General features: G+C 38.2%; 8 protein-coding genes across 22 annotated transcripts; 4 read left to right on the forward strand and 4 right to left on the reverse strand.

The window, feature by feature from the left end:
• The first annotated feature begins 4399 nt into the window (after positions 1–4399).
• On the forward strand, positions 4400–9820 carry eif2b4 (eukaryotic translation initiation factor 2B, subunit 4 delta). 2 transcript variants are annotated; one of them, XM_067481529.1, is made up of 14 exons: positions 4400–4479; positions 5007–5044; positions 5155–5335; positions 5522–5737; positions 5840–5922; positions 6424–6456; positions 6995–7086; positions 7662–7776; positions 8073–8149; positions 8338–8440; positions 8581–8708; positions 8920–9097; positions 9214–9394; positions 9482–9820. In XM_067481529.1, exons 1-14 carry the CDS (start codon positions 4458–4460, stop codon positions 9679–9681), a joined length of 1647 nt encoding a protein of 548 aa, XP_067337630.1. In that variant the 5' UTR covers positions 4400–4457; the 3' UTR covers positions 9682–9820. The 2 variants fall into 2 exon arrangements, with proteins under 2 accessions (XP_067337630.1, XP_067337631.1); XM_067481530.1 differs by lacking the exon at positions 6424–6456.
• Positions 9821–10532: 712 nt separating this feature from the next.
• On the reverse strand, positions 10533–13489 carry atraid (all-trans retinoic acid-induced differentiation factor). Its single transcript, XM_067481536.1, has 7 exons — positions 13349–13489; positions 13014–13147; positions 12740–12808; positions 11920–11991; positions 11697–11818; positions 11495–11595; positions 10533–11391 (listed from the first exon to the last, which is right to left on the reverse strand). Exons 1-7 carry the CDS (start codon positions 13445–13447, stop codon positions 11287–11289), a joined length of 702 nt encoding a protein of 233 aa, XP_067337637.1. The 5' UTR covers positions 13448–13489; the 3' UTR covers positions 10533–11286.
• Positions 13490–14068: 579 nt separating this feature from the next.
• On the forward strand, positions 14069–38920 carry snx17 (sorting nexin 17). 2 transcript variants are annotated; one of them, XM_067481531.1, is made up of 15 exons: positions 14069–14840; positions 19884–19958; positions 21542–21659; positions 22745–22809; positions 25026–25136; positions 26847–26937; positions 29527–29614; positions 33197–33266; positions 33899–33991; positions 34267–34470; positions 35814–35942; positions 36130–36207; positions 36351–36425; positions 36514–36555; positions 36719–38920. In XM_067481531.1, exons 1-15 carry the CDS (start codon positions 14781–14783, stop codon positions 36836–36838), a joined length of 1419 nt encoding a protein of 472 aa, XP_067337632.1. In that variant the 5' UTR covers positions 14069–14780; the 3' UTR covers positions 36839–38920. The 2 variants fall into 2 exon arrangements, with proteins under 2 accessions (XP_067337632.1, XP_067337633.1); XM_067481532.1 differs by having other exon boundaries at positions 14077–14115.
• On the reverse strand, positions 38768–51370 carry znf513a (zinc finger protein 513a). Of its 2 annotated transcripts, XM_067481527.1 has the most exons (7): positions 51232–51370; positions 49883–50003; positions 48592–48728; positions 47273–47407; positions 44726–45496; positions 40424–44614; positions 38768–39965 (listed from the first exon to the last, which is right to left on the reverse strand). In XM_067481527.1, exons 3-6 carry the CDS (start codon positions 48629–48631, stop codon positions 43665–43667), a joined length of 1896 nt encoding a protein of 631 aa, XP_067337628.1. In that variant the 5' UTR covers positions 48632–48728; positions 49883–50003; positions 51232–51370; the 3' UTR covers positions 38768–39965; positions 40424–43664. The 2 variants fall into 2 exon arrangements, with proteins under 2 accessions (XP_067337628.1, XP_067337629.1); XM_067481528.1 differs by lacking the exons at positions 47273–47407; positions 48592–48728; positions 49883–50003; positions 51232–51370 and adding an exon at positions 46224–47269.
• Positions 51357–70451, forward strand: si:ch211-278j3.3 (E3 ubiquitin-protein ligase RNF19A). 10 transcript variants are annotated; one of them, XM_067481521.1, is made up of 12 exons: positions 51357–51578; positions 57622–57729; positions 59153–59279; positions 59381–59711; positions 60484–60974; positions 63926–64131; positions 64282–64429; positions 66474–66636; positions 67185–67299; positions 69068–69199; positions 69336–69606; positions 69715–70451. In XM_067481521.1, exons 4-12 carry the CDS (start codon positions 59559–59561, stop codon positions 69974–69976), a joined length of 1941 nt encoding a protein of 646 aa, XP_067337622.1. In that variant the 5' UTR covers positions 51357–51578; positions 57622–57729; positions 59153–59279; positions 59381–59558; the 3' UTR covers positions 69977–70451. The 10 variants fall into 10 exon arrangements, with proteins under 10 accessions (XP_067337622.1, XP_067337624.1, XP_067337626.1 ...); XM_067481523.1 differs by having other exon boundaries at positions 59153–59263; XM_067481525.1 differs by having other exon boundaries at positions 59153–59263; positions 59541–59711.
• A 1699-nt stretch (positions 70452–72150) lies between these two features.
• si:dkey-71h2.2 (low density lipoprotein receptor adapter protein 1) lies at positions 72151–105965 on the forward strand. 3 transcript variants are annotated; one of them, XM_067481533.1, is made up of 11 exons: positions 72151–72684; positions 85460–85602; positions 87526–87638; positions 95164–95278; positions 95966–96038; positions 96193–96276; positions 96365–96403; positions 97785–97912; positions 98735–98769; positions 101243–101271; positions 101631–102895. In XM_067481533.1, the coding sequence occupies exons 1-11, from the start codon at positions 72162–72164 to the stop codon at positions 101699–101701; spliced, it is 1353 nt and encodes a 450-aa protein (XP_067337634.1). In that variant the 5' UTR covers positions 72151–72161; the 3' UTR covers positions 101702–102895. The 3 variants fall into 3 exon arrangements, with proteins under 3 accessions (XP_067337634.1, XP_067337635.1, XP_067337636.1); XM_067481534.1 differs by lacking the exon at positions 101631–102895 and adding an exon at positions 102902–105965 and having other exon boundaries at positions 72157–72684; XM_067481535.1 differs by lacking the exon at positions 96365–96403 and having other exon boundaries at positions 72157–72684.
• A 2495-nt stretch (positions 105966–108460) lies between these two features.
• Positions 108461–129143, reverse strand: fndc4a (fibronectin type III domain containing 4a). Its single transcript, XM_067481537.1, has 6 exons — positions 128410–129143; positions 122134–122249; positions 120855–121059; positions 112071–112160; positions 110260–110393; positions 108461–109459 (listed from the first exon to the last, which is right to left on the reverse strand). Exons 1-6 carry the CDS (start codon positions 128483–128485, stop codon positions 109418–109420), a joined length of 663 nt encoding a protein of 220 aa, XP_067337638.1. The 5' UTR covers positions 128486–129143; the 3' UTR covers positions 108461–109417.
• A 6164-nt stretch (positions 129144–135307) lies between these two features.
• On the reverse strand, positions 135308–142957 carry blk (BLK proto-oncogene, Src family tyrosine kinase). The gene is made up of 14 exons (XM_067481538.1): positions 142806–142957; positions 141812–141898; positions 141536–141632; positions 141345–141375; positions 140884–140977; positions 140669–140767; positions 140415–140518; positions 140148–140297; positions 139537–139689; positions 139272–139451; positions 137566–137642; positions 136696–136846; positions 136224–136355; positions 135308–136116 (listed from the first exon to the last, which is right to left on the reverse strand). The coding sequence occupies exons 2-14, from the start codon at positions 141823–141825 to the stop codon at positions 135914–135916; spliced, it is 1485 nt and encodes a 494-aa protein (XP_067337639.1). The 5' UTR covers positions 141826–141898; positions 142806–142957; the 3' UTR covers positions 135308–135913.
• Positions 142958–144179: the final 1222 nt, after the last annotated feature.

Raw genomic sequence — 144179 nt, forward strand, 5'->3', positions numbered from 1 at the left:
ACTGCTGCTCAGACTGTGCCCCTAAACCCAATAAAACACACCCATCATGCAGTTGCTTCCTTGTTTCTTTGCATCCTTCTCTTTCTCCCTTTTTTTTCTTTTTTTTCAATCTCCAAAAAGGAACCATTGACATTCAGTGTAAAATAGAGGAAGGGTGGGGTGGGGGCTAAACAGAGGAACGGCAGGGGTGTAGGGTGACTCGAGCCCAGTGTGAACAGCTGAGAGGTGTGATTTCACAGGCTGGGTCCCCCCTGTCAGGGACCTGATTGGGCTGGACAGGAGGCGCAGGAGAGGCCCGGGCTTCTAAAGGACACCAACAGGTGGGAGGCCGCTTTGGAGGGGGGTGCTCCTGGTGGGATAGAAAAGGCCGATCTGCAAGGCCTGTTGTGGGCACAATCCACCGGCCAGTGACTGAGGAGGATAGTTGATTTTAGGAGAGCTGAGGGGAAGTGAGGAAAGGAGTAGGGTAAAGAGGATAGTTTAAAGAGTTTGGGCATTGGTGTGTGGAAAGGGCAGCTTCAGGGACAAGGATTAAGGTTGGCCTGTGAAATGTGTCTTTTTTGTTCTTGTATGTAGTGTTTTGATTGTTTTTGTGGGTAGACCTCCATCTCAGTGGCACAGCCTTCTATTCAGCCTTAAAGTGGCTAAATTCAGATGTTGCAGAGTTGAAGTCTTTCAACTTTTTGTAGTTTCCTTGGTTTGCAGCACTGTGTGATTGAAACCAGGTGTCAAACCAGTTGTTAGATGTTTTTACATCTGTCAGGTGAGAGGAAGCTGAGGTGTGATAAAGAAAGAATGAGGAACTTCGGTCATCATGGTCCTTCCAAAGTAGGTGGGCTAGTCTTTCAGATGACCATTTGGTCTGGCAGAACAGCTTTTAAATGTATCATGGAAGACACGAGTAGCTAAACAGTAGGAGAAATTGAACCAAGCGTGGCCTCAAGCTCAACATCAGCTGTTCACCACAAGAAAACCCAACAAAGACACAACAGCAGTGACTGAAGGTGAGTAAAACTTATTTAAATTCTTCCTAAGTTCAGTTTAATTTCAAATGTGTGTTGAATTAATTAATAATCAATCCTGTTATTTAAACTTTTAAAAGGTCATTTTGACACATTTGCAATCATCATGACTTAGCATGACATGATTTTTAAGAAATAAAACAGATTATGACCTTTGTCTACTGGAAGTCAGTATTTGCTTCGCTCTCCAGAGTGATTTAAATACAGTTCAGCATCATCACATTGGCATTACCCATCAACAAACTGTGGGGGCTGGTCCTTGGCAACAGTAATTCTACATTTTCTAACACTTAGACACCAGACTGTTTCAGTGTGCTGTCTAACACTTAGTGGGACAATAAGCCTCATTTAAGCTATACATTAAATAAAATTAAACTTTACATTTCCATTACACCGGAAAAATGTCTGTATTCTTAGATTTCTTGTGACTCTGGGGTGCAGATGAAGGAAGCCACCATCATGTGTGTCTTTAGCCCCATCCCTCTTTCTGTCACAGTTAACCATTGTTAAACCGGTTGTTCCCGCTACTCTGCATCTGCGACTATGAAAGGGTGCTTTGTGTCCAGGGAGCGTTGAATCCAGTTGTTGCCCCTTGTGAGGACATGCTTCCTTATATCCCCATATTAATACACCACTTATGGAATGTAAGGAAGTGTGTGGTTTCAAGGGGACGTAAGCAGCAACAACACTGGGAAGAAGAGGCGTGTTTGATTTTACGTATTGTCTAAAGTTTGTTTTTAAACTAGAATTCTCAGTTTGCCTTTGTTTAATAATGAGTTGGGAGGGGGATGTCAGGAAGTTCATAAGCATGTGTGTTTGGGTGTGTGTGTTCGTGTGTGTGTGTGTGTGTGTGTGTGTGTGTGTGAGTGTGTGTGTGTGTGTGTGTGTGTGTGTGTGTGTGTGTGTGTGTGTGTGTATGGCCAGGCAACAGGTGAAAGGCCTGTTCCCTCTCTTTCAGCTCAGACACGTGTACAGTTAGCATTACTTCCAGGGCTACTGATCGGGTCTCAGGGACTTCTTGAAAAATTCCTGCCCTGCCCCATCTGCTGACAGTCAAGGAAGATTGACAGACCACAGCTGTTACCCATTATAGCAACCACAGGACTCTCAAAAAGGAAAAGGTGAAGGGAGGGCAGAGATGTCGAGCTGTCACTGAGGGTGAAGGTTCACTCCTGTAGGCTGGGTTTGGAAGGAAATAGGACGATGTCACTGGCTGTCAGGCTTCCCAAACCTCTAAATAGGAACTTTCTGCTTGGTAACATTGATGCACTCGCTTCTGTGTTGTGTGCGAAAGACGCTGTCACTATTGAAGTATTAAGTATATTGTTTTCCTCTCTGTTTGTCTTTCAGGTAAGACTGAAGAGGACACAACAACCTGTCTGTTTGCAGATGATCTCTACATCTACCTTATATTTCTTTTCCTTTTCCCCTCTTATTTCCACTTTTTTCTTTGTCCTCCAACCCTGTAACTTCACTGCATGCCTCATTCTACTCTCTCACTCTCCTCCTGCTCTGAAGCAACACACCTTGCTGTGGCTGGTCAAACGGAACCAAGTCAGGTGTTTCTGTGAGGTTTGGTCCCCTTCAACCAGCTACTGCGTCGTGAATTAAGTCAGCAGACACCCGCATGGAATCAAAGACACAGCGGAGTTGCGGTGTAATGCTGCATACTGTGAAGGTGGTTTTTTGATTAGCGTGTTCTATTTGTTTCCTCTGTGGCAATATGTTTTGAAAAGCTAATAAAAGAAAATTGAATTGTATCATTATTCTACATATGTTTAATTTTATTGCTACAAAATGTTTTAACATGGTTTTGCAAAACACACCACACTGAAAAGATCCTGTTGCATCTTAGTATTAATATTGTTTTAGCTTGTAGCAGATTAAAAAAGATAAAAAGCTTGTGTACTGTGTATATTGTATTACTGTATACAGTAAACTCATATTATTTGGTACACTGACAGCAGCTAAAGGTAATGCAGTCCAATACAAATGCAATCCAAAACAGTCTTGTAATCATTTCTAATTCTGTGAAAGTGGTAATGTTAATTTTTCTGATTTATAAAGGAGTTGATTGAACTGTTCAACTGTTTTGCTGATTTTTTTTTTTTTTGGCAGTTAAACTCTAAAACATTGTACAAAAATGTGATTATCTTATTGAGCCTAGCATCATTTATATTAGTAATTGAAATGTATTTTAGTATAACAGCTTCATAAACTATATCCTCCAACGTGATCATACAGTTGAATCAACTTTTCTTTTGAAACTGAACATTATCGATTTGATGACAGCAGGACCATTGCATTTGACTGCATTAGTTTTGGTTAAATAAACATATCGACTGAATGTAAATTATACAGTCTAATGAATACTGTGTGGATAGCAGTCATGTAAAGATATGAGTTGAAAGCTAATAGGTACATTTAAAAGTTTATTCTAGAAATAACTGTGTTTGGCTGTGTTTAGATGTTTTATAGTGATTAAGGATTTGCACAGGCCAATTGCATTTCAGTGTGGTGTCTTACTAGTCTTAAAATTCAGAACCACGGACAGCACCCGCTACACCTTCAGTAATATTTAATAATTATGTCCAGTAAAGATTTGTGTTTTTGGTGATTATATACCATAGGAATTTCTGAAGGGCAACAACACAGTATGATGTTTTCCATGTAAAGGAAATTTAAAAGGCCCAGGTTTGACCCACGTTGCATACTCATTTTCATCACCATCAAACAAAGGGTCTACACACATACTCATTATAAAATTAGTATTTTATAATGAGATATTTTGCAAGGGAATCATCAATGGATAAAAGGTATTGAAACAAGCAGGTGAAACTAACAAGATGGTCGCAACCTGATGAGCAAAACCCTGTTGCACAATAAAAAATTTTATAACAATCTGACTGAAAACAAATGTTTGTGGATTTCCTGATGTCCTAAATGTTGAAAGTGAGAAATATGATTGCATAAAGTGTGTGTATACTGTTGAACTGTATGTAGTGCAGTTGCATTCAAATGGACAGAAGAGAGTACACCAAATAACATATGAATATGTGACTCAGTTCGTGTGTTTACAAGTTTTCAGGTAGGTGCCTCCAAAATCAAGGATCTTTGATATGAAACACTGGTCACGTTCTCCCGAGAAGTCAGCCAAGCAAAAGGAAATCATGTTCATGTAGGTACCTTCACATTTAGGAATACAAAAGTATGAAAGAATTGGCGAAGGTGGAGGATATATGTTTGGCTATTGGACTTCGAATGAACGGGACGGTTAAGACAGAAGGTGGCAGTAATACAACAGTAAGATGCCATCTGCATTAACACAGCACCGAATAGGGACAATAGCAGTATCACATTTCCCCACAAGGGGGCGACGTACATTTTGGCGGCGCTAGTTTTCAGCAGCAGAGGAAGTGGAATAGTAGCGTAAACATGGCTGACAGTGCAGTGACAGGTGAGTTTACGAGCGTGTCACAGCTGGATTTTAAATCTGTTTTCATGTATTTAGATTACTTTGTTCCTGGTGGAGCGACAAAATGTCTAGTAATTTGTGATTTGCGGAGTTTGTGTTTGGCTTGCAAAGTTAAACTGTTAATGCTAGTTGTGCTAACGTTAGCATTGCTTGCATCTCAATGGTACCATTGATATTGGGCTAGACAGTGTAGTATAGTGGCAGACGTCGTAATGTTATTGCATCATATTTTCGTGTAGTTGTTTTATACAGCAGTAATAACAGCAGTAATGACAATAACCCGCTCTAAGGCATCTTGGTTGTTACGTAGATGATGCGAAACTAGTGTGCAAAACTAGTTCTCTGATCGGTCTCGTTAGCATGATGCAAACCGATCAACTTGGGTGCTATATAGATAGCATCACCAAACGTTTAGGGCATTTTACTGAATGAAGGCTGGTCCCTCATCAATACAACAAATGCACTGATAAACTGATGTAATATATATTCGTACACTGGCTGCTTTACAGATGGACCTGAGTGGAAATGTGGAATTGAACGTGCAAAGGTTAGTGTTTACCTTTCCTTTTCTTTGTAACAGTCTCATACCTGTATATGCTTACATATCTGACTTTAGAGTAAGTTTTTTGATCCCCCTTTGGCATTGCCGCTTAACAGAGTGATGGTAAAGAGCTGACCAAAGAGGAGAAGCAACGGCTGAGAAAAGAGAAGAAACAACAAAAGAAAAACAAAGAGAAAAAAGATGAAAAGGCTTCACAGGAAAGTGAGAAAGTGAAGAAGCCTGCTAGTTCAGCGGCTCTGGTATCCCAGCCTGCAACACAACCCCTAACACAGAAAGGTGCTTCAAGAGGCTTTGTAATTGGATGCTGTTGCATAAGACACATTTCTATTAAATTGTCACTTAGCAGATTGGTCTGATTGGTAGGAGCTGAGATTTTTTTACCTATGAAATTACAGTCACAAGAATTTTTTTATCTAACTGATCCTGTGCTGATGTTAATTTTCTGTCCGTTGTGTCTTTAAGCTCCTTCAGCAGTGCCTGCTCCTGCACCAGTTTCCGTGCCTCCGTCAGAAGTACCTGACCCAGCAGAAAAGCATGCAAAGAGTAAAGCAGAGCTGAAAGCTGAGAGAAGAGCTCGGCAAGAGGCCGAGAGGGCCTCTAAACAGGGAAAAAAAGGAGAGGTGGGCCAGCAGGCAGCCACCGGCAAGCCCAAAGTACAGCCCAGTGAGCTGCAGCCAGGTACTGTTACAATTATAGAGACAGGTATCAGTGATTGTTGAGATAAGCTGAAATCACACATTATCTACTGTGAAGAAAGTCAAACTCTTTATGTATTTTCAGTGGTAAAGAGGCTCCCAGAACACATCCAAGTAGACAACCCGGATGTTTTAAAAAAACTGGCCAAGAAGCTGGAAAGACAACAGGTTAGTAACTTTATGCGCTATTTAACAAAAAAAAACTTTAATCATGCAAGCATGCTTTTGTCTGATTCAGGACAGCTTGCCTTGACATGAACACACAAAGTAGTAACTTATAGTGTACTGGCTAAACTGGTGCACTCCGGCTTATGGGAGGAAAATGCCATTTGATCACAGAAAATAAAAGAACTTTGTAAACTTAAAGGTGTCCACAAAAGGCCTTTGTGCACTGTGGTTTACAGTATTGAGGTAGCTGGATACAACAGGCTGCACAGATTTGGCACAGAAAAAGTGAGACAAGAAGCAGTACTGTATATGGACCAAATAAGATATCAAGAAGATTTTATATTGCACTGGATTATTTTTAATACTAAGAGTATTTACAGCAAGGTCAATATAGAATACAGTCTTAAATACAGCAGTGTATGAAACCGCTTTTGTTTTTTCTTTAATCTCACATAACCATCAGTTATAACTGCATGTGATTGTACCTAACATTTCTTTCAGACACCAGGGTACAATGCTACTACAATGGTCAAGGTTGGATTATCTGTCTGTGCCAATGACATTTGTCTAATTTTGTTTAGCTGGCTAACCTCAAATGCTTTTAATTAATTAAAATGTTTGAGATGCAAACTTATCATTTGGTCCACTGAGACAGAAGTAGTATATTGCTGGGATGTGTTTTTGTTTGGTTTGTTTGTTTTTTATAAGTTGTAATTTCTTTGATTTGTTGTTATATTCTTTTGTCTCTCTGTGCTCCCTTTAACACTCAGCCGTGTGATGTGCAGAGTTTTGGTTTACAACAAAATTAAACATAATGAAAGTAATGTTTTGTTGCCGAATTTTAACATGTCTCCATGACTATAGTTTTAATAGTAGCATTTTGCAGTAGTGTAGGAAATTGCCTCAGTAGAAACTTTAGTTCCTTTTGCTTCTCTCTCCAGCTACATGCCGTATCTGGTTATTGGCTCATGCCTAGGTTGTGCTGTGACTGTGTATTAACCTCATGATCTCAATTTTAACCCCTCTGTGATTAGATATCGATGGCTCTTGACTCTAACCTGCTTTATTTCAGATCCCACTCCGGTTAGACTATGGCCGCAAAGTCAGCCTGTTTTCCCATCTCCACCAGTACAGCCGCAAAGCCCCACTTACACAGCAACTCAGGTAAACTGACATTGTTTGTGTGTGTCTGTGTATTTTGTCTTAATCACTTTATATTATCTTAAAGCTATAGTATGTAATTGTTTTCTTCTATTTTATATTATAAATATGTTACGCTTCAATGAGCCAGGACCATTGTACAGTCTGGCAGTAGTGTAGAGATACTCTCTTTTCATGGCTTTTAAGCAGGGCTCATGTTGCTGTTTTTTTGGTGGTGCTGTAGCTTCGTAATGATTGGTACCTGAAGGGCTGAGTAGAGCATGGCAGCATAAGGAAAGGGAGGGCTGGACATAATGGAGTGGATTGTTTTTGAGTCTTACACTTCCAGAAGCCTGATTTCCTTAAAGTGCATAATGTCAGAAAATGACATTAAACCCTGTGCACCAAATTCCTGGGTGTTCTTTTTAATCAAGGATGTATGTTGTACAATCATTGAGTTTCAGCAAAAAAAAGGATGTTCGAAGAAACAGTTAAAAGCTAAAAATTGTCATGATTCATGTCCATGAAGAGTTTATGTAAATTTAGTTTTTTAGCCTAAAATCTCATTGCTGATTACTGCCCATGTTTGTCTGTTTCAGCATTCCCTCCACAGTGATTCATCCTGCTATTGTTCGACTGGGTCTCCAGTATTCACAGGGCATTGTGGCAGGATCCAATGCACGCTCGGTAGCTTTACTGCATGCCTTCAAACAGGTACAACCATCAACAGAGCAGTTATTCAGTTGGAGGGCTTCAAAACCCTATTGTTAATCAGCATTTTAAACTAACACAGCAACAAAAAATTAAGGTTTTATTTTAATTGACTGAACCGCGATAATGCCAACAGATACTGGATACATTGCACATAACAATACATTGCACATAACAGACATACTACCTTGTTTTGAGCAAATGAGGTTGACATTTTTATTTTATTTAATTTATTCTTTTATTTTTACTGTGTGCAGGTTTTAAGTAAAACAACAAAAATGTAATGTTTGTCTTTTAAGGTAATAAGAGACTATACTACACCTCCAAATGAGGAGTTATCCAGGGACTTGGTAAACAAGCTGAAACCTTATATCAGGTACAAAATAAAATGTTTTTAAGTATTCATTGTATATATCTACTGGATCGCTGAGCTGTATTGGATCAGTACAAGCTACACTACTAACTCTTGACGTAATTCACTGCTTTAATAATGAAATTATATTCCACAAAGTGAACTATTCATTTTATAGTGTAACATTTCAACTTATTTCTTTTGTCTTTCAGCTTTTTAAATCAGTGTCGCCCTCTGTCAAGCAGCATGGGTAATGCAATCAAATACATCAAGAAAGAAATCTCCAATATTCCTAGTCAGTGCAAAGAAGAAGAGGTTATAGTCAAACTTTTGTTTCTCTTTATATTCAGACGGATGTTTTAAAGTTATCACATATATTCTATCAATTAGTAATTTCTGAGACAATAGCCTTTGTGACATTGTCTCCATGTGTGCTTAACTGTGTCTCTGTTAAGGCAAAGAGTGAACTTCTGAGCTGCATTGAGCGCTACATTGATGAGAAGATCATACTTGCTGCTAAAGCTATTGCGAAGTACTCAATAGAGAAGATCAGTGATGGAGATGTAATTTTAGTTTATGGATGGTAAGCTTTTTAAAACTGACCATACAGAGGGAAAATACATTCCACTATGTAATGCGTGTTATAGAAATTACTTTATTCCCCCACGTTTGTGTGGCCTTTTTGTATAACCGATTAAATATGTAGTTCTTAGTTACTAAGCATTGGGTAATTGTTTAAAGAATTAAATAATTGCAAGACTTCCCAAGGAAATTTAAATGCTTTCTCTTCCCAGCTCATCACTGGTCAACCACATTCTCTGCAAGGCCTTGGAAAAAAGCAGGAAGTTCCGAGTGATCGTGGTAGATAGCAGGCCTCGACTGGAGGGCAGGGAGGCCCTGAGGCGTCTGGTCCAGAGAGGCATCAGCTGCACCTATGTCCTTATTTCAGCTGTTTCTTACATCCTTCCAGAGGCAATCATGAAGCCAAAAAATTGAGCATGGCATTAATATTTTCAATCAGCTTGTTGCTCATGGATTAGTCAAAGAAAGTAGCTTTAAGCAAATTATGTTTCTTCTTTCTATTTCAGGTATCAAAGGTGTTTCTTGGTGCTCATGCGCTGCTGGCCAATGGTTACGTTATGTCTCGTGTGGGGACATCCCAGATAGCTTTGGTGGCCAAAGCCTTTAATGTGCCTGTGCTGGTGTGTTGTGAGACCTACAAGTTTTGTGAGAGGGTGCAGACCGATTCATTTGTGTCCAATGAACTAGGTATGGAAAGGCCTGACATCAGCTTACTGGATTTGTTGGATTGTTACGTTTATCTCAGTCGGTTTACTTGAATTGTCTTCTTTCCAGATGACCCTGATGACCTCATTGTGACCCGTAAAGGAAAGACCCACTTGAAGGACTGGCAGCAAGTGGATTCTCTTCGTCTGCTGAATCTAGTGTATGATGTGACACCGCCTGATTTTGTGGACCTGGTCATCACAGATCTGGGAATGATCCCATGCACCTCTGTCCCTGTGGTGCTGCGAGTCAAAAATGTGGACCAATAAACAACCTCCAGGTCACATCAGTCTAAGCCAAGAGGTTTTGATGGGAGATGTTGTGTGCATGAGTGCTTGCACACATCACAAAATATCGTGCTTTTAGCATGCAATAAATAAATATCTGAAATTACATAAGCTTTTTAAATAGTCTGTGTGTGTATTTTGTTTATTTGTTTTTCTGGATGTGAGATGGTTAGTTTTGTCTTTTTAACAGTGTGAAAAGGCCATATGTTAGAATGCATCCGTGTTTTGATCTGTCAGATTTTGTGAAAACAATAAATGAATTTCCAGTATTTAGAGCAGAACAATTACACTCACATTGGAACACATTCCAGCTGTCAACCACAGCATGAATTTTTAAACTTGCCATAAATGCTTCCCTAATTACAGTTGGAACAGCAGTATCTCAAGAATTTTATGGCTCACATAAATCCTTTATCTGAATAAGAAAGACATAAACCAGGTAATAAAAGTATTTTGGGGGGCAAAGGAACTCAACACACGATACTCATGCTTCAAGGTCATTTTGTGTTTTACACAAAGATATTCTGTTAATTATTGCAATATTGGTATTTTATTCCATGAGCTCACACTTAATTACCATTCAAACACTTAGGTGAATTTGAAGGTGTTATCTGACCTTGTATTGCTTTAACATATTGCAGTCCCTGCAGTTACTGACTTTTTTGTGATTGCTGCTGCCAGAAATGCCTAATTTCACAACAGTACATCACAGTACTGTTCATTAATAACTAGATCCCGTAAGTAACTTTAAAAACATGTCTGTTTTAATGTAGAAAGGGTTTATACTGTATATATACAATGTCACTTCAGTACCTCAGGAAACGCAGCATATATACTGTTTTAAAATATTTATTAGAGCCTTCAATCTCATTGGGAAGATGCTTTGAAACTACACAGCATCAAGATATTTTGAAAATGACCATGTGTGACTGAGAAAGAAAAGAAAGATAAGGACACATCTTTAGCAGATTGTGTAGTCAAAATGGAAGATGTGGAAGGAACAAGTGACAAGTAAAATGACACTAATAGTTCAACTCAATGTGTCATTTTTTAAATAGAACTAATAATACAAAAAACATTCAAGCAAAAAGTTTAGCATTGTCATGTTTCACATAGAGAATGTTTTTTTTCTGAATAAAGTACATGTTTAACATAGAGTAAACAATCGATCAATTTCTACAAACTCCCTCAAATATGTATACATATACATATATATATTATAGCAGTTAATTGCCATTGTGCAAACTCTTTAGTATATGTTTATATTTTTGGTACCATATAAGATAAGCATAGATTCTAAATCTTGCATATCAATCTCTTCATTAATATGTCAATCAACTAAATTAAAAAAATATAATAAAAGCATGATAATATTTCACAAATTTGAAAAAATATTTAAACTTGGATACCTTACTCCACAATTGCAGTAATGAGTGCATAGCTGCCCCAATAAGGTGTAAAAACAAAATAACACATAAATAAAGCCTGATGTCACCTCAGACTTTGTGTCAGCATCCTCCCTGTCAGAAGAGTCAGTTTCAGCTCAGTAGATCATTGCAAATAAAGCCAGTCCATTGCACTTCAGCCTCAGTGTGATTTGGCCTTACGTCTCTGTGTGACCCACAGCAGAAAAGAGATCACAACGGTAGATGTGCCAAGAGGCCCAAAAACCTGGAGAGCTGGGAATTCACCCTGTTGGCAAAGTTAATAAATGCTTAGCTCAATAATAAAAAGGTTTGGGTACACAAGTGTTAATCTTGAAATATGTAATAACCGAAACGCTTGTAGTACAAACCGCTCGAAGACACTTGTATCCATGGTGGTTGTCAGCACAGATGCACTCAAAGAAGCCTGGGCCATAGGGGGCACAGAGGGAGTTCTCTGGGCAGTTAAGTGCTGTGGATTACCATTTATTAGGAGATGAATAGATGTCATGTATTACCAGAACACTACTGCAGTTTTAGATTATTTGTGTCACAAGATGGATGGAAACATACACTGCTGCTCAGTCTGGTTGCACATATTCTTCTGGCCCTCACAAAGACGATTTCCCTTTTTGACCTCAACCTTCTGCCAGGATGTGTTGCCTCCTGGACAAACTATGTCTCCAGGCAAAATCCTGAAGAGACACAGAGTTTGAGTTACAAAGCAGTAGAACCAACTTAATCCTTGTGAGCAGCTAATGGCATTTTGTTTCAGTTTTTGTAACAAGATACTTACATGTAATTCATTTGAATAAATCCTTGAAATGTTGTGTCACTGATGTTGACAATGGGGTTGAGTGAAAGATCTCTGCAAAACAAAAGTTTAAAAAGTAAAGACAAATAGCTTCATAAAAACTATAAGAATATTGAGAAATATTTATCTGTTCATTGTGCTGACGATGCACTAAGACTATTCAGTGTAAGCACGTGCATACATAACATATGTGTCCCTGAGTACAGCACTACAGAAGAAGACTATGTTTTCGGTGGAACACGCACATTTGATTATGATTAATTAACCGTGCAACAAGCACAGGTCATTGTTTTTTCCTAGGAAAAAAAAAACAAAGGTAGAACTTCCATAATTTGGTCTGTTCATATATTCAGTAATTAGTTGTTGTTTCCATTATTTATTATTAGTGTGATTGCTGAAAGCAATCGTGTGGCCAGTTATAAAGCATTCTTATGCATGTTATTTGACATGCTACTACTCCCACACGCTGACAGCTAGAAACATGGTTCCAACTCTAACATGTTAAGTACAATTAGGAGAGTTGAGTTATTACTCTGTCGGCTGACAGATGATGTACAATAATTGTTATGAATTATTGTAGGATTTTTTTCCTTTGCATTGCCGTCTATGAGAGCAATCTTCAGACGGTTATATCTTGAAAACCACAAGTACTGCAAATCATTTTTATGGTTTTGTTTGAGTGCTGTCACTTCTTCAATGTTCAGAGCTGCAGATTTGGCGGTGGCTGCAGCGGCTGGCCTTCAGCAGTCACACGCATTTTCTGTAGGAAAGGCCCATTCTAGTTACTATGTATGGTACATACATTATTAGTGTTGTTGATGCACCATGAAGTTCCTCCACATGTGTCAGTGAACAGTTGGATAGATCCAACCTGATACAAGCAAGCAAACAAACAAACAAACAAACAAAAACACGTTGAGACATTAAGAAAACAAACAACATTATGTACAATAACATTATGTATTTAGAAAGCTGCACAAGCTTGGTAAGTGGTAATTAAGATGAAAAAAAAACTACAGTATCAATGCTCGCATTTTGTATTTATTAAGAGGTGGAATGGCACATTACAGACATACCCAAGGATGTATTCATGCTCGGTTGTGTTTTCCTTTCCCAAACAGCAGCGTCCGTCTATCCTTCCTGCCCATTTGGCACAAAACCGTCCTACTGCGGTGTCATTTTGGATCTTCCCCTTACAGAGCTTACATACCTGTAGTTACAGATCATTAGGTAAGAAAATAAAGTTGTAAGAAACAGTATTTGCAGGTATCTACTCTCATGTAGTGCCTAACGTTATGTCTACTGTACATCCACCAAAGCACTGTATTTTCTAATGATTTATCCTCGTACTGTCATTTGTTTATTTTCTAGAAAAGGCTACACCTATTATACTGATATATCCCAGTCTTACCTGCAGCTCAGATAATTGGCAGCTCGCGTAAAAACATGAATTAATAATACAAATAAGCACAACAGGTTTCAGCTGGCTGTACCCAGCTCTCATTTTCATCGACTTAAGTCATATGATCCAACTGTAGAGGACATGTGACCGGAAGGTGGTCCAGCACCCAAAACTTTTTTTGCGCTGTTATTACGCATACAGTAACCAATAATTGCTTAAATCAAACGTCTGTAGGGAACAGAATGAAGGAAATAAAAGTGAAATAAAGCAAGCATCTTGGCTGTGTATTAGTTTTTTTTATTAGTGTTGAAATTATGATTATACATTTTCCATTTGCACCAAAAAAGCTTCAAAAATGTATTTGGTTTAGTGTAGTTTGATTATAATGCAAGCACTTCGAAATTCCTTACGTAAATACGAACCGCATTTTCACAAAATCTAGGCGCAAGTAGTGCGGTTTTTGACTGCGCTTTCACTGTCACTTTGGGTTGCACCAAATAAACCGGAGAGTTAAAGTTAAAGAGTGTTGTTTGTATTAAAGTAAAGCTATATTTTGAATTATAATTTTGAAGCATTAAATAAATAATACTACGGGGTCATGTTTGTAATTGTAAAACGTGGGACAGATAAAAAGCACGCGTTTTGCTATTTTTTTCATTGCACAGTAGGACTCACCCCAACCGAAATAATGAGATGGTTTGTTCCAGAAGAATTGTTGCAATGCCTCTCTGTGGGCCACTAGGTACACTGAGCACTGAAGGGCTGAGACGACACTGGTACGGCTGCGTTTTCTGCAATTTCGCCTGATTTTGTCTATGAATTAATTCAGTCATCGTACAGATTTTTGTTCGGCTAATATACGAGCCATTAGAATCAAACAAAGACACATCAAGTGTTACTGCCTTTTGTTATTTTTCCCGAAAGCAAAACGTCTCTGCGACGCTGTGGTGTTTGCAAGAACCAACTGCACAATTTGTCCCGAAACTTCCTCTCTTTACTCCGATGAACTCAATCACCTCTATACTTCGAAACGCCGAGAGTGATTTTTAGTTTTTACGAATACCCTCAAAGTGCGTGAAAAACATACTCATCGCCAGCGTTGAAGGTGTAATTGCTTAACACTTGCAACATGGCTGCTGCGGGCACAGCAGTAAGAAAAGTTTAACACGGACGTGGGAGAAGTTTGATGCGAATGCTAGTTGGTACCTGAGTTGTCCAGACAGTAAAGTCGTCAGCAATCTCCCCCCAGCCTGGTACCGCTTTCCCCGGGCTTTCAAACCAGTGAATGAAGCGTGTGAAAGCCTCCTCCTCCTCTGTAGTCACCGCCGACAGTCACTGCAGTGGACTTTGTGGGCAAACTGTGGTGTCTTCCTCTCCATCGTGAGCTGTGTTGGCGTTGAAAGGACTAGTCGTCTGGCAGCAAGCTGTGTTGGGAGCTAAAATGCATTTTTCCATTCCCGAAACGGAGGTTCGTTCGGGGGAAAATGGATCAAGCTATGTGGTGAGCATGATCATTGGTGTTTTTGTTTTACCCGCTTTCCGTTACCCTGTGTTAAAGGCTGGCTCAAGCTGGCCACGGCTCGGACTAATGTCAGTGCAGCAAGGATCTGTATGATTCTGTAAGTGTCAAAAATGATGAGATGGTATAAGCATTGGTGCAACTTCTTCAGTCATGTAAGTGCTTGCTGCTGTAATAAATGACCTATGAACTTAGTTAGACCTCACAATGCCACTTTGTTTCACAAAGGTATTGAATATAACCAACCAGCCCAAAGGATTGAAAAAAGTGGGGAGTTTCTTGCGTAAGGAGTAAAATGAGTTTGACCTCCAATTCTTCTGTGAGGCGTTTGAAAGAATTAACACAAAAGAAAGCCCTGGTTTTCGTCATGATTATGTTATTTGTGATGTGGTGGTGTAGCTACAAAATGTTGCCATGGTATGGCGTTTATTCAGTTGGCACCGACTGACCTGAGATGAAAAATACAGCCAGCACCGCTTTAACTTTATTGCTTCACCCTCAACATCCCCACCAACATCTGAATTAAATATAGCACGCTTGACAGAACTTTACGTGCAAAAATATTTTGTGCCTCTTTTGTCTTGCTGGATTGTTGAATAGCACACTCCAATAGTTTGATTATTTTATTTCACTCCATTCTGTTTCTTTTTCTCTTGTTTGGTTTGTTTTAAACATTACCTTTTCTCCACATTGCTTTAAATTGCAGTTGCCTTGCTGTCTTGGCACATTAGCAGACAATTCACTGAAGTGTCGTAAGAGTATATTGGAGCAAAGTTGGTCAAGGACACCCAGAGTAATGCCTCATAGACAAAAAACATTTTGAGCATTTGTGGATGTGTCACAATGTTCTCTGAATCCTTAAGCACCAGTCACAGATGCAGTCAGCATAAATTGTGCTCATGTGGGACAGAGGCAGTGTTGTTTGAAAAATCTACTGTCTAAATAATTTAGACAGCAGTGTTGGTGTATATGTGTATTTATTAACATGCATTGAAACCTAACCTATCCATAGATGCATGTCATAATGTTGCTAGGGAACAGCTTGGGTTCAAGTTTATGTCAGAATATGATATGAGCTAACTGTACAAGAACAAACAACCTTAGGTGTTTATAGACTATTGGCTCTCTAGGTTTTGAACCAGATGCTTCATTGAAGAATGTAGCCACTCCCATATTCACCAGATGATTTCAAATTACATCTGCATGGAAAATAGTTATTTCCATGTGACATCACATTGGCTGTTCTTAGTGTCACACACCTGCAAAGGACTATTTTCCATGTTGACTCCATGTGCTGAAAAGTGAAGGGAATTCTTTGAATAAGCTTTTAAATATTTTTCTCATTCAGGGTCCCTGCTGCACATGCTCAAAATTAACTTTGGATTTTTACATGCAGTAGATACCCCTTGCAGACATGGCAGATATATATGTGCAGGAATATACAGTACTTATGGAAGATTGCAGAACAATGTGGACTAACACCTACTCATGCTGATGGAGGGCAATACATTTCTAAATTGAGCATTTCAGGTGCTGTCTCTGGCTCGGTTTTACCTGGGTGATCACATTCTCTCCCTGTACTGCAGTGGGAACTATACAGCAATATAGTTTTTCACATCTCAACCGGCAGTCCTGTGACAATCATTGTGACCTTCCTGTAACCAGCCAACAGGAAAGGACTTTGCTTGATTATAATGCCGAAAGATATGCTGTGTACAGTATGTTGGAACCATTGGGCCACAGAATCTGCTGAGTTTGCTCAGGGCTTGTTAGAATAACAAAGGCTGCAGTTTTTAAATATGGTGTTTTTCCTGTGCAAGCACAGACAAATCATTGCTTTTACTTCCTGTTTTCTGTTTGACTCATTGTCTCTTCCCTTTTCCCAAAGTATCTAAAGTCTTATATATGTAGGTATGTCAAAGACAGAGTGGTATCGGTAGCACCTTTACTTTGGATGTGGAACATGTAAAGTATGAACAAATTAATTTGTTTGTGATTTTGAAACTTCATGCCATATTGAAGAGCAAGCCTAGATCAACCTGCATCTCACTATGAGAAATGTGTGTAAATGACACAGTTATCCATCTATTATGTTTACCGCTTTTTCTGTTAAGCATCACGAGGGTAATTTGGGTATGCTCTAAGTCAAGCGGTCTTTCACTTTTTGCATGAAAAAGTAAAGTATTAATAATATTTTTGCTTTTCGAATAATTAACAGTCCTGCAGATGTAGGTGCAAGACTGTTTGAAATAAGCAGTGATTAAAGGGGTAAGGTCTGCACAAACCTCAAATCACAACTTTAGACTATGTCTAAAATGAGCTGGGTAAGTTGTTGTTTGTTGTTTTTGGGTCACAATTTTCGCACCATGACTTTGTCACACAACAAAAAGAGAAAATTATTGGGGAACAATCAAATTAAACTTCCTTATCCATCTGGACTAAGAAGGGAGACTGCTTGTAAAGGGTAAAATGCCACAGTAATGCCCTCATCTACTCTGTTTTATTGTGAGACAAAACACTAGACGGGTCTAGACGGATGGAGCGTTTACAGGTTTCCCTGGCGTAAAGTAGACATAGTCTTATTTGACTTGACAATGTTTTGATCCCAGTTTTCATCAAATTGAAATATTTTTGATGTGTCACAAATTGTCTGTCAAATCAAATTGTACAGTAATGAAATACATTTTTGGTTTGTACAAAATCGAACAGTATATCATAGCACAGTTATAGAAAGTCATGCTGAACCCTGTTAAACTGTCCCTCATTTGAACTGCTTATAGTTAACAAACAATGTGGTTTTTCTTTCTTTTCTTTTTTTTTTTTCCCCTGCTGTTTTCCAAGGTCATTCTGCCTACTCATTCTTCCGTCCTGCCTGGATACTGCTTACATACATTGTTTGTCCTCATCCAAATTTGATCCCTCTAGAAGTTTTGGTTTATGGTTTTTGTTTCCTAATGACTGGTAGTGTTTTTATAAAGCAGTGTGGCCAGGAACCTCAAACGTCCTATTGTTTTGACACTGCCATGCTGACTTTAAATATTCATTGAGTCTGTAGACAAATAAGCTAAAACCACTAACAGTTTGTGCCTTGACATCTAAACTGGAAATCACTGGAAATCTCTGACAACCATGCCAGCCTGTTGGTAACTTGTACTGTCTTGAAATGAAGAAGGAGGTATTATAACCACTAAGATAACTCAGTCATAACCAAGGGTCAGTTTCTTTGACATTGATGCAACTAGTCATTTTAGATGCAATTTTTTTACTGATGATGTTACATAGATATGACAAACAACCAAAGAAAGGTAAGTCATTATCTCTATAAAATGAATACAGAACTAAGTGAAATACCCGCTATAGTGTTGATTTAGGCAGAGTTGAATGGTGGTTAAACAGATTTCTTGTGCTTTTATGAAAAACACTGGATTATTTTACAGTTGAGGTGTGCTGTTTTGTGGGAGAGCTACGGTACTGCCCTCATCTGCAAAACACTTTGGTCTAGACGGATCGCCAAAATGGAGCATTTACAGGTTTTTCTGGCCTAAAGTATACATAGTCTTATTTGAATTAACAATGTTTTGATCCCAACCTTTATCAAAATAAAATATATTTGATGTGACAAAAACTGTCTGGAATCAAATTGTACAGTAATTAAACATTTTTGGTTGGTACTTAGTGTGCAGAAAAATACAAGATTGGACAGTACATCATAGCAAGTCTAGTTAGAGAAAGCCACACTGAAAGCTGTTAAACTGTCCCTCAGTCTAACTGCTGATTGTTAAAAAAAAAAAAAAAAAACACATTTTTTTTCTAGTGTTATCAGAGATCATTCTGCCTACTCATTCTTCCTTCCTGCCTGGATACTTCTTAAGGACATTGTTTTGTTCATTTGTTTGTCCTCATCACATCCAGTTTTTTAACCTTAATAGATATTTTGAGTCATTATCTCTATAAAATGAATAGAGAACTAAGGTAAATACCCTTTTAGTGTTGATTTTGGCAGAGTTGAATAGTGGTTACACGGATTTCCTGTTCTTTATGAAAAACACTGGATTCCTTTACAGTTTAAGTATGGTGTTTTGTGAGAGAGACTGTATTTTGGTAAACTTAAATGCCTTAGTTATTCCCTTTTGGAGGAATTAAAGTCTCTTAGTTATTGGTGTGATTTATTATAAGTAATGGCACCTAATATCCAAATAAAGAGAAATAACAAAATTATTTACTTTGTTTGATTGGCTCCAAACATGACTGCAAGCAGATATTTAGATTTCGGACACCAAGTAGGGGGTTTGCAGAGGAGTGTCAAATGATAGCTCCTGTCAAAACAAACAAGGGGTGGCTTAGACAAAATAATAAAATATTTGGTACTTGATTTATTTATTGTACCCTCTGTATTTGTTGGTTTCTTAATGCAAAAAACAGCTGTTTTCACTAGAAAATATGCAGCCGGCTGTTTTTTCCACTTGTGCTCCGAGTTGCAGTTGCACAGTGTTATTTTGGTGTAGAATTTATTGCCCTTTACCTTGACAGAAACATTTTACCCTCAGCTTTGGGCTGAGCTTAAACTGTTGTTGTTGTTAAAAATGTATATATGACATTTTGATGCCTGTTTCCACCTATTCCACTTTGAGAATAGTTTAGGCAGATTGAGGCAAGAATTTGATGTTTATTCCCTCTACATTTTGTCAAGTCTCCACAGAAAGAGACAGAACGTTGTTTCCAATTTACTTTGTAGTTACACTTGTTGCTTGAATTTACCTTGATAGATAGTTGGTCCCAAATTGGTACTGCCCAGCCTGATTGTTTTGGTATATACAGTCCGAATCAGCAGCACTGTGCTGTCTGTATTCCAGTATGTTTACCCATCCTCTTGGGTCCCTCTATTTCTGAAATCTTCTGCTCCTGGCCTCGTCCTTACAGTTTTACATGGTTATTCTTTACCATTGCTTGACTTGGTACTAATATACAAATTACATTTCCAGTCTTTTTCCTTACATTGGAATTTGTCTTCGCTCTTTCCCAAAGGCTTACAACATCCATGTCAATGGTGTGCTGCACTGTCGGGTACGCTACAGTCAACTTCTTGGCCTCCATGAACAGGTAAGGCTTAAACTCTCATACAACAACCATTGTACCTAGTGTCACTGGTCCTGCATATCTGGCACGCTAAATGCTTTAAATGCCGCCACATCCATCCAACATGACCTTTAGCTTGTCTTTGTGTTGTATGGTTGAAGCACCATCCTCCCATCACTTTAAATCACGGTCATGATGCCTTGAAGTCTTGCACTCTTTTTCCTCGTAGAATTCAAACCGTTGCATGAACATAGCAGGAATTGTGGAGGAGGTTGCAGGGGGTGGGTGAGATGGAAAGAATGTTGTTGGCCTTTCTTTCACTACACCTGCTGGAAAAAATACTTAATCTGAAAAAGAAAAATAGATGGAAAGTTTTTGGGTCTCCTTTTCTTAAGCATTTTTGTGTCTCTGCCTCAGTTACACAGATCCTAAGCTGTTTGTTAAAGGTATTATTAGAGCATTAGTTTGTTCAATATTTGCCAGTTTTTCTCTGTGCTATGGTTACAATGGTTTGTAATATATCTCTTTAGAACCTCTTATACAAGTGCCCAATCTTCTGTTTTCACACTTTAATAAATAAGAAAGCAAAGGCCAAACTTTGCTATCGCTGTCCTGAGGTCTGTTTTACCCAGTCTGACAGTTGCAGTTGCCTGGCAACAGCATGTCGAGATAACGCACTTGAATCTTTAAGCATCAGCCCCAAATGGTTCCTGTGGCGTATGCATGACCCCAAAACACTGTGTGTGATTGCAAACACTTTACTTAGTTACTGTTGGACATGTAAGATTAAATACAAGCTGTATGAGCTCAGATATATTTTAGATTGAGTGGACTCAGTGTGGGTTAAAATGAATACAGGTTAAAATGAAACCACTATTAGGGCGGCTGTAGCTCAGTTGGTACCATGGACCACATGGTCCATGGTTCAATCCCCGCTCCTGGCTACAAGTCGAAGTGTCCTTGGGCAAGACACTGAACCCCAAGTTGCTCCCGGTGGGTCAGTTGAGTACCTTGCATGGCAGCCACCGCCATCGGTGTGTGAGTGTGTGTGTGAATGTGTGAATGGGAAGCAACATTGTAAAGCGCTTTGGATAAAAGTGCTATATAAGCGACTATTTACCATTTACTATTAATGTATAATTTGTCTATTAATGTATATAACGTCACTAATACCTTACTAAATGTAAGGTATTAGTGACGTTCAGGTTCAAAGCTCCCAGATTTCAAATGATAAATGGGAAGAAATGCGTCAAGAGGTTGGAAGACAAAGTAAACCTGAAATAACTAGACAGATTCCTTGTGTGTGTGTCTGTGTGTGTGTTGCATGGAAACTCTACTAGCTAGTCATTGAAACTGGGCTTAAAATAAACCTGTGATTCATTTCAAACAGAATGAATGTTCCTCTTAGAAAAATAAATCCAGAACTCTTTAATTCAAGAAAACTGCCACTCTGTGTTAAAGTTAATAGGTTAAATCACATAAACCAATATATTAGTCATCTGACATTTTTCAAAGAGTCTTTAGTCATGATTGAAAATGCAGGTGTTATGGTGTTCAATACTGCAGCTTTTCTGTTCAGTTGCTCAGCTTGTGTTTTGCACCAACAGATAAAGAAAGAATACGGCAGCAATGTAGTGCCTGCCTTCCCCCCAAAGAAGATCTTCACTCTGACTCCTGCTGAGGTTGAACAGAGACGGGAACAGCTGGAGAAATACATGCAGGCTGGTAAGTTATTCAGACTGAATGGACTTTTTACAGATGGCTTGTTGTGCATTTGACTTCTTTTCTAGCTGAATTTAAATTCCAGCTTTGGTTGTTTTTGTTGGTTAAATTTGATTTTGTTATTCTTTGCTGTTCACATATCTTTCCCCCTTTTACAAATAAGGAATTTTTTCTGTACATGTTATGAAAGGTGGGCAAAAACAGCACAGTTTTTTTAAGGGGTGGTTTAGATACTCTAATGAGGATGTGACACTTAACTTTTCAGCACATTGCCTGTATTTTGTAAGCACATTTGGACAAAGTTTCTGCATACAAACATGAATACGTGGGGCCAGCATTAATGCAAAAGGTTTGTTTTAATCCTCTAAAGCACTGGCAGTTACAGCAGAACAAGGCAGTGTTGTTGGAGCACGTATTTGCTCATAGTCTGTGAGCATACACGCACAGGGTGTTCTTGGCTACACGTCCACTTGGTTACATCATGGTTTTTCTACATAGTTATGGAAAATTAACTACCGCAAACACATTCTGCTCTGACGCAGATGGCTCACAGAACTTTAACATTTTATCAAAGGGTTAGACTAATTTGTAAAAGTACAATGGTGTAAAAGCTCACATACGTAGGCTGGACAAATTCAGACCTCTGCGTCTGAAAACAGCCACAATATAAAATGACAGATGATTTAAATAGTTCTTTCTCATGGCTTTTATTTACAAAATCTGGGGCCTATATTATGTTGTAAAAATTTACAGTTTTCTGAATCATTTCCAGATAACATGTTAATATAGTTTAACTGACGTTAAATGCCTTGATCTTTGTTTTGTAAGGTCAAACCCATTTTGCCAAACAAACAAAATAACATGATAAGAGGAGAATTGAGGATAATTAGTAAATGGCTCTGAAGTTTGTGTTTACATACCATCCACGAAAGACCCCCAACTAATTACACTTATCAGGTCTAACCCAAATATATCTTTTCTTGACTTTTTTCTCCTCCTTCCATTCTACTCAATACTGATTACTAATTTTGTAATCTTGTTGCAATTTTGAAGCTTCTAAATTCTCTGCTGTTCATGTTTTTGACCAGTCCGTCAGGATCCCTTGCTTGGAGCCAGTGAACTGTTCAACAGCTTCTTAAGGAAAGCACAGCAGGTTGGTTGTTGTTCACTTATTATTATTTTTATTTTAGTACCTGTATTCAGCTGTTTTCTGTTGGTCAGCTGGCCAGGGCGTGCTCCTTAAAGCAAATGGCTGGTGCAGGCATTTCTTCTTGGTTAGTAATTACGATTGGCATTGTGGTAGAGTGAGGTAGCTGTATCCTTTCTGTTTGTTGCAGGCTGTGGCAACACAGCACAGTCTTATTTTAGCTTGTGTCATCTCTACTTGTGTGCTCCTCGATGTGTCATATTAAGTTTTCATCCAAAAACATGTAAATTATTTTAGTTAGATATAAAACTGAGGGGAAAGCAACATTTTGCTGGAGATGGCAACATAGCTGCATTTTGTGTGTGTGTGGGAGCTGTGTCCTTTTAAACCATTGCATCATAAACAAAAGGAAATTGAGCCACCTGATGAATCATCCCCATGAGATTTGCCAAAAAGCTCTTCCTGCTGCAGTGGAGGATACTGTAATAACATAACCTCATTGGGAGTTAACTGCTGCATGACAGAATATTAAACAGACAGTGTGTCAATGACCTATTCACTCGAGATAGCAGGATTGATTTGTCATCATTCAAGCTGTGCCCTGTATTGCCAGTTTCGCTGTAAATCCAGTAACCTTAACAGACAGATTCATTCGTCTGTACTCACGTCACACCCATTCTGCTTCTCCATCTTTATCTCCCTCTCTCATTAGAGTCTGTGTTTGTCTGTTGCCCCCCCTACAGCACCGTATGTGCTGGGAGGACAGCAGGTGCAGAATAGAAGATGAGTTACCACCCGGTGGTGTCTTTTCATCTGCACCTTTTTAGCGGCAGAGTTGTACTTGGAGACCCCCCACTGATAAAACAGGGAAGATAAGAAGAGATGATTTAGCAGAGATGGTGAGAGTCTGCCCGGGGGGCATTATCCAGTTTAAGATTTCTTATTATGAGTTCAGAATCTAATATTGAGAATTCTGAAATATTCATAGCCTTTGGTAGCTCAGTTTATTTTCCTGACTTGTTATTTATTGACATTTAATTTATTTTATTTATTTAGTGGATTATTGTTCCGTAGGGGGCCTGGTGGATCAGTGGTAGAGCATTGGGTTGGGATGCAGAAGGCTGCAGGTTGAGTCCCTGGGTGTGGCCCCGCCCAGCCACCAAGGGCAACCCCGGTCCTGAGGCCGAACAAAAATGGGAGGGTTGCGACAGGAAACTTGCCAAATCATCGTGTTCCACTGTGGTGACCCCCGAAGGGACAAGTCAAAATCCGATGATATTCGAGTGGATTCTTATTCCACTGTGTGCATTGTTTAATTAGGGCTCAAACAGAGGCACAAACACAACTACTAATAAATGTAGGTCCCTTCCTGTGCGGACAGGCAGCAGAATAATAAATGGGTGGGACAACTAAAGTTGCAACAGTTAGTCTGTTAATCAGTTGCTTGCCTAGAAATTAATCAGGAGCAGTTTCTATTATGCATTAATAGTTTTGGGTATTTTGTTTTTAGGTAAAAGATTACAAAATTCCCTGTTCTAGCTTCTTTAAATTAAATATTTGGTCATCTCCCAATTCTTCTGTGACTGTAAACAAAGTTTCTTTGGTTTTGGTTTCTTTAGACTCTTGGTTAACAATACAAAATGACACATCACTTTGGGCTATGGGAAACTATGATAGATATTTTATTATCGTTACATATGTAATATGATTTTGCCAAAACATCAGTCCTCCGTGCCAGTAAACAGAATCAAAATTCATTTTTTGTTTTGTCTTCATCAAGTAACCTGTTTTTGACTTAAATCTGGGCTTAAATCTTAAAATACTGTGTTGTGGTATCACAATAAATTTGACTTTCCCAGGCCATATTTGTTATTTTACACTTGGTGAATGAACTTAGAAGCATGTATTCCAATCTTGGCCCTAGAAAGGATGCAGCTGCAGTTTTGTTTAGTTTTTGTTTTTCTCTATATCCGACTCATTGGGTCAAAGGGTTAAAGAGCTAAAATGTTTTTTGTCGTGTAATGGGACCATAAAACAACTTGAAAGTCTAAATAGGAAATGCGTGACTTGTTTTTCTTCTCTGGAAATCTCTGCTAGCTCTTACAAGTCCATATTTTCACCACTCGTATGACAGGGTGTGACTTTGTTGTTGATCGATAAGAATGAAAACACGCAACTAAACCATGAAGCTGAAAGTGTTATGTTTTGTGTCCTTCCCACAGGAGACGCAGCAGATTCCCACAGAAGAAGTAGCTTTAGATATCTGCCTCTCCAATGGTCAGAAGGTTACAGTCAACATTCTGACCTCAGATCAGACGGAGGACGTCCTTGATGTAAGTCCTGGAGTGTCCTCAGTCAAAGAACTTCAACACAGTTTATCTCCCTTTAGAACATAATGTGCAAAGATGTTTGTGATAGTATACCATTACTCCTAGCAAACCGTGTAAAGTGAGTAATTATACTGAAGCTAAATATTCAGCTTTCTCTAGTGTTGGACTAAGACTAGGGCCTTTCTCTCCCTGCTCTGCTTCGCTGCTCCGTGCGTTAGGTAGGTGCCTCTATGACATTACAATTATTAATGATGTTGTAAATAATGTCATTAAAATTATTTGATTTATCAGAAGGGTGAGCCATGCTCAGACGCAATTATCTCTGTTTTGGTGCATATCTTCACATTAAGAGCATGTTTCTACAAAATAAAAATGGAAATACTATAATACATACTGTAGCATATGGACACAATATATTTATGTTTAGAGCTGAAAACACAATGACTTAGTGATGGTTTTAGTCCTCAGTTGGTGGCCGCCTACCGACCATAGGGTTGTAAGTTCGCGCCCGCATCTGCACACAATCTACCAACCACATGTGAAGTGTCTCTCGGCAAGACACTGAACCCCCAACAGTCCATCTCCTGTCCAAAGGCAGAAATTGGGGAGGGTTGTGCCAGAAAGGGCATCTTATGTTAAAAAAAAACCAAAAAACTGCCAAATCAAGATGCGGACAAATGACCCGCTGTGCGACCCTGAACTTGCGGGATAAGCTGAAAGGACCAAAAAAATAAAAAAACAGGCTAGAAATCTAAAAAAATATTACCATCATTTGAGGACTTTTGCTATGCGTTATTAATCCTCAGTGTTTGTCTATTTAACCACAGGCATTTAATCTACTCTCTGCTGTTTTTAACAGTGCTGACAGAAAGCCAGGATGTCTTTCAGACAGACAGTCTTCTGTGATTTTCTTCAACAAAGTCAAGGGCTACTTCCATCTTGATAATAAAAACATCCCAACTAAATGGGAGTTTACAACAACACAAAGTAGGATGAAATAGCGTTAATAATAAATACGTACATGTTCTTCACCTCTGTCACTCATTGGCAATTTAAAAAAAAAAAATGCGCAACTCACATCTGCACACACTCTAAAATAGCTTAGAAAGGTAAACATGCTGATGTTTCATCATGATGTTCTTTGTCACTCTTGGCTTTGAGTGAAGCTTGTTAGATCACTATTAAAATTCTCTTGTGAATGTTTAACCACAGTTAAACTCGTAAACCACAACAGGGTTTTAAACTGTGAATGTCTAGTTATTTGAGTAACTAGAAATTCCCAGTTTTTACAGTGTTTTGTTTCAGTTATTAAACTTCCACATTCACGTTCGTAGTAGAAGTTGTATTTAAAACCAATTCAAAAATTAAATATGACTGTGCAAGGCAAAAATATATCTGTCATCACAGATGAAGTCAGGCTGTATATGACAGTAATTAGAAGCCAAAGGCAGTCATTCTTAGGTTTTGTGATGCCAAAATGGAAAAAAGTGGCAATTCGAGCAGATTCTAATGTATGATTATGCTTGTAATTTAACTTTTTGATGTACTGAAATCTTCTGTCAAAAATGGCAATTTTCTACTTCACACTGGGTATTTTTTCTGTCTTCAGTCATTTTCATCTTCATTTTTCCTGTCTTTCTAAAAAAAAAAAAAAAATGAATTAATTGACTTGAAAAGGAAAAGGAACTCTCACTCCTTCTCATTTTTCTCTAGGCTGTTGCAACAAAGCTCGACCTCACAGATGACCTTGTTGGTTATTTCAGCCTCTTCCTCATTCGTGAGGGGGAAGATGGAGGTTTAACATGTAAGTTTTCACATTTTCAACATTCTTAAAGAAGCAGAGCAATACGAAGTAGTAGTAATATTATCCTCTTTGTTGTTATTTAAATATATATTTAAATATATTTCGTTTACTGTATCTCCCAAACTATCTACTTAGTGGTTATTAAATATAACAACAGTTTAAGAAAGTAAACAGAAATCTAAATGACTTCATCTAAAGGTTTCAATAGTGTGCTGGCAAATATATGAAGGGTTTTTTCCTATTAGAAAGCTCCATCAAAGAGATCAATAAATCCTTACTGGTCATAATTAAAATTGTTGCTGGAGATTATTTTGATCAGTCTCTGAAAATAGGCATCTTAAGAGCTTCATGTTTTAAATGCTGAAGCTGGAAACCATAACATATCTGATGCTGTTCATCAGGCCAAAATAAATGTGCTGTACAGTTCACTGTGATAAAATAAATATCAATCATGTCATTATGTCAGTCAAGGACCATTCTGCAAAGGCTCAGCAAACACAACTTTGAGGAAATGTTACTCTTACAAAAAGACAGGAGTAAGGTGTAGAATTTAAAGAGAAAACCTTTTTTAACTGCACTGAGGTATAACTTTGCAACTATGAACTGTAATGCAGGTTACTGTTTTAAGTTAGATTCTTTTAACAGGTCAGTTTTCTTTCTCACCGTTTGAAGATGCATTGCCGTTTAATTAAAAAAGAACAACTACATTGCCTCATGAGAGTTGTATTCCGTATCTGCGTTCCCGCTGTCTCTCTGTCTAGACACATTATGCATTTAATTAAAGCTTTGGAACTGAATGAAGGCAGGTCTCTCTGTGTATTTGTCGGGTGCTTCGTACATAACGGTGCAGTGTTTAGCAAGGTGTGAGCTTGCCACCAACTTAACCTGCAGGGTTTTGTGGTCTGTGCTCTGATGCAGTTTGTGACGTGTCATGTAGGCCGCAATATGGCATCAAAAACACAAGCCAACTTCTGATTTAGTTTTTTCCCAACGAATTGCAAAAGAAGTCTTCACTTCAGTAGATACTGTAAATACAAAGTTATTTATTGCTCATATATATTTTATGTCTGACAAAAAAGAAAAAAATTCCACATCTGGTGTATGTATGCTGGGTTAAAACAGACTTATTACATACAGAATATGGCATTTGACCAGTGCAGTTAGTATAACTGGTATTCAAATGGGACCTATAGTTATATTATATTATCAGGATGGTTTGTGGTTAGAATTTTTAATTCTACCCTCTCTTTATATTGTTTCGTGTGCCCTATTAACTCTGTAGTCAGTGACTCCAGGATTTAGCTTTTTGTGATTTTTGCAACCTAAAATACCTGATTTTTTTTTTTAAGAATATTGTAATGCATGTTGCAGTGTTTCTAGGATTTCATTTGCAAGTTCCCACAGAATTCACGGAGGATTGGTTTAAGGAATTGTTGTTCACAACATCGCAAATGTACTTAGAAGGTGCTGACATATTTGTTTGTACTTACTTGTTTACTTAGTAACTGTGTGAATGAAAAAGAAGAATAATTGCACCCACATTTGTTTTCAAAAGGAAAAACACAGTAAAGCAGACAAACAGCTTTCCATCTCAAAGTGTTTCAGTTTTTCCAGCCACTTTCTTCATTCTATCACAGCCCTGTCAGGTCACATCTCCCTTCTGTCCCAAAGGCTTCCTTCTCCTGTCGTCCACCTGCCAAATCCTCCTTCCCCCACTCCTCACGTTAAATCCATTCCAGGCTAAAATCGGTGCCAAGTGAACATGGAAGAATCAGTAAATATTGTCAGCAAGTTGTATATTCTTGGCTTAGTTTAAATCTGAATATCTGATTGGTATGAAAGAGAAGAACCATGTCTTAAAAATGACTCAACTACTAGAATAAATCTGATGCAGCTGGCTGTGGATCAAACAAAACTGGTGGTAGGAGTATTGACATAACAGGATAGCTAGAATAATTCAGTTCCTTACTGACAGACACTATGTTTCCCACAAGTCTGTGTATAAATCAATATATGCATAGACATAAACACATGAAGAAGAAGCAGTCTGTAAATTTGAAATGGAAATGCTGATCTTATCTGCATTTCATTTTTTAGTAGTTTTTCAACAGACAAGTTAATTTGCCTAGAACATTTTAAGCATTCATTTTTTATGTTTTTTGTGGGGGGTGGGGGGGTTCTTTTAAACTCCTGCAGAGATTTCCAGCATCAAAGGAACGATAGTGTCGTCCTCCTTATACAGAGCATTTTTGCCCAAAAAGGAGAAAAACATACTTTTACAAATGTAATGCAAAACTGAGAAGCTCTTCCGTCATTAGATTTGCAGTGTTGTGCACAATGTGCTGCTTAAAATCCCATCAGCACCTGAGATCACTCTCACTATGCCGAAATGAAACAGCTGCAGATTATTGACATGCACACACATGCAAAGCCTGTCATCTTTTTTTCATATTTGAATACTCACAGACACACAGTCCAGATGGAGGCTTCTCATTCCTCATTGTTTGTGGTTACCATCGTTTATTCACATGTCACTGTGACTTAAGCTGCACTTGTGTCTTATATCTTTCTATTTTTCTTCTCTCTCAGTTGTACGAAAGCTGCAGGAGTTTGAACTGCCTTATGTATCCATTACCAGCTTACGGAGCTCTGAATTTCACATACTCCTACGGAAAAGGTACCCACCACCTGCTCACGTATTACTGCAGGCAATTTCACTGTTTTGTTTTTTATTTTTTATTTATAGTGCATTTCCACATGTACTTGCAAAAGAGACTCCAGTTAGTTTTACAATTTATTTTGCCAATTAATAACGTTTTAATGAGCAGAGAGGTAGTGCATTTGTTGCTGTCATGAGAGAAACATCAGGGAATAGACAATGACATGAATGTGATGTTGCTGCAACATTAAGTTGGAGAGTAAAACAACCAGTGACCTCTAACCATAAGTTAAATTACCCATCAACCCAGAGAATAACACTTCCAGCCTGCGTTGTCCATGTAACGCGAATTCTTTTGCATTTACACCATTTGTCTGTTTACATGTCTCAGAGTACTACTACGTATATGAACAGTTGTATAAAACTTGTGGCTCCAGAGCAAACTGCCCAAACCCTCATAAATTTCCTTAAGTGTTGTAACTTCAGTAGGTGTAGTTGTTGTGTGGAGAGAAGTGAAAACAAGCTTGGTGGTGTGCAGTTAGAAACTAGTGACTTTAGCAGACCTCTTTAGACCACTCCCTTTCTCCTCCATGCAAGAAGCTACATTAGCCACTATTGGCATAGAACATTTAAATCTCTGACAGAACTCTCAGTGGCTAAGATGCTTTGTGGGTAAATTAGGCATTAGGTTTTAATAAGTTAAAAGAATGTGTAGAATAAATATTACACTACATCTGATCTTGCTCCAAAGATTTTGATCATTTAAGTCATTCATCATAGGTCCAACAAAGGAGTGCAACACAAAATTGGTGGCAGAATCTTGGATGCCCCTAAAGCTTTGGCCAGAATGCGTACCAAAAGAAAAAAAAAAGAATCTTGAGTTATACCCTCATTCATTTCATCATTGTCTTGGCTTAAAGCCTTCATTAGGGTGTAGAAATAAAATACAGCACAAAACCTGGTACAAAATAAGATGCAAGTGATATTGAGTTCATCCAGTCAATTAAAACAGAGGACAGACTTAAGAAATAGCCTGCAAAGGAAACAATGTACAGTCATATACAAAAATGTGTATTTTGATCTGGCAAAAATATTAAAACAGATTTTTTTCCTTAACATAAAATTTAATATACAGTTAGCTATTATAAATGTTTCTTTGTCAGATATTAAAGTTAATTTTTGATAAATTTATCAAGGGGATACAAACTTTTGCACATGACTGTTAAACTCTTACAAGATTAAATGAATCTGATATGAAATTTCTATGATGTAGAAGTTGTTTTGTTTTTTTTGTTTTTTGCTATTTTTGTGTTTAAATTACAGTACATGTTTTTTTTCTATAGCATTTTGATTTATTTTGCTTGCATCCTATTTTAAGAGCAGCTATCGAGTACAGGTTCTCCGGTTTAGCGGACAGTTTCTCGGATGGGTTGTGAATTAATTTGAAGGCGGACATCATGCGATGTTTGCAAAGTGTGAGAACTGTTTAAAGTGGAATTGCTGATTTTCACCAAACCATGCAGCCCAAGTTACATGAAACATTTGATTAAACTCTAGTGTAAACCACAAATAGCCGGCCTTTATACTTCCTCTTACAGACTAGGGCTCACAGGGTGTATTCTAACAGCATTTACAATGGCCATTTGACTTCTCAGAAAACAATAAAATACAATTGCAGATAATTGATTAAATTGTTATTAAAAGGAAATGGATCAGGGTCTCTTTGCACAGTTGAATAAATCCATGTCATCAGGAGCTGCATATCTTACACAAACAAACATTTCTTGAGTCTGAGCAAAACTGTTGGACTGACCACCCAAACAAACTGCACATGGAAAATCCTAATGCCACCTCCACATGCAGTCTGAAGTTAGTGGCTGCTCCCTTTTTCAACAATTTCTCTACTTCCTCGTTTGTCTGTTCTTTCATCACCCTGCCTCCCACTGACTGTGGTACACAGAATGTTTACTTTCTTTTTGCCTGAAGGAAAGTCTTAAGTCCTCCTGACCTAGTTTCACTGTGAAGTACAAGGCAGTGAGTGCAGAATAATTGTAGAGCTTACAAATGGAGGTGGAGGATAAACAGAACACTAATGTACGGAATCCAGAGGACGATATGATCAAATTAATTAGAAGGCTAATAAATAAAATCTAAATCAAATTCTGTTTGGAAAGAAAGAAATCTGTGAAATTAAACCGGAAATACTAATAGTACTGGTGGCTTTTGTAAGTCAGCAGGAATATGTACTTACTATATAGAAGGATATTTGTGATGCACAAGTTTGGCTGATTGATATGTTTGATCTGTATGTGCATTAAAATCAAGAAATTAAATTACAATCATTACGTTTCAGCAGTGACTTTTATTTAAAACTAAAGCTGCAAGATAAGCAGTCATACATCATTCCATTCTCGGCTTTGAATTGCTGATGTGGAAGCATGTTTTTATGTCTGGTAGAACAATTTCCACTGACACCCTTGGTAATATACAATTACACTACTAATTCAATCAGTATCAGTACCATTTACAGATACACCTGTCAGTGAAGCCTCTTTAATTACATACTGAGTGAGCTTTTCAGTGAGGCCCATTCTTTTGCCAGACCTGACCTTTTCAAATTTTTCTTTTTCGTTTTATTTTTTTATTTATTTTTTTTTTAGTAATTAATTGTGTGACATTGCAGTCATATGTGGTCCCAGTCATGGCCCTTCTGCATAAACTGTCAGGACTTCCTTCCTTTTTTTTTTCTTCTGCTTCATGTTTTGTTTGTCAGGCTGCTCGTATAAAGAAGTGGCTGAAGTACACGGTTACAATGCTTTTAATGAACTCTGTGTTGTCTCCGACTGTTTTCACATTTGACATTGAGTTGTTGAATGAAATGATTCTCATTTCCTGCACATTGGCCTGGAGGGATTTTAGTGGAATTCTCCTTACACAACAGCTACATCTCAGGGATGCTGGTTTGTTTCCTTGCATCAACTGCTTGCTTTAGGTCATATTATATTGCTATAGGATTAGGGTTAGGAATTTCAAAAACAAATCACAATGCCACCACCTTTTATCACAGATGAGAAAAGGTTTTATGTTGGATTGCAGAGTTTGTGGATCATCAAACATAATGTTTCTGATTCAAGCCAAAAAATTCTATCACGGTCACATCCGTCGAGTAAACTCTCTTATAGCAGCCGTGTAGTTTATTCACGTAGAGCTCAAGAATACTGTATGAAGGCTCATTATAAGAACAATGAATAGTTTTGGGGAAATTAAATCATCCAAAGGGATTTCAGTAAGCATCAGAATAAAAATATAACCCTAACAGGTGCTTACTTGATTGCCACATTATTAAAAATTAAATATCCAAAAGTGCATTGTCACCCAAAACGGTGACATCTGATCTTTTATAAGAAATGTAGATTATTTCTTTTTACATTTGTATTAGATTACCCAGTGTAAACAGGTCTGCATATTAATGTTGTATAGTAGTTTTATGAGATAATGCTGTAAATGTTTTTGTATTTTATGGTAAGCTTATGTCCACTCAGGTCGTTTATACTATCTCTGTCAGTATATGAATTAACTGAATGCTATTTCTTTTTGTAGCTACTGGGACATGGCATATGACAATGATGTGATGGACAACAGAGTTGGCCTGAATTTGCTATATGCCCAGGTAAGAGATATTTTGACTGTATTTTATATTTATGTAGTTTTTCAGCTTCGTTGTTTTTTTTTTACACGGGGATCTTGAACACATCTTTGAGGTACGGAACAAAACAGAAAATCCAATTTGGACATGGTGGCGTTTGTTTGCATCTTGCATCTGTTGTTTTGGAACCAGCTTCACACCAAACAAAATTAAGCACTGCTTTATCCCTGAGCTGCCAAATGCTCTTTTCTGTCCCGTGGGTGCCTCCATTATCAGATAGAAGTATTAGCTTGACTTTGCAGCACTGTGAATTCTGTGCCTCTTTGTGTTCCTCTCTCATCTTATTATAGTGGATTCCCTCTAAGGAAACCACTGTGATCTGTTGTAGTAAGCATTTTGAGGGCAGCTTGGGTGATCAAACTGTGGAACTGCTGAGTGTTGCTTCTATGTAGTGGAAAGTGATTTTAAAAAGGAAATCAAAGAAATAGCGTTTGCAGGCATGTGCCTGTTTCCTTGTTATTTGCTGACTTGCACTGTTACGTGAAAGACTTATCGTGTGATTTCTCCCAAATGTACCTTAAGAAACACAAATTTCTGCTGTATTTTGTTCATCTGTGCAGAAAGATGAACTCCAGTTCTTATTTTTGCTTCACCAGACAGTGTCTGATATCGAGCGAGGCTGGATACTGGTCAACAAAGACCAGCACAGGCAGCTCAAATCACTGCAGGAAAAAGGCTCCAAGAAAGAGGTAAGAAAGAGTATATTGTTGGGATTATTGTGCCATGACAAAATCTAATTCAAATGCAGCTGATTCTGTTTTTGTCAAGGATAAATCTGTAGAGCACAGAAAATACTACCTCTAGTGCAGTCTATTACACAATTAGCCTAGTTTTCCAGTGATATGAATCTTTAAGCACATGAATCAGGTAGAGAGTTGAAAGGTATCTTCTCCAAGGATTAGACAAATACGTGTTTTTTAGAGAGGTATTAATCTAAAATAGTTTTCTTATGCTTTCCTTCTAGTTTATCCATCTAGGTCAAACACTCAAATATTACGGCTATATCAAGTTTGATCCATGTATCACCGACTTCCCCGAGAAGGGCTGCCAAGTTATTGTCAGTGCTGGCAACAATGAGCTCAACTTCCACGTAAAGCTGCCAAACGAACAAATGAAGGAGGGAAGCTTCAAGGTCACACGCATGAGGTGTTGGCGAGTAACCTCTTCTGTAAGTGGCGTTGTGTGTAAGACAGTGTGAGGATAAGCAACATCACCTTCATACATGTACTGTATGTTTCTCTGAAGCTTTACAAATATCTGTGTATATTGGAATCCCATTAAATGATTGTAAGTCCACAAGCTAAAGGAATAGAGACACAGCATCTTTGGCTAGTCTCCATCTCAAAGCCGCCTGTTTACAATTCTCCTTTCAGCACTGTACCAGAAACAAATGTCTTTATTCTTGCCAAGCAATAGTTTTTGATGCAACTGCTCACTACAAGTCCTGACCCCCTCACCATCTATCATCGTCAGTCCAATTACACAAACACCAGGCCACACAAGGAAAAGGCTTTGTTGATTCAGCAGACACACGCATAGAGCGTCATCCTTTATTGGAACTGATAATTGTCCTTTGGTGAGGAGTTGTTCTTATTGCATGCAGTACAAGGAAGCAGAGTTCAGCTTTGCTAATCTATAGCCCTAAAGCTCTGTCGTATCTGAGTTATTACCCACAATTATCTCTTAATTAAATCTGTTCCCTGACCTGTAGGTCATGCTAATTAAAGACAAGCTACTTGGTTACTTATTTATACTCATCTAGATTGTATTTTAGTAGGTGCTTAGTGATGTTGGGTCTGAGCTTACCTACTATTTTATGTAATAAACTGTTTCAGCCATGTGCTGTACAGTTGCTCAGTCAGCTCCTATTTGTTGCTGATGTACTGCCAAGTGACCGAGTGAGGTGATTTATTTTGCTCTAAACCTTCGTCCACATATACAAGGTGAACCAGTTGGCTAGAAGCAACAGCTCTGTAAGCCTCCACAAATCTATTTATTCATACTTCTACTAAAAACTGAGTAAAGCATTACATGCAGATCTACCTGCTTTATTTCAGCTACCATTATTAAAAAAAAATGAATGCCTAAATTTAACTAGAGATGGGGCAGAACATTTCACTTTTTATTGCATTTGTGTTAGAGCAGCCCAGTTATATGCATGACAGAAGCTGGCAACATCTAAAATTGAAATGTAGCTTGCCTCATCTGATTAGAGACTCAGCCCCCTCACTGTTCAACAGGGTGACTAATTCCTCTTTTTGTCGTCAGAGGTCAAAGTCATGTTAATGAGCTCTTTCCTTTAAAACAAACTATTCCCGAAACTTCTTTACAGCACAGTGATTTCCTTCAAAGCCTAATCTCAAATGTCATTTGGAAGAACACGTATCAACAGACTGTGTGTATGTGCAATCAGCCCTTTGGTTTTGTATGTAATTTTTGTGTGTGTGTGTGTGAGCTCTAAGAGCCAAGCATCAAATCATATTCTTCCACCGGTTTTGTCTTACACTGCAGCAAGTGCCAATAGCCAATGGTACAACTAACCCCTGCAGCTCAGCCAAATGCGATGTCAAGCTGGAGCTGGCCTTCGAGTATCTGATGAGCAAGGACCGCCTCCAGTGGGTCACCATCACCAGTCAACAGGTAAAGGGTCAAGGAAGAGGACTGTGTCTGTATTTAAGGTGGACAGCATTTTATTGCTACAGTTGTTCCACAATCTACTACTACTAGTTTTATATTTGAACAATGTCCAAAACTAAATAGAGGATTAGAAATTGATTCAGCAAAAGCAAACTGTATGTTAATCCAGACTTTTTGATTGTGATTTAAGGCCATCATGATGAGTATCTGCCTTCAGTCTATGGTGGATGAATTAATGGTGAAGAAGTCAGGTGGCAGCATAAAAAAGGTTTGTGAAAATCCTTAAAAACGTATCATTTGACTTTAAAATGACTTAATTGCTTATCTCCTTTTTTTTACATATTGCACCATTTTCTAGTTGTGCATGTGTAAAATAAATTGGGTGTTTTCTTGACTGCTGTCAACTTCAAGATGCTGAGGAAAAGACACAACGGCTCCATCCACCGGGCAGACAGTCAGCAAGCTGTGAAATCTCCTCCTCTACTGGTATGACAGTGTATAGAATGCCATAAGTTGGTTTTTCATTTATCTTTGGTGCAGTATCCTTCATCTGCAAATGTCTTTTGGGTTGCAGGATTCCCCCGATCCAAACCGTGAACAAGTTGTCAAACTCTCTGTAAGTATTTGATATATTTTGTTGTGGTGTATTCTGTATTTATAAAAGAAATAAAAATGCAGCTGAATGATTTAGGCTGAGAACGTGTTCCCAGAAACTTTACCATATTGTAGTGAACCATTGTCAGTTCTGTGCTAATTCAACATTTGACTATTTTGTACAGACCAAGCTGAGCTCAGTGTCCCTCCGAGGGATCAGCGCCTCCAACTCTGCAAACGACATCAGCGGCAATGATTTCCATGGCAACTATGCTTTCGAGGGAATCGGGGACGATGACTTGTAATCCTCCAGTTTCCCATTCTTCTCTCTTCCTTTCACTGTCAACAACTGGGACAGATTACGAGCTGAGCTGAGCCAAGCGGACCACAAACACACGTCACATTCTGCGAGATTGTAGCTTCTTCCTGGAGAAAATGCTGCTTTAAGCTCTTATTTGATCTTTGACAGTGTCTTTTATTTTAGACTCTAAAAGTTCATCTTAATTTTCATTTTGGTTCCAATAATTATATTCAATTGAAGCTTTCTCCCTGTGCTATTAGACTTGTGGCAGCATACGACATATAGCATGTAAAGCTACAGGTACGTGAATAGGGATGTGTCCTATGTGTTACTGACAAGATCCTAGTTTTGTTTCATTCACGTGAATTACTGATTCATCAACAGTATATGTAAAGTTCTGTGTTGCAGTTAAATCTTTGAGGTACAACATAGTACATTAATTTATTATAAACTATATAAAGAAAACTTAGTAGATCCTGTAGATTCTTCCTCCAGTGGCTGCATGTTCATTTTCAACTAGATAGCCAAATGTTTAGTTCAGACCTGGCACTAGTGACAATACAGCAGAACTGGACATAAATAGTTCTCAAAATAAGTCTGAGTCCAGTCAAAGTACTGAAATTGCTCTCAAACATGTAAACCATCTGCTTAACTGTATGGATGATGAACGTTTGGCTTGGCTATATACCAAATGGTCACGTTTTTATACTGTTAGTTCTCCTCTTTGTGCTATTCTAGTGCCAAGTCAGTGAATCTTTTAGCAAGATACCAGTGGTGTTGTCAGCTGATGGTTGAGGCACAGTCACTCATACTGCCTTTAGAAATAGTCTGATGCCTTAACTTTTACTTTTTCTTTTGCCTGGTGGGTTAGTCCTTGTCATTCCATACATTAGTTGAAATTTCAAATAGAAGTTGGGTTCAGCTGGCGGTACCCAGAATCTTGCAGAATTTGATAGTTGATTTGGCTGAGCTGGTTGCACTTGCTGAACCCATCATTTTGCACAGTATTACAGGTGGAGATGAAGGTTTGAGTGAAAGATTGAATATGAATATTAAACATTGTTTGTTTGTTTTTTTCCAAGGGGGTCTTGTAAATCCATCTATTTTTTTTTTAACCAAATCTTTTAAGGTTTCTCATAAATGCCAAATTATAATTATACTTTATACTAAAGCATTTTGCACAAAGTAAACATAAAATTATGACAGTGTCACTTTTTTTTATAATATGTACATGCAATTAAGTATTCTGAACATTTGCTAATAGCTTATTCTAATCAAATGTAATCTAAGCTGTATAAAACAACAAATTGAAATGGACTAACATTGATTATGTTTACATAATGTTTGGGGGATTTTTAGTTGAAATGCTAAGTGTTTACAAATTTTGCATCTGATTTTCTTTGTATTGTTTTTGGGCAAGTGATGATTTTTGGGGGCACATTCTTTGGTGCTTCAGGTCATTGTAATTTGTAGGTACATTGTGCCAATCATCTCAGAGGATTTGGTTGAAAAGGTTGCTAATGTGATCACAATTGCTGGAGTAAATAAAGTTCATGGTGGGCAGGCAACAAAATGAACATATCCCAGTGCTTATGAAGACATTTCATTCTATTTGTTTTTAAGTGCTATTAGCTTCATGTGTTTCAAAGAGTTATCAGAGAGCATATCGGTATGTTTTGAAGCCTGTCTATGTAGATCAATACCAAACTTAACATCTTTACACACTAGAAGGCAAAACTGTAAAAATGTATCCAGTTTAAGTGTCCTACTCTTTCACTACAGTAAGTCTTCTCTGTTTTTAGTTTAGCAGAGATATGGACTTTCTTAGTATTTGTCTTTTTTTTTTAAGTCCTGTCATTACCAAGTACATGGAAGCTGCAAGCTCCTGGGTGTTAATAGTTAGGTGCCAAATTACACGTGACAGTACAAGTGCTTTTTTTTTTTTTAATCACCCTTTTTAATGTTAGGAAGGATTTCAGGAAGATTGTACTGATTCATTTTACTACTTTTCATTTTGATTTTTAGTAGCAAGGTCAGTGACATTTTGTCATGATGCTAAAATAAACTCTGAAAATATGTGATCTTGTGCTTTTCGGTTGTCAGTTAATGGTCCACTTTAGTAATCATTTCATTACAGCTCTGCACTACTCTCACGTTTATTTGCAGCAGCAGCTTTGAGGACCTGCCATGTAATACGCCATGAATTTTACTCTGAAGAGCAGTCATGAGCAGACTTATTAAAAACACAGGAGACTTGAGACATTAAGAACATTGTGTTATACGTTTTTTAAAAAAAGCCTGTGTTCTATGTACAGTAATGTGTTTTGACTAATTGAACAAGTCAAACTCTCTCTATTGAAAAAGCTCTATCACAAATGGTGGGAATAAACTGTTATATGCAATTAGAAATTTTATAAATCTATTTATAACTTATTCCAACCAATTTAAAAATCAATTTTTAGTTTTTACATAAAAATGTAACATTGTGACAGCATAAGAACTCATCACTGCCACTGTCCTTTAGTGGACAACCTTTGTACCAGCCAGTGGCATCTGGTGCAAAAAGATTTTATGAGGGGATGCATGTTTGGGGATGATAAACTACAAAAAAAAGTATCCTTAGCTTACCAAACGTACTGATAAAGCAACTGTTAACCAAAAATCAATGAATCTGAGCTCAATCTGGGTTTAATATCCACAATTTCAAAACTCAGGACACCTTTAAACCAACACCATTCAAAATCCCTAACAACATACAAAACAGTGGAATATGTAAAACTCAAAGAATTGAAATAAAAGAGAAATCAATTAGCCACCAGACATTTCAAGACCTTACATTTGCTCTAAATCAATGTAGTATCTTGTAAAACTTAGTGTCCTTTTACAACTAAAAAATGATCAAACCATCTCAACACAAATCAAATCTCTGTGACCTTGCTGAACACGACCCAGTAACAGTACTTTTAAGGTGAGACTTAGCCATGGTATTCAGTCTGTCCTGGTGTTTCTCAAAAATGTTTAAATTCTTTCCAAGGTTTAAAAAAAAAAAAAGCAGCTGTGGTCATGGTGAGGTGCTGAGGATCGTGGGCAGATGGTATGTGAAGGACGGGTGTTCCGTGGTGTGTCCCAGTCTGGTATCACAGAACATAAAGATCATGAAGCAAGTAATATTATTAAAGACTGATAGACGAGTTCTGTTTACAGCCCCTACGTTGCTGAGTTTATAAATTTTGAAACTAATTTAAAATATTAGCTAACTAAAGCTGCCAACTGTACACAGTATGTTAATGTTACAGCAGGTTAATAATTTGTTTCGGACAAGACTTAACATACAGATAAAGTTCAGTGCATCTTGGACAATGACAGATAACAGAACAAATAAAGCTAAAAATGCCACATTTTGCAGGAAAAACAGAAACTCTTAATTTTTTTTAAAATGACCTCCAGTTAACGTCAACCGTCTGAAGATTTAAAAAATTGCCTCAAAACACTGTCTCAATGGTTTAGGGTAGAATTATTATGATCTTTTAGGTAATGTCGCCCTGGAACTTTGAAATGGAAACAAACATTAATGAAAAGCTTTACTTACTGTCCACTGCCTCCAGTTAGCGAACGTTAGCTAACTCTGTCACAAAGCTGGTGAGTAACTGATGTAAAGCTCAATCCCACCTCCTTTCTCCTCATTTTCTTTTGGTGAACACCCAGTAAAAATGTTTTAGTGACAATAACAACTGCCCTGTTACAGGACGTCAGAATCCATGTCCATCGGCTCCAGACGTTGCTGTCTGCTTCCTGTGGAGAAACCTAAAGCTGCCAATCAGAGCGTAGCGTCAGGTCACCTGACTGTAAAACCTATGAAATAATAAAAATAATAATAATAATAATAAAAATACCCTTTAGTTCTATAGCACCTTTCATGTACAAGCGTCTCAAAGTGCTGTACAACAGTCACACGCCAGAAAATACCTATGAGCAGAAAACTTAAAAAACAATAAAACAAACAAACAAAAAAAAAACAATGGATAAGAAAGGAATAAAAGCAATAATAAAATAAAATGTACACCATAATGAAAGCAAAATAATAAGATGTACATAATAATAAAAGCAATATATCAGAAACAATAAATCATGCAGTAAAGGTGACAACCTGTCCTTAGCTGTAAGTGGAAGCGTATAAAAGGATTTTTGGTCAAATTTGAAAAGACTTTAGACAGTCAAATAGAGAGAGGAAGATTATTCCAAAGGAGGGGAGCACGACATGAAAAGGTCTTCAAACAGCTGATCGTTTCTTAACTCTGTGAATACACAATAGACGGGATGACTGACAGCGGAGGAGTCGAAATGGAACATATGGGATAAAAAGGTCAGATAGATATGCTGGTGATTTGCCTTAAAATTTTATAAATCAATTGAAGTACCTTAAAATCTGACCTGACTTTCATAGGAATGGAGTGATGTGAGGACAGGTGTAATGTGATTGAACTTCCTAGTTCTAGTAAGAATCCTCGGTGTTCTGGACCATCTGGAGATTTTTAATGCTCGGATTTGCCACCAGTAACTTTTTGTACAAACAAACACATGTGAAACATTTTCCTACAGTAACTATCTAACATGCTGTACAGACATCAATGTCAAGATGTCAGTTAGGCTCCATATACCTGAATGTCACCTCCAATCTCATATTCTGTCATTTCTGGGACTTGAGACTAGGAAAAATAGCTTTGTTTTGGCAACTTGGACGCAGCAGAAAACAGCTGTAACACTCCTCTTTGGCGTCAACACAATCAAATGCTTAATCACTTATCCAGCTGATGTGGTGCAGCACCAACCTTTGAAGTTGTATTTAAGTTCGACCTGTAACGCAAGTCTAACATTTACCATCAACGATCTACTGTTCTTACCGTCTTATCACTAACTTTGAAGAATTTGACATTGGTGACCAGCTTTACTAGCTGTCTGCAATTTGTTTCTGAATAGACAAAGTGCAGCTCCAGTTGCCTGCTGAAATAAGATACCCTGTTAAACCAAAGCAATTAACCTAAAGACACAAATAATTTGGTGGATTTGTATCATTGTGTCATTACAAGTTGCCCATTTAATTGGCACGTTGCAAAATGCTGTTCTAGGCAAAATTATTGGAGTTATTCAGCAAAGCTAAATCTGGATACACTGTACTGCATCTTCTAGTATGTAAAAATATGACAATCTCAGAAAAAATGAGAAACAGTCTGATGTCTGACAATCAATGAAATTAATCCCACTTTTATTTCAAAATCCTCACTTAAGGCATTTATGAGACACTGCATAAGGACAAAAATGGACACTTGAGCGATGTCAGTACTTATCAATGCCTTCAATGCTCCAATGTGTCCCAGCAAATTGGCGACCTGAAAATATTTTACTTGCATATAATAGTTATTAACAGATATTAAACTTCAATCACAGTCCCCAGTATTCTTCCCACGGTAACTAAATGGCACATTCAAAATAATAATAAACATTTCTATATATTAAAGTATGCACTATTAGCATTGTGTTGAAGCCACATTAGAAAAATAAAACAACTATTACATACTCACATGCCTACTAATAGTCATCTTATTTTCAAGTATAAAGAAAAACACAAACATGGGCTAATTTCACAGTCAACAATAAACAGTGATCAAAATGGAGATGATTTCATCTGCCTCAAAGAAGTTTCAAAACTGTATTAGTTACATAGAGCAAGTGTGTAGACATTTTGATCAACATGCTCTTTTGTAATTTTGTTAATCTGAAAGGTCAACGTTTTGTTTTCCCCCACATTTTATTCTTTAACCTTCCAAATTCCACTGTGTGCGTAGATTGTGCTTTAATAATTCAAAATTTGAGACTTTTCAAAATGCTTGACCATGGAATTTTAGGTTTAAAATGCAATGTTATTTTCTTTGCAAATACTTTAACATTCCAAATAGCATTTTATAATCCTGAGGGGTTTAACAAAACCTACAGTACAATTAAAGACAGAGGATAGGTTGTCTTTACCCAACTGATACAATTTATCAAGCTTTAAAAAAAAATTAAAGTCCTTTTAAATAGCATTTTGCTAGTAGCAGTATGTCAGATAATGCCTATTGTGAAGACATGTGATTACCAAAGCATGTGTCCAAATGCAAAAAAAGCACAATACCCATCCTTACTTAAAACTGCATTGTGTAGTGTTAGGGACATAATCTAGTAAATGCAGCATGTATTTGAAATTGTATTTATATTTACTGATTTTTGTCATTCATCAACCCAAAGGTAAACCTTTTCCTTCCTGTCCTGTAACTGATCAGTATGGAATGAAATAAATCAGTAAATACCTAACATTCAAGTCATGTACATTTAATTTTGGTACTTTTAAATAGTATTTACTATTACTAATACAATTTTATTTTGTAAAAAAACTGCACAGTGCAGTCCATTTACTCAGGCAAATATGTGCATTGGTTCCATGCACTGGAATTTGGTAGTGTTCTTTGCTCTAGATTGAAAAACCAGGTATGTTTTGTAGTTTGAGGGGAAATGAAATCTAATAAGTCTGAAACAGTATGACAATGTCTTGACACAAACAGTAACAGTAGAGTAGAAGACAAACTCTGAACAGACTTGTCCACCTTATTCCGAAAGGCATCAAAATATTCAGAACTGTTTTTCGTAGTTGTGCGATATTCTACAAATAAACAAATAGCAGCCTCTGAAGACGTCTGACAAAACACCAAAAGACAAACACACACTAAAACAATATATAGGCTCTGTGAAGATTAAAAAAAAATGTTGCTGGTAGCTTAGTTCTGCTGAGTTAAATTTTATACCATCTCAAGTTTGTAGCATGGGTGTATTGCCTGCCCTCCCTCCCGAGACATATACTGCATATCAACCCCTGTTTCTTTCCTGTGTGTTTGAACGCCAACTCCCATTCCTTTCCTTACATCTTCTTCTTCATCATTTGCAGTCATTGGTACTTTGACCCAGCCATCGGTGGCCAGGCCGTGTTTCTTCTGGTGTCTCTTGTAATTATCCCAGTGACCAGTAGTGTAGCCACACTCCTGACATTTGTACGGCTTCTCTCCAGTGTGCCGAAGCATGTGCCGCTTCAGGTTCATGCTCTGGTTGCAGCTGTAGCTGCACACAGCACACTGGAAGGGTTTGGCCCCTGAGTGCACCCGCTGGTGGCGTTTCAGATTGGCCAGGTTCCCACAGGCATAATCGCACAAATGGCACTTATAAGGTTTCTCGCCTGTGTGCACTCTGTGGTGGCGTTTGAGGTTGTCAAAGTGCGCTGAGGCATAGTCGCACTGTGGGCACTTGTACGGTTTCTCACCACTGTGAGTTTTCATGTGCCGTGCCAAGTGGTTCGGATAGTGCGTGAGAAAGGGGCATGCTGCACAGGTATACACCTTGTCGCTGCGTTCGCCAGGGCTGTTTGGAGAAGAAGAAGAGTCTTTCGTCAGCATTTCGAGGGTACACTTGGCACAAATCTGGGCTGAGGAGCCATCCTCATCTTCTAGGACAATGCCACACAGCCGACAAGTAAACGGGAAAAGTGAAGGGGGGAGAGCAGCACCATCTGCAATGCTCCCTCTGGTTGCATTGCTGCTGCCACTGTCTGTGTTCTCCAGCAAGGGGTGGCCAGGAGCTGGGTTAGAGGGTGGAATGGGTGGCGGCGATGCTCCCTTTAAACCGTCAAAGGCTGATAGGTAGTTATTGTTCTGGACACCCAAAGTCAGGTTTGACGTTGGCCTTGCAACCTCAGAAACTTCACAAAAAGATGAAATATAAGGTTACTCTAAATAATTGATTATGATGACTTACACAATAAAATAGTAGTTAGAGAGAAAAGGTAAATCATTTATATAACCATACATACCCTTGGCAGAAGCACCAGACTCTTCCCCAGCGGGTCTCTGTCCAGTCAAATGCCTTTTCAAACTGTTTTGACCACTTGCGTGTCGTGGTAAAGCATCTTGTCCCACTCCTGCAGAGGGCACATGCATACGCTGGTGCCTCTTGAGGTTACCAAGGGAGCTGCAGGCAAACCTGCAGCTGTCACATTTGTAGGGTTTTTCCCCGGTGTGAATGCGCAGGTGTCTCTGTAGGTTCACCAGCTGGGCTGATGCATAAGTACACAGGGGGCAGTTAAAGGGCTTCTCCCCATTGTGTGTCTTCATGTGCCGCTTTACATGGTTGGCGTAGCGTGAGGAGAAGCCACAGAGATGACATGAGTGCAGTTTGGGCAATTTGTCCTCAGTTGTCAGTGCTTTGTCCCCCAACTCGTTTCCCACCCCTTCATCATCAAGCTGTGAATGGGAACCTGAGCGAATGCCGCTGATGCCTTCATAGGTCGAACAGAAGTCTGTACTTTTGGCTTCCCTGGAGGATTTACAGCACCTAAGGCAGTACGGACCAACAAGGTCTATGCCAGGTCCCAGAGGCTCATCACGGAGCTGGCCACAGCCCCTACAGGACAGGTAGGGAGGAAAACTAGCCTCCGATTGGGTCGCTCTGCCCTCCTCTTCCCTCCCGTTGTCAGTTGTGCTGCGAGAGTTATCGGTTTCACTTTCCATGCTGAGCTGGCTGTAGGTAGGACTCTCTTCATCACCCAGAGGATACACCGAGAAACCAATCTCAGCAGCTACTTCTGTACAGGGCATGACAATCATAACATTGAGACACAATTTAGTCTCGGTGGATGACAAAGTAGAGCACATTTGTACTACTATTTATTTAATTTACATGTGACAAGCTGTTTATCTATAAGTGCCCTCTCTCTAATATGGAGTATAAAACCATATACAATCAGGTAATCTCCCTCAGATGCAGAATGTGTAGGAGATCTCAGTGCTGAGTACAGTAATATGACCAAATATAGAGAGCAGATGTAAAACAGGAATCTGAAACATTAAGAAAACATTACAACAACAGCAAAAAAAAAAAAAAACTGACATCTTGGCAAATAATTCAATCACTAAACCTGTGATTATTTAACAAAATAAATTGAATGAATTGAAATGAAATGAAGCCATCATTGGTAATTTGATATTACAGAGGAGGTATGGGATTGGCTGAGAGGTGTGTGGTGACTGGAGACAAACTCAAAATTAAAAATTAAGACTTTTACACCAACAAAGGCAGACTATTTTATAGTTAAACATGGCTGTAAGACACCTAAAAGCACAGTACCTTCTAAAAAAAAAAATCACACTGAATGATGAAAATGCTCAAAACCATCTGACAAATAGAAAACAGAACACAACCAGCAATACACACAAGTTATTGAAAATGTATCACACTAAAAACGGTAACTAAGCGGTAAGACTCTTTCTCTTCAGGAAAAAAGAAAGACGAACACTGGAGGTGATACTCACCGTTCTACCAGCAAGGTCAACTGCAATTTAGTTGTTGTTATGTCACTTGAGGTTTTTAGATAACAAAAAGACACAGAAGAAAATTAATTTCCCAAAGGGTAGAAAGAAAAACTTCCAAGACTTCAAAACACAGCACTTGCCAGCTTCAGTCAGTTCTCCAGAAAGCGAACAAGCCAGACAAAACACACCTTCCTTCAGAGATGCCGAGGCAGAATGTGAGGAGAGAGTCAAGGCTGCCCTTTTATCCTGCCCCGTGGAAACCCTTGTGGGTGATTACCAACCCTAATGATAATGATGATGACTATAATGGTGAGGCTGCTGCTGCTGATGATGATGGTAATGATGATGAGGGTTGATGATGATGATGATGATGAGGGGGAAATGATAATGGCAGTGAGGTAGTTTGAGCAGAAGCAGAGGCAGCAGATGATGATGATGATGGTGATGATGATGACGAATAAATGCCTTCTTATAATGATGTTCTTGATGGTAATGGTCCCATTTTTATGACCCTTATATAATAATGGTGTCTCAGCTCCTTTCACTACTTTTCCATTTTTCAGAGCAATCTCTCTGACAAAGAACCATACTGGGAAATATGAGCTGGTACTTCAATTTCTTTCACGGTTGCAGATGGGCTACACTTCATCACTTAGAAACAAACAACAAAAACCTACAAGTCCTCTTTCATTCCAAGTAAAAGTAGTTTAAACTGTGAAATGTACTATATTGTGATTCTCACATTCCCTTTGCATAGTGTAATTAACAGACACATTCACCAAATATCAGATGTAATCGAAATATACAGAAAACTGATATACACAAGCAGCTGAATAAACAATATTTATGGTGAGCATTTTTTTCATGTTAGCAACCATAAGCTGGTGAAACACAGCTAGCTTTTCCCTTTAATCACAATCTTAGCACTGACCATGATTGTACATCATGCACATATGCTATTATTACAGCAACAACAAATGGCACTGCATTATCTACTGATGAAATATTAAAGGCTTCCACACCTAATCATAAATAAAGGCATTACAAACCTGAGAACTTTTCCAGGCCTAGAATTTTGTTGTCATGATCATGATCATCAAACTCAAGGTCTTGTCCCAGAAGAAAGTCTGTGTCTAAGGTGAGTGTTCCTGGAGCTTCAATGGCTACACCATCTTCAGAATCCACTACATTCACAGAAAGTATTTAATCAGCAACATTAAATGACTACTACAACTTCTCTACAAGTTATAATCAGGGCAATTTATTAATTATTTGGAAAAATACTTCACTGCTGAAGATTAACTCTCACTGCACTGATACATAAAGCAGACTGTTATTGAGTTAAAACATTTCAACCAGCAGAATTGCCTGTAGCTTGATGGGAATAATGTACTGGAGAAAAAAAAACATTTGTGTATATTTTAACAAATGTTAAGAGCAAATATTAAAACTTCAATAAGATAAAAGTAAAGCATAAAATCAAAAATAGCTATGCAGAAATAAAACTGCCAAGGAAATAAAACTGTTTAGGTCATCAGTAATTAGTCTGTATTTCTTCTAAAAAAAAAACAAACATTTTAAATCAACAATCCATTTGTTTAACTGCAGCTGTTAAGGTGAAAGGTCAGATATATTGTAAGGACTTTTCTAATTTACTGCTTTACAAAGAACAAACAACACTGTATATACAAAATATGAACTGCTAAAAGTTGACAGATGGAGCTCTTTTACTGCAGTTACAGCTAATGAGGCCTAAAATACTAACTTGGTCTCTCATCAAACAGCTGTCTCTCTTCAGAAAACAACTTTTAGGCCAACTCAAGGACATTGTTGCTCAGCAGTCTTTTCTGGCTTTATTACCCACCCTATGCTACCATCTACTGGTCATTATAGTAGGTGACTTAATGACAGACAAGTATATTATAAGTGAGTAGGATGTCTTTTAAATAAATCTGCACCTTAATTTAGATCAATTTAATGACATTTAATGGGTTGAAGAATTACTTGCTTAAAGTGGTTATAAAAAAATCGAAACACATTAACAAAGTGAGTCAGTGCAAATGGCAGTGATGATCACATCTCCTTAGCTAGCATGACTTTTTAGTGGGTTTGTCAAATAAATACATATACAGTCTTTCTCTGAAGTATGACGGCTTGAGTATCTATGCATAGTGAGAAGATCAAGCGTTATTAGTGGGGGCTACAACAGCTTAAGTTCTATATAAAGCTCTTTGTTACAACAAAGTCAGTGGGTCATTGTTGATTCTACCAGCTATGCTTGGTGTCCAGATCTAGGGGGACACACATGGTAATCATAGTTCAAAGTTTAAATGGTGTCGCTGTCAGAAACAACCCTATGACTACTTACACTTGACTGGCTGTGGATTCTGTTGTTTTTTTCTTGGCATCTTCCAGTTAGCCTCTCTCTTTTTTGTGATGTCTTCTTGCAGACTTCCCCAACCATCAGCTCATTCTTATGCTTTTGGAAGAAATCCTTAAGTATTTCTATAGACACAAAATGCAAGACACATACATCTCGAGATTTAAGGAATAAATCAGCATTAATTACATAGGAGAGTTTATGTCAGTATGATGGAAGGGCTGCAGCTACAGTAGCTGTCAATTAGTAGGCTAAATATTTTGAAATATTTAAATATATATTTTTTAGTACATTTAATGCTCACGGTGACATTCTTGAACTGTTTCTACTCTGACCAAAATTTCAAAACCCTAGAAAGATAGACTATAGAAGACTACAAAAGCAGCAAATACTGATCCCTGAAACCTGAGGAAAGTGAACTTAAAATAAAGACTTACAATTATTGCAGATTTATTTCTTTTTTGTTTTTTGTTAGTTTTTGCTAGGTTATCTAAACCCAATTTGAGCTTCACAGTCTCCCTACAAAAAGAGGAACAAATATTTCACTAACCATAATCCATTTAATCTACAAACATTTAAAGATGGACAACAGAGTGACACATGTGAGGCTGTGACTGTGTCATGAAAACAGTAAATAACAGACTGTTACACAGCTAATCTAGTAATTTTGTTGTATCACGGGGGGATTTTCATACTTCACGTCTTTTAACCCGTGTATCTACATAAAACTAAGCCAATTAAATGCCACATAAATCAAAGAGTCTAATGCTGATCTGTATACTACGAAGCCAGATAAAGGAGGATATTCGTGTAGTTAATTAACAAACTTAGCCACCATTATAATCTGATACACATGCGTTAAGTAAATTCTCTACGTCTCTATGTTGTCAAGTTACATAACACGAATGACATGCGAGTCTACGGTCTCGTGTTTGTATTGTGTAAACAATCAAAAACTACACTTTCATATAGCCTAACCAACCACCAAGCTAATTTAGCAAAAAGGGCTAACGAAGCAGAAACATGTCCTAGCTTACAGCTAATGTTATCACTGCACAACAGGACGCTTGAGCAACATTTGTAAAAAACAAAAACAAAGTGACGTCTCGTAACCTGACGAGTGGTTTTTCAAATCGCATCCTCAACAGCACGTAGTAATGAGTGACAAGTGCCACCTTCAGTAAAACAAAAAAATAGCTGTGGCTAAAACGTTAACCTACGGCTAAATTAGCCGTGCAGCTAATGTCAGCTTCACTAGTTAGCCATCAGGCTAACTTACCTATAACACAAAAATATTCCTGTCGGTGGAGAAACGTTTTATCGTCTGTATATACGCCATTAGAGGTGAAGCGCTGTTCTTCAACTGAACAACGTCTGGAGATCCGCCATTTCTTCAAGAGCTGCGGTGACAAAGAAAGGCAATTAATGGTATTTTTCATAACTTAATTGATTTTCAGAGTCGCCTTTCCTCCAGCAGCAGCAACAATAACAAGACTTCCGGCCGAAATCCTTCAGAATAAAACCGTCATTGCCTCTTTTAGGGTTAGGGTTAATGTTATTAACCCTTAACATTAAACTCAGCAGAAAACATCAAACACTTTGTTAGACTTAATTTATGCATTTATTTAGCGGGGACTACAAGATTAAAATAATTTAAAGGTGTCTGATTTACAATGTTTACAAAGACTGCATTTTGCAATTTTAAAATCATATATTTTCATAAGTAGAAATTGCTCATGTTTGTGGACTATGGTAAATTACAGCTCACACACGTGTTTTTGTTTTTTGTTTTTTTTTCTATTTTAACACGTTTCTACCTTTTAAGACAGAACATCATGTGCTAGTGAAGTTAAGGAAAATTTGTCATGTTTTTAACAATACACGTTTAATTTGGTTATGTATTTATATGTTCGTACTTCTTATGCGACTTTGTTCTTGTGATGATATATCATGAAATATGTCATAGTTTTTTTTGCAAACGTTTTAAATTAGCTGCAGTTGTAAAAAGCTACCTGAGATAACCACAATGAGATAGTAAATTACAACATTTTAAAGATTTTTGAAATTGCTCTGGATTTTCTGCTTTTATCATGAAGGTCTTAGGCGTTTACCGTACGTTGCATAGTTGCTGACAAGCTGCATCTTGGTTCAATTGAATACATTTTGTTAGGTGTTTCCGTTCGCGAAAATAATTTCCGGTTACTGTCCTCACTGCATGATTATATTTGTAGTTCATTTAGGCAATAACTGAAACATCCCTATTATAATAATCATCATTGCTGGGTACAATTGCAGGTCCAACCCTTTATGTGTTTGTGTGTGTTTATGTGTGCGCTTTATAAAATATTAAAGGCCCCCATCGTTGTAAACCAACATGTGCACACGCACACAAGCTGCATTAATAGGGCTTAACTTAAAACCAGTCTAACCTAAAAAAAAATATAAGTTGTATAGGCTAAATTCTACATTTAACGTTTCCAACGACGTATGAGTTCTAGGCTCTCTGAAGTGAGTTTAGCTGGAACCAATGTCACAACCTTTCATAAACGCCTGCCTATTAAATTGATTAAAGAACAATCGCGTAAAGGCACCATGTAGTTGTGGGGTTAAACATAAAAACATTATGACCTTTGTGATTTCATCGGAATGAGCATTTATGAATAGGAGATTTGCGTCATCTCATTGGTTCCTGTCACTGCAGTGTACCACCCCTCAGGCCGCCGCGCCTCAAAGCCATCCGTCTGCTGCTGTGGAGGGTGGGAATGCTCTCACCAGCGCGTATCTCCTCCCATCGACTCTCCCTCGGACTTTTATCCAACCTCTATGCAGCTCTATTTCTCGCTCAGATATGTTTTCTGTGCAGCAGTAACGAGGAGCAGACAGGAGGAAGATTTCCGTGCTACTGTTTGCTCCTCAAGGGGAGGAGGAGCCAGTTGTTGATTGTGCGCTGCAAGGAAAAGGCGCCGCACACAGAGGTAAGATGCCGTTTACGTAACAGATGTTATTGTGTGTTTTATCTGCCGCCTGGGCTCATTTTTTCAATGCGCATTGAGACGAATTCAGTGCTATTATTATTCATGTTCATAAAGGCTACATAGAGGTGAAGGTGAATGCGAATACATAGCCTATTAAACATGCCACTCCCTGCCATAGCACTGATGCCCTGAAGAGACCCCCTTCTTGAAATTATTAAAAATGGGGCTGAGGAATTGTGTAACATTTTTTTTAAAATAATTATGGAATCCCTGTCTTTGATTTGACGGATTTAAAACCTTTAATTTACACTTGCCTTTACAATTTATAGCTTCCGGCCTGCTCATATGTTCAGTGAAATAATAGACTGAATAATACTTATTTCATGTAGGCTATAACGTTAAAACGAATGGATAAGTGCGTTTTAAATTAAATAGATCTGTCGCATTGTTATGAAATTCCATATAAATATAAGCTCAAGTAATATCATGTCTCATACATAATCCCTTATATTGTTATATGCATGTCATAAAGTTGTCTGCTTGCTAGCAAAAGTCAATAAACTCAATTTTGAGCACCACATGCTACAGAAACTGAATGTTTTGTTCAGGGATGCCGCGCAGTGCAAGAGTAAATGTGGGCAGGCTGAGGTCACACTCTGAAACCCGCATTGCTGATGTGGGCTTGTGTCCAGTGAACAGATCTTTTAAAAGGTGGTATCATCAAGTTTCCCTCAATTGAGGTAGAGTCAATATCTAGTTCAAGTCTGGTTGCCTTTTTTTCATCCACTGACTGCATAGCAACAGCTTGATAAAAAGTGAAAAAAAGTCTCCAAACTGAGGAGTTAATATGTTTGTAATTATTTGGTTCACCCAGAGAACTAAATCCAGAAAAATATACTTTCTTCCCTGCTTGGCATTTCAAAACGCTGTTGGGCAGATGTTGATTGTGTAATAATCCCATCTGTCATTGATATTTCATGTAGAGGAGTGCAATGGGCTATGTGCAATCCCTTGGGAAGTCAGAAAAACTGTACTTTCATTAACGTCATGGCTGCTTATTTGCGTTGTGGTTTCAATGTAAAGAGGTCAGATTTAATCTCAAATATGTTTGACTCAAAGCCAAACATCTGTGCAGGTCAAATGTGTTGGTCTGCCATCGCTTCCTCAAAGGTCATGTAAGAATTACAAGATACAGATCAAACACAGATTAATCAAAACCAGAACAGCAGTGTAGTTTCCTGAGTCAAACTTCAAAACCATTGTATCATCCATTTGTAATCATGTTTGTTTGAACTTTCCTCCCAGAGACCAAGATGAGATGACCCCACGGACATCATCAGGGTTATTTTTTCAGATTGTGCAAAATATTATACAATTTGCTAGTGCAAAAAAGCTAGCTTTTGTGTAAAAATTGGTGTGTGGGCCCTTTAAAACTTTTTTAGCTGTATTATTTTTCATTTGATGCATGCTGTCTTTGTTGTCTGAGAAATGTGTCAATCAAGATGCTGAATCTGGTCAGAATATAAGAAAATGCGACCTTGGTCAAAGCCTTTGTATCTTATGTAATAATAATTTTTCTTTTGCCTGGAAATAAATTAGAAATGAGGGGTTGCTCCTGTGAAATCAAGCTCAGATATGTGGTTAACACTTTTGCTTATGAGCAATGTTTTAGTTAACAACATCCATTTTTCTTGTTATTTTTTTCGCTTGCTATAAAATCTACTGTGAGGTGCTTTAGCAGGCCATTATGTTAAAGTCACACTGCGGAGACATATGTGATTTATGGCACCTTTCCTTCCTACATTGTGAATGACAGAATTAATAATGATAGCATCTATACAGTAAATTATCATTATAATATAAATTCATTGGGCAAGTAAAAAAGACACAAGCTGAATAAATGTGTTTTCAAACACATTCGGCAGTTATAAAGGAAAACCCCTACAGGAAAAAAATACCAATAACTATTCTACAAAGAATTTGTCTTTCAGGACTAAATTGCGCTATTTTTTTTCTGAACATTCTGCGGTGGGGCCTATTTCAACATGATGGATATTTTACCTTTGCCGCCGGTGTGGCTAGTTACAGTACCTCTGAGAAATGCGCTCTCTCCAGTTCTCATACACATCTGAGCAAATATGACACGTTGCTTAATGTAAACAGTCATTCAAGGTAATTCAATCTAATACTAATTTACAATTTCCACATGAAATGAGGCTAAGTTATTTTTTCTGTGACACAGAAGGAAACTTCTTGGACAGATTTTGTATTTTTCTTTAATTCTCTGTATTTGCTCGAGACACTTTAAGAATTTGTGTAAATGCGGTTTTATTGGATTGTTTATTCCCTGTGGCCAAGAGCTGTCTAGATAGTGAGTGAGTCAAGCAAGAAACATCAAGGTGAGTGTAAAGAGGATAGGTCAAAAGTGTCATTGGCTTCAGGAGCATTTCACAGTTCACTGTATACTGACACACTCACACACACACACACAAACAGGTTACACTCATTCAAGAAGAAAAACATTAAGCTGTAATAGGCGTCTGTGATCCGTCTTTCTGAGCAGCATCTGCATCCTTCTTCGTGTCATTAATTATGTCCCCTCATCTGTCTGAGGGGCATTAAAGAGCAGAGCACACTTCCACTTTAACTTAACCCTCCCACTCTTATCATTGAATATACTGAGAGAGGTCATAATGATTGCTTAACATAATCATTCTGAGGAATGAACATCACACCTCTGATATGTATGATCATCATCATTTTTTTCACCTTTTATTCTGGATATTTTATTTGTTAGTGTGAATTGCACAGATACTGTAACATAGTATCTCACTGTAGTTGCACTTTCTAATTGATGGAGTGAATGCCATTAACTTTTTAACCCAGGCTATGGTTTTCCCATATTATTTGAAGCAAAGCCTAAGTCATATACTGTATGAAGACAATACTTTTGCTTGGTACACCACTTTAGTAAATCTACGACATCTTAATCGAGGTAAAATGTAAAAAAGTAAGCTAAATTATTGGTGCTAAACTGTCTGGTGGATAATCAGGCTTCTGTAAAATAATGTTTTTCCCAGTGTTTGGTAGCTACACTAACTATCTAAACAAAATGTCTTCAGATGGCTGACGTTTTGTGGGTCACTAAGGTCCTATTTTGTTTTAGTGATGTTAGTTTAGCTTTTTATGATTGGAAGTCAGTCATCTCTAACATTCATTGTTTGTACCAAAGCCACTGGTGATAGAAGACAAACGCCATACCATCATCCAGAAGCTTTTTCTGCCATTCCCATTTCTGTATCCACATGATTCAAATGTGCATAATAACATTTTGTGTCTGTGTGTTTGTGTGTGTACGGATGTGTGTAATCTTTATTCCTGTATGTTTTGATGGATTCATGATCTGATTTAACATAATGATGGTTATCAGTAACAATGCCAGAATACTCAGGCCAGATTGTGAGGAGTACACATGGGAAAGTCTGAGCATATCGATTTGGAGCTGCTTTTTCCAGTTTCCACAGATCTCCAACCGGAGACTGACAGAGTTTAGAAGCCAGAATTCAAAGGAACATTATCTTTTAAATCTGTGAAGGGAAGTAACCAATAAATGCTTATCACTGGCTTTATTCAGTGATAAAATAAAGACCTGTGTCTGTGAGATAGTCAGAAGATCTAATGCTAAGTGGGCCTCTGTGTTAGAATCAATCTTAAAAAAAGAAATGTTTTTGTAAGTGAAAAATAAAATAAATAATCAATATGGCATTAAATAAAAGCAGGAATGATCGTCTCCATGTCAGCCAGAGAGTGACACTGTGATTTTCACAGATGAAGAAAAGGAACCAAAGGTTTCTTCCACCTTAAGGACAAGGCTTGATAGAACACAAATAATGCATATTAGTTTTATAATTATTGAGCTGTAGAAAACTATCAGCTGTTTCATTTGGATTGCATTTACACAGCTTTGTAAAATTAACGCATTTAAAGCATCTGGACTGATTTATTTCTTTCCCTAAAGTTTTGGTTACATGTTATTTTAAGTTAGAAGAGGGTCCATGTTTATTTTTTAAGTGGTTGAGTAGTAGCAGGTATAAAACTAAGCAGGCTAATAAGTAAATAGGAATAAATTCATACTTTTGGCCAGCTTATTGAGGTGGGAGAAACAAATCTTCTGGACTGTTGCTTGTGAAATGCAGGGGATGGGGGAGGAGAGGGAAGGCATAGCTCTGGTTCTGACATTCTGCATTTTATCCACTAAAAAGGGCTAAAATTATTGCAATCCTTGTTTGAGATGAGTACATTGGTGTAACCTTGCTACACTAAGTCTTATGCATAACTGAAAGGAACTATTTTGGCTGATTCTAAAGAAAGGAAGTTTGAAACCTGTCTGGGTAGTATTGCTACTGTAGCTCATTATCAGTCCAAGTCTGAGCTCCCAAATCCTGGTCAAATCTGGCCACCATGCATGCAGAATAGCAAGCTCACAATTAATCTTTTGATACAATAAACTTTGCAGACATTTTGCAGAGAAATTAGATGTTTATATTATGCTATATGTAGAGGGGGCCTGATTGCTCAGTGGGTAAAGCATCAGGTTGGGATGCAGAAGGCCCCAGGCTCGAATCCCACCACACCGAGTGTGGCCATGCCCAGTCACCAAGGGCCACCCTGGTGCCAGTCCTGAGCCTGGATAAAATGGGAGGGCTTCGGCAGGAAGGGCTGTGGCAGGAAGAACATCTGGTGTAAAGATCTGTGCAGAACAGTTTTAAGTGAATTTTTAGATGAATAAGTTAATTTCCTCACCACAACACTTGAAGTCATTAGGCAGCGAATGATGGTGTCTCATTACTTGGTACTCTGCCTTGTACTGTGGCACGATGAGCCCTGGAGCCCACTGAGCTTGAATTTAAAAACACTCATTTCTGTGTGTATGTGGGTGAGCCATAGATGACTTTTTCATCTATTTCTGTTTTGCTCTAGTTTGTTAAAATTATTGGAAGTACCCTGGGATCTATTTCATCAGATTTAGCATCTATCAATGCATCATCTTATTTAAATATCTGTCTTATTTTTTATCCCATGAGTTCAGTGTCGCCACAGCAGATCACTGTCCGCATGTTGATTTGGCAGAGTTTTTACGCCAGATGCCCTTTCTGACGTAACCCTTCCCAATTTCTACCGGGCTTGGACCGGCACTGCACACCTGGGGATGGAAATGGGCTATTAGGGGTTCAGTGTCTTGCCCAGAGACACTTGGACATATAGCCAAGCCCGGGGATCAAACCACTGACCCTGTGGTCCATGGACGACTGCCTTTACCAACTGATCCACAGCCTCCCCATATTTAAATATCTGTCTTATACATTTTTAAAAAGATTAAGGAGCCGATTCTTTTAAAGAGGATTTTTAACTTCGCTTGCACAAATGATAACGGCAGTTTTAACATGCAGCATAAAGTATATGAACACTGTTTCTCTGTGCTTTGCACCTTTGTACCTAAATTGTTATTTTTTAGCAATATGGCTCAATTGTATATGAGTAAAATACATATACAAAAATGTGCACCAACACTGTTTGCTGGTTTAAGGTCCCAACTTCTCAAAGGGCAAGACTGTCTTTTCTTCACTTTTTACTTACTCTATAATGATGTGCTGCTACGAGGATGGCCTGCTATTAATGACAATTTGAAAACATCGACAAGACTATAATATTAACACAACTCTAATTCTCTGCGCAAAAAAATGCATGTTGGGCATTCTAGTGTTACTTAAACACTTATTGTGTGAATTTATTGTGTGAATGAATGATGAAGCATATACTGGCTCCTGAGATTATACCATGTCTCTGGTTATTGTAATTGGAGTCCACTTTAATATAAAAAGGTACATAATTATTAAAGGTAGTGGATTTGACTTTTTAGATTTACATTTTAAATTAAATCATATTATTCCATGGTCTGATTTGACATGATGCACACATAAAGAGAGACGTTTTAATTGGTCTGGGGTTGTATGAATCACCTCATGCCCTCTTTCCTCTGTAGGCCTGATTACGAAAGCTCCGTTCTGCCTAATGGGAGACAGAAAGAGTTGGGAGAATGAGCTATAACTACCTCTTCACTGACTGTTGCCTGTTCCTTTCTGTCAGAAAAGTAAGAAGGCTCCCATCCAGCTACACTTTGTGTCTCATGACTATAACCATATTGCTCATGCCACTGTGTGAAAAAACCCCAGAAGAGACTTAATGAACAGTTTATTACAGAATAGAATCTTGTGTTTCTGTGGAACATTTTTGCCGTAATAAATATTATGTTTCTAATGATAATAGCATGAAGTAAATGGAGAAAAAAAAGGAACCAGGGGGGAAAAGTTAATGTCCATGCACAGGGACACTGTTTGACCTCAACTCAATACTAAAACTAGATAAATAGGGTTCACTTTATTTCACCTGTTTGTTCATGGCCATGTGGAAAAATGTTCTCTGGGTAAATGAGAGTAGAACTGTTTGGCTTGAATGACAAGTGTTATGTTTGGCACTGACCAAACACTGCATTCCAGCACAAGAAAAAGTCCTGACATTAATCCTATAGAAATGCTGTGTAAAGACCTAAAGCAGGGCAGTTCATGCATGGAAACTAAACATCATTCCTAATTTGGAGCTGTTTTATAAGGAGGAATGGGCTAAAATCCCTCGAAACTGATGAGCTGTTCAACAAATACCTTTTTTTTTAGGTACTTTTTATATCCCATGGGGCAGATGTTGTAGACAACTGTTATTCAAGGCACTGTTGCTTAGTAGGGTCAGCATCTTGGCTAAAGACAGTTCAAAATGTGGCCCAGGGGAACTAGCGATCAAGTCACTGACTCTGGTTTATGGATGACTGGTTTACTGGCTGAGCCACAGCCACTCAGAAAAAGGGTAAAACCAGTTAGTGAAGGCACGTATTCACAACAAGACACTGTAAGATGAACATGGGGTTTCTACATATAAATACAAAAACAAATGTTCCAAATAAGTACATGAGTGCAAATTACTAACTGAATCAAGTTGTGGCTGATTACATGGTAAATAAAAATAATAAAAATAATGATATATATGTATATCTATCTATATAGATATAAATATAGGTATATATCTATATATATAGATATATATAGATATATAGACACTGTTATCCATAAATTTTTCACATTACTCTTTATTGCAAAGGTTAATTGTGGTTCAATTTTCATTGTAATATGTTTGGAAGACATTGATCAATAAAGTTTTGAAAAGATATACACTTTATCAAGAATAAATTACATTGTCACAAGAGGTAAAGAGGTAAAAAAACAGTTTTTTCACAATTATCGATAGACATGAATAAATAATATTGTTTAGACTCCAATTTACATCATTACCATGACATTTAATATTTTTACATATCAACAACTTATAAAAAATCATAAATCCTTAAATGCATTTTTATAATATAACGTATCACAAAATGTTACCATACAGAGAATTCAGCACATGCCCTTATACAGTAACTGATACATTACAATTTTTGTCATGAGTTAAATTTTTGCTTTCAGGTTTCAAATTGCCAGTGAAGGAAAGACCTAAAATGACGAAGGACTATCGGCCAGATCAGGACTAGCTCAGACAAGGGGACTGCAGTAGAGGAAGACGACTGAAGAGACAAAGTAAACACATGAGCAGGTTTGGAAAGGCTCCAAATTAGTGATGTTCCCCTCAAGCAGGGATTACCTCCTCCCTGTCGTCTCCTCGTCCATCTCTCCCATTCTTTCTCTCTCATGCAGCAGAGTAGCAGCCCAGCTCCAATACTTTGAGCCGTGAGAACTCCCTTTGCTCACTAAAGGCACACACCACATACGCACGCACAAACACACACAAACAGACACACTTGCATCCTGCTGATGGTCGTTGGCCTGCACTCCTCAGTCGCTGCTCTTGCTCTAGACCTAGACCTCCTGGACCATGAAGAGGCCCAAGCAGCAGACGGGGCCCTTGAGCTTCTTAAATTTCTTCAGCAGAAAGCCCAAATCGGAGCCGAGGCCCGAGAGACCTGTGGAAATGTGGCCCAAAGAGGAGGTAGCCATCACGCTGACGCCGAGCGAGCATCCAGAGAAGGTGAGGTTATGTCTACTAATGCTGCAGTTGTTTGGGAGTGAGCGAAAGCGAGGCAGGAGTAAAATATGTATGATTAGTTTTTTCAGTTCCAGTTTGAGTTATAGTTTCCAAAAGTGTATTCATTTTTACTGATGTGTGACATAGTTTCACACATTTTTAAATTTTGCAATTGAATCTTCCTCCTGGTTTCCACCACACCTCAATGTCGAGACAAGTACACAGCCACATTTGAAGGTTGATTACAATTAAAAATTGCATGTGTACCTTTGAAACATACAGCACATAGGACTTACTTCTAGAATGACAATGGAAAAAACAAAAAAAAACATTTATTCACTGCTCTTAATTCAGATTTAGAGCTAGGTTTTACAGACATTATAAATACATAAATACATTTTAAATGTCTTGGTCTGGTGCTTTAAAATGAAACCTAATGGGGAGGCTGCAAATCATTAACTTTGGATGTCTTACCTTCTGCTTGCTTTCTCCTCCTCCCTGTTATAGCCCAAATCCATTAGGGTGTTTATTTAGCTAATTGATCATTTCTAGAAATTATGTTGCCTAGATACTAAGTAGATCAAAGATAACACAGTAACCACTCAGCTCCATTATGATTTTCAGTGGAACATGCAGATGATCCTGAAAACAGTTTTATGAACAGCAGCAGAAAATTCTTAAAGTCAATCATCTGTAACCTTCACCCTGAGCATGAAGATAAGTTTAACGCACATGATGGGTTTTGGTAAATCAGCAGCACTGTAATTATTCACAGGACCTCAACCCCACAGCAGAAAAGGCAGAAGAATCAAGAGTTTCTGGACCAGAAAAAAAAGAAGGAGGAGGTCCACAAACAATGGCTGAGGCTGCTGCTGATGGTGCTGCCACAGGCCAATGCGTGGGTGGGGTCAGCAGTGGCTCCACTGGCGTCCTGTCCCTCTCATCCTCCAGCCAGGAGCAGCTATTGGATGAACACGTAGAAGAGTGCCCACTGTGCCTGCTCAGTCAACCGCGGTGCCAGTTCCCACGACTCACCTCCTGTTCTCACCGAGCATGCTCTGACTGCCTCCGGCAGTACCTGCGCATTGAGATATCAGAGAGCCGGGTGGGTATTGCTTGCCCACAGTGCCCTGAGACACTGGCACCACTAGATGTCCGTGCCATCCTGGATGACCGGGCTCTTCTGGAACGGTTTGAGGAATACCAATTGAGGCGTTTTCTGGCTGCAGATCCAGATACACGTTGGTGCCCTGCGCCTGACTGCAGGTGAGAATCAGGTTATTTACATAAAAATTTTTATATTTCATGTCTTTGTCTGTTTAGTGCAGAAAAATGACAATGACATGAAAACTTTATTTTTCTTTACTTTGTGAGCCACACAGTAGCAAGTTTTTGTCCTGTGATCAACTTGACAAAAAATTACAGCCCCGATCCATTGCGACAAATTTAAAAGCCATCATCAAACCCCTGTCATCCCACCAGCAACAACTTTTTTAATGAATGAATGATGGGCAGACAATGGAAAAGATAAACTGGCAGCAAGCGAAAGACCAGTTTGAGTTTTACATGCATCCCCAACACTGTTTAAAGTTAGATCTCCACAATGTACAGAAAAACAAATGGTTAGAAATGATAAAGCCGTTTTTTAATTTGTAAACCCTTAAACACGTGTTAAATGTTGACTTACAGGAAGAGTTCCCCAACTTACTACAGTTACACAAGTTATTGGAGATAAGCCTTTCATTTGGGGCACCATTTGTTTTGCTCCCTGTGGGTGACGGGGTTACATTATCATGTGGAGATGTTTAAAGTTAGCTACAGCTACAATCTAATTTCATTGCAGAATTGATCTTAGACATCATCATAAATCATAAAGAGAGGAAGATTTGTTTCCCTTTTCATAAACCACAATGCAATGCAACAACAAAACATGTTCCGAGTTAACTATCACCTTGTCTTCTGTTGTACATGCACAATCACTGATCCATTGGTGTGTCATCCTAATGTTTATGGATGGTAACAAGATAGGGCAGCTGATGGGAAATCTTAGTGTGTGTGTGTGTGTGTGTGTGTGTGTGTGAGTGTGTGCGCGCATGCGCACGCATGTAGTGTGTGCCCAGCAGATATTTGTGGTCAAAAGCACATATGCTCCAGGGTTCAGGAGGCACTGTCTGTGTCTCCAGCTATCAGTGGCTACAGCCCTGTCATAATGAATGAATGAGTGGAGCAAAAATCAATATGCCAATCTGTTTGATGCTGTGGTGAATTAAATACTTTATATGATTTCTAAAGTAGGTAAAACATTTTATAGCACCAATAAAGCCTTTGAAATGTTATTTATGTCAGCCACTTACAATATGTGTTTTTCCAAAAAAATACACACATTCCAAGAGGTCTTAATGACTAATGCCTAGCTGGACATTTTTGTAATTTTATACATTTTGTCATGTTTGTGCTGCACATTGAAATGCTACTGTGCTTTAGGTTGTTTTAAAACCTTCAAGGAAACCTTCAGCACATTAACATAATCTGCAGTATTACATCACTTTCTTTATCCAGGTTAATGTAGGAAAACAGCACTTCTGCTATACTTTGTTAATATAGATTAAAGGAAGATTTTGTGACTAAGGCCTGTAAAGCAGCTTTGGTTTAGTGAACATGAACTGTACATTTATTTCACAACTAGTGTTAGTTGCAGCCCCTCGTGTCAGGTTGCTCTGAATAAAAATTTAGGCCATTAATATGCAAACTAGTGACTTACTATGACTTACTATGTCACTTTTTATTATTTTAAACATTCAGAATTTTGTTTGCATGCAGCATATTTTACTAAAATGCATTGTTTGAATCCTTCAGACCTATAGGCCTATAATAAACAGATGTCAAAGCTGTTTTTGTAAAAAATCAGGACTTTCAGTAACAGTAGCCATTTGTTATGGCACATTACTGTATGCTTGCAATAGCATAAACCTGCATGTGTATCCATGTGCACTCACAATGGTACATTGTTCAGTGGCACAACTAGTGGTCAGAAACTCCATAGGTTGGCTTTAAAGTTCCCTACCTAACAAAAAAGCTTTGTTTGTTATAGCTTTACATGGATGCATAACTACTGATCAGCGGAATGACACATGTGCAGAGTTTAACATTAGAATTTGTTTTCACATCAGTCTGCTGAAATGGAAAGTTTTTGCAGAGCTCATCCCAAGTCTGAGTTTAGGGTGTTCTTGTATTGTACAAACATGGCATTTGTAACCAGCAGGTTTGATGTGAAAGTAACCAAAGCAGTGGATTCATGTTTTAAAGATCACATTCTTCACTGAGGGAGAAACAAAAATGTAAATTGTTTTTGTAAAAAGAAACAGATATAGAATATGAATTATTAAAAGTAGCATATTTTAGTTGGATTTAAAAATGAATTATTATATAAGCATATTTTCCAAAAGGCTTCATTAAAACTCCACTCTACAAGAAATAAAAGGTCAGCACCTCCTGTCATGTAACCAGTGGCATTGCCACAGTTTCAGTACGTTATGAGCAATGGAGAAAGCAGTAAAATCATCCCGAAGCTGAATTTGCCAAAGGAAAAAGCCTGGTGGAGCTTTTTAAATAATTCAGAAAAGGACAGTGCCTCTTGGATACTGGAGGATTGTGAATCACTCGTGGTTTCTTTCACTTGTATATGATTACATTATCAATTGATTACAATACCCTTATTTTAATACTCCCTGTGAGGAGTGATATTAGTTTCACATGCATCAAGTTACTTGTTTTCATCATAATGACTTTTCAAGATCTGAGGATGGATTTCAGGTGCTGAACTTTTAAAATCAGTCCCACAGATACTTGTATCTCTCTCTCTGAATTGTAAATGACTGAGCCACACAGTAAACAAATGTTCTGTTTGTGAGCAAAAACAACAATGAAAAATTCATTGACCTCGTACAGGCTGAGAAATCTAATAATATTTTCTTTTCCATGTTCTTGTGATTATCCCAGTCAGCCAACCAAGGCCCTAATATCTGAATAAAACTGATGCAATTGTGAGTCGCATCTCTCCTGAAATAAACATGTTAGAGTAGAATATTGAGTAGGTACAGAACCTGGATCGAAACCCCCATGATGACTGGAATCTGCACCTAGAGTGAATCTATGATGAGCTAAATCAGGGCCATTCTTGTCCAGCACTTATATCTGCACTTTCCCTCTCACCTCAGCTATGCAGTGATAGCCTACGGCTGTGCCGAGTGTCCCAAGCTGAGCTGTGGCCGTGAAGGATGTGACACAGAATTCTGCTACCACTGTCGGCAGCTGTGGCACCCCAACCAGACATGTGACCAGGCGCGGCGTCAGCGAGCCCGCCACACCTCAGGCGGCAACGATGCCTCCACACTGTACGTCTTCAATGAAGAACCCGGAGGAGGTGAGACTGGCAGCTACTGTTACCCTATCTTTTGTATTAAGAGTTGGGGGAGTGCGGTCATGCATATTAAAAGCAAATCTGCTTAATTAAAATCAATTAATTCCATCAATTTGTGTGGTCACTTCTTATATGTGGTCTCTTTTGCTGCAGATGCAGAGGAGATCAAAGCATGCCCTCGCTGTGGTGCCTACATCATGAAAACCAATGACGGCAGCTGTAACCGTATGAACTGCACTGTGTGTGCCTGTCAGTTCTGCTGGCTGTGTATGCAGGAGATCACCGACATGCACTACCTCAGGTATCCAATCAGCTCATGAAGACATAACCATATGTAATCTAATGCCCATATCTCACATCAATTAAAAATCTGAAATGGACTAGTAACAAATTTAATAATCAGTACACAATTGAAGTAATTTATCAGGGAAAAATGTTGAACACATGATGGTATCAGGTTCGTATGTGCAAGTCCTACTCTCTCCTGGGTTTATGCAATTAAAAAGGCATTCAGATTTTTGACAATTAATCAGAAAAACTTGTCCAACATTGGACAACATCAATGACTATGTTCATATTCACCCTATGTTAAACCAAGACAAGGGACTGCATTGGTAGAGGAATGCTGCTTCAGGTAGCAGTAAGACAATAAACTACAATTAACTGTATGTTGAACTCTTTATTAAATGCCAAAACACAGAAAATTGCTTTTTAAATCTCAAACAAATCTTTTTAAATGGTCATGATGATCTTTAGGGTACACAGTGAAAATACTAACGTTCAGATTACTAAGTAATCCCCAGGAATGTGTACCTGCACTTACATGATTGCCCAGCACTTTGCCTCACCAGATTACTGTATGTCACACAGTGCTGGTCCCCCCTGTGTGAAGCACACTTTCCCCAATCCAAAGAATCCATTTTTCCAGGCTGTGTGGCATCAGAAAATTACAAAAAAGTCCAGTCAGCAAGGCACATACACTATGTCATTGTTTTAACTGTTCTGCTGGGCTTCTATTGATTTTTCCAGTCCTAGAAAAGAGCCACTGCTGACTTGTCATCAATTAATCAGCTTTATTTGGCTCCATATTTCCATGCGGCAAAACATGTAACTCGAGTTACAAGACTAGCTAGAAGCTGGTTTGCTAAAATTAAAAAGGGTCAAGTTTACATGACGGTATAAGTGAATTATGCATGTATTCATCATTTTCATACCATGTGTTCTGTTGCCAGATGTCTGACGCATATTTATGTGTCAGTCTGTCAGATAAATAAAATATTTTCTCTTTCTGCAGGGGCCGCATTTTCTCTTCCTGCTCCTCCCTCCGCTTTACTTTTTATTGTCCTCACCCCGGCTTGTCTTAAACAGCACAAAACACAGTGAACATCTGTACTCTAGAAGGGAAAAGCTTCTAGCATCTCCAAGCAGATTTGCCAGTTCAGAGTGCAAACATAACACCTAAATATAATTCTCCCTCTAAGGCTTTTAGAAGCTGACATTTGCTGCAGTGATACAAACTTGCAAGAAATAAGACAGCCCCAAGATGCAATTTGTGTTACTTATACTGTCACTGCTGCTCCTACAAGTTAATTGCTGCTTGATTAAAATCAGCAACCAACAGCATTATTTAGTGTCTCCAAGGCAGTTAGAATTGCAACACAAAATCAAAAGCCAATACTTGAGTAAAGTAACACTTAAAGTGACATTTATTGTACATAATGTCACATCAGGGGACCAAGTGTCAACCAGGTTAAAATAATGAGGCTTCTGCATTTCTCTAACAACAATGGGTAACACTCGGGACTCTGAAATGTAGCTACAAATGACTTAAATTCAGGGAGATAAATCAGAGTTAAAATGATAAATGCAGATGTGATGGTTCAATTTGAATAATGATGCAGTGACAACAATGATACAAATTGCCTTTGTCTGTACAAGTTCCACTTGTTTCTTGAAAAACAAAGGCATTTGGTCTTTTATATCTGTATTAAAGTTGATTTATGCTCATTGTGATGGTACGTCATATAATAGCAACAAATACATTGACTCTGAGTGAATCTCCGTGAGCGTCTACAGATAGTTCAGGTACAGTGAGCGGCCAGAACACTGAAAGCACCTGGTGGCTTTCATGTTGTTGTTGAGGATAATACATGTCTATACAAATAACCATGGCAGTCCATGCAGTAGCTTAGTTTTAAGTCCAGACAAAGAGGTTGCCATCTATACAATCACACCACTACAGTTGCCAGAATGTCTTTTACAATGTACATTTTGTTTTCTTAAACTCTGTGCATGATAGTTTGAAAACTTATTCTTTCGACTTACGTGTGTCCTGTGTGTCTCAGTCCCTCAGGATGTACCTTCTGGGGGAAGAAGCCATGGTCACAAACTCGCAAAGTTCTGTGGCAGTTGGGCATGTTGCTTGGAGCGCCAGTGGTCATCTCCCTAATTGCAGGCATCGCCATTCCCGTCATCATCGTAGGCATACCAATCTACATGGGCCGAAAGGTACAAGTCACAGAACACTGTCTCAATCGAAATAACTATAAATGTTCCCCTTCCTTGTTTGTGTGACTGGCTGAATTTTGAACAAGATGAGTAGACAGCCCAAAATGTGCAAAATGCAATGAAAATGTTCTTAGTACATGAAATAATTAGACGTTTTTTTTTAGACTGTATATGACACACCAGTGTTCTCAAATCCTGTTGATTTGTATGTAATAAGCAAATGTAAAATCACTTCAAACATATCATCATGTACATATCATCCTGCAGGTCAGGCCATCTGTACACTAATTTCACGACTAACGGGCACACCGCAATGTCACGAACAACTAATTTACCATTAGGTGTCTGTCTGTCTTTGTGTTTGAATACTGCCATAGTACGGTGACCTGAACAGGCTGTGTTTCATTTCCCCTCATGCATGCTGGGATGCATAATTAGTGGTCATGATTAAGTCACAGGAACAAGTGGCTGTGGAAAACGAAAACAACAAGAAGGAACAAATACAATTTCCATTATGTAATTTATGATATGTTTTTTTACCCCCCCAGGTTCATGGACGCTGTAAAAAAAACAATATCTCAGGAAGTAAGCACTACTTAACTGTGGCAAGTGGGGTGATGATGTCAGTGTTTGTGTCACCCGTCATAGCAGCTGTCACTGTGGGTAAGGAGCAAACAACAACATGGCCATCTTCTGTCTTGCACAAAGTCATTAGACTGTTTTTGTAAAATTAGCAAAGTTGGTGTAATATCTGTGTCCTTTGTGTCTTAGTCCCTCAATGGTGTAAAGTGAAAATGAAGATTTCCCAGAATTTCACAATATACGCATCTGAACATCCATTCATGCTTGATCTGCCATTTAACTTCACATCCACACAAATACAAGTCTGATTTCTGTATGAAAACATGCAACTCGACTTCATTAATACAGACAAACACAGCAAGTGCACAGTGGCATTACGATGACTCATGGCCCTTGAAAAATCCTTGAGGCTTTAGCAGCTTCTCCGCCTTTTGCAGTGTCACAACCATCCCTGTTCTGCACAATGACGGGCCCTCCCACACACGTTGGCACATACACACTCATGCACACATTTAGCAGCGCTGCACTCTTCACCCACAGCTTATGCCCCTGTGTGTTCCTCCCTCCTGTGTCTACGCCCCTTCAGCTTTCACTCTGGCTTTACTTTCTCTCTGCTTATCATATTTCTTCTGTTTTGAACTAACTGCTCCTCAGTTATTACTTTGTTTCTCATATTTCTGTCAGGCTTACAGTCTTGTTGGGTCTCACTCTTTTTGACTCACATAAATACACGCATTTTCTCATGTTCTCTGGTAGAGGCTCATAGTCTTGCTTTGAATCCCCCTCTTGCTGAGTCAATAATGTCCCAGTGTCACTGCTGTGTTAATGATGTCCCTTTGTTTTTTTGGTACTCTGCTTTGTGTTCCCAAATTCCTATCTCGATCGTGGGTTGCATAATCACACAGTATGCTGCCGCTACAAAAATTGAGTGCAGGGGTTTGTTGAAAGTACTTTTGTAAAGGTTTGAGAAGGAGTGGGAAGTAATCAGACTGGTACAATGAAATTTGACTTTGGCTGCTGCTTGGCTTTTTACTGCTCTGTTCTAATTTTGACTTAATTTTGGGACAGGTGATCCATCACAGTGAACACTTTGTTACTTTATTCTTATAGCAAACGTGTGTTATTGTATCCCATCAGTGCACAGGCTGTGTCTCTTTTGGTGGTGCATTTATGGAAGCTTGAACATGTTTTCAGAGTTACTGAAACCCAATGCATTCATTGCCTACATTTTGTTGTCAAATAAATAAATCTAACATCTATCTAACCCTTAGATCACTGGTTCTTAATCCTGGTCCTCAAAGACCCCTGGTCTTCTTGTTTTCTAACCCTGTTTTCAGTCAATCAGAAGCTGGAAGATAACAATTCACTTTGTCTTCCCCCTTTCCATCCTCATCTGAGATGGTATCTTGATGATCCTGATGTCCGTAATCAGCAGTGGGTAGTTGGAAGACAAGCAGAGCAAGGGTCCTTGGGGACCAGGATTGAGAAGTACTGGCATATTAAACTGTACAGTCTATGGTGTTTGAAGCAGGATCGACTCCCCCTTATGTTCGTTTAGAGCTATTAAAATTATAAGATGATGTAAAAATACATGTTTTTGGAGCTTGACCCAGGGTAGCAAGAAAAACCTGGATATTTTCCCTTCTGCTGCATTGAATTTTGAACTTTGAGTCTTTTGCAAACCCTGCATCTTGAACAAATTCTGAAACTAAATTACAAGAATAGCTAAATTACATGTCCTCTAAATGCCCCTTGTATGTTATAATTCGTCACAAACTGTAGATAAATAGTTATAAACTATTACGCTATATTAACAGTTGGTTTCTCAAACTTGTCTGTTTTCCTGCAGGTGTGGGTGTACCACTAATGCTGACTTATGTCTACGGGGTGGTCCCCATGTCCCTCTGTAAGAACGGTTGGTGTCGACCACAAAGTGAGCCTCCTGAAACACATAAAATCCAACTAGAGGACTTAGCCAGCTGTGAGTACAGAATATAACAATGTCAAGTTTAGATTAGAGATATCATTTACAGTATAAAAATAAGTGACATTTTACTGAGTTGGGATTTTCCTCCAAAGCACAGCTTAATCTGATGAAGTTTCAACTTCTCTTATAGATCTTCTATTCTCTCATGTAGTCACTGACCACTGGACGGGGCAGAACAACCTAACGCTTAGCGACACCAGCGTCCAGGAAGTCAGAGTCAGTGTACAGGAAGTGGGTGTCCTCCCAAGTACGAGCACCACACCCCCAGAGCGAGATAGCTATGTGGGATTGGATGAAGCCACAAACCGCCATGGATACACCCACCATGACAGCCAGTCAGACTGCGAGGTGGCAATTGTGCCTGACAGCAAGACTGATGACACACACGGACTTCCTTTGAGGTAGGGAAAGTTGTCTTTGAATTTCTCTTCTAATGATTTTGAGGCACTCTTTTCACAGTCTTATTGCCTCACAGCCAATACATGTATTTGTACCTATTTTCCCCACAGGGAAGGAACCAATATCGAGGTTCGTGTAGAAATTGAGACCCATCCCCGAGGCGCCCGTCAGTCCAGCCTAAGTAGCATCCGGTCTAACCGAAGCTTGTCAGTGGAGTCTCTGGGACACTCGCAGCCCCAGTCCCAAGACTACTCGTGTGCCTCAGAACTGGAAGAAAGACAAGAAGGCGACAAAGAGAAGAAGGAGGGAAGAGAGAAACCAGGAGGGGAGGAAGGAACAGTTTTCCCAGTCATTGAAATAGACACTGTATGAGGTCTTTAAATGCAGACTTTGTACTTGGTTGAGAATTTAATCAGGTTTTTTTGGAAATAAGTAAATCCACAAAATAGCTCGTCGTTAGGTTGACCTGAAAATTCATGACCAAGGCCACGTCCTGCTTCCAAGATGGGCCCTCCCACCAGATGCCTTCTACAGTAGCTCCTCTAAGGAAGACACAAGTTTAGAGAGTGCAAAAGAAATGAGAGTGTGTGTCGCATGAGACTGAAAAACTGGAGGGGGATGAACTGTAAAGCAGACAGGATAGCATCCATCAGTAAATCTAAAACAGAAATAACTGTGAGCATGTTAGCTGACTAGTTCAGTCTGTTTTTTCTATGTTGTCCTTTTACCTCAGTCCCCCTCTAAAATGAAACTATTTCATGAAGCTTTCTTTTTGTATGGCTGTACACTTATATTTCTCTGAGTGACCCCCCCCCTTTTTTTTTTTTAATAAAGAAAGCCCTTCAAGCATGATTTGTTTTTATTGGGGCTTAAGTATATAACAGCTGTCCTGTCAGTGAGTCAATATCTAAAACTGGACTAAAAAATCCAACTTAAAGAATATCTTCAGAATTTAATAATGCAGTGCTTACATGTGAATTCGGCAACATGGAAGCATGTTGCAATGTTCAGTTACTCCTTTTTGAAAGATGTTCAAATGAAAATGAAATGACATCTGCAAACTATAACAAGCTTGTAACCGTCAGAGATGCTCCGTGACATTGGGGCACTGATTGTTTGAACTGACAGGAGGGCTTATAACAATTGTGAATTATAACTATTAATCACAGATCCACAGTCTTCCATGGAAGCAGACAAGGACCAATGTCACTTTTGCATTGTTATAATCCAGCTGTTTCTTTTAAAGTGAAGAAGGGGACTGCTTTAATATGTTAAAAATGCTCAAGCTAATGCTGATTCTTACTTACATTAGTGACACCAACAATGCAGCAAGACAATTTTTCTAAGGAGGCTAAAGTTAATAACTAGCTGCATGATTCTACTATCTGCTGTGCATCCAGGACAACACACATATGCACACACACACACACACACATGCCCATGTGCACAGTAATGTGTCCTGCTGAAAGCATTCAATATAAACTAAAGACCCTCTGAAGTGACCACAGAGCACCAAAACTACAGAAGCAGCATGTCACCTCAGGCTAAACTGTAATGACCCCTTCTAGGTGATTTATGAGAAATACATGACTATACATGCACCGCTTAGCTTCCTGAGTGTTAAATACTTGTCAGAGATGAACTCGGAAATGACATGATAACCTGTGTTGGGATGTGGAGAGGAATTTAATAAAGACTTCACCATGAAGGACAAAAACACAATGCATATTTTGTCTTGTATATACTTTGACCTTTCACATTTAATGTGCTTTTTCTGGGATAGCTTTTCAGGGTCCCGAATCAAAATTACTAACTAGGGGTGTTAAAATAAATCTACTGTAACACTTGTTTTGACCCTGTGTTACCTGCTGCAGGTCAACAGGTCTCTGTGATTTTGATATTTGAAAAGCCTTGAAGAAGTAAAATAAACATCAAAAGCTTTCAGCTCATCCCTTCAGGGTTCGCCACAGCAGAACTTGTTGCGCATGTTAATTTGGCATCGGGGCTGGTATACTGGGTGGGGTCTCACACAGAGCGGTAGGATTTGAACCCACTTCCTTCTGTTTTTCCAATACAATGCTCTACCACTGAGCCACCAAGACATAAAATAATCAACAAATAAGCAAATATTAGATTCTTGTGTTGCTCAAATGTGTTTATGCTTTATTGCTATACTCCAGTTAGTCATCTTGTGACCCCCTCAGATCAGATCATGATGTCATGTACTGCTAGTACATAACAATACAATGTTTGGAGAGGCACGGCCATGGGGGGAAATCCACGTTGCAATAACACGTTACAGTCAACAGAGGGCGCCAATATGCAAACTTGAAAACCCACTGAATATGTTCAAAATTGGCCTTTTCGCTTTGTGGCTGCTGCTTAATAATTTGTAGCAAAAACGTTTTTATTTGCTCTGTCATTTTAATGTCTGTGTGAACCAACCTGAAGAAAATGTGGACTGGGGAAGACTTTAATCAAATCCATGACTAGGTTTTTAATTTGAAATCTATTAATGCTATTTTAAAACTGGGTTCAAAAATATAAAACCCATCTAATGACAAACAACATACTGTACAAACCAAAGGTGGAAAGAGTCGCTCCAACAGAGGTCAATAAACCACAGAAAAGCATGAGAGACCAAAAGTGCAGTAAAGTCATTGGTGAGTGCAGGAGCTCCGTACTGAAAAAAGAGGGTAGTCGTCTTTCATTGAGTGGAGCACTTTGGAAGGGTCATGCAGCTCCTGAAGGTTGGACGGACACGCCCTTAACTTTGGAGACGGTGCAGCGGGCTCCGCTTCTCCTCGGCTGCTCACATTGTCACCGTGGGAGAGGAGGAGCAGAGAGAAACAGGCTGGGGACTTGGCTCAGTGGACTCTTCTCTTCGCCTTTATCTACTTGGTGCATCAGCCGTCGAGCTCAGCCTGCTTGCGCTAAGCTCCCTGCGGTCTGGAGACCTGGGAATCCACCTGCCGGAGAGCCGACACACCTCGGGATGGACGCCCTGAAATCCGCCGGCAGAGCGATTATCAAGAGCCCCGGAGTTCCGCGGCACACATGGGGAACTTCCAAGCACGAGAGTGAGTGAGGCGATGCGCGTTCAGATGTTTGGCTTTGGTACAATGTTGCCAAGATTGTGACGATGTGCCAAAGGTGGTGTTATCTTTCGGAGGGGGAAAGGAAGGCGAGATGAGCCCCTGGTTGTTGGTTGCAGTAAGCTAGTGCACTGTTTTATCACTGGAGAGCTTTTGTTTGGATGGAGCTGCACGTACAGTACAAAGCTGCAACATTACCAGCTGTTTTATGCCTCAGACTTCTTCCTTCTGAGTGGTGATGGTAGATTGTGCCTTACCAAGAAGTGTAGCATAGCCTACATACCAACAGCCAATTAGATCAGCGACTAATACCTCTAAGAAAATACTTGTTTCTAAAAAAAAAAAAAAAAAAAAAAAAAAACAGATCTGATTAATTTTGTTGGTCAGTTTCTGTTTTTTGGCTATTTCATAGAATAGCTAGTTAAAGTAGTAATCAGAAAAAAGTGAACATGTTGCAACTACCACAAATGCACTATAATTAATATTATTCCAGTTTTTTATTCATTAAAAAAACACTAGGGTGTTAGATCAGTCACAGCTAAATAACATTTAATAAACACTTTCTAAGTTGATATTTGTTCAAATTATTCACATAATACTATGTAAAATGTGCTGCTCCTGGGCTACTGCAGTGTGAAAAACTGGAGGTGGTGAGTGCTCAGTGAAGGGTCAGAGCAACAAACCCTGTCAGTGTGTCAAGAAGGAGGTGAGGGGCTGTTTTGCCGCCTGCAGCTTGGCTGCCTCACGAATGTGTGAAGTGATGTCTTGAATGCTGCCTCCCTGCAGCTACATCTCCTGTAAACCTCTCTCACTGCCACGCTGCGTTTTCCTCATCCTGAATTCCTGCTTAGGGAACAATCAGCCGCTCATGCCAGCTTTCATTAAACATGACTGATTAATTTCACAGCCAGGAAGAAATGCTTTGTTTTTTCATGCTCTTTAAAATGTTCTGTGATAATTGATTGTATATTAAATGTTGAGTGAGGGATTTAAAAGTTTTCTTTTTGGAGTAGTGCTTAAATTGTTGTATCTGATGGATCTGGAAACATAAGCTCCTCAATGTGAGCACAGAATGGTAATGTTAAGTGACTTGTTGCCTTAAATTATTTGGATTTTCCACTGTTGATGCCTGCTGAGCTTTAAACTTCTGATCTTCATTTTTGTACAAACATTAATAGATATGAGTCATTATTTTCCTCATCACCACCAACATCATCATTTTTCCATCATTATTATGGTGAGTTTGTCATGAAAAAAGCTGACAATCAAACCGTCAAAATAATGTCTGGGAAAGACATTGTCAATGTGGCATTGTTAGCAGGAGCCTTTGCATTGTGCCTGTCTCCTCTTATTGTTGCTGGCGTCGGAAAGAGAAGGGGGAGAAAATCGGAGTGATACTGTCAGATCAGAATCCAAGTGGATTTCAGCGCCTGATGGCAAGAGCAGTTTGTGAGCCGCCAGAGGGATCAGGCTAGAGCAACACAGCAGTCACAGACAGTACAGACTGACAGAGGGTGACCGGCAATGTCCAGAAGCTACTTAGTAGGCAATTTGGATAGAGGACAGTGCCTGTACTGTATGCCAGCATGTGGCGATGCGTCAAAGCTGGCTGTAGGAATGCAAATAAGGCAACATTGCAGCTGCACAAATTAGGTGTGATTAAAGGATGGAAGGAGGGATGCATTATTTACCTGTGTACTGACTGGACAGATCTCCACATGAATTAATGATGTAAAATCACTTTGTGGCAAAATGCTTGTTGTTGTACATATTTCATGTGAACAACTATCTATTTGTTCACATGAAATATGTACAACATTGTCATTCTGTGTTTTGGTAATGTTTGACATTTTGAATTATAAAACGTATTCAAAAGAACACGGATGAGTATTCATCACCTCTTACAACGGTGACTATTGGAAGTATTCAATGGAAAAATAATACCATAATGTGCTGTCACTCTGTCTCCCGTGCACCAGACACCAAACATTTTTGTGGACCTTTTTTCGAAAGGTCCTGTCAAGTCTGAATAAAGTCACAACAGTAATTTAGATGTACCAAGCATTGTTACATATTCCATGTTAGAAATAGAAAGGGCTAAAGACTGTTCCTGGGTTTTCATGACATTCCCTGTAAATACTCCACTGTGGTTCGCAAAAAATGAATCTTAATAAATGGAAAGAATATTGTAAATCCCTGTTAGGCTGCAAAGTACTTATCACCACACATACATCCCTGATGTGTGTTTAAACAAGCAGAATAATTCCATTTCTATTCTGCTAACATAAAACAATGTATTTCTGTACAACTACTGTAGCCAGCATAAAACTGACATGTACAGCACTCCCCCACCAGCCCTTGTGGCCATCCATTGTCATTCTGTTGAGGTCGCAGCCACCGGCAAGATGGAAGAGGACACAGCATGTGCCTGGGGTACAAGCCATCCCTTCGGATCATGCCACACAGAAGCACAACAGACCTTTCTGTATCTCAGAAGTCACACACATTTGCCTTTGGCACCAACGACATCCAGTTATGTACAGTCTGCATCAAATTTAAATCCTGTACAGATTATGTGTGTCTTAAAAAAACAAACAAACAAAAAAAAAAAACCCTGTAAACTTTCTTTGTTTAGCTCTTGAAAAATGTGTGCAGCTTGTCTAAATCCGAAAAGCTGTTGATCTGCCATTAGTGGACTCCACAGCCATTAGGTTTGACTGGTTGGAAACTCTGGCAGTGAACACAGCACAGGGTATATGAAACCTAAGGGGGCTTGACTAAATGACATGCAGGAGGCAGTGGTGTCAGTTAGCACTGCCCCTTGAGAAGCAATTATCTCTCAGTGGCTCGTTAAGACTCAGTAACCCGAGAGTCAGGAACATCCCAGGGAGGAGGAGGAGGAGAGAGCAGAAGCAATGGGTGGGAATGCAGGGTTGGACAGGATAATGATGGAGGACATGTCAGACAGAGGCATGACAGCTGGTATTAGTGTGTGTAACAGATTACAGGGGATTTCCATTCTCAAAGTCTGATAAATAAGATGAGGAGTTAATAATTGGGGGCTGATTTGGATTTGTGTTATGATGCATAATAAAAGAGTCATCAGTGCGGCTTTGCAAATAAGTATCAGAAATTATCTGCAGCCAGAGAAACCAAGACATAAGTGTTTACTCATTTTTGGTGCTCGAAACGCTGAAACGCTGTGTCTTAGCTTATTCTGGATACTCGTACTGTCAAAGGAAATAAGTTTGAATGAAACTACAAGTTTGCTTTATTTTTGCTAGGAACTCATGCAGTGCTTTCAGTAGTTAGAGCATCAGGTTATTCAACATGACATCTACAGGAAAGGTTGTATTACCATACAGTACATGACCTTTTACAACAGCGCCCTGGCTACAGTTGCATACACACATGAGAATTTGACAGGCAGGGCAGTAAGTGTGTACTCTCACTCACTGGGTAGCTACAGGCAAGATATCTGAAGCCACCCGAGAATAGATGGTCTTTGTGGAATTTGTGGAAGAATTTTTTCAGAACACTGAATAAATCATTTGAAATTGAGGTGCAATTTTCTGTCCAGGCCACGGATTAAGTCAAAGCAGCTGGGATTTTCATGCTTTTTATTTCCATTCAAGGAGAATTATTCCAGGAAAAAGTGTTAAAATCAGCCAGAGCAAACCAATATGTGCTCAGAGCGGAGCTTCAGTATGTCAGATGCTGATTACATGAACAGATTTCCCACCTATACTCTGCATAATTTCTGCTCAAAACCTCATCAGTCTCGCCAGTTGGAAACCGAGATTTAGATTAGATGACGAAGTGCTGCTAATGAGTTTTCATGAAGTGTGCTTTGAGCAAAGTAACCTGTCTAATGGATTTCTTATTTCAAAGATCAGCAGATTCCAAAGTTGTAACGAATGGCTCACATCCAATTGATGAATTTAAACTATTTAAAACCACCATGTATCCTGGAGGGGCCTTTGAATTCATGTGCAAAAATCTTACTGTTATTGTAAAATAATTAGGATTTGCTTCAGTTTGCTTTCTATAATCCTCTGTACAGGGCTGAAATTTAGAGGTTAAGTAGACTATGGCCATGAAATGAGTGAACACGATGTTCAAAGGCAGTTTTATTTGGTTACATGAATAATAACAGGGTTTTTCTGTGAGTGTATGACCTATTGACTTTTTCCACTTTGGTCAGAAGGGAACTACATAAGCTAAGTCTCCTACAACAGTCAGTTTAGTTGGATCCTTTTCAAAAGCACTTTTTGTGGAATTTATTTAAACAAGTTTGGAAATGTGTCTTCGTAATCTCCTGGAGTGCAAGGATACTGTGTCTCTGATGTTAGATGTTTAATGCAATAATCTCTACTATAATCCTCTAGTACAATATTGCCTGTTATCTGATTTTTGCCCTATTTTAGTTTCTTGTAAAATATCCCAACTAACAGATTGACTCCTCATCATCCAGCTCGAGGCACAAAGGTGTTTTTTGTTGCATTTTCCTCAGTCGACAAAAAACCCCACAGTATTATAGTAAGTGGATTTAGGATATTGTCACACCAAACATGGTTTTGAGCAGGTTGCTTTGGGCAGGTGTGAACAGTGCTGTTCATGCTGCGTTCACACTGACAAGTGCTTCACTGCACTCACTAGTCCTCTTGTCACACTTTTCGGCTTGTGCGTTAATCCTGCAGTTGTTGAGGGTGTTTTGAAATTTAATATTGCCCCATTCTTCCCCTGTCATAGTTCTGGGTTTAATCAAAGCTTAGTGGGAGCCCATCTGTCTTATCCAACTATCATGCCTTAAAATACCAACCGTGCCAGAGAGATTCACCTTAATTCTTCCTCTTGGTCTAAGGATAGTAGATGATGTTTTTAGCTGAAAAAACACTGACTCTCTCCTGTTCTCTTGTCAAAACAGAGGTGTTATTGTGAGGGATTTAAGATGGCTGTATTAGTCGGGTCAAGTTAGAGCCTTTAAAACCAATTTATTAAATATTTTTGAGAAAGTTGCTGCAGCTCTTTCCGTGTATTTTCCTTGTAGGACCAACGATAAATCTTTATTTTTAGGCTGTAAGTGGTCCTCCAGTAACTCACTTTCAAATCAGCATTTATATGTGATAATGATATATTTCATGATGTTGACAATATATTTTTTAGAGTTCTTTGTCCGTCTGAAGTCCATGGCAGCTGTCTGTAAAAAGGGATATGCTGTGACTCTGATGTAAGAGTCTTTTTGAGCGTGTGTGTGTGTGTACACTATGTGAGAGAGATTAAGTATTTAAAATGCCTTAATGTATGTGCGTGTCTGTATCAGTTGAATCAGCTCCTCCACCAAAGAGCTAAATCCCATCTTCATGCTCTCTTGCTGTAAAAAATTCAAACTCCGCTCACCATGTCTGACACATCATGCCCCTATCTGAGCTCAGCAACAAAAGCCAAGGAACCCAGAACTATAAATAACCTTATACTGTGAAAGTGAAAATGGAAAAACTGTAACTCAGAAATTGTGTGCATATTATTGTGCTTAAAATATACACGAATACTACATCTGTACTCGTTCTCATACTAACTGAACTGAACTGAAAGTTATCTTGGTGTCTTTTCTTTTCAAATTAATTGGGAAAAGTAAAAAAAAAAAAAAAAGCTGTGACTGAGAGACAAGTCAACTGATGATCTTTAGATAATTTAACAATGACTCTTAAAGACGCTGAAAACATAAGGAAACTGCTGCTCATCTAAAATTGTCTTCACTAAGTTTGATTAATTGAACATCATAAAGCACAGGGCTCAAGTATTAAGTATCACGAAACAGTACTGTAGCCCCTGCATGTGCAGTACCTCCAACCTTCTGTACCCATACCCCACTTGGGATCTAAATCCCTAACTTGCATTTGATATTAATAAAGAGCAAAACATTCCCCCACAAAATATAAAAAAAAATATCACCAAACTGCAAGGCATAGCTCAAGCACTCACATTGATTACACCCTTAATATCCTGAAACCTTGGAGAAGAAAGACCCAGCTGTGTCAGACTAACGCCTATCACTCACTAGATGACACTAAAGTGTCCTGCTGCATTAGGAGAGTCATCTATTAAAGAGGAGCAGAGATACACTGTCTCAAATGAGATCAGCAGATCTCAAAGGTGACTTGTTTTTTCTGTGGTGTGATAATGGATGGAAAAGCTAATGGATGCTCAAGCAAAGTGTTCTTAGCACTCAGCTTGAAATCGGGATTGGGAAATCTGATTCAGTTTTTGTTTTTTCTCTTATGAGCGATAGCTTCATCCATGAGTAGAAAACAAAATATTAAAAATTTGTTTTTTTTTTTACATGATTAGCTTTGTTTTGAAGAAGCAATTTATAGTTGATGAAGATGTTGCAGTGGGAGCCAACAGACTCCAGGGGGAAAGATCTGTTTCAGCAACAACAAAATCATGCCCTGTTTGAATTGCTAATGAAAACAATCCTTCCATGGAGCTTAGCAATTATACTTTATGAATAAATAGCTGGGAGGAAAGATTTCCTACAGTATGGCAGAATCTCTGTGGTTGTGTTACCTTGGCGTGCTCATGGAATTTTTTACTCTTTCTCTAGTGAACTTACCTCATAATATTGGTGTTTAAAGACTCCTTGTTCCCAATTCACAGCTTTAATTCTCAGTGATTCAGTTACTAATTTAACAGACACGAGCAGTCTGTATTTCAGGCATAGACAGAGAGTAACAAAGTGAAAGGCACCTTCAATAGATGTTTACTGTGCAAGTTAGCTCCATATTAAATGTCCTTTTGTCAATGATAAACCATAACTGCCAGCAGATTGTAAACAGTCTATAGCAAACATTCCCAGAGGCAGTGTTTTACTAATTACTTCATAGTGAAGCAGATAAATAGATTTTTCTGAATAATATGAGATATATATAAATTTAAAGCTCTCTGGACGATTAACAAATGATCAGGGTTGAAAAGACATGGGAGACAACAGATCCCAGTCTTTGTCCTTTATAAAAACTCATACACCCAATTAAATCAACTTTGAAGTAAGAATTTTACCTGTTCAACAGCAAGAAGAGTCAATCTGACTGCAAAACACTGGCCATGTTATACCTGAATTAATTGATATAGATTTTATTTTTGGGTCGCTTGCAGACAGTGTTACAAGCTGTAAAGGATATGTTGACAAAAAATGTCATGGTTAAAATGTTAGAGAGCACACAGAGATACAAAGTAGTCAGTCAAATGTGTGTGTGTCCTGCTTGCTTCTTTAGTCGCTGATTGTTTTCTCTTTATGTTTGGTGCTGGATGTGGTAGCATGTATTTATGTGGAAAATAACTGCCTGCTGCTAGAAATGAGGTTAGTAAAGGTTGTAGATGTTGAAGTTGTGGTCTATACTATCAAAACAAAGAGCCTAAGGGCAGAAAATCCATCTTTGGATGAGCTGTTGGTAACTGCAGAGTTGGTTGATATTTCTCTCTTTTGTTTGTCACTACAAGAGAAGCCTTTTCTCAATAAACATTATCATTTGACCCTTTGTTTATTATAAAACATATGCAGCATTAAGCATTTGAAAAATGCATCATGCTGATAAGTCTGAAATAGACCTTTTCTGGGTCTTCTAGTCAAGCAAACGACTATCTAATAGCATTTCTATAGAATAATTGGTTTCTTGAATTAAACCAGTGAAGTAAATCAGGTTTTTTCTATTTGTCCTCATTTTAAATTGTGTTTAGTTGATAACCTTCACCTCCACTGCCATAGAAAGGTGAAGCTGTAGCGATTCATAATGATAATGATAATTAATGATAATTTGAATAAGTATGATCAGTATAATTTCAACCACCTATAGTAGATTTACCCCGGTCTTACTAGGATTAACACAATCACTAGATTACAGTAAACACTGTCATCTGTTATTCTTGTGCAAATGCCCCCTGTGATTTCTCCATCCTCACATTAGGCCATGTGGCTTATTTAACAAAAACTATTCACATTGGCTTTTTATTAGGCTTAGTGATCCTGGACCACAGTATACTGTACCATCCGCAACCCAACTGTCACTGCATGAAGAGCAAATATTTGCACAAATTGTGACTGCGGCTACCGTAGAGCCAACCATTCAGGAATGATACCGAAACATCTGTGTTGACCTTTAATTTTAAGCATGGAATAATGCCTGCCCACCAAATAAGCCCAATGCTAATCTCATTTTATTCTCTGGACACTTCTGGGGACAAAACATGTTTTTCAGAGTAGAGAAGATAAGGCTCATGTACAGCTCTACTGTTTTTATCCTTTCTAATTAATGATTTGTGGACCCTGGAGTCACAGGCGTTTGGCATTCAGGACTGTGCTGCTTTTTGGTTATTATTTTTAATACCCCAACCCATTTATCATATACTTTACTTCTTGTCATTAAAGGAATAATGTATGCTGTTTTCCTATTTTTGTTATCTTATAGTTTACTTCACCTTATTTAAATAAACTAGCTACTATTGTTTATGCATGGTTTTTCTTTGCTTGTGTTGTAGGATTGGAAAAAACTACACAGTAACATTCAGTTGACAAATTCTCATCTTTTTCCTATTTCCAGACTTGCTGCAACAGTGTCCAATTTGCAGTACTCTAGCTGTATTTGCTCAGCCATGCATGTACTGGATAACTCAAATCCTCATTATGATTAAAAACACAAGATAAGGTGTTTGAAGTAAAATCAAAGAAGGGCTTTGGTGTAAAGGGATTATGTTGAATGATCCACACCAGCACAGATTCATTCAAGGACCTTAGGGGCAAGTAGTTGATTCATGAACTTGAAAAATTTTACCCTAGAGATATATTTGCCCGTTAGTTGTAAATGAAATAAAAGCATAAAGGAAAAATCGGTTTTCTAACCACAGAGCTCGATGAGGGCACTGTCCTAAAAATAAAACGACAGACACAAACACAGTTGTAGTGAGTCCCTTTGTAGTCCTCGTGTGCTGAAAATCAGGAACTTTTTGACACTTCTTGAGAGCAGAAAATGCAAATCCTCACATTGAAGTGTGAGGCAGATCACATCATCTTTGAAGATTCATTGCAAACCCATACACAAGCAATAGAGCCTTTTGAAATTTGTTGGACGTCTCCAGTCTTTTCTCTAAATTAAAAAAATGTAATGGAAACCTAAACAATTTGTTCTTCAAGTGATGATCGTGCAAACCAAGTTATATGAAAACATCATCTTTATTTTCACAAAATTAAGATTAAACGTTTCACTGGTTTGTGGCATTTTTTCTCTTTTACGTTGTTATGTACTGCTCCAGTTAATAGCACAAGGTACTTCTACTGTTGGAGTACTTTATGTAGTTTGTACACTGTCTTTTCAATGTGTTCAGTAATGTAATTTGTAGGTACCACCCACCTGCTACTATTCTGTTGTTAGCAATAGAGCCTGTGGTTGCTTAGCAACATAGTCTGTTTGATCCAGTGACACCGTCTTTGTTAGTGTTAAATTTGTCAGTGTGTGAGATGTGGCTTGTACTTTAACTCAGGCTGAGTGGGGCCCAATGACTGTCTAATAAGCTGATATGTTTTTTTATTCAGTTGGTTCAAGCCAAGCTGGAGAAATTCAAGATATAGTAAATGAAAGAGGTGAGGAAGGTTTGGATTCAAGAAAACAACCAAAAGAGTGAGAGCTTAAAAGGAAGGACTTAGCTCTGCTCAGTTCCCACTCAAGGCAGAATCAAGAACCCAGTTACACCCCCACACACACACATACGCCGCCCCAGCCCACTGTCTTCCCTGAATGTGCGGCCTATTTTCCTTGTCAAGGTGGTGTCCTAGATTCAAACTTCTATCTGATGAGTAAAGCAGTAAGGCAAAGAGATTAAATCAAGAGGGATGTGGAGGATGGGGGTGTTAGTTGGGTCTTAAAAAAAAAAAATCAAGTTCAGTGTTTCCTTTTTTTATATTGATGCAGTTCTTGTTCCACTGGATTTAAGTGAAGATGGTAGAAGTGGCAGAAGCCGTGTGCAATTAACTCAGATTGTGGTATCGTGGTATCGTGGGACATTCTGTGTGCGTGTGCACGTATCCCCCCAACCATCCATGCAAGCCTGAGCATTGGCCGTCTGTGTGCATATCTGTGTGTTCTGTTTGTATTATTAATTAACCCTCAGTGTAGGTGTTCAATCAATGCAGAATTCACCGGGGTACGATTTTGACTCTTCAGTGCAAATTAAATTACTGAGCATAGAGCTCAAAGAGACAGCTGGTGATCGCTGCATGTAGCTGAAGGCGCACATGGTACCTATTACACCAGAGCATCACTTCCCTGAGTCAGATTAGCTGCTGTGAAATGCTTCAGTTGTTCATTCAAGATAGTGTCAAATATTTTACAGCACTCAACATCTCAGGCATCGCAGTGTTATTATGACTTGTACGTGAATTCACTTAAGGCCAGGTGCAACAAAATATAATCAAATCCCAGCTTGCCCTCACTTTATACATTTTTCTGCAGATTGTGTCCAACTGTGAAGCTTTTGTGTGAACACAATGGAATGAGTGCATTTGGTGCAACAGCCTGGGTGCGAAAGTGTTCCCGGGCATCAGTTTAATAACGATGCAACTGCACCACTAATCTTGTTTTGTGCTCTTATAAATAACCCACAAACACACCCAGGATGAAAACACAACTTGTACACATATTCAGTACTGCCTTAAAAAAATAAAGTCAAAAATATGCCCATTTCTTATTGGCCTTCAGTATTTTCTTTAACATGTTAAAATCCAATTAGCCTCCCTGGGCTTTTTGCTGTCATTCTTATCAGTCCCAGTCTCTCCATAGACTCACACAGGATTTATTAAAAATTTAAGCGCTCCTCTTTTAGGCAGTTGAAATATTGGAAACCCTGCAGCATCAACATGAAGCTCTTTAATAATTTATGTGTATAGCCTGGTGAAGACACATGGACTGTAGCATTTCAGCTTTGTAGTGTTGACATTTTTAAAGAAAACAACAATAATTGTTTGACCGGGAGATGCAGTATTACAGCTTGGCATGTTTAATGCTAAAGCTGATTAGGATTACGTATGTTTTAATTGGTTGAAATAGAGCTTTTGCTGATCCCCACCACCCTTAGTTGTTATTGCTGCAACTGTCAAGCATTTACTTATAGCCCAATACATACAAACATACTACGTTACATAGCCAATGTTGGCATTTTGAAACTGTTAGTTGATTCCAACACAGAATCAAGAAATGTCGGCTTCTTATTTAGCTCACAGTGATAAGATCACCTGGTTGTATAGCGAAGGCAAACTTGTCAGGACTGTCAGTTGGAAAAGGGAGTCAAACTGGGTGCTTAGAATGAATAAGCAAAGTCACTTCTGTTTATTAAAGACTAAAGACACAATTATATAATCTTTCCTAATTGCTGGGGTGCACTTGGTTTGCTGCAGTAGATGCCCCTACTAAAGCAAACGTGTCAGAATTGTTGTCCTGTAATAATCAAACAACATAGTGATCTAAAACGATTAATTATGCAGCTTAAACACACACTGCTCTGAATTCTGCTGTTTTCCCATTACAGTGTAATTGAATGCATTCATTTGAAGCATTTAAAATGTTTTATGACTTATATGTTGTATGAAATAAAATACAATTAATCATGTCATGTACCTCTCACCTAGAACAGACCAAAGCAACAAACCATGCTGTCTACCATGTAGCTATACAGTTACACGATCTCTGGTTTTGAAGCAGCCCCCATAGTGTGACTAAAGATTAGTTAATAATTCAGGGTTGTTGGATACTGTGTAACAGGGATGGTGTTCTCTGCTGCTCGCCTTCACAGCTGCATGGGGTCTGCAAGTGACAGATGGCTCAGCCCTAGTGGACAATTTGGTGCCAGTATATCCCAGCAGAGTGTTGGACAGTGATTTTGTGTGTGTGTGTGTGTGTTTGTCTCAGTTCTCTTCATGTTCATCTTGGTTTCTTATTTAATCAATGATGTGAGAACAAATGCGTCTGAACACAGGAGAAAACATTTAAGACTACATAAGGTTCATGACAGAATGTGGTCTGTTGCGTTTCTAAGTTGCGTTTTCTAAGTTATTCCACTCCTGATGCTCCTCTGCAGGGTGTTCACTGTCCAGATGTCATTTAGAGATATTTTAAGCTCTCTGCATGGATGCAGCCTTCCTCTCTTCCTGCAGTAGTCAGCTACAATAAAACTTGTTGGAACTGTTGGAAATTACAGCTACAGTGGGGCATCGCAGCCACTCTGTGCACAGTCTCTAAGAAATCAGCTGATTTCAGCTCATTTTTTTGATCCATTCTGTTTTCTACTGCAGAAGTTCTAGCTTCTTAGGTAGTAAAAGATAAGTAACACGTCTCAGGGAAGTTAAGAATGCATGATGCATTCAGGTTCACATGACGTAAGTGTAATCTGAATGGCTTTACATTTCAGGTGTTTATGTGAATCTGCTTTATCTGATAAATGATGGAAGGACAATCATTTAAGATAATTAGAGCAAACAATCTGTGCAAAGTGAGTCTCACTGTCAACACCGCTGTCTGCTGAGCTGTAAAATCACTCTGCCAACTCACATGCTGTCTGTACCAAGTATTGTAAACAGTCTGCTCAACAGGCTATGCAGTAAAAACACAGACGTGCGACAGACTTTTAGGCTTGTAAATGTATTTGTTCTAGGAGATGATACTAATGTTTCAAGTTTTAAAAATCATCAAGCATTTTTTTTTTGTCTTTCCAGAGCTGCCAGAGAACTGGACAGACACCAAAGAGACCCTACTGGAGGGGATGGTGTTCAATGTGAAGTACCTGGGGATGACTCTGGTAGGCCAGCCAAAGGGAGAGGACATGGCTTCAGCTGCCATTCGCAGAATTGTTGCCACAGTGAGTCTTTGCTCCCTTTTTTTTCATCAGTGTTATTTTACTCTTATAATTCATGATCACTGCTTGACAAATCTTTATTAGTCTGATTATTGTGTGTTGAATGTACTGAACATAACATATTTGTCTGTAATGATTCTGATATTCGCAAAGACTGTTGCATAAAAATCTGTGGGTTACATCAGCGCTTTCATTAACAATATGAGATTACACGAGTGACATTGTCAAGATTTCAATTACATTGATGCTTTTTATAGAAAGTCTCATGTGGATTTGTCACATTACACCCTCAAAGTGCAATGTACATACAGTCGGTTGTACAAGGGGATACTTGTTAAACTTACATTTTCTCTTTATGACCAGGCAACAAGGAAAGAGATTAAAGAGAGGCTGAATTTGTCTAATTGTTTGGTAAAGTACCCACTAATAATTTAAAACTAAATGATAAGTGCTGCTTTCCTTCAACCGTCTGTAATTCTGGTGGCACGTAGTTGGATCAGATTCCTAACAAAGTCAGTATTGAAGGTGCTAATTCAGAGTTATATATATTCTTTGCTCAGCAGTCAGATTGGTCATGTCTACTTAAAGGCACTGAGCAGCATAGAGGATTTCTAAGCCTGGTTTCCAACATCTGTTCAGAATCCTTTCAATTTATTGCAATTTTAGAAACGGTAAATAGACTCTTGCCTTTAAATCTGTTTACATCCATTTGTATGCTGTACATTATTCAGTATTTATGGTTCTTCCAATCAATTCTTTCCACACCTACAGTATCCAATAAATACTGCCAACTGGGTGGAAGGCCTTCTGTGCAGAAACGAGTCTGGCACAGGCAGTCTAATCTTAAACTCCCCACTTCGCAATTAGAGACTCAAACACACCTAATGGCAGGATTAAGATTCAATTGATTTACAGTACATCAGGACAGAGAAAGGAAGTTGGTTTCCTTTCTGTTCCCTTGGAAACCCATCAATCTGAAGGGTGTCACTGAATGTGTGTGTGTGTGTGTGTGTGTGTGTGTGTGTGTGTGTGTGTGTGTGTGTGTGTGTGTTTTCTTTTGCTGCATGCTTCAGTCAAGCTTGATAAGACAAGACCACGGGCCCAAACGTCTATTGAGAGGCTGAACTTTTCCTATCTCAACCTGACAGGTTTTTCGTGCCTTGTGGCAGGACGATTGTAACATGACAGCAGAAAATTTGGCTGCTAGCCTTTGCTCCATGAATGAGCTGCCACACTCTGGCACAGAACCCTTTTCCTTTTTATTACAATATGGTTTTGCATAATTTAAGTACTGTAGGTTTAAGTAGCATGTGGTGTTTGTTGCCACCAACTTCAGGGCATTTAGGCTTTTACAGAAAGCCATGACTTGTTGTCCTTGAGAAGTCCTTTTTTTCTTGCAAAGATCACACTCGTTAGCATCCTTAGCTCTGTTGGCCTTTATTTCACCACCTGCAAAAGTGAAAGAATTCTCAAGCAGGATGGATGTATAAATGGAGCACTAAAGGATGAAATCACTCCCTTTAGTTTCCCCTCTTCTGTCTTTCCTGCTATAGTCCTTCAAAGTTGATCGGATTCTTAACCTGATATCATCTGGGTGTGAAACTAAACTGCTCTCATTTGCCAGCTAATTGCATGGTAAGGAGGTCACTGTCATTGTCAACAGGCTGCAAGATCAGCACTGTGGCCACATTTTCTGAAACTCCAGATGGAGCAAAGCGGCAGGGAGAGTCAGAGGCTGCCAGCCCAACCTTGAGAACTTAATGTGATCTTTACATTGCAGCTAGCAGCTTTTATAAATGTTTCACATTTCTGGTGCAAATTATGCAGGCTGCTATTGTCTCAGTTAGGATTTTAGGTGCTCAGTGTGTTTGTACCTGAGACAAGATCTTCTCCATCTTCTTTTTGATGTGTGTTTCATATCCACAGGCCAGAGCCAGTGCTAAAAAGTTTCGAAAAGTAACTCTGACGGTTTCACCAAAAGGCATCATCATCACAGACACAGAGACTACAGACCTCATAGAGAATGTCTCTATATACAGGTAAATTATTTTTACTTCTCTGTAGCATGGCAGTGTACATGGTGGTCCAGGATTAACTACTACTGGATTGATAGTTCTGAGGTCACTAGAGAATCTTAACAACACTGTTGATTTCCTTGGTCTTTTTCTTATACTTTCCATTTTCTAAAAAAAGCATCATGCAGAATATATACACTGCAAATCGAGAAAACACATGCAAATAGAAAAAATACAAGCAAAAATACCAAAAACATTTCACAAAGAATTAAAAGATGCCGTGCAAAAAGCTACAACAAAACAGAAATGTCTCCAGGAGCAACAAAAAATACATTTACAAATCAAAATTTCTGTCAATTATTAGTGGCCCCTTGTAACATTGCTGTGACAGCTGGGTACAATGGTTCCAGAGGACACTAAAAAGTGACGGACACAACTGGGACACACTTGTTTCTGATACAAATTTGGTTGCCTTCTGGCTTTATTGCAGCATGTTTCTTCATGCTGCGCCTTTATTATCGAATTCATGAATTTTTTGTTTTCTTGATTTGCAGTGCAGTGACCTCTCAGGGGCACCACAAAGTAATACTTCAACAAAAGCTTAAAATGATACAATTGTTTACACAGAGGGTCCACAATGTACATACGCGCACTTATTTTGTGGTGCTGCAAATTCTGCAGTGTCTTTTAATTTGCCAGGCGCAAGGCCTGTTAACTTCCTATTAGTGATCACAAATGACCACAGCTGGTAACCTCCCTTTGCCAACATAAAAATAGTTTGACATCATTCAGTGTATGTAAAAACACAAAGTACAATGCGTAAGTTCATGGAGCTCGTTGCAGATTTGAGATCCAAGATGGTAGATGGTCAGGAATGTCACTTAGAGCAATTTCTAAACAACTGCAGGATCCAAAATCATCGGTTAAAAAAAATAATGTAAATGCATAAATACACATTATTGAGAGATGTAGCCACTTTATACTGCCTGTAAGAAGACCAGAAGAAGAAGAAGTGTCTTAATCAACTCAGGTAACAGTGGTTAGGATAATAAGAAACAACCCAGCAAGCAGGACCCATTAGAGACCAGGAAATAGTTACTGCTCGAACACCAATGCTGTGCTTCCTACAGTCAAGCGAGTTTTACAACAAGGTGGACCGAAGGTCTGCTGTTCAAGAAAGACAGCAGAAAGACTCCTTGACACCTTTTTTTTAGCATAACCTCAAATGATCAGCTAGACACGCTTGGGTGTTTAACAAGACAGTGACCCCCAAACACACATAAAAGACAGCTGTGAAATGGATAAAGCAGGCTTTTATGATGGCTGTAACAAACTCCTGACCTCAACTCATCCACATTTAATTGAATTCAGAATAATTTTTACAAAGAAAATTACCATTACATTACCAGACTCTCTCTCTCTCTCTCTCTCTCTCTCTCTCTCTCTCTCTCTCTCTCTCTCTCTCTCTCTCTCTCTCTCTCTCTCTCTCTCTCTCTCTCTCTCTCTCTCTCTCTCTCTCTCTCTCTCTCTCTCTCTCTCTCTCTCTCTCTCTCTCTCTCTCTCTCTCTCTCTCTCTCTATATATATATATATATATATATATATATATATATATATATATATATATATATATATATATATCTATATCTATATCTATATCTATATATATATATATATATATATATATATATATCTATATATATCTATATCTATATCTATATCTATATCTATATATATATATATATATATATATATGTGTGTATATATATGTATATGTTTGAATTATTCAAGACAAGCAACTGTCAACAGGCCACAGGGTCAGTGGTTCAACTCCCGGTCCCTCCAGCCTATGTGTTGCAGTGTCCTTGGGCAAAGCACCAAACCCCAAATTGCTCCCGATAAATGACTGGCTGTTACAAACCTATGGGCAATTTATTCCCCAATTAATCTAATATACATGTCTTTGGACTGTGAGAAGAATTGTGCTGCTCATGAACACTTATGCAGGTACTTATTATGTTTATTGTCACATACACAGATCAGGTGTAATGCTATGACCACCTGTGCAATTTAATCCAATCCAATACAGTGTAGTGGCCAAAAGAAGGGACTTCTCTCCCTCCCAATGAGAACTGCTGTACTCCAGGTCCAGCTTCCACAATTCCTTCATGCTCAGGGTGACCTCCAGGTCTTATTTTGTGAGACTGAACTTCTCTTCCTTCCAAGGAAGCTGCTGTTCTACAGGTCCATGATTTGGCCAAGATGGAAATCTCCTCCCGGTGTGCAGCTATTAAATGGGACCTCTCTTCATTCCACCACGATTGTTAGGGCCTCTTCTGGTTGTTTATATTTCAGGGCAGCATTCAACTCAGACATTGGCTCTCTCGTCACATCCCACTGTCGCTTTTTCTTTACAGCACTTAGTAACAACAAGTAGACTGTGGCTTTGGCCTCCTACTGGGCTGTAGCTCTGTCTCCACAGCAGGCTGTGGTTCTGCTGTTACAGCACACTGATTCTTTTTCCAATACAGACTGAACAGTCATTGGTATAATAAAGTAGGATGTCTTACTCATAGCTGGCTGTTGTGTGTTTGCACCAAATTTAACACTGAGCCAACTACGTATTTGTATATTGTCCACCATGTTAGATAACAATATTTAACTCTTCTGGGACAATGCCAACAAGATGTTGTCACACAATTCTTTCTGTAGCATTTCAACAGTTTCTTTCCTTTGGAACCTTTCCTTTGTCTCTCCACTTGTGTGATTGTGATTTATTCTGTGTTTGTGTGTTGTCTCTTCTCTTTTAGCAGCATCCTGTAACATACACTGGGCCTTGTGTCACTGCGGATTACTAAATATCATATAGCCGCACTATGATTACAGAACAGCCTGTGATAAAGACAGACTATGCGTGTGCGTGTTGTTAGTGTACAGTAGGTGTGCCTTCACATAGAGGTCTTCATCCCCTTCTGATCCACCTTATCAGCGGTGACAGACCACAGGAAAGGGCAATCAACCTCATCCTTGATCTTCTTCTCTTCTCTCCATAGCTCCCTCTTCCCTCCTCACCCTTTCTCTCTCTACTGTGTAGAGTGAAAAAAAAAATCACTCTTTTGCGGTTACATTACCATAGACAGGGCTTTGAACACAGGAATACCCATGACTAATTGCCCACTTTGAAACCCACACTGCTGGTCTTTGCCAAAGCTGTCGAGTACTGATACAGGAGAGATCGAAGGGTGACGCATAGCTTGGATTGACTGAGGATTGATCTATTCCAGTTATTACCCACACCCACTTTCTTCCCACCCTGCCCCTACTTTCTTGTGTCTTAGGTTTGCTGCACATAATCCATTTATTGGCCTCTGAAGCGAGTGAAGGTTGGTTAAAAGTGTGGATCAAATCATGTGAATGGCCATATGAGTTTTTGCGTATTCACCTCACATACTAAGGGAAAAGTTAATTGTGGACGCACACATACTGGAAGTCGGACTATTTTGCCCAGGGCAATTTTAATGGAGGGTAGAAAACGGGCAGAGAGGCACTGGGGACATCACTGGAAAGAACATCCTTCAAGCCACAACCCTCGTGCACACACACACGGACACACACATACACAAAATGCAACATCATCCTATAACAGCAGAACTGTCCACAGTTCTAAAGCTTGATATTAAATTCTGCAACCACTTAGTTTCCAACAGCACACTCTAAAGTGTATCTAATTTGCAGCATCAGACTCTGAAATTCTATTATCATGAGCTTGATGAACATGATCAGGTCGGCCTCGGAATGCTGCTGGAGGTCTGAAAGCTATGCACTATTCTGCCACAACAATAGCACGACAATAATCACTATTTATTTTTCGACAAATAAATCAATAGCTTATAAAAATGGTCCTATGACAAAATAAATCTTAGAAATGCCTTTGTAATGTTGATACAAGGCTTTTGTTAATAAATGAGCTTTAGATTTTCAGGCTATTTTAAATGCAGAGAGAATTAGGAGAGAGTTAGGTAGGTAAACTCAGCTAATCCTCTCCTGGCTCCATAGTTCCACAGTTAATACACTGCTAACCACATTTCATATTTCGGAAAGTTAAGTGATGAAAGGAACATTGGTATTTGGTTAGTGGGCACTGACTGGAGCAATACCAAAGACCCCTGCCCAGTTTGAAATCTTGTAAGGATTTTATGTGCAGTTCTCAAAATTCAAAACATAGACATTGAATACTCATAAAATCAATCTGTCTTATTTGTCCTTTTTTAAAATGCCGGATTTAACATTTCCCTGTAACGAGAACAGTGTGAGGGTGTTCAGGTTCCATCTGGACTGGTGTGACTCATTTATATTCTGACAAGAGCTTTCAGTGAGCTCACAACATATTAATCAGCAACATGTACAGGTCAGAAAAAGAGCTGAAATTTTGACTCCATCTGGTGATGATACACGTTGTTTTGATATGCCAGAGGATAAAAAGCCTGAGTGTGCTGCTTGTGAACATTCAGGCAAATATTTTGCCATTTTCTGTTTAACTTTGGAACAGATTTTTCCACAATTTTACGACTGCTTCCTGGCAGCAAAAAACATTCATTATTACATTTATGTCGGGTTGAGTTCATTGTTCTATGTTCGTAAATAACATAACTGCTTTATTCGGCGTAGATGGCATTTGAGGCTTTGATCTATGAAGTTCTATTCAGTCTTTGTATATTTACTTTCATTGATATTCCACCTATTCCTCACAAACACTGATGCTCTACACAGAGAGGAGATCAAAGGCTTGCAGTCCACAGAGCCCCTTTGGAGATATGATGCAGACTGACAGCTCTGCTTCTGTTGTTCAGGCTCTGTGTTGCTGTCAGTTTTTTTTTTGTTTTTTTTTCCAGTTGTTGTTTCAGGTTGAAGGCTTATATTGTGAGTATGATCTATTGTTTGTCACATTGTTGGCAGTATGCTGCATACTGGAAGATCTTTGTATGTTCATAACTAGAAGAAGATGATTTTTTATTTTTTTTTGCCAACAAAAGAAATTCACATTATTATCACATGGTGCCATATTATAATGAGCAATTTAGCAACATTTTAATCTATGATATTTCATCTTATGTTACTGATACTCTATAGAAGGAAATGGGACGTATTTTTAAGTTTCATAAATTCTACTTTGCTTCCCATTGGTAAGTAAGTATTTTGAAATCCACATATTCGGGGATGCTGGGTAGTCAGATGTGTGCGTTCGCACAGTTTGCTGATATATATATTTTTTTAATGCCTTTAACTGAATGTTCCGTGTAAATGCAGTTATAACATCTTGTGGACATTTGTAAAAATCAAAAAACGTCTTGTCTGTTTATTTATTTTTTGCTTTTTTATATAGGTTTTCACCTCTCTAAAGTACTGACTCCCTAAATGACAGGAACACAGCTGCTTTGCCATTAATACATTCAGTGATTTAGTTACTATGGACAGTTCTGCTTCTGTAATACACTATGTGCAGCAATTACACACAACATGATGGTAAACTACACAAAAATGATGCAAAACTACACAAATAAGTTCGCTGAAATATGTGAAAATCAGCCTGCATAGACAGTAGTGAAAAAGTTGTTGATATTCCAAGAAAAGTCATAATTACATTCATATTAAATAGTTACAGCAGAATATATCATACTTGTTTTTGCAAATAGAAATAGGTCAGCCCTTTTAACATTTTCTCTGTTCATTTCTCTGAGGTTAAGGCCCAAATATAAGTTTAAATGTGTGGAAAATGGGGTGTCCTGGGCATTGCTATGTAGGTCATGCATGTATGGTTGCAAGACAGCAAATAATCTGACAGGGAGATGTGAGGGTTGGTGATTTCATGCTTGTTGTTTGATTGAATAAATTACTTCCTTTTTAGCGCGTCTTTTGAAGTGGGGTGGCAAATCAGCGGCTGCTATCCACAAATCACTTTTATATAGACTTTACAAGTTACTGTACTGTAATGATGGCAGATTATACAGAGACCTACTGGTTGCAGCCCCACAGGGTCCCCCTTTAATGAGGATGATGACAAAAACAAACCCTAAGTATCTGTTACTGACGATGAATGGCGGTTTTCTAGTCAGAGAAAAATAACAACTGGGCCAGTTTTTTTTTGTTTTTTTTATCTGTAATGAGCAGAAAAGTATCATGTCTTGTCCTTGATCTGCTTACAAGTGGGTTTAATATTTGTGTCAAAGGTGAATTTCATCATTCACTGTTACTCTTTTGTGCATCTATTTAAAGCAAGAAACATGACACACACACTGCTGCCACAGGCCACAATCTGAGACATACAGGGTGACCTGCTTCTGATAGCATCCAGAAAAATCCACAACACTATAGTCCGTTGGTGTACCAGCTGTTTTGAGAAAGTAAAATGGTTTGGTGCACTCTGTCAGGACTGATTTTAGAGAACCATGAGAAGTCACTGGCCATAGCTGTCGCTGGATTTGCAGACAATTGGATTTCTTCAAAACCAGATACTAGATTAAAGATAGATTCAATGTGACTGTTGGGAACGAGCTCTCAAGTGCAATACACTCACAGCAAAGACTGATTCATAATTCAAGACTTTCTGCTTTTCTCTGACAGCAGAAATTCAGATATTTCACCTTCATCACAGGGAAATGTTTCTGCGGTTGATAAGAAATTGCAATATATCATGTAACCATGAGGGAGATATTTTCAGAAATGCGCACTTTTCTACTTCTGTACTTTCCCTACTACTGTAGTCGATGCTCTCAGAGACATAAGACAAGACTCTCAGGAATAGTGGTACAGTATCTGCACAAAAAGTCCTACTTTTAAAGATGGTGTATGTTTCTTGCCTCCATTATCATAACACTTAATTGACAACTTTGCAATATTTAAGTTGGATTATGCATATAAGACATGTTTTATCTGACAGTATGAAGTACTGAAGAGGTCACTGACAAATTCAAGTAGCTCTCATGGATATTGCTGCTCTTCACTTTCCATCTGTGGGAATTAATTGAAACAATATTCATCACCACTACTTTCATTCTGCTATGGTTGGTTTGCTTATGCATATGAAAAAGGTTGAGCACAAAGGCAGAGTTCTGGCATAAAATGACACGTATCCTGCATAACTTACTGCGCTTTGAGTGAGCTAATGTACTGCAGATACTGTCTTTTGTTATGCATGTGATTATTATAAATTATGTTTACCTTAACATTTTAACATCACAGATTGTTTCCTCCCTGCCAAAATCATTCTTTTATCATTATGAATGCACTTATCCCAGGTGTATTTTTTTAAATCCGTAATTCGATCCGCTTCGACTGACAGGCTACCTATCTTTTTTAGTAATGTTGTGACCACATTTACACTGTTGTACAAATTTATGCCTGGAAGCTGCTCACTACAATCACAGTCTGACCACCGAGCTGCTCCAGTGGAGCAGTAGAGTCTAAGGGCACCGCAGTGCTATTGATGTGTTTTCTCACTTGTGTTAGTTAATTGTAATAATGTTATTGTTTTTCTGCCTGTCCTCTTGTAGAATCTCCTATTGCACAGCAGATAAAACTCAGGATAAGGTCTTTGCATATGTCTCTCAGAGTCAGTTTAACGAGACACTGGAGTGCCATGCGTTTCTCTGCCAAAAGAGGAAGATTGTAAGTGTACACCACTTTTAATTGTGTTGTTAGAGCCTGTATATGTGTGTGTTTAGCATGATACATTGATTGCATGCTGTTAGACAGGCCCTAAGTTCAGTTTGAGGTCATACACGTACTGGCTACTTTATTGGGTAGACCTGTACAGTCAAATGCAATCCAGTACAGCAGCTCTGCCATGAATTCTAAAATTGAGAAATTACAACCTTGTAAATCTACATGTTCACCACCCACTATGACCTCAGTATGAACACATGGTAGAATTATTAGCTCTGTGAATGTTTCAATTTAAAACCAGAGAAATTATAATTTTGAAAAAATACAGTTTATCAGATTGTATGGGTTAATGAAGTGACCAGTGTATAATGGGTAGTAAAAATGTACTGCAGATGGTGTATGGCTCCATCTTGTGGCAAATCCTGTAAAGCCACCTTAAAACTTGCTAGTGCTACTAGTTATATACTATTAATCAAGCAATTCTGAATAATATAGTTTGTAAAATCTAAATAATTACACAGTTAAAACAAAAAAATATGTAAAACTGACAAGAAAATATATATATACACGGAATCATCTCAGACCAAAAAAGTTAAACATTCTCTTAGTCATAACATAGAATACTTTTGTGGTACCTACAGTACATTTCATTCATGTGATATTTTTCTCTTTTCATTTTTTCCTCTCCAGGCTCAGGCTGTGACATTAACGGTCGCCCAGGCCTTTAAAGTAGCCTTGGATCTTTGGGAGATTGCTCAGGAAGGTGATAACAACAGGATAGTTTAAACAATAAAAGGTTTTCTTTTTCTTTTTTAAAAGGTGTGCCATTTGGGTAAAATGCATTTAATAATATGCTGTCCTCTAGTAGACCTGTGCTATGTGGATTTCACACCACTCTAACCCTTATCTGTCTGCAGACAAAAGTAAGAAGGCCAGGACCTGTTCCTGTGCAGCAAGCAACGGGCAGACACACTCAACAGACACTCAGTGTGTTCCAGCAGGTAAGTTGAATTTATTTTGAGCGCGTGTATGTGCACATCAAATTGAGTTCAACGCCATTTACTACAGACATAATTTTATTTGCAAAAGGTTCAACCACTGAGCTGAACACAGCAGAATGTCCTACAGGTAATTACTGCAAAACAATAAAGGTAAACTCTATTGTATTCCTATTGTATTGAATATAGTTTCCAACTGAAGGACTAGAAGCACACAATTAAAAGAACTGTATTGTTATTGGAAAAATACAACTTATTGGGATCACTTTATGTTGACAACCATGAGAAACCACTAACCCAGCTTATTTAAAGTAAAATAAACCTCAGCCTATCCGAAGCTCCACTGTTGTTTTGTTTTTGAAGGGTTAATCAATAAAAAGACGGAAGAACAAAAACTGCACGTCAGGGTTTTCAGGGTGGTGTTCTGGTCTCCAGCTACCACCTATAAAACTGCAGTGTGCTGGTTGTACAGCGTGTTGGTGCTATTCTGGTTGTAGCTTCACATTTGCCATATAGGCATGAGAGTGGCATAGACATTTACCATAATGTCAAACTATTCCGCAAAACTCTTAATGAAGACTTTTGAGGCTGCGATGATGAGTGGTTACAATTGTCAGTGGCCTAATTCAGGTGTTGTTACAGTGGCTTGATAAAAAAGTGAAAGTGAGAAAAGTAAAAGTGGCACTCAGTCACTGAAATGAGGCAGTAATTATTTTGAGAGTAAGCACTTGTTTCCTTGCAGGGGTGTTCTCCTCCAGACTAGAGGTCCTGGTTCAAGATCCTCAAAAACCAGTTTCCAGTGAGCATGATTCAGTAAGAAGTGCTGCTGTAATCAGTTGCATTATAACCTAAAAATGACCTTTTCATTAGTGGTGTGCTGACAAGAATGAAACTTCTGCTGCTGTAATTCTGTGGTTTCACACTGCCCCCACTTACACACAAATGTAACTGATGTCAATCATTTCTCATGCACAGAGAACATTACATGTGACTCATTATTTGTTCAGGGGGGCTGTAGATTGGAAATACTTTCCAATGGCTGTAACATTTAAAGGGCAAAATGATTTCCACCTCTCAGGGTGTCAGAGCATCCACAAACTGAGGCTTAATCATCCATTCAGTTTTTTGCCTTTTTCCACTTCTTTCAATTAAAATGTGCTTCCCTCGCAGTGCTAGGGGCCTGAGGACAGAGATAAAATCTGATGTGAGAGCCTGAAGGACCTCTGGAGTAACTTTGCACAAAAAGACTTATGAAAGGTTTACAGAGATTATTTAAATTCGGCTATTTCCAGAGAGCCACAGGCTTCAGTTGATGCTTCTCAACTGTGCTTTTGGTTTCAGTGTTAAAAAAAGGCTGACATGTCTTCTTTTCCCCCTGTTCTATGTGAGGATGAGCTCCATCCATGTCCTCTTTTTCCTTTCGTGCTGTGTCCACCATGTTTACTTCTCTCTGCTTTTTTTAACTTTATTCTCCTGTCACCCTCCACGTTCTCACCTGTTGTCATACTCAGAACTGGAGTCACACACGCCTGTTGGGATGGAGGAGAGGCACCGAAGGCCTTTATTCTCTGCCTCACTCAGCTCGCCATCGCCTCGTAGTAACCCCACTCGAAGGTGGCCAATCAAACATGACTCGTGGGTAGGTCACAGTCTCTCCAGCCAGCTGATTGGGGGTTAGGTCACAGGCTATCTGTGATTGGTTCTATCAGTGCATACGGATGCACGCAAACATACACTGTAACCTACGTTTATACCATGTCTTCTGATAGATTGGTATAACTTTCTCAGAACTCATAGATGACATTAAAATGAACAGTGGAAAAGTGTCAGCGATATCCAAATGATACTGATGGCTTCTTTAGTATTGCTCAAGGGTCTGTGAGAAAAGTTTTCCTTTCCACAGCCAGGTTGGTCAGGTTACAGATGACAGTGAATAATAAAGTAATCTTTATTTCACAGCACATCACAGTTGTAAAATAATTAGAATATTTCCCATATTGCAGAGGCTTATCATTCACCATTTTGCTTTTGCACCCACAGATGTTCAATACCAAGTGACACCATTTTCATTAGAATTGTTTTCTTACAGACTGATTTCACACACTGATATGCATTATTTGCAGTGGGAGAAATGATGCTTTAGTCAATGTTTACACTGCTTAATCTTTTTTGTAACTTGAATAGAACTTGACATTTATCAGATTGTAACTAATACATTGGAAAATCTGAGTTGATTTTAACTTTGGCAATCATAAAATATTGACCTATGAATAATGATGACAATCCATTTTGCATGATTAGTGGTAGCTTACGAACGAATTCATGTCATTAGAATAAACACAAAGCTTACACACAGCTGAGTCAGCAGAAATGCACAGGGACTTGATGGTACTGAGGCCCTAGGATTGTAATTTGAAGTAATTTATGATTGTGCTTGCTGAAATGGCTTATGTCCCAACAGGATGCAGAGGATGGATTCGATGATGCGTTTCCAAGGTAACCTTTGCATTTGTCTACAAGTCTGCTTATTACTGAGAATATAGGCCTACAATATTAATTATTTTAGCAACAACAGACAAAATGTATGACATCAACTTCATCTATGAAATTGCTCGACAGTATTCAAATGTGATCTGTATTTAAAAGACGTCAATTGAAGAACAGTTTATACTGACATTCACACAAAGGTTCTGTATAAAAAGGGACATAAGAGGGTTTTCCTCAAATAACTCTATGCCAAAAAGCATCTAGTGGCATCAAGGTAGAGAGGATTTCTCGGAAAGCAACTGAATCAAGGGTAGAGATTAGGGGACATTACTCTGATGTTTGTGTAGTACAGTACAGTACCTTTGGTACAGCTGTGTATGAATGTTTTGCTACTAGCAGTAGAAAGTACAAAAAATGCAATTCAGAAAGCTCCCGATCATTTCCCCAGTGTTCTCTCACATGCAGGTTTGCCTGGAGTGCTTTCTATTTTGTGAACACCGCAAACATCTGTCATAACTGTAGGGGTGTTAAATCTCTGTTGGCTTGTTAAAGCAGAGCTGAGTAATATAAGACCGTTTCAGAGGTAAGGAGCTATAGTATCTGCTCTAAGGTCTGCACAAAAGTAGTAAGAAATGCCGCAATAAAATATCTCAGTTTGAACCTTTAGTCAAATAAAATTTTTGAATGATTGTTTCCTGCAGCTGAAAAGTGTTTAAAGTGTCAATACAGAATTTGGTTGTAAAATCTAAACCCTTAAGTAGTAGGGACTGCTGTTTCCGTAAAACTGATATATTATTTTATCTAGCTAGTTCGAACTAAAAGATTTCGAAAATGATCTTTATATATATGTAATTGAGGAATTGTAAGTTTGTTAAGTACTCTGAACTCTTTTGTAGCTTTTCTTGCTGACATGACTCCTCTGTTGACAAAGCTGTCAGCAGCACAGGAGCTAAAGTCAGGATGTGTTCTTCACTGTGCCTCAGCACTTTATCACTGTACTAGGATTACAGTGCAGCACTGTTTATTTTCTTTAGAAGTATGACAGTCCTTGACGTTGTCATTTCATGGTTGTGAGACAATTAAATGTGGCACTCGTAGTGAAAGTATGACACTCGCATGGAAAAAATACTGTACGTGATTTGATGGAAACAGTTCTTCTGCATTGTTACCGTACTGACATGTGTGTGCCCATGCACGGCTGCTGTCAATGTTGTGCAACACTTAAAACTGATGTCCTTGGACTGTTGCAGAGGGTCAGCAAGCATGTCCAGCAATGGTAGAAATCTTCCCTGAAACATAAGTCTGATTCATTTTGTGTTGTCATGTTACTTGTGCCTTAGCATCACAAAATATTATGTTCATGACCACAATTACTGGGCTCATAGTAGATGCCACAGAAATAGAAAATCTCCACATTTGAACCACTGTAAAATATACTGATATTGTGTGTTAATGCATGCTACATGTTACCACATGACATCTCAGGCCTGCTGGTAACAACATTTCTCCTGGTACGGATTATCAGATATATTTGTTTTTTTGTGTAAATACAGCTCAAACAAATGTGTAAACATCATCTGAGAGGAGTGAACCATGAAGCAATCACAAGATCAAGAGTTTCCATGCCTTAAAAAAGCAAAGCATCAGTGATTTAGAGAGCTATATTCTGAACCTTCTAATCCTGTTCTCTGTCCAGTTCAGCTGTGATCTTTGTGTAGCTTTTAAATGTTTAGGTTATTGTAGTTTACTAGTTAACATATTGGTATGAAGAAATCCATATAAATTGTCTTTATGCTTTATGCTTTGGCTTAGAATAATGTTCTCTTTCTCGCAGAGAGGTCAAACCAGTTGTAGACACAGTAAAAAAGGCATGAGCTTATATTCAGCTTACTAAGTCTTGTTAGAGAGGGAGACAATCAAAGCGATGTTAGTGGCAGTCTGTTGTCTTTTTTACCTTTTAAACGACTTTTTCTCCTGTGTGTAAGTAGCCGCACAGCCTCTAGGGGTCACTAGCAGTTTGGGAAAGTCTTAGAGGTTGACCTACCACTGAGGCTCCCAAACCAACTTCAGGAAAATCATTTTTAATTAACTGTATCCACACAGGTCAGGGGTTTAGGCCTTTTTATAAAATCTAATTTATAGAATAAAAAAATAGTTTCTCAATGAACAAGGGCAGCTGGTGCTTAAAAAGAATGATATCAATACCAGTTCAAATGGGTTTAATGAAATGGATTGATTTGGATTTCTTAAATTAACTGCTGGGTCGATTCTAAATAATTTAACATAACCTAAATGGGGGTAGGTCTTTTTCATAAAGCAATATTCTTTGAGTGTTTCTTAACAATATGTTAATATGGTTAAGGAGGGACAGCGACATGCAACTGTGCATGTACATTTTCACAATAATTTGGAAGACAGTCTCAGTGTTTTCTCCAATGATCATTGAGTTGAATTGTCATAATTTGTTGTCCTCTACATGCAGCAACATGGAAGTAGAGGAGATGGACACTGGTGAGTGAGAACTGTTACTTTGTGGAGCTCATGTTTGACTTTGCATGGTACATGGCATCTTACATGTAGAATAGCAGTAATTCCTGTGCAAACCATTCAGCTGTTTGTCATCCACACTGTCTACAAAATACTGTATCAGGAACATATTAATAAACATACAACTGAGCATATAAATGACTTGTTTCAAGAAATGAAAACAGTATGAAAAACAAATTAGCATGAGGAAAATTATTAAAAACTGAAAAACTGCTCATGGTTAAACTTGCCTGCATTGGCCAAATTGAAAAAATTGAAATATAAACTTTTGATGCACCAACCTTTTGGTAATTCTTCTTTTCCTTTGGGCTGTTCCCTTTCAGGGGTCGCCGCAGCGAGTCATGTGCCTCCATCTAACCCTGTCCTCTGCATCCTCCTGTCTCACGCCAACTAACTTCATGTCCTCTCTCACTACATCCATACATCTCCTCTTTGGTCTTCCTCTAGACCTCATGCCTGGCAGCTCCAACCTCAGCATCCTTCTACTAATATTATTAAGTTTGTAATATTGCATGGCTAATTCTTAAATCATACTGGAGAAAAACCGATAATCATAAGATATAAGATTTATCACAAATAAAAAAAAAAAAAAAATACCTTATTATATGATTAGATTATATGCCTGTTATATGGCTGTAGTACCTCAAACCTTTTTTGTCTCACCTTCACTGTTTCGGTAGTTGGTGAACACTGCCTTTACAAAGCAGGCCTAGTATTCTTAAGTGTGTAAGACGTGGGAGTTCATTCAGTGCTTAATTATCCCTTTTACGTGATTCAAGATTCAAGATTCAAAAACTTTATTCATCCCATAGGGAAATTGTGTTGCGTTGTTACAGCTGCTCTCCACGTGGAAAAAACTTCCAAGTACAAACTACTGATCAATAAGTAAGAAAAGTCCCAGCTATAGGAGTACAGTCAAGTAATTCCACCGAAGCTTCATTAGAAAATACAGCCTGTATGTGTATTAATGTAATGTTAACCAAATGTTAGTGTTAACCAAAAAAAAAGTTTATTTTTGTGATTAGTTCTAATAGTGAAATGTCTAATTTGAGCTCAAATTAATATATAGATTGTTTTAATAAAATTATGAGACACAATGATTAAAATGTTTAAAATTTAAAAGCAAAAAACAAAAGGCAATACATTTCTGCATTTTAGTGAAAAGGTTTAATCTCACATGCTATTATAATTTTGTATTACTTTATTTACTCTATTAAGTTAACTGGATATTATAACCACAATAATCTTGTTATTTCTTTTTTTCATTCACAAGTTTTCTCTTGTATAAATTGTCATTCAGCTAAGTCATTAGAGGCACCTCATAAATATTGAATTCTCCACTTCTCCACACCACTGATTGCTTTTCACATTGCAGTCTGTATATTTGCCCTCTGGATCCTTTTCTGTCAGTTTATTACATAGAATCACATTCTTCTGCATGCACTTCATAGTTTTCCTCAAGTTTTAACCTTTGCATTTTATATCAACCATTCTGATGAATAAATATTTAATAACTGTGACATCTCTAGCGATATTACTCAGAGAGAGATATTACTCTTCTGCCTTCTTTCTTCTCTCTTTCTATTTCCTTCAGACTGGCCGAGTCCTGCTCCCAACCCCTCTCTGACAATGAAGCTCTGAGTTCCCAAGTGGTTTCTATTGAGAATCTGTTGAGTCTGAATAACACACAATGACAATAGATGCCTAACCTTTAAAATTAATTTGAAGGAAATCATACCACAGTCCCTGCAACAAAACACAAACCAGTATTAATCAACCAAACAAAAAAACATATCGCACTCCTTGGTGCACAACCTGACTCAGAGAAGCGACGTTTGATATTCAGTGGCTGCTGCAGAGAAGCAAGAATGAATATACTGATATAAACTGCTTTTTCTGTGAATTCCTGCCAGTCAGCACATACTCCAGTCAGTGTAAACACCCATCCCTGCCATGTTCAAATGTTCACAAGCTGGAAACCAGAAGAAAAATGGTGTACACAGTGTGCAGTGCAACACTGCAAGGCAAGCAAAAAGGCCTAAAGTAGTTCATACAGAAGATCATAAGAGGATTTAAATGTTTTCAATGAGCTTCTGATTTTTTGTTTTACACACGGATTCCACTTGTAAATTCTGATGAAGATTGCACAAAGATTCACATTTTCAGAGAAGGACAACATGTGACAGTACATGGCACATGCTTGTATTGTATCCATGTAAACTCTTGTAATTGATAGCATAAATGTGTTGCATCAAAGGCAAAGCGTCAACCCTGAGGAAACCTTTCTCGAAGAGGCCTACAGGTAACATTTAGTTTACAGATTTCAGAGGAGCTGCATTGGAATGGTTTAGTTTTTTATACAGTATACAGTAGGTTACCATATGCAGCAGGTAGGAGGGTGGCACCGTATTAGAGGAAAAAACTTATGTGACTGAAAGCTTGGGAAACAAAAAACAAATGGACCTTGTGCTGAGTAATTTCTGCCCCCTGCTGTTTCTACATTTGGAAACCCTTGAGCTGATGCATAATAAAATGTGTCTTTTCATCAGACTTTTAGGGAGAACTCGAGTTCACAGAATGCTTAATTTGGAATCAGATCTGAATCTGAGTGAACTGAACAATGCCCTTCGAAACTAAATAAAATAAAACTTATCTCATTTTCAAAATCCAATTCAAACACACAAACACACTTGTGGGTAGATCAAAAATTAAGATAAATAACCAACTAATAACCCTCTGGCTTGCTTCCCATATGTTATTAATATGATATCTATTTTAAAAGACATTTTGTCTGTAATGTAAAAATGCAACAAGAAATACATTTTTGCAGAAACAGGCTGACATTTCTCTAACAATACATTTTAATGCTGTCTCGTTTGTATATGGTTTATCTAACCAAATGTAATGTTTTACATGGGTAGAGCTGACTTTGTACATAAAGAGGATGCTGCTGTCAAAGAATAGCAATTATGGAAGAATATGAAGACAACTGTATGTTAAGGCCAGATTATTAGACTAAAGAAACTTATTTCCATACGCTGTATTTTTTCAATGTCAAAGCTGTGTATTTAATGTATGGATATTCTATCATTAATGAAGTAGAATGACTAGATGAATAGAATCAGGGCCTGACGCAGGATGTTTTTATAAAGTACAATTATTGTTGAGATGTGAATGTGTAGATGCTTGTATGTCCTGTATTAGGTTAGACAGTTTGTACAAATATAATCATATGTTTGTGTTTTTTTTTATTTATTTCTAGGAACTGCTTTATTTTTTCAAAATGGTTATTTAGTAACTAATGTACATTATATGACATTAGATCAAAAAACAGATCTGTTTTTAAGTCAGACATCACTTAATACATTGATATATACTGTTCACATTTTCCTCTCTGTGCTGCAAAACACTTTATCCCAAATCTCATTATAGACAAATGTTGCTCTGCTTAAACTCTGCATTATTTTTATCCAGCTCTCCAATGACGTCTACTATCAAGAGGATATTATATTGTGCCCAAGTCTGGCTGAAGTGGTCCTTCTCTCTCTATTCATGGCATCATGACTGAGAATAATTGTGATGGCAGGAGGTGGGAGGGAGCGGGGGCTCTGTGTTGTTGTCATGACACCCGCTGGAGAATAATTGGCTTATCAGGTTATGCCATGAATCTTAATTGCAATTCTTCAGTCCTGACTGGCTAAATGGGAGAAGCCACTGCATTTTTGCAGGAAGGCTCTCGGTTGTTTGGATATCATGAATAGGTGCCAGCATGTCCTTGGCTAATGTATTGAGCCATGTTTGCTTTTGAGTATTGACTGTGAAGTTCAAGGTCAGCAGGGTGCACTGTAAAATGCGTTGTTGTTATTTTATCAATCTCTGAAAACCTCCTTCCTTCAGTGCTTAAAATCGTTTTCTCACCTTTTCAGGAGCTCTAAAATAACAATGGAGTTTTAAAGAAACTTTTCTCACACAAATGAACACTTTCTGCAAAGCTGCATTATTATCAAGCATGTGAAAAGGAGTTGGAAAATAGCACAACATATAATAGGGACTTTTTTTGGCCTGTACTGTCATATAATTAGATTTTGTAGCCAGGATTGTCTATATTGGTAATGAGAGCTGAACAAAAGCTTCGTATAAATTATTTTATGGCTTGGTCTTGTTTCATGTAGCGGGTAATACTGAATGCACCAATGTGGGCAGATTCCCAGTAGATGTTGAATAGATGTGACTCTTTGCTTCAGCTGAACATTTTCAATGCAGGAGCGGGAACAGACCTGCAGCTGGAGGTGTAACATGCCAATTTCAGTCCGGAGTGCCCAGAATACAGATCGACCTGTGAAGGTTTGAGGCCAGAAAACATTGGAGTGTTGTAAAAATCTTAAATGTGAAAAGCAGATAATTTTCAGATAAGCTACTGTTTCCCAAATTAACCACTAACGTTTACATTGTCGGTTTACTTTTCAAAGAAGGTGCTTATTTTCTATCTATGCAATTAGTGGGTTCCCAGCAGTGTTGTGATATTATGATGATAGCAATTTGTGAATAAACCACAAGCAGTTGTCCTAAACTGTGTAAGGATTTGTACAAAATTTGGAAACTGTTATGGTTTGTTACGTATTTATGCTTAATAAAAGTAAGTTTTTATAAATGTTTTATTGGTTTGTTCTGTCATTTTTAGAAGTGATTCAACAGGAGCTTGATCCTTGTTTAACTAATTTATACCATTTATCATTAGGTAAATGGTCTTTACCTGTTTGTAATAAATTGTCCCCTTGATCCTTCTCTGGCTTCTCATTGACTTATGGTTAATGTCTTTGACTTCTTGACACTAACCCATTTTAGTCGGATATGTTAACTTACACCGCAGTCAAGTCAAATGTGGTGCATGAGTTTTTGTCAGATGGCACTGTCTACCGTGTTTGTTTAGTCTGATGGCTTTTTAGAGATGCTTTACCTCAAATATGAGTTTAATTTTGGGACATGTGCATGCTGCATCATGGCAGGGTGCCTTCAAGCTTGCTATCACACTGTGAGAAGAACTAATGGGGGGACGGAGAGAGAGAAACAGCCCTGGCACACTGTGTGATTAAAAAGTTGTAGTTTTTAAAGCCATAAATAAGCCATAAATATCACTGTTAAGGTTCAAATACATTTATTGACACAACCACCTGCATCCATTTGTAATGCAGTAGTGATTTAGATTAACAGTAACCTTCAGAGATTACACTGACTTTAAAGGTTTAGTCTAGGACTGCGCTGCCTGAAAGTTCAAGATGACGGCCCTCTGCTGTACTATAGACCATTGGCTGTAAGTAAACCAAAAGTGCAAAGTGGCTCATTTTGATTAGTAAACACATTTGTCTACTTCTCTCCATGTCACGCACTTCCTGCTTTCTTTTCCCATCTCGACAGCCTACCTGCATGTTGTGCCAGCAGGGTCTGCAGCTGCCAGCTGAATCCTTCTCTTGTGGAACGCAATGGGTAATTCAAAGCATGTTTTTGTTATGAACTTTAACAATGACTTAATATTGATGTGTTACAATGATAGTAATAATGAGTAAGAACAGAAACACATTGTTCTGATACCCAATCCTTTGACTTAAAATTTAGGTCAAATACTGTGTGGAAAAAAGAAACGGCAAAGAAAAATTCTTGTTAAGGTTCATTAACACTGTCTAATTTGTCCACGGTATTTTGGGATCTACAAATGAACAGCCCTTTTTGTATTATTAAGAATGCAATTAATAGCTAATTGGCTTTTTAAATGACTAATATGCTACTGCTTAGGTGTTTCACACTGCTTTAATAACTTAATATTATGTTGAAAATGGTTGTACCATTTAAAATTGACAATCTATTGAAAGAAGGCTCATTGCAATTTTAAGTGTTGAAGTATTAACTACTCCAAAAGAGATGGTGGCCAACTAAGGAATTAAATTTGCAATAGTATATATGAAGGTTGTCCTGTTTAGCTGCAGGCATGAATGTTCCCAACAGTATCCAGTACCATCTGGTGTCCACTTTCTTTTGCCAAAACATATACTTCACGTCCAAACATGGTTACAATGTTAAAATGAGGCTTCAATAATAAAGTCTTACATGCTATATTTAAAAATAATTATTTTAAATTTTATTTATCACATAGAATCCTATCTAAAATCTAAAACCAGAGCTTATCTTGTCTATGACAGCAGTCCATAATTCACCTGAACAACTAATGGAAGTAGTTCGCGGTGCAGCACTGAGACAGAGTTAGGAGGCAGAACAGTATTAATACCAAGGACGCTATAATCACCTTCTAATTTGAGATGAGCTGTATCATTAAATACTTCTGTGTACTTCCATTTTAGCTTAGGAACATTCTAGTTTAAAGGCCAGGTGAAATTGCTTATTGAATTTCTTCTGTAAAGTATTGAAGCAGATCGTCCTGTCTCATAACTTCTGCTAAATCACGTGCCACCTTTTGTAGAAATAACTGCAATTTGTTTTGATTTGATTACCTTTTAGCTCTTGATAGAATATTTATTATTGACCAAAGTGAGCAAATATACACTGGACAGTAGCATCTTACAAACATGCGTGAAATATATTAGTAGTGCTCCTGCTGTATATTTTCACTAATCTTTCTCCTGGTTTAATCAGCATCAAGACAGACACTTGTCAAGCTCGACAGATATATTTAATATCCAACAAACAATGCTACCAGCTTATGTACTGTGAGAGGATAGAAGTTGAGGTCCAATTGAGGAGTTGCACACATGCAATAAAAAGTGAGGAAGCTAAAGACATATTGTAACATTATGACGTGGTTTTGATGTTTAATCCTTCTTGTGCAAGATGGAATAGATAAATTTGGAGCAATTATGTCGTCCATTTTGTAATAGGTTTCCAGCACCAGGTGCATTTTGTCTCATATAAAAATGTAAGGAAGTTTAAAATAATTTTAACTGCCTTATCATTACCAAATTAATTAGCAAGCTGGCAAACATTTTGCATGAAGTGCAGTATTCCACTGTAACTCTTGGCCAGCACTTACAGTAATGAACTATTGTGACTCACGATGAGCATTTTGTGAGAGAAAGTGCATTTTGTGCACAAGTGATTTGTGCATTTCAGCGAGAGAAACGTCATTACATTAGCTGCACCTTAGTATTGGGACATTCGAAAGAAGCTTTATTTTACACTTTAGAATATACAATTGTCAGGAAATTACAAGGTCCAAAACGAAACACTCGATGATAAAAGATAATGTCCTGGTCTAAAAGCAGGTAAATACAAAAACAAATTAGTATCTTCACAGTACTGCAATCATGTTTTCTTATCCATTCTTGGCATCTAACTGTGGATGCACAGCAAATGCTATTCTACAGGCGAATGACCTGCATGCAACTTTATTTAGTAAATGATATTTACACATCTTGATTATGTATGAGAATGTGAAAAAATACAATGTTTTCCTAAAAATGCCTCTTTATTTTAATTATACTAATGGAGTGTTTGCTTTCTTTCTTTATTAAGAAGCTGCCCACAGCAGTCAGACAATAATATACATGTGCGATCAGGCAGTACTGTACATTAACACCATTCGCAATTGTACAAATGATTGATTTTTATATACTATATATAGCTGTCTGTAACTGTTAGAGGGGTCTAATTGCACATGCTGATATCAAAAATACACTGCATATTTAAATTCATGAAGATGGGCCTCCCAGAGATGATAAGTTGTTGTTTTGTATTGCAATACCATACCAAGCACCTGGCAAAAACATCAATGTTAACGGCAACATGGGTTAACATTAATCTATCTACTATAAACCTGCAGGAGTGAAGAGTTACTTCTAGCTATTGTGTGTGTGTGTGCATATGTAAGCATGTGAATAGTTGCTGAATGGGTTTTAGCATGTGTATCTGTAGTTTAGTGTTGTGTTTTCTGTTTACTGTGTGCATGCACGTGTGTTTTGTAGGACAGCCGTGACCAGCCTCATTCGCTGATGATGACCCACAGAAAACTTACATTTTCTCAGCAGATTTCTTCATCAGTGAGAAACATCACAAATGTTATGACGGTAGAAGAGGGAAGAATTTAACGTCAGCTTCCCTTTTCTCAAACTTCTATGAGGTTGATTGATGGCACAGATGGATGAAACTGCAACAGACAGGAAAGATAAAAAGACCATTGCTTTTTTAACTTATTAAAACATCTACAATAAAGCATGATTTTGATCGTAGATGAGAAATGCACTGCATCTGGCTGAGAAGACTGACCCGACCCATGAACTCATGTAACACTGGATGACATGGACAATTAGAACATGAGTGCACAGAGTGATTTCTGTCCTCTTCTTAGTGATATGACTTTTTTCATAGCAAAGGCTTTTTTGTTCTTTCAGTGGCCATTGAGCCTCCCAAGGCTTCAAATAAAAAAATCTAATTTATTACATTTATTATCTAAGCATACAGCAGTCATCTCTATATTTTCTGTAACAAAGTGCCGATTGAATGTTCTGTTTAGGTAATTGATTTGTTTTTCCTCTTGCGCAATATTATTTGATGGGATTTAAGACATTGATTTTTGTCTCAACTAATAATCAATCAAATGTCATTATGTGTCTTCCATTATAATCATGGCAATGACTGCATTATACGCATCAACACACTTTTGGACATGTTACAGTTGGTGAAGCACAGGTGTAAACACTGAATGATGGCTGACTTCCATTTAGCTGCTTCAGTCTCAGTGTTCTGGTGTTGTTCATGCTGAATCACCGTGACACTCCCATGCCTTGCTACACACGAATACAACAGAGCTATTACAAATGGTATCAGTAACACATGTGCTCCTCCTCTTGTGACGGACTGTGTGTATGCTTTCAGTTCTTAACAGGAAATTAATTCACACTAATACTGATCAAAGAATGAGCTTGTGTTCAGAGATCTCATGCTCACCTTGCTCCTCAGCAGTCCTCCACTGTGGTGCTCTGGCGTGCTTCTCTCTGATGACGGCTTGGCCTTCTCCTTATTGTTGCTGGAGTCGTTGTCCTTGATGATATCATACTGCCGGCAGAACAGGGCAATAACAGCTGCCAGGAAGTGAAGGAGGGGCGCACACACACATACACACACACACACACACACACACACACACACACACACACAGGAATTTAGTTGTGAGGCGGCAGATGTCACTCACAGATATGTCACCACTTCCTCAAGCTGAGCACATTGAATGTGGATAATAGAAATATGCTCCCATGAGAGTGTGGTGGCAGTGCCTTTATCTGAAAGTTTGGAAAACCGTCATTCTCTATGGAGTTTGCTTTACCGCATTTTGCAATCTGCCAAATGCACTTTTGCTTCCAGTTTGAATAAGTTCTGTGCGCTCACAATTAACTTCTTTGCTTCACCGAGGTTATGAATTTCTTTGAGAACGCTGTCATTAAATTGTCAGAAGCTGATATACCCTACAGTTCTTCTAATGAGAACTACAGAGCTGTGAGAAATGCTTAGAAGCATAGAACAGTTCATTTAACTACATTATTTTTATGCATTTATATGTGAGCCCTCTGTAGCAGAGCGATCCTGCTTAGATTACAGTTTATGTAATTTAAATGATTTTTGCTGTATTTGAAAGTCAGAGCTTACAGGACATTGTGATGTTTTAAATTGAAACAAAGTAAATAAAGTGCACAGATCTTCAGATTTAGTTATATTTCTAAAATTTAACCACATCTTTGACATTTTTAGACTATGTTTTACAATATGGCAGATGAGGCTGCACCAGCACCAGCAGTTAAAGTCCTTTTAAGGGCCTAGATGAAATAGTGGAAAGTAACAGAAACTGCAGATTAAATATAAACACTAGAGAATGTAGATTATTAACTTTTTAACAAGCTTGGTGCCCAAACCCACAAAGTAAAAGAATAAGATCAATCTGACTGTAAATGAGCAGCCTACCATGGATTCACCACATATAGCATTTCTCTTCTTTGACTCCCACTTTCACAGCCTCCGTGTTACTTCTCTCTCATTAGTATTACTTAACATCTCACTCGGGTGCCTTGGGGTGGGAGGCTTGCTAGTGGCAGCCTGTCAGATATGTCACCTCTCTTTTTGTCACTTTCTCAAACGAGTAAAACGACTCATACTTCGATGAAGTGCTTAGATGGAGACAATGCTCAGAAAGGCATGATGTTGGTGTGACATCACTGTTGTGAAAAGCCTCAAAGGGACAGGATGTTCATGGTTGTCGGATTTATATTTTAGCGCACGGTACTCAGGTTTTTGGACTTCCTTTTCACAGTGATCTTAAACCATCTTGTCTATATATTGTTTTGCTAACTGATTAGTGCCTCAGTGTGCAGTTAATCGTCATCATCATGGTGGATGGTTGCTAATCCATTGACATGCTGCAGTTTCAGTGGAAAACTTAAATTGTCATTTAGCCTATTAAATAGAATTTTAGGGTCCTGTCCCTCTAAAATGTTTTACAACACATTAGCCAACATCATCACAGCATGTTGTTAACTTTTCCAAATGATCCCATTACTTTACAGCAGTAAAAAAAAGCAAAGACAAAACATTGTTGCAATAACCAAAATGGTTCTAATTTAGAAAATTCAGTAACCTCATTGCTCAGTGTAAGAATCTGATATAAATTATAGGTTTACTGGGATGTTAAATTGATCTTTTCTATTCTTCAATGCTCATCCCAACATATTTATCAAACAAGATATTAACTTCACACCGTAAAAACCTACCTGCCCACATGACCAAGACCACCACAATTATGATCATCTCTCCTGTTTGCAGATGCCGGGACTTGTCCAGCCCCTGCACAGTAGGGTCATCTAGGAAAACAGAAAGATAGAACAGCTGAAGTAAATATAAATCCCAGAAAACTGAAACTAAATACTGAATAATTTATATATTCTATTTATATGCAACGAGCATAATATGGGATAATTTTGACATATAAAATGCAGATGAAAGGATCACAATGCTGTAACAGAGACATGTGTCTCATTCAACATTTTAGCCTTCACAAATGCAGTGTTGGCTGCAGAGATTTTGTATTTAGCTTCCTGCTCAGTCAGATTGACATACTGTAAATGTTGGTATTTGTTAATCTTTCATGACTGATAACACGCTCTCATACTCAATGGTGGGCATTACCACATATCAGTCTCGGAGCATTAAGTCTTCTTCAAGTGGATTGACTATGGGTCTATTTCCACTCTCCAAACTCTTTTCCCGCATGAATGGAAATCTTCCAGAGCACCACTTTTCAAGAAACTGGCCTCAAATGCCAGACTGTCAGCTCTCTTCACATGATAGCAATTAAGGAATGAGGTCAGTGCTACTACCTCATTTTTTTAGTGTCTGTAGTAGCGTGTATGTGAGCGAAACAAATAGAAGTGTGTGATCCTAATTACTGTGTATGAACTCCAAGAAGTTAAAGTTAGTTTTAGTTAGTGAGTTCACCTCAGGACAATTCTGACCTAAATAACTTGGAAATTAACCCCCTCTATTAACCCTTAGATGCAAATGTGGGTCAAAAATTACCCGATGAGGTCATTTTCTTTCAATATGTTCATGATGAAAAGTTGTTATCATTTCATAGTCCAGCTATTTCTCAAAAAACAAGTTATTGATATCATGCCAGTAGTCATGAAGGACAACTGCACACATTTCTGAGGTAAAAAAAATGAAGCTAAAAATGTATGTACTGTGTGTGTGTGTGTGTGTGTGTGTGTGTGTGTGTGTGTGTGTGTCATTCGTGACTATTGTGTGAAATACTGTGTGTTTCTTATCATATATCATCAAATTTACCTATTTTATGGTTTGTGAAACTAGCTGGCTAGTATGTCGTGTGTGTGTCTGTGTGTATGGGTGCAGGTACACACATGCGGTGTGTGCTATTATTTATATAGCTACATACTGATCAATGGTTTGCTTGTCATTCAAACCATTCAAGTAAGAAGGATCGGAAAGTCAACAGTCGGTGTGGGAAATGCAATGTACCTGTGTGCAATGATCACAGTCAGAAACAGGTAGTTTGTCACAACTGGGATGAGACAAGAAGGCAAGAAAAGAGAGTTACACACACACAAACACACACACACGGATATACTCTCTCTCACAAAGGGCGTGAGAGAGTACTACAGATTACGTGGCCATAGCTCAGTCGGTGGGGCAGTGGTCCACGGACGACAGGGTCAGTGGTTTAATTCCTGGACCCTCCAGGCTACATGTCAAAGTGTCATGGACACTGAACCCCAAGTTGCTCCCAGTGCCTCAGGCGAGCAACTTGCATGGCAGTTAGAGCCATCGGTGTGTGAGTGTGTGTCGATGGGTGAATGAGACGCCACATTGTAAAGCGCTTTGAATAAAAGGAGTTATATAAGTGGCCATTTACCATTTACACGCACACAGAAAATGTTGTACTGCTGTTGTGTAATTTTCTTTTAAAAATGTAAAAATGTTTAAAAAGTTCAAAATAAAAATATTTCAAACATGAAATCATTCTTGTGTGGACAAAAATATAATACAAAATGTAAATATACAAATGATTGTTTTTAACCAAAATGAAAAAAAATTGAATAAAAACACACTGATTCTAACATGGGTCATTTTTGACCCACCTATGGAAGAGTGTAGGGTCCAGTCACTCATGCATCTAAGGGTTAACTATCAGCTGATCCAAAATGTACACCAACAAATATGTACAGTATATACAATATAAATATATGTGGCATGTTCTTCCATATGTAGTGAACCAAGCTTCACCTACATCATCTCCTGTATCTTCCCTGTGCACAGACAACTTTACAAAGTTGATATCAGACTGCCCATTACAAATAAATGTCATGTCAGGACTCAGGTCACGGCTGAGTCTGGCTGGTGGTTTCATAAGTTGTTCTCGGATTTATCACACCCACACTACTGTATCTGTCTGAACCCAACCCACTCAATAATGAACTATTCACCAACTTCTGCAGACAAAAAAACAAAAAACAACGACTAATTTTGCGGCTCATTTCGGGTCTTCCCAGCAAGTCAAGTGCCAGGAGCTAAAGTACTATAAAACTGAATTCCTGACCTGATATTTTTAAAACAGAGTTAGGTGTATGCATTGAGAAACCTCTGAAACAGGTGTTAGGAGAACTAATCTAATCTCACCTAACTAAAAGTTCTTTGGTAGACTACACACAGACTGTGTAGCACGTATGTACTGGATGTAGTATGTAGGCTACTGCATAATGTACGCAAATGTTTGACGTGGTAGGATTTGTACCACAGAGTGAGTAAACAAAATTTCCAAATGACCTGAATAACATTTCATGCATATTTCACACCACACTTATATATGCTGTGTGATTCAGTGCTGGGGGAGGATTACTGGCTTGTGATGCACCAAATTCTCTGTGTTGAGTTAATTAGCTGACCTTCCTTCTGCTCAGTCGAAATCCCACAGTGTTGTTTGTAGCTATGAACTGATTCAGGAAACCATGGAACAACACACTTGGGATACTGTACTGGTGTCACAAAGATGGATCATTATTCGTGCAACGTGTCTCCCTGAGTTTTTAGGTTTCATTACACTGCAAAACAATTGACACTTGCAACTTGAAGTTTCCTTGCTGCCGTGACAATGTGCTACAAATGTGCTATACTTCAGTTGAACAATTCAAAAACCGCTCAGACGTTATGAAAATGTAAAATTGGTGTTATGTGGGAGTGCAGTTAACTAAATATATTAAACTGAATCCACAACTGTTTGTTCACACTGACAAACATTACAGTCAAATTTCCATTTTATATATATTTTCCAAGTTTTAAAGGGAGAGTTATTAATTTGACATAAAGAACCTAAAGCTGTAGCTCTCACATCGTCGTCAGCGTTTGAAAAAGACAATGAACAACATTTTATCTTAGAGTACCAATCAATCAAACAATAAATCTCTTTTTTACCCACTATCCATTTGCTCTGCATGCTATTAATATACAGTGTTTTGTATTTTACTGTGTGAAGGAATGATTAGCATGGTGTAGCACACCTTCGTCTCATTACTGTTTCTGGGTGCAGAGATGTAGCTTCTGACTCAGCAAAGACAGTTCGGCATCGCTTTGAAGTCTTACACAGTAATTGTGTCTAAGGGGACCACCTACCTATACAGGCTTGACTGCTCAAAGCATCCATGCTTTGAGTTTTTTATGTTTTGCTCTTATATGTGAAGGAAATGACAACTTAGTGACTTGTTATTTATGTTTTAGGATATATTTTTTTTTTATTAATTGCTGCAACACAGCACGTTAATGTTTATCTTTTTCACAGATCCCAAATGTTTCCCCTTGTATTGGAAAGCTCTGGGATGTTGTCCCACCACTGTTTCATGTGTGTTGCTGTAGTAACAATAGTTCTCACAACTCTGGAGTGATAAAAACCAAACTGTAAGTGTTCGATAAGTGGTGTCCCCCTCTGTTGAAAGAGGGTCATTCAACTCTAACATAAATTGTTTCCTTTATGCCTTATTGGAAATAAAGCGTCCCCCTGTCCAGATCGTGGACATTGCTGTCTTCAACTGAGTGTCCCTTGCCATTCAGATGCAGATGGAGTGCTGAGTATTGTGCTGAGGAGCTGGCCTTTCTGTGTTGAGAATTAGTTTCTGCCTCAGTGTGTTACTGAGTTTGAAATGTAGAAACAGGGATGTGGCGTTTACTGAAGATTCTCCTAGTTTGTCAGAGAATCCAGTGACATTTAGAACGACACTGTTATTCTGTTTGATGTCCCTGTCTTACCTGTTGTGGATGTGCTCCTAATTGATTTTTTTTTTGTGGATTTTAAAAAGGCCCAGTTTGGGTAGTTGAAGAGTTTGAGTTGTGCTCCAGAGGGTGATGTGAGTCAAAGAGTACATTTTAATCTTTGTGTGTGGGTTTCAATTATACTTCAATGTGAAGGCATCTGTCTTCTTCAATGTGTACTGCATCATTAAAGAAGGCCAGGAAAGTCCTGTAACATGTAACAATTGATGTTTTTGTCCACTGCACTGATGTGTTTTGTGAATGTTTCCACCTCCCATCCACAAACCTGAACCAGTGGGTGTGGTTCCTGTGTGAGAACTCGTTGTGTTGCCTACTTTTTCCACAATCAGGGACATATGTGAACCATGGCACAGCCGTGTTTTTGTCTGTAAAAACCCTCATATTATACTTATATTTAAAACAGGTTGTAGTCAGACAGAGGTCAAGTGGGCACATATGTGGTCTGACCATATGGGGTCTGATGCATGTGAAAAGTGATCTGACATTGTAGGAAACCATAGTTTCATCTGGGTCCAGTTCGAATTTTGGAACCTTGTTGGAGTTTTTGATGAATTTTGTCTTTGAATTCTCTTCAAAGTTTTTTTTATTTATTACAAATTTAAAATGAGTGCATTACTTAAATTGGTCAAACACCAACAACCCGTGGTAAAATACAACACATTGAAGGCTTTTACATTGGTCTCCTTTTTTCCCTCATGCAGGTTTTTCAATGTGCAATGCAGAGCCACAGCACAACATACCTCTTTCCTGAAGGTCAGAGAACATGTATAAATAAATACTCTGATCTAATGAAAATGAAATAGACTTTGGAAAAGCATATTGATCCCAAAAAAGCCCGTTTGAATTTAAATTTCTTTTGACACATGGTATATTGCTTGCCAGGAAATGCTTTATATGAAATATAGATGGATTCTGAATCTGGCCAAGTCAGGTATAGTATACATTCCGTGTCCTGTGCACTAATATGTAATCACATTATCAAAGAGAATTGTGTTTAGGGAAAATATTGATTTAAGTGTACTATAGCTGTAGTTCTGACAGGAATGACGGGCAATGTAAATCAATTTAGTTTCAATAGGAGCTTCCTTGCCGTGACAAAGGATTTCTGAAATGTCTCTATTACCCCACAGCTAGCTAGATTAAAAAGGCTTTTTAAGTAATAATGGTCACCAGTAAAAACCAGAGATAAAAGTCACATTAAATTAGAGTGCATTATAGTTTTCAAAAGTACATGTTGTTATTTTAGAAGAAAGCATTGTAAACATCTTTTCCAACACAAAACTTAAGTCAATGACACTTCTGGATATGTTGGTTGCTAGGCCCTGTTCTATATCATTGTGTTTTAATCATAGTGTGTTACATACATCGGGTTACTGCTCCTCTGTGCCCTGCAAACCACCACAACTCAGCCAAAGCAGGTATTATTAGCTATTACACGAAGCTGTTCTGACCACTTTTTTACCATATAACACATCTTAAATACACCTCTGTATCAATTATGAGTAGTTTCAGAGTGCCTGGACTTGCTTCCTTCTCCCATATTTGACATTACTTTATTTCTTAGTTGAAGCAAAGCAGAAGCTTGTGGCACATGGTGCATGGATCAAAAGAAGAAAACTAATAAGACCAAACTTCCAGCAACACTTGCAGATTGTCATACAACCTCTATACAGAATGGTTGTGGAAATGGAAAAATGTTACAAATGAAAGATGTTCATATACTGTACAAACATCAACCCATCAGATGTTTTCATATGGGCATGTGGTTTTTGGTAAGGGGCGTGTGTGGTGATTGACATGAGTCATACAATATTGTTTCTGGAAGTTTGATATTTTCAATTCTTATTTTATTATTCTAGGCTTTGTTTTGTCCAACCTATGGACTTATTGACTACATGACTTGAGTTAACAATCAGCATATGACTTGTGGATCATGTTCAGGTTTTTCTGTCATGTTTTCAGCTCTTAGGTTCACACTACATCCTGGTTATTCATATGGTCATGGCACCAGAGATGTTAGACCACAAGTGGTATTTGTTGACCATGCAATGGCAACATACACCACAGTAGTGTGTACCACATTATAAGATGTAATTCATAAGCCGCTATGTTAGAGAAGACTGCTGCATCTGAGTAACACCCCACCTATATACAATATCATAACACATGTAGCATATAACCTGGGTATGTATCAGTGTGAGCAAATGAAACTTGTAACAGTACAACATGCACACTGGATGTGAATAAAAGACCTTTAATAATAGATCAGGAGCAGTGGCACCCTAGGCGACCGGTCATGTGGCTTATGCTTAACAATGGCTCTGACTGTAATTTAAAAAAGAAAAGATAATTTATTTTTAGAGTTTGTGGGAATTGATAACTGCCCTAAAAAAGTGTCTCATGGAGAAGAAACGCATTGTCTCGTACTTTGATGACCTTGGGGCCCCCTGAAGGACCATGATGTCTGTTATGTTTTTAACTTAAAATTTTCCTGCTCCCTCATGATAATTACATGTCCCAGGGGGTCTTTAATGGACCCATTTATATTGTAGTATTGGGACAATTGAACCACAAAAACCGCATAATAACCTAATTATAGGCCAGCTTTACTGTGCCATCACATCCAGACGACCTAATTCTTTTCTTATGAAGTAGGTGAATGCTTGTTGAGAGATTGGTCCTTTTAGGTTTATGTGAGGCACAGTACCTGTATTGTTGCCTACTGTAATCTTATTCTAATGGTGTAATCATTAATATTTTACACTTGATGTTTGTAATATATCAACAGGTTGACCGCCGCTTCGGATAAGTGCCTCTCACTGCCCTCACCTTAACAGCTGCCATTGAACAATTAAAAGAGATTAAGTCTTTAATGGAGTTTTTGGAAGAAGGGAAAGATTGTTTATCAGTTTATACAACATTTAAATAGATAAAATGTCATTTTCCATCACCACAGTGAAGTGTGGATTACTGTCTGTGACTGTGGGGTCTTTATCTGAAACTTTCATAACAATTTATATACAGGTTATCTATTAAAAGAGTATTTGTCACAGCTGTTATGTATGTGTTTTTCCCAGGCATTGGATCCTGCAGTGAATTTACCAAAAATATCCAAGTCAAAATATACGAGAACATAGAGCCAAACATTAAAACCTAAATTGATCGCTTCTACAAGTAGAATATTTTATTATCCCATTAATGGCATGTTTTTCTTTTCCCAATTGGACAGTTACAAATCCTGAGTATTGTAAGAACAGTGAATCTTCTCCAAGAGCCTTGAAAAAATAGGAATACAGCAGCCGTACGTCTTTTCATGCTCAGCACTTTGTTCAAATATTGATGGTCAGTTAGCTTTCCTCGCTGTTATCTTCAAACTCGAGGGCATAATTTTCAGACTTTTTAATGGGAAGCAGGAAAATAGTGCAAGGCCAGTGTCTGTAATAGTTTCATGGACAGCACTCTGTGTTGCAGTTGAGCTTGAGTTACTTTCTCTGTCTTTCACCTTGGCTGATCTTGCCAGCCTAACTCATGATACCAAACCTATAAGTATAATTTGAAGTGTTGCACTTGCTTCTAGACCAATGTCAGTGAGTTTTTGCATTTGCTCCATTGTTTAATTATGGCTGAACTAATGCAGAGCAGATTGGCCGAGGAGTTTCCACTGACATGCAAGCTTCCCAACTACTTAGAATAGAAAGCAAATAGCTTTTTCCTCACTTCTGTATTTCCTCATCTATGCTGTAAGAAACTAAGAGCTACTGAACCTATTCTCTATTGGTCACGGTCTTCATATTTTCCTCCAGCCCATAAGCCGAGCCCAGACACTGAATCTGAGGAGTTTTAGAGTGTGTGTCAGAATCCTGATTAGGCCCCCAGAGTGATATAGAGTTGCATAAATTTTGAGGAGTTTGCCTGCAGCCATGCTTGAAGAATCTGCCAATAATGAATTGAAAAAAATAAACCAGAGAGAGGCAAATAGAGACCCCCGAGAAATGCTGTGATAGGAGACTACAGGTTACTTGCACTTTTGCAACCAATAGTCTATATTGTACCTCATTTTGCACATCAGGGTGCTTAAAAGCATTCAACAGTCAGAGAAGGGTTTAGCGCGACAGAAGGAAAAGCGTTTGTAATGGGTTGCTAATGTCTGTGCCTTAGGAAAAAGGCTTGTGGCAGATAATGTAGAATTAAAAGTAAGGCTGTGCTATTAAACACTGAAAAACAGGCAGTCATCTGCTGTGACCTTATCATTCAATGTATACTACATTTTGACAGACTTTATAACATCTTGTTTGAAGAGAGAATGTGAGCTGTTTCAATACAGATTCCTCTGAGACCCCAAAGAAACACCCTAATAAGTATAATAAATACTTCCATAGTCCCAGTCTACAATTGTTAATGCATCTCTGCCATATAACTGGACATCACTGGGATGTATTTCTCAAAGTTCTGTGAACCCATCCAGTAAACATTTATTTGAAACACCACCTTAACTTCATTTTGTAACTCTACTAACAAATTTATATGAATCCTTTATCACTTAGGATTTAGATTCTTGTGTGATGAGTTTGAGCACACTGTTCAACTACTGAACAAACATGAAGGCCCCCTTTGTGGCCCTTTAGGTTTTTTTGTGTTTGAGTAGCTTATAACAGTGCTACTTGTGCAAAGTGGCTGTACCGATGTGTACCCTGTATCTCAGAGCAGCATAACTGTACCTTGGTTGGAGCTGTTGGAGGGGAAACGGTCTGTCTTCTTGAGCGTGCGAAAATGGACCTTCTTACTGGCTTGGCTTTCCCCATAGAGGCCAATGGACTGGACCTGGATTATGTAGTCTGTTTCCTCCTCAAGGTCCCACAGAACACAAGAGCGACTGGTGGTGTTAACTTCCCGAATGAATCGCTGCATGTGTCCGTCCTGCCTCTAGAGATTTGAAATGAGATAGAACAACAGAATGCATTGAGCTATTGGATAGATGCAATAATCGGTCTTGTGCAATGAGGTGATCAAAGGCAGACACTCTCAAATGTTGCTTCACTTTGTGAACATCATTTTTACATGGAAATATTGCATAAATGTAATGGTAAATATGGGGGTCACCAACCAGAAAACAGCCAAAGTGCTGGAGAACAACTAACTTGTGGCAACTATTAATATTATATAGTTTTGCCATATGGAGTCTTGATTGGAAATTGAAAAATTAGTGAATATTCTGATTGATGGTTGCAAGTGCCTTCAGGCACAAGCTTTTAAAACCTTGTCTTTGATCTTTCAGACAGGACCTAAAGCTGTGTGACTTAAACCTTATACTTGCATGCAGAAGTGTCTTCGTAGTGTGCTCTCATCTCTACTTGAAGTGGCTTTGGGCCAGATGTTTTTTTATGTGCTTTTAATGACCCGGATTGACTGATGGCTGTAATAAAACAACTTGTTACTCTCCATAAACAATAAATAATTCAACGACTAAATTGGTTTAAATAATTAAGGGAATTACCAAATGCGCTCAAACTGTATACCATGATAAACATCCTGGATGAAATGTTGAGTGTTGCATACAACACATGTCACAATAAACAGCAAAGTTAAATGGCTGCATAATGATACGGGTTGCTCAGAACATTAATGTGACTCCACCAGCATTTGTTATTACATCATTCAGTGTTAGTATTCATTGATTTTCCTATTCAAGCCTTTGAAATCTTTTCATCCTAAAAAAAGTTTGGCAGCCTTGTTTCCTCTTGACAAATCGACCATGCCGAGTTTTATTCTGACTCCGGGCTTGGAAGCAAGATTAAGTCAGCCTTTCTCCATGCTGAGCAAGGCTTTAAGACATCCCTAAGCATATGCATCCAGATCAAAACACACTTTATTCATCCACAATCTTGTGTGTATGTGCTGAACAAAACACAGTCGAATTTAAGAATTATTTACTAAGCACACAAACTCTTGGATTCAGAGTATTCCTGAATTACATCAGAGGTTTACAGTAGCACTTACCTGTTGTGAAATTGAGAAGCCAATTATTATATCTCCTTCTGGAACTTCCCAGGATACAGTTGCTGAGTCGGCTCGCAGGTGCATGACGGAGATATTGACAGGAGCTGGTGGCCGGTCTAAAGGAAAATAAACAGAAACAGAGGGATCTGTTAATCAACGCACTAGATATCAAATTATCCGAGCCATCTGTGCCCACACTGCACCTGGAACATCTCAAGCATTATGTTGGCACTAACCTCCCACAGGTTTTCTTACTGCCAATGTATGGTTAGTAAGGTAAAGTGCCTGTAGGTGTGAATGTGAACGAGTGTTTCTATGTGTGGCCCTGAAATAGACTAGCGACCTGTCCAGGATGTACCCCACCTTTCACCAAATGTCAGCTGTGACAGGCTCAACACCCTTCTATGATGTCCCTAATTTCAGAATACTAATTTCAAAGCATGATAAAACACAAAACACTAAAACTGTGTGTAGATAAGGCATTAGTCCTTTGGTATAAAAAGCATTGGATCCAAAGGGAGAAAAAAAAGGGTGGCAGATCTAACAGAGGGTTCGTTGAGGAGCTATGTTGGATTGACTGGGCAGATGGAGGCCTGGAGACTATTGACAGGGCTTTAGTCCTTATTGTGGGAATTATTGGAACTAATGTGATGTCAGACACTGTAAAATAATGAAGACATGTCTCTTATGGGGTGACAGTGGAGAGAAGACTATACTGACAATAATGTATGAAAATCTGCCCAACACGTGCAGATAAATTTTGCCTACTGGGCTGCAATTGCAGTATTTCTAATTACAGTTACAGCTTTCTGTAGCAATCCCCATAAAGCTTCCATGAATTAATGATTTTTCATGTTATTAACTTATGAAGCATAGAGACTGCATAATTTCTCCTAAGACAATTGTTGTGAGATGACAGCTAAAGGGATCTTGTGTATGTTGACAATATTTCATCCAAACAGTGCACTTGAGAGGGAAAGATGAACGAGAAAAGGAGGCAATTGGGAGCCATTTCAAATGATGTGCTCTTTCCTAGCTCAGTCTCTCTCACATCCCTTTCCTCTTATCTCCCTGTGTCAACCCTTTTTATCTCTCTCTATCTCTCTTACCCTCTTTCGCTTCTTGCTCTTTAGTCTGTTTTATCTCAGAGACAATCAATGGCGGTTTCTGTGTTCGGTGCAAAAGGTGACATTGAAGCATCTCTCCAGGCTTGTGTGTCACGTGAAGGTATCAGTCACCCTGACATTATGGACGACAGGAGGTCGTGGTCAGAAAAATCATGGTCTCATGACATTCTCAGACATTAGTTTATGGAGGGGAGTAAATGAGCTGAACAAGAGGCCACATTATTGCTTAAGCTGTGATAGGAGAAAATTAATGTTCTAATTGCAAAGAGCATTGGGAAGAAATGTGGCCTTGGTTGGTGGAAACATTGGTATAAAAAGGTTAAGAGGTGAGGTCTCTCTCATTTTTTCCATTTAATGAGAAGCTCTTTTACCAAAGCAGGTGCTGTAATGTGTTGAGCTAAGCAGTAGGGCAAGTGGAAAGGAACATTACATAAGGTATAGCATGAATTGTCCTTGATCTTTGGGGGGCAATGGGGGATGAGGCATACATATATTTACAGTAATGGTTCCTATGTCCTTGTGGCTTTGCAGCATCTACTGCTAATTTTATATGATAAACATTTAATGATTGTGTTAAAAAAAAAAAAACTATAATTACATTTATTATCACTACATTACAAAATGCAAGGGTACTAACTGGCTGTAATCTTTATGTTGCACTCTAAAAGGCCCACGTGCGCTTCTTGACTGCCGTCAAGTGCACACTTCAGAATCAGGTGCAGCACTTATCTTCCAGAGGACACATTCGTTTCTCCTGACGCTGGCTGTTCTCTACTGGTGGGTTACAGACTACAATGCACGGGCAATAAAAGCAGCCAATAACCATGATGCATTGTCTGTGGTTCATTGGTGATGGAGCAAGTGACGGTTCAGTTGAAGCAGGTCACGAGTCATCATGTATAAATGTACTCTTCCTATATCAGGTAGTTTAAAAGGGGACAGGTATACTTTCAACATGAAATATGGATGAGGTGAGGTGACTTACAGTATTTTGTTGCATTGATAAATTAAAGTCAATTAATTAAAACAATTAATTAAAATTGGAGCAATTCCCATACACACACTATAATAATTTGTCTCCACTTTGCTTCTTTGTCTGTGCCATAGGCCTCCATTGTTGTCCAAAAACGATTAAAACACATCGTGTGACATGATATTTTTATTAAATGTTGCACTACATGCTTTGATTTGCCGTGATTTTAGTTAGAGAAACTCGCTCACTTGTGATAAGTTGGCATTTACCTTTGTAATAGATCCATTACATTCTTTAGAATGCACCAACAAGTCGGTCAGACACACTGTTCCACTGGATGACTGTAGCTTTGGGATTTTCTAAATCATATATCTTATTAATGGAAGAAAAATACTCCAAACCTCATCCCCTTGTAGTTTGACCTGCTTCTTCCTTTCTGTAGTAATAAGAGGAATTCTGAATATTTTAACATTTGTAATGTTATGTGTCCTGAATACACCCCACGGCCCGCAGCCTTAGGTCACAATGGCTGAGGTGATGTGGGTACCCTGGCAGAATGAATCATAAGGTATATACCCAAAGCCCAGCACATTAGTTGCCCCCCCCCCAGTCTAACGAACATGGACACTGAGAAATAGTGCAGGTGGATTTCTCAATGGCGAATCCATGTGGAAAGGAGCCCAAATTAATTTTGTTAGAGTGGGGTACAGTCATGGCTTTTTAAATTTTGGCCTCTATATTTGCTTGCAGAGCACAATTGTGCCATATAGTCCATCCGGATTTATGCCTACTTGTATGGTGTAAACCATACAGTATATTCACAGTATAAAATGAAAGCTTGTCTCTGCAGCTTTTGCTCACAGAGCAAATTGAATAACCAATGATACACTTATTAAAGAGCAACAGAGAAATGACATGTGAGTAAACCATAAGAGATTCCACCACCTGTCAGATTTACAAGAAACACCTCTCAAAACACTATCTGACAGGTTCATTTCTGATTATGATGCTGCCTGAAAAAAAAACAGCCAAACTAGCCAGTGCAAAATGTAACATTACTGCCTTTTGGTTTGCTTTTTGCACATGATGTGGGTTTTTGAAGGACAGCATTCATAAGCAAATAAAACTACTTTACCTCTGCACCTAACGAGCGCTGGTTTGAGGTTTACCGTTTAAAGTGAATATCTACAATATGGACAGTGAAGGTTTGAAGCCAATCTACAGTTTATATTCTTTGAGATTGATTATATTTTATGTAGTGTTGTATTGACAATATACAGTAAATAAATAAATACAGTATACAATTTCTTCAATTTTTGCAATATACATTTGTTTGAGATTATTTTTGAAACAACATACAGAACAACATTTGACACTATACAGTCTGACATGAAGTGGTCAGCTCATATTTTTATTTGACATACTGTAAACACTCCAAATGATCAATCACATCAGTAATGACAATAAATTCTCTCAAAGGCGCATATTTCATGTACTTCAAGGATATTTAACAAGCTAGTTTATCAAGGTTGTGGACTCTTTCTCTGTATTATTGATCAGATTTCATAACGATCTGTGAGCCAGTGACAATTTGAAGGATTGCACATTCTGTAAGCTCTTTCAGATACTAACATTGCTGTAGCCCCTTGTGAAATAGTAAAATCACTGACATAAATAAAGGCAATCACTCATAACAGCTGCCTTGAATTTTGATGGGTTGCCCAGTTAGTGGTTAGACAGCTTCATCAGCACAGCAGGAGGTTGTCACACAATTGCTTGCAGGCCACAGGCCACAATTTCTTTTTTTTTTCTCAGCCATAGCAGCATCTGAACGCATATTGCCTTCAAGGCCGTATTCTTGTTTCAAAAATCTATTCCCTTCTGAGATCTTGACTTCTGTTAAAATTGATGCAGGAAAAGTGCTTTTTTTTTTTAGTGATCTGTGCCTAAACTTGTTATTCTAGTGCAGTGTTATGTGTCTGATACAGCAACAACAACATGAGTAGCTACAATATGTAGAGTATAGGGTGAAATTACTTGTCCAACCAGGTGTGGTTAAGTCCTTTTCTTTCAGAGCCACTCTTCAATAGTGACACTTACCGTCCCTTGCTTTAGGTACAATCTGTATTCTTTCTCACAGACCTGGGGGCTGTTAAACAGCAGTGTGAGCAGATGGGACCAGGTGCCAGCCTAAGGTTAATGCAATAACTGGCAAACCTCAAAGCTGCAAGCTAACACTTCATCATCAATAAAAGCTGGCATACAATACAATAAATTAAGTATATTCCATGCTCCTGCAAGCAATAACATGCTCTTTACGATCAGGGGTTTGCAGCATTTGTTTTATTATCAGCAGATTGTAAATCATAGCATCTAAACAAGACAAACAAGTAAGATCCACTGTAAAAGGCTAAAATGCTGATATAAAATCCTGCTTTTTCTCACATCGCAGTAGTCTGTTTTATTTCTGTGTAAAATGTCTGCCATGTGACAGCAGATAGAATTATGACTACTTGAGCAAACATCGGCCCTCACTGAGATAGGTTCAGCTCTAATACAGAACATCTATTTGTCAAGAATGTGTCCCCCGAATAGCAGATTGCCAATTAGAAGAATGACATGAGCCTGACCATCCAAATAAATCCAGCTAATTCGCATGGTTTAGTTCTGTTAGACCGCATGGAATTCATTTTCAAGTGCACTTATTTTTAGATGTAAAAACTTACTTACTTACACTCAAAATGCCAAAAATTGACCCCTGTGTGTGGGTTTGCACTGTTTATGATTGTTAATGATTGTCATTTCTGTGACTGTTTACAAATCTGCAGCTTTACCGAAAACCTGTGTCATATAGATTGTTGTGCAATCATGAGTCATACTGAAAAGCCTGCTCAATGGGTAGAAACATATTTTGGAGACTGAGAGGACCATCATTTCATAATTTTTATGTGTTTTTAACCCCTTTAACTAAATTCCACAAATTGTGTTACATAAGAGAGACTTCACTGTCTCATTGACATTTTTTATAGACAACCTAAACCTTAATTCAGACCTTCCTTTGGATGGCATGGCACTTCCCATAGTCTTATATGATTGCATAGGGCTGGCAGTAATATGTTCCACATTTATTTACATTTACATTGAAGATATCTTAGCACCAGCCAAATTTCTGTTTATACTTATGTGAGTCATGTTTATTAATGTAAAAGTAGCATTTTCCTCCTTTGACAACACCATGCTGAACTGTACTATGATCAGAGAGGCTTTGTGTGTCTCACATGTCAGTGTGCAACAGGACAAAAAGCTCTGGATATTTGTCTCAGAAGGAAAGAGCACACACCCACAGAAACAGAGAAGTGCCGATCTGATTCTCTTAAGGCGCTATCACATGTGGGACTCAGTTCCCTTGAGAAGAGAGGGAGGACGTGATGTAGACAGGTTGATAGATAGATAGATAGACAGTGTTTATGTGAATGCACACATACAGAGGCAGAAAGAGAAGATTTCTGTTATAGATGTAAGGAAAAATTACAAACAGCAATCCTGAAGCAAAGGTTGCAAAGATAAAGATGCAGAAAAATGTATATTTACCTACAGTGAGACATAAGGTGGTGTCACTGAAGGTAGTGTATGATCTGCAGCTGTATTAACCCCTGCTGTACGTTTTACTTTTTAAGGCTCATTATCCAGTAGTACCATAACTTAAGAATGACAGTTCTTTAGCTGAAAGTGATTAAGAATAATTAATTGCCTTGAGCAGATGCATTATATGGCTGTAGTGCCGAATGTTCCTGTTATAAACCTGCAAAAACGTTTACATATGTGTTTGTATATATTTTATGCATAAGTACAGTAAACTAATCATAAATCATTTAAATGTCTTGTTTTTTGTAAATCATCTAAAGACAACAACAGTATGTATAAATACTGACTATATGAATCTGCTACACACGTGTCACTGTTTGAGCTGAATCAAATGATCAGACTAGAATCAATCAGTAAACCTATTTGTATGACTGAAGAGTGACATTAAGTGCATCATCAGGCGCAAATTAAAACACATTTAAAACTTCGTTGGACTCTAACACACCGGAAAATGTCCACGTTCATATTTTTTGACTGTAGGACTTTTACAGGTCTACAAAGTGAACAATAACTCAACAGACTTCTACTTACTTGCTCCTACCAGGAACATGTCGCTGCCAAAAAGCAACAGGACCACGGAGTTGACCAACACCAGCAGACGAGCCATGTCTTGGAGGATGTCGTTGCTCTTCGTGGGTTGGAATAAAATAACAATGCAGATGTCCTATTCTTGAAGGGCAACTAAATAGCTGTAGTACATTTTAATAACATGTTGGAAATCATTTGATGAATGAATACACGCTTTGATCAGGCTCGCGCTGACTAAACAGATAACCCGTGAAACACAGTAACAAATGATGTGTTCAGAAACATTTTGTCCAGCCGAGGCGGATTCTCTGTTCAATGCTTAAATCCACAAGTCCTTCATCCATGTTCCCGTGCAGACTGAGAGATGTCCGACTAAATCTGGCTGCTGCCAGTGCAGACGTCCCTCGTCCCCCTTATCACGGATCATCGGGTGAGCTCAGGTATGAACAGGTCGCAGAAACGATGATGCATATGGAAGGAGGGTCGTCTGTCCGCCCGCAGACTAAAGAGGGGTCGCAGTGGGGGAGGCTGAGCACCCGGACAGCGCCTTTAAGTTTCTTCGCACTGCCCTGTCGCTCCGCAGCTCACTGGTTGCGGCTCCGACCTGAATGTGTTCACGCGGGGTTCTTCTGCAGTCCTTTCCGCTCCGGCAGCCCCCCTAACTCGCCTGCAAGACCCTCATGTTCCCAGCATGCAGCATCATGCACGCGCAGCGCATGATTAATCACCCACGTGCTTTACGTTTACCCGGGCTTCAGCAGACACACACATTGTAGGATGTCCCTCCACCTGCTTTAATATAATTATTTACTCTCGAAGCCAGGAGCTGATATTTACGGCATCATGATGAGTGATGAGCGCTGGTTAGATATGCGGGAAGCAACAGGGAGTAAATGCATGTTGGGTTGACTAGCAGACATTCCTCTACATGGGGATAACACGCATAAACTGATCATTAAACACACTTGTGCTGTATCATTGCAACACTTTACTAGACCGGTGCTGGTTTTAGTCTGCTGCGCTGTACACAAACCCAGCAGCCGCAGGTCGATGAGCGTCTGCATCCATACACTGCGTGACGCCCCGAGACACAGCGTGTTATCAGGGAGATGAATACCATTGATAAGGTGAGTGCATTGCCTCATGGGAAATAAGCGTCTCACGCCAAAGTGCTTGTCTTGGGGGAATCTGCCTACACAAGCAGCCCACTGCAGGTCTGTAAGTGAGTGTATTTAGGGGTGGGGGTGTCTTAAGAATATGATCCAATAACAATAGTAAAAGTCACAAAAACTTTATTTTCATAGTTGTGTCAACTAAAAGGAGCGCAGACAACCTTTTAGTGGTCAACAAAAGATGTGAGAGTGTTGCCATGGTTTCTAGGTCCTCACCAGTCCTCTGTGAGATGGAAAATACAGTTTAAGACAGATATTAAGACAGATATTAAATATTGGTGTTACCATGACAGCTTTCTATTTGTAGCTGACATTTATGTGGTGTTCATATCAGCTGTTCGTTTTCCTCTACGTCGGCACTGAAATGTGAGGTTATTGACATTAGATCTCACTCTACTGACTGGATTCTTCCGCGTATGTGTTTTCTTCTACAACCCAAAGCACGGTAACTAATAAACACACATTTCCAAAAAAGTTATCCTAACAAGCAGCCAGTCTCCTCTTGATCATACCTGACTTCTAGTTATTTAATGAGCTCATCCAAAAGCCACTTGAATTTGCTTTGTGCAAATCTAATTTTCCAGTTTAAACATATTTAGTTAGCTGTAGGCAATATTGTAGTTTGCCTAATTGCAAAACAATCCATTAATCAAACCAAGACTAATCATGATCTTGTCTCAGCACAAGAATCACAATTAAGACATTTTCAGTGATGAGTAATTTTAATCAGTGTGCTTACCGTTAAAACATTTTGATGATTTTCAGTAAAGAGAGTTGTTGGTTCAGACACAGACTACTATGGTTAATTAGCCACAATATTAAAACCAGCTGCCAAATATTGTTTAGGTGCCCCGCATGCCACCGCAACAGCGTATTCTTGACTTTGGACATCGGCCAAAGCATCACATTGCCTCTGCCAACTCGCCGTCTTACTGAGTGCATCTTGGTGCCATCTCGTGCCAAGGTAAAAGATTCACAAGCACACGGTCCACATGATGTGAAACAAAATGTGATTTATCAGATCAGGCCACCTTTTTCCATTGCTGGAGCTCGGATTGCAGATGAAACAGCAGTGTCAGCATGGGCACGCTCACCGGCCAAGATAGGCAGACACATAGCGCGCTAAGATGCAGTGTGGATTCTGATACCAACTGTACATTTTTCAGCAGTTGGAACAAACAGACTATTATTGCTCCCCACATGCATCAGTGAGCCTTGGGTGCCCATGACTCTATCACCTGTTTACCGGTTTTCTTTTCTCTGATCACTTTTGCTAGGTGAGCACTGCATACCACAAACAGTGTGCAAGACCTTCCACAAGATGCTCTAACCCACTTTAAAATCACAATATGGCCTTTGTCACTGTCACTCAGTTTCTTAGACTTTTCCATTTTTCTTGTTTCCACCACATACACATCCAACCACAGACAACTGCCTGTTGTCTTGCTTTATGACACCCACTGGAACTTTATTTGTCAGTGAAGTTTTAATGTTGTGGCTGATCTGTTTATTTCTTTGCCCTTGAAATTTGGTACAGGCACTTTTCATTCCAGAAAGACACAATCTTTATCTATGAATAGTTTTTTTTTACTCTGTTACATGAATGTGCCCACTGAAGAAGCATGACGAGAAAAAGAAAAATGGGGGAAGCTTTTTTCCAGTTTTCGGTTTCTTACATTTTGCTTGATCTAAAATAAACATTGCAAGGCAGTGTTTAATAGCAGCATTAAAAGAGACAAATAAATGAATGTTAGAATAGCAACAAAAACTTACACTAACTCTTAGAAATTAAACGTGCAGCTTTCAGTGGAGCATGATTTTTCTGCACAAGCAGCAGTCAGGCTCACGTTGCTTGGTTGGACTAAAAAGCAGAAGGTTAGTGTCAAAGCGCTTTTGGAGTATGGATCCTATATATCTAATTTTCTGTTGTTTCACTCTGTATTATTTAGTTTAGAACTTTGGAAAAATATGTAGAAAGTACAGGGTTAAAATAGCAAAAATAGCTTCACCTACAAGAAAAGTCTCAAAATGTTAATTGCTTGGTGATCAGTGCCTGGAGAAAGAACTTTGTAATTAATGAGAGGGTGACATTTAATTAGACTTTTTATAGTTCGTATTGTCAGTCCGGCATAAGGCTCTCACGTGCCACTGTGTAAGATTGGAAACATTACTTTAGATGACACCTTCCAAGGTCCAAAGAGTTTCCAGGCGTTGGTATAAAGCAGTTACATTCTTATTACAGCATTACAGCAATGGTCAGCTTTTACTAAAATGGCATGACTGGATAATTGCATTGTTTGTACCTCCTATGGTGCAGAATACATTAATTATACTATATAATAATCAGTTTAGTTTTGAAATAATCCAGTCAGCTTTGTCTTAACACTAAAGCTCATCTAACCACGTATAGTAAAATGTAGTTTCAGTCTTTATCAGATCTTTTTGGTCTTTAATGGTTCAAAGTGGAGTTAAAGTGTCTTCAAGGACACTGAATGGCCACATTTCAGCACCAAAGTGCAGAAATAGTATTATTCACTACCTTTTACCGAACTAGCACACAGATATCTAAATTTTCTCATAGTTACCAGTCCCCTTGTCTTATCATTGTGCAAAACCATATTGGCCATTTATCAGGTAAATCAGGAGGGGATGGTGAGGTTCTTGGCTATAACTTATAAGCTTCCATCAGTAAGCTCTCAGACTCATAATCTAGCTGATTTTTTCCTAAAGCGTTCTCAATCAGCCCAAAGAAGTTAAGCTGGACCTTTTATAAATTGTGCTCCTTCTTTCAGGTTTATTTCTTTGTATTGGCACCATCAAAGCAAATTCCAATAATGCAAAATGGCCTCTGCATAAGATTTCTGAAGCATGCACGCCAGAGGATGTAAAAAAGCCACACAATTTGAGACCTTATAGCATCATTATCTGACGCTGTGGGATGGCAACGTGTTGAACATGCATGTGTGCTGCATGGTTTAGATCTGACAGTACTGACACACTGAAGAAGCTTTGCATTCAGATGTTAAACATATCATGTAAAAAGTCAAAAAATCTGAAATCTTGTTGTTCATATGTTTCTGTTGACTCAACAAATCTAAGATCAATATTTGTGTAACTTGCGGTCTATAAGCTTGAGAGAGAAACATCAGAGTCAATGGCTGCTAAGTGCTTGTGTGTATTTGCTTTTTTGGTAATTTTACAAGAGCAATACTGGTAAAAACAGCTCTTTGCTGCAGGTGGAAACTGTTGATTGCAGCAGTGAGAGGGAACCATAACAGTGAAGCTGCTGGTTGTATAACCGACACAATTAGCTGACAGATGCTAAAACACTGTAATTGTCTTTGATTCTCTGCAGCTTTTCCACTTTGAGCAACTGCTGTCACATTTCATCTGGCAATTTAATGCACATTAAATATTGCATATTGCAGCTTTTTTTTATCTGATTCACCAATGAAAGAGCATTCATACGTTCCATAGAACATTTAAATGATGTAAATTGTTTGGATCTTTTTTTCTTTTATAGTGAGAGAACAGATTAACCAATCAATGCATGAATCAAATAAAACCCACAAAAGATTATAACCTAGTTTTTAAAAAAAACAAAGATCTATTTTACCAATTCCCATTTAGCAAAATGGTATGTAGACATCTTCTGTCATTCTGTCAAGAGCCTTTACATCTATTCAACTAAACCCTCTTGATTGATGGAGTCTGTTGATGACATAAATGCCCAGGAGAGAAAACGTGCTTATGAGAAGAATAATGTCAACTGAACATCATTAAAAACAGAAACATTGTTGGAATATGAAAGCAAATTTCTTTTCATTTTTTGTGGTGATAGGCTCATTTTTATCCCAGAGGACAGTTTAGAGTTTTGCTCACAAGATGTTAATGATGTGTTGTCTTATGCAGGGATCATCAATCATCAATCATCATCTGTGTATGAGCCACCGTTTCCAGTCATTATTCCTTTAAGGCAACAGTGATGGCCTCTCAATGTTTACCCCACATTTCTCATCATCTTGTGTTAATGACATGGCTCAGTTCAAGGTTAGTTCCTTATCAATCATTTTCACATGTGAGACTTATTGATGGCAGTTCCTTCTGTTTACCTGCTGACAGAATTAGAAGGATTGGTGCTGTAGACCATTTAGAACAAAGCTAATATTTGTTTAATGTTTTCAAATGCTATAATTTACTTTAAAGCAAGATAGTGATATCATTCTAGACTAAAAATGAAGATTTTAGATGACAAAAGTTTAATGTGTAAACTATTAATGTCTTTTAGCACAAAATTTACGTCCGTTTTATTTAAGTGAAGAACACCCGACAATTAGATAAATACTAAATCAATTCAGGTGACAGTGGATAGATCTGTGGGGCAGCATGGCTCCATAGTTTGAAGCTATACTGTACCTATAACTATTTAAAAACACTACAGGAAATTATATTTCCTGTTACTGATAAGCTTATATTGCTATATTTAAAGTGCTGACTACTTAACATTTTTGTACAAAAATATACAGCATTAGCTGCGGGGCTGTTTCACTGCTGTTTGCAATAATACATTAAGTAAAACTCGGCAGCACTGACCTCTGCAGGATGACAAGAGTAAAATAGCCACTATAACTGCAGTTTTTCACTTAAATTCATTGCTATTTTATTATTTAATATTGTTTTGTCAAAAATGTTTAATCAAATAACTATGGAGAATTACAAAAGAAAACATCCATAATTGCATTGTGAACTGTAAGTTATTTTTGCTAGCAAACTGGTATCACAGAGGTTGCCCCTGTGTCAGCTATCTAATGCTGGAATGCATTACTGAAAATAACCCTATAAGAAATTAAAAATAGCACACTTGCTATTGTCTTACAGTATCTACTGTTTGTCAGTTGGCAAACAGTTTGTCAACAGTGAACAGTTGTCAGTTTGTCAACTTTCTGCACTTCCTCATACTTAAGTGTGATGATGAAGCATCTTCTGTGTGTATTTCTGTGTATTAATGATCACTTACAAATGTCTGTCAACCAACCAAAAAGATGTTTTGAAGCGCAAAATATGTAACAACTTAAACAAATGTGGCATGTGGGGACATTCTAGCTGTGTGGGATTTCAGGAATGCTGACACGCACTTCCTGTTTCCTATCCATTTAGGAAATAGCAGGGTTTAATCCCTGGCTGCCCCGACCACTCCATTCTCTTATGTTCAAGATACTGCCTCGGTCCCCCAGGGAGGGTTTAGTTAGAGGATCAAAACCGCTGTAATTTAGTTAGATCCGTTACTATTAAAGGCTTCCTTTAAACTGCTGCAGTCTTGCACACTTGATGGGGTAAATTTTCATTTTACTGTAAAGGTACTGTAGTGTTTTATCTTTAGGTTATTAAATAGCACCTTGTTGCATTTCCTGTCATTCACACGTGTGGTATGTTAAACTAAAATTAGCCCAAGACTTTCCTTCAGTCTTAAATGCTGCAAAAGGACCTGTGGGATTTTTATATTTGTACGGCATGTGTCTGTGCATAGAAAGCCTTTATTCTTATGACACTTAGTGCATCGCTTTCTTTCACAATCACAATGTTGACATTTTTGTGACCAAAAAGCAGTTGGAAAAACACTTCTGAAAAATGTGTTGTTATTTTCAGAGGTTTTTGTAAAAACATGATTTTCCAAATAAAAAAAAAATGTAGGCATTAAATAACAAAAGAAATTTAAGAACAAACCCAAATTCTAAATAATGCAAATATCTTTATTTACAAAATCCTTTTTGCTAATAAATTCTCTTTAAAAAGCCTTTTTTTTATGAAGCTACTGGATGACTGAATAATTAACAAAAAGTGCAAAGTATTGTGCATGTAATCTCAGGCTGCTCATTTTTGTACCATGCAAATGTTTTGTCTGTAATTTTACCTGTGTTGACCGCCCCGGTTCCAAAGGCCTTTTTACATCATGTACGTATGTGTAGTATTTGTATTTCCATATATTAATCCATCGTATATCAGTCCGTTTATCTCTCCTCGCCGTCATCAAGAGTCGCAGCCATTTAGCAGTCAGTGTAATATTTTTGTTGTTTGTTCATTTCCTTTTCACTTCCTTTGTAAATTTGATACATTTTCAAATGTTCGAGCCGCTACAAACTGAAGACGCCAGAAATTGCTTCTACATTCACTTAGAACGTACATGTAAAAAAATGAGTCATAAACGTATCAGTCATAAAGAAGTTTAGTTGGGCTGCGTCCATTCAAGTCTCACTTCTCTATTTAGGATTTTATGTTGTTGTTGTCATTGTTGTCGTCATGCGTTTTCAGCAGGAAACGTTTTGTTTTTCTCTTAATTATGGCTGCATCTCATATTGTCCCTCCGTGGCAATAAAGAAGTCGTTGAGAGTGTTCTGCAGAAATTCAAAGGTTGGACGATCCTCAGGCTTCTGCTTCCAGCAAACCATCATAATGTCATAGAGTTCCTGAGGGCAACCTTCCGGGGATGGCATCCTGTATAATTTGTCCAGGCCCCTGATCACCTCTGGGTTGGTCATCCCTGTGTAGAAAAATGCAGCTACTGTGTCATTATAATAGATTTTTATTAATGGCATTGAGCAAATTACACTACAAAACCTACAAAACAAAAATATATACGTGCATTACCTGGGTATGGAATTCTTCCATAAGTGACTATTTCTGTGAGCAGGATCCCGAAGGACCAGACATCCGACTTGATACTGAAGGTGCCGAAATTGATGGCCTCTGGAGCCGTCCATTTGATGGGAAATTTAGCACCTAGTTATCCGAAATTGAGTGAGAACAAGAAAAGGGACGTCATGTTACTGGGTGGTGACTGTAGATAATATGCCGTGTGTGTGACTGTGTGTTTAAACCTGTTAACATTGGGTGAATTGGCAACCCTGACATTATCTAAAATCTTATCGACCACCTGGAGATATTCTACTGTGTGATTTTTATAGAGGGGGATAGACCTTTATTAGTCTGTGTCGGGTTTGATCAGGTTTTTGCTTTTTTAAGGAATAGATTTATTATTCAGTATTGTTGAACGTCTTTTAAAAATGATTTCTTAGACCAGATGATAATTTTGGATGCATTCATTTTGCCCGTACTGCACCTTCCTGAGCTGTGTACTCAGTCTCGATGATCCTGGCCAGTCCGAAGTCTGCTATCTTGCAGTGCAGGGTTTCATTGACCAGTATGTTGGCTGCACGCAGGTCTCTGTGAATATAGTTTTTTCTTTCAATGTATGCCATGCCTTCAGCTATCTGTCAGATAAAAAGGACAAAAGGAAAACAGGAAACAACTTTTAATAGAATAAATCAGAAAACAGAGTTTTAAACTCATTAATTAGTTCTAAGAAATTAATAAAAATTTTAAAGCAAATATAGTCTATGTGTATAATAATGGCAGTAAAGTGGGTTTGAAAAAATGTGCCAACTCTCAGGAAGTCAACATGCTTTTTTTTGGAGGGGCAACAGTTCTGAGGGAGCACACTGTGGATGGAAAAATAGCATGATTTCCTGTCCGGATGTTAATAATTGACGTAGGGCGAGGCTTTCAAGCCAGACGAGCAAAGGCCCCACCACAAAAACCACACAGCTCCTGCTAACAGTTTCCACGTGTTCACATCATGAGCACTGACAAACTATAAGACACATTCAAAGAGGTACTGTAGAATAACTTGTGTGTATAAATAGACTTTGAGGTCAACAATAAGGTTTTTGTTTTTTAAGGGTGATGCGAAAAGGAGTCAATAAAATACCAACAGCACAGAAGTGGTAAAAAAATGTTTAGGCACATATGGTAAACACTTACGGAAGCGCTAAGGCAAAATGGAAACACGTATCGTAGCTTAACTCGGAAAAAAATGCGTTTATTATGGCATATCATATAAAGGCGTGGGTTAAAAATGTCACCTATGAGATTGCACAGCTTTTTAAAAAAATCAAACATGAGCATACAGTTACAGTGAAAGGTCTCCCACCTGCGCTGACATATCTATCAGCTTATTTAGCTTTAGCTTTTTTCCTTCATCTGTTTTTAGAAAGTCCAGAAGACATCCTGCAAACGAGATTAAGAGAAGTATCAGCAAATCATTCAAGTTAGATATTATTGTAGTCTTGCAGTACCTTCTGCTTACAATTGCATAGAAAGGCATTTCACAGAAGTTATCGCATTTCTACAGTGCCGTTCTACTGTTACACGGTATCACGTAAACTGAATGTTATTGAAGTTATTATTAAAAGTTATTATTAGACATATATTCATACAACACAGTTATTGCAACGAACCTTCAATTACCGAAGCATGTGTGTAGTTGGCGGTGTTGTGTATTAATGTTTAAATGTGAAGTTAACTGTGTTGGTCCCCACCACAAACAAACTATATTTACTCACTGTACTTTTTTTTTAGTTCTTCTACTTTTTTCAGTATTTTTCAGGTTACTTTTACTTTTATTCCACTACAGTTTATAGGGAAATTTCATTGGACTGCTTCATTTGATTCTTTGCAGATGCAAATTGTTAATGCAGAATGTAATCGGCTGATAAATTCAAATACAAATTGATAAATTTGTTTTAAGGCAGTATGTTTTTGCAACTTTTGCGATTTTTATCTTAATACATTAAGATTTGAAATCCATATTATTCTGAAATGGGCTATTCTGCATAATGAATACTTTACTGTTTTTTATTAGTTTTTACACTTTTTATTAGGTAAAGTTTTTAATGCAGGACCTTCACTTGTATTTGAGTATTTGTACATAGTGATAATTACAGGTTTACCTAAGTAGATGAAGATAAGATTCCACTACCGCTTAATAGGGGCCAGGGTTGGCAAATAAAATGTTTCCTCCTCAACATAGGTGTTAGGTAAGAATCTATTCTCTTTGTTACATTTTAAAAATTTTGTTGCTAGATTTTTACATTTGAGTGTGTTTGTGCAAAGTGTGTTTTTACCAACCTTGGTTACTAACTAAAGGGTATATGTAAGAAAATAAACACATGAACATCATTTTATTTTAAGTTTTTATGATTGTCAAATGGAATTATCAGAAATAAAACGCTTTTTGGAGTCGTTCTTACCACGAATCTGAGTTAACGAGGCCTGAACATTTTAGAACACGTATTTCTGTAGAACTGTTATTGGTCCGGTAAACTTTAAACAAATCTGTGTTAGACTCGTGAATTAAGTAACCTTACGTTCACTCGTGCATTTTACAAGTTTCTCAGTTAGAAATGATAGTTAAAAAAATATATTTGTACTTATTTGTACTTTTGTACTTAAAGTGATTTCAAGTGCATGAAAAGAATTTGAACTGGTGTTGCTACTGTAAATACTTCTACTTCAGTCTAGAGTTTGTCCCCCACCTTTTGTCCAATACAATAATGTAGCTTGTGGCTCAAAAATCACTAAAGACTAAATGGACTCTCCTACACAGTCTCATAAAAATTTTATATCAATGTTCAACAAGATTTTAATTAGTAGGAGCTGAACTGCATTATATTTGAACATTATTCGTTTGTGGCCACTGCATCCTGAAGATATCATCATGAGAAACATTTAGTGGAAATTACCAGATTAGTTGCGAATGAAAATGTGAATTTGATACATCCCTATTTGTGTCAGCCTCTCAGCGGGTTTTGATCACCACAATCTCCCCGTCTCTCACGTTCTCTAGATTTTGCTTACCATGGATCATGAACTCTGTGACAATAAGAATGGGCTCTTTAGTGACGACAGCGTGGAGGCGCACCAGTCGTTCATGTTGCAGCTGCTTCATTAAGTTGGCCTCTTGGAGAAAGGCCTCGGGTGCCATCGTTCCCTCCTTTAAGGTCTTAATAGCCACCTTCAGTGTGTTCTTGTAGTAACCTGCAGTGGGAATGCAAATTGGGTGCTTAACACGCTATTCTTTACCGTCCAGCTCAGTTAGTAGCCTACTGTAGCCGTCTCTCACCCATCCAGACTTCTCCAAACTGTCCTGCTCCTAATTTCTTCACCATTTTCAGCGTCTCTCTGGGAATCTCCCATTGATCGTGTGCCCATGGCTGCTGAGGTGCCTGCGACTTACAGGGAGCATACAGCCGCTGACACAAGCCATCTGCTGTACCTGCAGCCAAATACAATACATGCAAATATAAAGAAAAATGTTTTTGCTTCTTTCTTTGGTGCTGCACTAAATTTAGTTAGTGAAACATCAAGCTCAGATTAGCTCCAGTTTCCTTAAATAATTTTGAAAGCAGTTTAGTGCCTGCTGTATATCTGTAGTTCTTTCTCATAAATTCATGCGCGTTGGCACACATTCTAGAGATTTGACCTTCTTATCTTGTGGTTCAGTCACAGGAGTGGAAAGACTATCGCTCCTCTTACACAGGAAATGCACAATGCATCACAAGGGTCTAACTTCCCCTTTTAATTTAGCATAGACATATTATTATTTAAAAGTGTATACTGAATCAGCATCAAAATCAACATATTCTGTTGTAATTTCCTATCAGGAAACATTTTGAAATGTGTGCTCTTCTTTTTAAGTGGTGTAAGCATAAAACTTTTCATCAAAGTACTCACGACTGTAGTATTTAACTAATTCCTGTAGGGTCGGGAACGTGTTGGAGGGTGAGATATAGAAGCCGCCTTTATCTAGACACCGAATCTTGTAGTGTTTTACCATATCACCTTGTTCAGTTACATGATCTCTGACTGACAGGGAGAAGGACCCTAAGGGAAAAACAAATGACATGTAGGGTTTAATATTTACAGGACTCTGAAAACGTCTTGCTTAAGAAATTACAGAAATTTGTGCCATTATCAAAGAAAGAGTCTGACAGTACTCACCTTTGCATGTCTCACTCTCACGAACTAGAAAGGAACCTGGTTTATTTCCAGGGGCCAATAGCAGTCGTTCAGTTTCTCTCCTACTCACATCTTTGAAAAACCATCTGCAGAACAGTGAACCACAAAACACAACATCTGTACCTACTAGGTAAGATCAAAAAATCGAAACATCTCTAAGAGCCCAGACACATTTGGTTTTTGGCAGTGATGAATTTTTATTTGCCATGAATGTCATCTGTAAAACTGCCCCTTACTTTTCCACCTCCAGCGTGTCTGCTCTAGCTACATAATTACTTGGGACGAAACCCTCTTGTCCAGTCACCAGCAACTTCGCCAGCCACCATTCTCCATTCCTACAACAACACAAACATGTCCGGTTATTTTTAAGTCTTCAAATTAGAAGTACTACGCAATTAGTTGTATTGCTGCTGAAAAGACACTGAATAACAGGCAATAGGATGAGACTTACTCTTGCAATATCTTGAGTTTGTCTCCCTTTTTAAAAGGTAGATCACTTTCATTCATTGCTTTGAAGTCATGTTGTGCCACAAAAATCATTTCATCTAAAGTCAAGAACAAACAGTTATTTACAAAAAGGCAAGTTCAAGAAAGAATATCACTTTTTAGTGGTCATTCTATATTTATACGTTTTTTTTTCAAATGATGTGAATTTCTGTGCATAGTACTGTACTGTATTCCTAGTTCAGTTTTACTAAGTTCTACATTTTTCTCTGAGCAATTCTGCCGTGACTTAAAAATGACTTTCTTCTCATCTTTTCCCCTAAAGATCGCAGAGGAAATCCAACCAAGATTTTAATCACCGAGAGAACCCTCCTCTCACTGCTGCTAATGCTTCTCTACGCAGCAACAGTCAAATACATTTATTTTTCGGTCAGAAGTGTGTTGTATATGTAGCCTTTACTGCCTTACCATCGTTCGGACAGTTGTTTCCACTTTGTGCCTTAAGAATAGCAAAAAAAAATGGAAGTTAATAATAAAATTGCTCAGTAATGTAAAGTAATGAACATAGATTTATTCCAATGATTTGAGTAAATCGCTTATATTGTCTGCAATTAGTACATAAAGTAAACTAAGCAATATCCTCTATGTAATTTACTTACTATATGATTTGTTGAGTTGGAGGCCTGAGAGTTTGCCTTTCTTATGTAGAAATTTCGCTCTGTAACCTGTTTCTCTCCACTGCAAGCGCAGCCCATCCTGTGTGTAAAAGGGTAAATGAGGCTCCTCTTTAACAAAATACTGAAACTATTTACTTAATAAGACATTAAAGCACCTGCTGAATACGTGCTGCTGTGTTTTATAGTGTGAAACACCACCACAGTCCCTGCTGAAGATAAAAGGTGTGAATGCAATCATGCTCATTTGTCTGTGCTTACCTGATACAACACATGAGCTTTGCTGAAGCTGTTTTCAGTCTCCACTCCTTCTACTGTAGAGTCTGGTCTCTGAGCTCATCCCCAGTGCTATAAAAAAAGTTTCAAAACGTTTCCAAATATCTAAATCATCAGTGACTCTCTTTGTTGTTTTTTATGCACTAGTTATAATTTTATGTTTGGTATCACTTTGCATGTCAAAAGAGGAAGTGGAAAATGTTTACAGCTTGATCTTATTTGCATGTACCATTTAAGATACAGGCAAATTGTCATGTCACAGTTAAAAATAGAGAAAAATTTAATTCTAAAAATAACTGACAAGACACAGATGCAGAAATGTACAATAAACTCTCTGTATTTTGTCTCAGTGTGAAAGCAGTGTTATTTATGTTTATGCCAAAACTTATAATTAATGATGCATTTTAAAAAGTTACATAAACATAATTTAAGTCTAAGCAGGAAGCCTGGACTACTCCCACTTCATTTATCTTAGTGCTGGTTGAACTCCTTCTGATGTCAGCATGTGTCAGCACTAACATGAAACATGGTCAATCACACATTGAATTCAAACTTATCTTTAAATAACACTGCCGTGATGGCGATATTAGACCTTTTTTCCCCATAAAACCCACTAAACTAAACCTGAGTTGGTTCCATCTCATTGGCACATGTTCTACTGTAGGGGTTCTTTTGTCTTTACAGTTATTTTAGTGTATAATGTCATAATAGTTTTAAACAGACACACACCCTCCATTTGTTATGTTAATTGCTGTAAATGTTCCGATTCCCATTAACTGTGTGACTTTAAGGCAGAACTGTTTTAACTTTTCCAAATCAAAAGATAACATTGATAATATTATTAAACTACACCTTTTTATTAATTTTTTTATTAAAACATTCCTTGTTATTATAGTTAAATTGAATGTCATAACACTACAATATCTGCACTTGTGTAGTGAGAGAGAGCAAATTACTAACAAATACATAACGTACATACCTTGAAGTTGTCCCCAGGCTTGTTTCTTCAACAGTTTCCTTTTTGCAAAGCAAGTGCTTGTCCGCATGTCACTGTCATTTGCTCATTTTGGTCTCTCTCTCTCTCTCTCTTTCTCTCTCTCTCTCTCTCTCTCTCTCTCTCTCTCTCTCTCTATCTGTCTTTCTCTTTCAGTTGAGACCAGGTCCTGGAGACTAGAGAGGGTTTACAGACAGTAACTAGTCAGTTTCTTTTGTCTGGTAATTCTTTCTATTGCCTAGGATAGAGATCAGTTTAACTTGTCAATCAGAGAAGTAAATAAATACTGTACAGTTCCTCTTTGTATCACAACCCATATCAGATTTATTAATAAAGGATGTTTACTAATAAGTGTTGAGAGTTGTATTTAAACATATGTTGGATCGTGATCGGTTCATGATTTGGACAGTTTGTGATTTGTGTTGACATGTAGCTGTGATCTTTTACTCTTAGATACATCTCAAAAGTGATCTGCAGTGGAAATTGGGGCTGTACTGTACTGTACTGTGAGATTAGTGGTGACAGAAAATGTGGTTCACTGCTGAAGAAAGGGGGCTTGGTTTCTGTGATACACTTCTTCCTTCAGCTAGTGGTTTCGCCACTGTATTGTATTCATCTTTGCATCTTAGCTAACCTTGATACATTCGGGTAGTACAGTAGCTTGTTAAAGCAGTGCACATTGTCACCACAAGATGGACTGTTGAACTGGAAAATTTCTGATTCAGAAATAGCATTGGAATTTATGTCAAATTTATTCCAAAATATAATAGACATATTTTATTATGTTCCTTTGCCAAGTCAAAGGTCATAAATATCATAGGACAGTAACCTAACTAATGTCAATTTTGCAAATTATTGGTGCAAAATTATTGAATTATTACTTTTTTTCTACTTATACATTCTAAAACCAAAAATGTTCTCTCACTTTATCATTCTCTCCTTCCAACCCTCCTTTTACCTTTATTGCCTGCCGAACACAAGCTGGAATATAAAATAAGAAGAGCCCATGCAGTTTCAACCCAAAACCAAATCATAGAGTTTCTTTTTAATATTCTTTAGAAATTAATCAAACCCATGTTATACGTAGACAACAAGACTATAAGAGGCAAAAGATGTTTGCAATATCAAGACAGTTCATGTGCCAGAATAGAAGCAATAACCAAAACAACACTTAGTATTTGTACTATTGCTATTGATACGTTTGTTATCAGTTCCCTTAGTGCCTTTGAGGAAGACTCTCCACACATATTTTCAGGGTCCTCATATAGATAATATATATATATATAAAATAGATTATTTATAAATAAATAATTAATAAAATACCACTCTTTACTAGAGTTGTAAGCATTTTCCAAATCC

The sequence above is a fragment of the Channa argus genome, chromosome 17, assembly GCF_033026475.1.
Source record: "Channa argus isolate prfri chromosome 17, Channa argus male v1.0, whole genome shotgun sequence".
NCBI classification, from domain to species: Eukaryota; Metazoa; Chordata; class Actinopteri; order Anabantiformes; family Channidae; genus Channa; species Channa argus.

Coding starts and splice junctions, on each gene's coding strand:
- si:ch211-278j3.3 (XM_067481518.1), top strand. CDS start 59,559: ATGAAGAGGCCCAAGCAGCAGACGGGGCCCTTGAGCTTCTTAAATTTC. Junction 66,637..67,184: donor CAATCTACATGGGCCGAAAG/GTACAAGTCACA, acceptor TTACCCCCCCAG/GTTCATGGACGCTGTAAAAA. Junction 69,200..69,335: donor ACTAGAGGACTTAGCCAGCT/GTGAGTACAGAA, acceptor CTTCTCTTATAG/ATCTTCTATTCTCTCATGTA.
- blk (XM_067481538.1), bottom strand. Junction 136,847..137,565: donor TGATAGATATGTCAGCGCAG/GTGGGAGACCTT, acceptor TTTATCTGACAG/ATAGCTGAAGGCATGGCATA. Junction 136,117..136,223: donor TGGAAGAATTCCATACCCAG/GTAATGCACGTA, acceptor TTTTCTACACAG/GGATGACCAACCCAGAGGTG.
- znf513a (XM_067481527.1), bottom strand. CDS start 48,631: ATGCCAAGAAAAAAACAACAGAATCCACAGCCAGTCAAGT. Junction 47,408..48,591: donor GAATCCACAGCCAGTCAAGT/GTAAGTAGTCAT, acceptor CTGTGAATGTAG/TGGATTCTGAAGATGGTGTA. Junction 44,615..44,725: donor GTCTGGTGCTTCTGCCAAGG/GTATGTATGGTT, acceptor CTTTTTGTGAAG/TTTCTGAGGTTGCAAGGCCA.
- snx17 (XM_067481531.1), top strand. CDS start 14,781: ATGCATTTTTCCATTCCCGAAACGGAGGTTCGTTCGGGGGAAAATGGA. Junction 21,660..22,744: donor GGAGAAATACATGCAGGCTG/GTAAGTTATTCA, acceptor GTTTTTGACCAG/TCCGTCAGGATCCCTTGCTT. Junction 33,267..33,898: donor TGAATTTGCTATATGCCCAG/GTAAGAGATATT, acceptor TTGCTTCACCAG/ACAGTGTCTGATATCGAGCG.
- si:dkey-71h2.2 (XM_067481533.1), top strand. CDS start 72,162: ATGACAAACAACATACTGTACAAACCAAAGGTGGAAAGAGTCGCTCCA. Junction 85,603..87,525: donor TTCGCAGAATTGTTGCCACA/GTGAGTCTTTGC, acceptor TCATATCCACAG/GCCAGAGCCAGTGCTAAAAA. Junction 96,039..96,192: donor TTGGGAGATTGCTCAGGAAG/GTGATAACAACA, acceptor ATCTGTCTGCAG/ACAAAAGTAAGAAGGCCAGG.
- fndc4a (XM_067481537.1), bottom strand. CDS start 128,485: ATGGCTCGTCTGCTGGTGTTGGTCAACTCCGTGGTCCTGTTGCTTTTT. Junction 122,250..128,409: donor CATGTTCCTGGTAGGAGCAA/GTAAGTAGAAGT, acceptor ATTTTCCTTTAG/ACCGGCCACCAGCTCCTGTC. Junction 110,394..112,070: donor GGTCTTGGTCATGTGGGCAG/GTAGGTTTTTAC, acceptor ACTTCCTGGCAG/CTGTTATTGCCCTGTTCTGC.
- eif2b4 (XM_067481529.1), top strand. CDS start 4,458: ATGGCTGACAGTGCAGTGACAG. Junction 5,336..5,521: donor ACAACCCCTAACACAGAAAG/GTGCTTCAAGAG, acceptor TGTGTCTTTAAG/CTCCTTCAGCAGTGCCTGCT. Junction 8,709..8,919: donor GTAATTTTAGTTTATGGATG/GTAAGCTTTTTA, acceptor TTCTCTTCCCAG/CTCATCACTGGTCAACCACA.
- atraid (XM_067481536.1), bottom strand. CDS start 13,447: ATGAAAATGAGAGCTGGGTACAGCCAGCTGAAACCTGTTGTGCTTATT. Junction 11,819..11,919: donor TTTATTCAAATGAATTACAT/GTAAGTATCTTG, acceptor GTGTCTCTTCAG/GATTTTGCCTGGAGACATAG. Junction 11,392..11,494: donor GATACAAGTGTCTTCGAGCG/GTTTGTACTACA, acceptor CTTTGCCAACAG/GGTGAATTCCCAGCTCTCCA.